The following is a 144179-nucleotide window of genomic DNA, read 5'->3' as shown; positions in this document are numbered from 1 at the left end:
TGTCATTCATAGTGTTGTATGTTGTGTACTAATGTCATTCATGCTGTTGCTGTATTGCTGACAAATATTGGCACAATTGATTTTAGGTTGCGTCATTTGCGTTAAAGCTTAATCACGCCAAATCACATCACATATGACCAGTATGTGATGTGAAGGTGTGTGACGGATGTCGGCATGTGCATCACGTGTAGGTACTCGTTATTTGTGCCGTCATTTGCGAGTAAAACTTCATCACGCCAATCCACATCACATAATAATAATAATAATAATATAAACGATACATATGACCAGTATGTGATGTGGACTTCGTTTCACGTTGTTTGCGTACAATGCTCGTCATTTGGCAGGAGAATAATGAAAAAAATGGACTGATGCTGGACTGAGACTGATGCAGAGAACATGAAGCAAAGAATGCTGCTGCCATTGCGTCATATGCGCCTCGTATAATTTATGTCAATCGTGTACAAATGATGTAAATTATACGAGTCTCTCTATCTCTCTCTCTATCTCTCTATCCCTCTCATCTCTCTATCTCTCCCCCTGGTAAGTATGTTGGTGAATGTAATGCACATTACAAGTGCTTTGGTTAAAGGTACTATAGATAAATGCACCATTTAAATTGTAAACTTTGAATTGAACTCATAGGCATCCGCTAGCAGCCACTGTGACACTGTAAGAGGCAGTTCAGTCACTGTAGACTGTATTACTCCTGGAAAATAAAATAAACATTAGTCATAACTGTGTGATTGCATTCTAAACATTACAGTCATAACTGATGTCATTCAAAATGTGTAAGCTCTAATTTAACAGCTACCAGGCATTGTGCCACTGCAGAGGTTCCCAAACCTTTTTGCTCAGGACCCAAACTAGTGAAGATAATAGATTTGCAAGCTCACAACGAGCATGTAAATCTATTTTCACAACCTCTTTTTTTTGTTTCTAATTTATTGCTTAGATTTGTTGTTTTCACGAAATAGCACATGTTCTATTTTGCTTGCTTCTTATATGTGCTTTTAATTCATTTTAATTTTACTATTTGACCCCAGGAAAAATAGTCACTAATGAATCTGGATCTGAAATTATCAATAAACAAGCAATGGCAAAAACACACTGGAATGTAAACATTTCAGTGTAACGATTTTCATAACGTTTTAGCTCGAGACCCAAAAGAGAAATGTGTTGTCTCCCTGGGACCTAGTGAGAATAGCAGATCTACAAGCTCGGCTTGTAGATCTGCTATTTTCATTACTCTTATTTTAATATTTTAAATTGAATTTCTTTGATTTTTGTTTTTAAATGTATCGGGTTCTTTTGAAACATAAGAACGTTTTACTACTCTAAATATTTTATTTTCATGTAAAACAAATGTAGGATACTAAAAGGAAAGAGGAATATTTACTGACTGATCTCAAAAACAAATGAAAACTGGCAGAAATAAAGACTTACTCCATAAAAACCTTAAGGAAAACTCCTCAGACAGAGACTAAGAACATATATTTTTATTTTATTTTTTCTATGTTCATCAAGTTCTCCAAGTGCTCAAAGTGAAAAGTGCAGCAACACACATTTAGGTCGTAGGACCATCGTCAGATGTAATCATTTGCAATTAAAGCTTCATCACGTCAGTCCACATCACATAATGACCGTAGTGTAGTGTAGTGTAGTATAGTATGTGATGTGGATTTCTGTGTTGTCATTTGTGGGTAAAGCTTCATTATTCATGCCGGTCAATAGGCGAGGCACTGACGATGGTCCTTTGACCCAAACGTTTGCTGCTGCACTTTTCACTTTTAGCACTTGGAGCTCTTTATGAGCATGAACAAATAAAACACTAATATATTTTTTTCAGTCTCTGTCTAAGGTGTTTTCCATAAGGTTTTTGTGGAGTGAGTCTTTTCCAACCGGTTTTTATTTTTTATAAAGAAGTTAACATGGCTACCCATTTATGGTCTGTAAATGATTACATTATTACAATTTTCAAAAATATAAAATTGGTTGGAGGAGTCAAGATTTTATTTCACACTTGTAAGTTTTGTGGACATTTTAGTTCTTTGATAACAAATATGATCTAAATGACGTTTACCCGATTAAAAGCATTATCAGGTTTTTATTAAAACAATGTCCACAGAGCTTTAAAAAAGTGTTAAATAAAATAAAGTTCCTCTAAAAATGTCAATCTTAATTGTGAAACTTAATTACATGTTGCTCATGTACTTAATCCATAGGGTTAGGTTTTCATCTGCCGTAGTTGTAGATCTTTAATTAAATGTTCATTTCTGCTGTATTTGTAGATCTTTGAAATGTGTAAATCAGTGGTTCTCAACCTTATTCTGGATCTGACCACTTAACATGGCAGCCGTGTTAAGTGGACAGATGGGTGGGCCTTTTCAGAGCATGCTTTAAAGACCAATCAATCCATTGGTACTAACTTAGTATAAATTATTTATTTAGTATAACTTTTTTATATTAAATCTTAATGTTTTTGCCAAATATTTAGGAGGAGAACCACTGGTTTAAATTTCAACTAAATGTAAGTTGTATGTTAAACAAATGATTCCCCTACTTTATGGAGTTCCGTTTCTTTTTTTAATTTACTTTATGAAATTAGTTTGAGCTTGTAGATCTTCACTCTTGTAGATTTTCATTATTTTCTATTTATGGAATTTCTTATTTAGCATTTTCTTAAATTACATTATTTTGAATGTTTTTCTTTATTTTGTGACATTGATCTTGTAGATCGGCTATTTTCACTTTTTATGTTTTTTGGACATCAACAATATTCCAATATGTCATATCTGCTCCATTCAGAACAAACCATGTCATTTTCAAATGTATTTAATACATTACAATGTTCAATGAACCGTAATCCACAGGCCAATCACCTGCTGGAAGCTTTGATACTTTACTCATGACCCCAAAAATGACCCCAAAAAATGTGTCCACGACCCATTATTGAGTCCCGACCCATAACTTGGGAAACAGTGGACAAGGGTCCATTTGGTTCCATGTGTTTCCTTAAATATATGAGGTTCCTTTGAAAAATAACGTTTTAAGTGCTCCAAGGGATCAAAGTGAAAAGTGCAGCAGCAAACATTTAGGTCATAGGACCATCGTCAGTGCTATATCATCAGATCTAATCATTTGCGGTTAAAGCTTCATTACGTCAGTCCACATCACATATGACCATAGTGTATGTCTGGTGTAGTGTAGTGTAGTGTAGTATGTGATGTGGATTTATGTCTCGTTCCATTTTGCGTAATTTGATTTGCGTCTCGTCTTATCATTTCACGTCACTTCAGTCATGTGCAGGTAAGTCTTCATCACGTCAGTCCACATCACATATGACCATAGGCCCTGTATGTGATGTGGATTTATGTGTTGTCATTTGCGGGTAAAGCTTCATTATTCACGGCGGTCAGTAGGCGAGGCACTGACGATGGTCCTTTGACCCAAAAGTTTGCTGCTGCACTTTTCACTTAGCTCTTGGAGCACTTTATGAGCATGAACAAATAAAATGCAAATATATTTTCTTAATCTCTGTCTAAGGAGTTTTCCTTAAAGTTTGTGTGGAGTGAAAACATGGCTACCTATTTATGGCCTGTTCATGAATTTTCCATGGCCAGTCATTTGGGATCAATGAAAGTAGGAAAAAAGGCTGTTATTCTAGTCCGGACTTGTCCTTTAACATGGCAGCCTTGTTAAGTGGATAAACTAAATTGGTAAATGGATGAACTGTGACGGGATAGATGAGGGAGGTCAGCAAGAGTTTTTCTTTGTGCAAATATTAATTTGAATATCTGTTAGTTTATTGTATCTTATCTGTATTTTGTTTTAGTTTTTCTCCTTTTTTATTGTAATGTTAATTATTGACATGTATTTTGGGTTATTGTTTTCTTGTTCTTCTTGGTCGTCATGACTTCATAGACTTGTCAAAAGTTACATAATAGCATTAGTCATTGATGGATAATATCATTGGAAATTATGTAATATTTGCACTAAAAATATTTCAGTTGTAATGTATGTTTTGTTTTAACTTCCATTTACTGTATTTTAATGTGATGTTTTTTTTTAATTGTATTTATTTGTTTGTTTATTGCTCCTTTTTTTTATAAAGGCGCTATATCACTAAACATTACCTTATCTGATCTCAATAGGCTCATTATCTGTAACTGTACAGCTGTGCTGCTTCAGGAATTCTGTGACCAACAGCGTAGCTCATCATTGTTGTAATGTGAAGAGACTCATCTTCAGACTCCACCTCATCCTGTAGCACTTAAATGCATTTTGAGCTTGTAGATCTGCTATTTTCAAATGGCCTAAGTTTAAATAGGGTTAATGTTTGTATGTTTTGTAGTAATAATCAGAATCTACAAAGTAACTAAAGGTTTCAAATAATTGTAGTGGAGTAAAAGTACAATATTTGCCTCTGAGGTGTGGTGGAGTATAAGTAAAAGTACTGAAAATTGGAAATACTCCAGTAAAGTAAAAAATACCTCAGATGCTGGGTTCATTTGTTTTAGTTTACTGAGACACTACACTGTCTCTGCATTCTATGTATGTGTTTACCTTGTTTATTGTGAGTCACTCTGGACAAAGAGTATAGATGAATATCTACATTGAAAATTGTGAAGTGACTTTACTGTTGAAATGTAAATGAGTGAATGTTACCATGTGATTTGTAAATAACAACATAAAAACAAAGGCTCTGGTGTGGTTCTCCTGGTTTACCGGGATGGGGTTCAAATCCCTGCAGTGCCCTACTCATAGTTTTGTATTTACCATTTTACATGGTCTGTTTTATTTATGTTCATAGTGTTGTATTACCCTTTATGGTGTTATGTTTTATTCTTTGTTCATTGTGTTGTATTTACCCTTACATGGTTTGTTTAATTCTTTGTTCATAGTGTTGTATTTCCCCTTATGTGGTTTATTTTATCTTTATGTTCATAATGTTGTATTTACCCTTACATGGTTTGTTTTATTCTTTACTAGAGTCTCGGGGGGGCTATGCCCCCAGAGACCCCAGCCGCTACGCGGGGCTTTGCGTTTGCTGGTGCCTACGTGTGTCTGTCTTTGTGTTTGTGTCGCTGTAGCACAGTGGGCATTAAGATGGGATGTATGCTCCTTAAGGGAGGTGGATCGTGGGATTCTGTTCTTTGCAAAGAGGCGTTGTGAATATTGGCTCATTGCAGACTCACCTTATTGCCACCTGATTGTGTGAGTGAGTGTTGTGTGTGTGTGTGTGTGTGTGTGTGTGTGTGTACGTAGGGCGGAATAGCTTGCGGGGTTGTGTGCTTTTTTGTTTGCTACTGGGCCTTGCATAGGAATGGATATTTTGAAAAGATGTGTTGTGATGACATGTGAAAAGGAAGTGCAATAATGTGAGATAAATGACATAGACGGAATTGCATGTGACGAAGTGAGGAGTTTATTTGCATGAAAGGGAATGAAGATTTTGTATTTGTAGAAAATGATGTAGGAGTGAGCAGGTGTTGCAGACAGTGGCAACGTGCTGAGGACGACAGCTTGTCATGGCTGGGCCTGCGTAATGGGAGAGAAGGAGAAGGCAGGAGTCAAGCACGCAGTCTGGCATGTCCATCAGGGAACAGGTGAAACGTAAGCTAGTGGTGTATTAGTGAAGTGGTGAGAAGCATTGTCTGCATCGGTGATGTAGGTGAATGAGATATGGCACAGGTGACAATGCAACAGATGTACCTAATTTGTGAAGGAGTACTTCCCCATGAAGGAATGTTGTGAGGGATGCAGTTTCCATCGATGGCATTCATGGCAGAGCCTGCAGAATGGGAGAAAGACAGAAGGCGGGAAGAAGGACATAATGTGGATGGCCAGCATAGAGTATGTAACAGTAAAGGTAGCGTCTTTTGTGTGAAGTGGTAGGCCTTGACAATTATGTAGTGCAAGCATAAATGACACATGGAAGAATGCAACAGATGTACCTCAATGGGGAAGAAGCAGATGTCCATGATGTAAGGAAGTTGGCACGTCATCAGGTTCCAGAGATTGGCAACGCAGGGCCTGCAGAATGGGAGTGAAAGAGCAGCCAGGAATCAACCACACAATGTGACATGTTGAAGAGGGATTATGTGAAAGGAAAGGCAGTGATATGTGTGTGAAGTGTTAATTCAATTCAATTCAATCTTTATTTCAGACCCAGGAGGATCCATATCACAAGAAAACAACACCACACAATAAAAACAGAAAATAAAATAAATAAAAATAATGCAAATAGCTCACATTGTTCAGTTTCTGACATACAGACATGTGCGCCAATGGTTCCACAGTCTAGAGGTGAACCTGACAGAGCTTCGTGTGGGGTCTGTTATGACAGCGATTATGTCATTTACTGACTCCGATGCTCTAGCCTGGTTCCAGACGAATCTGCCTTTGCAAAATTGCATGCACTTTAGCCCTCGGCAGATTAGGTCTGGCCCCCCTCCATAGAGAATTTATTTCTCTCCCGCAGAGGTTGTGCGGGACCAACCAGGGCCCAGTATTCAAATGTGGGCGGGCTTATCAACAAGGAAGCTCTGCTCTGATTGGTTCGTACAAGGAAGCACTGCTCTGATTGGTTTAAGTCTAACCAATAGAGTCCGTTTGGATCTTTTTGTAACCGCCCCTTGGAAAAAAATCTATCGTTGATAGGGACCAGACTAATATCCACGCAGTGTGTCGTGTGATATTGTCTGGCCACGCGAGGCTACCGATGCTCTACACATAAACCTATACATAAGGTTGCGTAGCACAGCAGCACAGGTGGGTACCCCAACACTAACAAACATCTGGCTTGCACTGGAGCTTCTTGGAGCTCTCAGCAGCAGCCTCATGCAGTCATTATAGGCCACTGTAAGGTGCCTGAAGCTGCCTTGCCTGAAGCGACTCCAAAGGTGGGCAGTATACAGTGGTGTACAGAAGGATCTAAACAGTGAGATCTTCACAGGTACTGAGCACATGCTAAATTTGCGGCACAGCATGTTTGCTTGGGCATACAGCTTACGCCGCTGCCTATAGATGTCTTTGTCATCTGTTAGGTCATTGGAGATAATATGTCCCAAATAAGTAATCTCACTGCACACACTAAGGGCAGTGCCAGCCAGGTAGAAGTCAGGAAAGGTAGATAGTCTGTCTTCCCTACTTCGGACAATCATGACCTTCTCTTTTTAGCGTTGTATTTTATATTAAAATCAAAGCCATACTGTGAGCATATCCTCAGTAGCTGTTGTAGCCCAGCACTATATGGACTAAAGATGACCAAATCATCTGCATACATCAGGTGATTAATTAACGAGTCACCAACTCTACACCCTGTCCCACGTGCATTTAACATCAATGATAAATCATTCATATAAACATTAAAAAGGAATGGAGAAATTATTCCTCCTTGACGGACACCATTGGTCACATGAAAAGGAGCAGATATTGACTTCCCCCATTTTACCCTCATTGTCTGGTGAGCATACCAGAACACCAAGATTCTGACTAGGAAACTAGGGACCCCTCTCTGTGTCAGTTTTAAGAATAACTTTTCATGATTAATGCGGTCGAAGGCCCTAGAGGCATCAATAAAAGAAACAAACATAGTAGAATTCTGCCTACTATATTTATCTAAAAGCTCTTTAAGTGCAAAAATACACAAATCAGTGCCGTGTTTTCGTTTGAATCCAAATTGGTTATCCGCTGACAGGATCAACCTCTCAAGTCTACTCAGTAGAATTGTCTCTAGCACTTTGGATAAAACGCTGGCCAATGCTATTGGCCTATAGTTATCAGAGCTGTTTAGTTTACCCACTTTGTCTTTAATGACCGGCACTAATACGACAGAGAGCATGGAAACAGGTAAAAACCCATGAACATGAAAAACCTGTAAAACACATAGCAACCAAAGGGCACAGTTTCTTACTGGCTAGTTTTAGATGTTCAGCTGTTATCTCATCCAGACCACAGGCCTTATTATCTCCTAGCTTCAAAACTGCTTCATGAATTTCGGCAGGAGTAACAATCACCTCATCATTAAAATCTACATTTTCCACTACAACAAGATTACTTTTTACACAGTTGAACAGCTCAGAATATTGTTTCTGCCATAGCTGTGAAATTTCATCAGAACCACTCACTCCATCTATATTTGATGGAAGAGATGTTTTACAATTTTTTATCATTTTAATTTCCTTCCAGAAATCATTCACATTATGCTTTTGTAGCTTCTTAGCCAGTGAATCTGACCTCATTTTGTTCTCATTTCTTTTAATAAACCTAAGGGCATATTTAAAATTAGCATTAGTGTCTTTTTTATGCTCAAACAGAGGGCCATGTCTGCTTTTGCCAGCCTCAGCCCATCTTTTAAAAGCCATTCTAGCCTCTGCATGAAGCTCTTGAATGTGAACATTCCACCCTGGCTTGGCATTACATGCTTTTGGCCTATGTTTGAGGAAAGGCCTGCTAGAAATACAGAGTGACTCCACAATAGACTCATACAGGGTAGATAACTCATTACAGTGTTGGACATTCCTGCAGTTCATGTCGCGACACAATAGAGCATCTTTTGGCACCTTAATATTACCTAGCAAGGCATCAGAACTTTTCACATATTTATCAAGATCTCTCTTGGTCAGTTTAGCCCAGTCAATTTTACCTGCACTTAAGCTGTTCTCCACAGGCAACAGCACCGGTAAATTGCCTGTATTTACCACCACACAAAATGGTATGTGGTCAGAGGTAGCCATATCATAGATAATCTCCATTTTATCAATACAGTCATGTGCATCTATTGTACAGAGACAATGATCAAGCCAGGAAGTAGTGTGCCAAGCCTCGCTAATATAATATAAGCAGCAGCACTATTAGTTATGTGGATTTATGAGAAAGGAATGTAACAATGCATGAACCTTGCCTCAAGGGGGACGAAGCAGTAGTCCAGGAAAGAAGCTGCAAGGCCGGCAGGTTGCGCAGGTTGTCATGAGAGGCTCTGCAGAATGGCTGAATGGCAGCGGTGACTTTGATGACAGCGTTATTGAAGACACGACTGTGTGTGCGAAAGAGCTTGGCCTCAGGGGTGTCGGCAAACCACAGATCATTGATGGGCTGTGGGGGCGTTGGGAAGGCTGGAAGGCGTACCTTGCCCTGTAAGCAGCAGAGACTGCTCGTCTCCTTTTTGAATTTATATGCGCCACATTTGACGCACTTGATGCTGATTGTGCCAATAGTGTCAGTTGTGCGTGTGAGTTCAGGGATTTGTAGGTTGCCATTGAGAATGTGCAAAGTCTTAGTTGCAGGTTTGAGATGAGGCCGGGGTTGTTGTCTTTGTGGCTGTTTGCGGGTCGTTGAGTTGGGTGCAATACGTTAGTCCGACAGACCGTTCCTCCGACAGCACAGGCCTCCGACGTTTACTATACTAACCCTATACCTAACCCGAACCCTAACCCTAACCGCACGCGGATGCCACGTAGTCGGAGAAATGGTCTGTCGGACTAACGTATACCCCCCGTTGAGTTGCGTGGTCGGTGTGGCCTTTGTTGGCTGTGTTGTGCTTCCATGTCAGTGGCCTGGGCCGGTGTCTGGCGTGTGTGTTCCTGGTGTGCAGCTGAGAAGGAAAGACAGTGGAGTTAGATTAATAAGTGGAATGTGAAATGAAGGCATGAAGGGGCCAGGTGTTGTATGGAGGAGAATGAGAGTGGTGTTTTTTTAGTGGTGAGGTTGTGAATTGGCATGTCACTGTAGTGGATGCATAGTGTTTGACGATGAATGTGAATGCATGCATAACTCACCAGTGGCCGCAGCTTGTCGCAATGATTGATTGATTGAATATTTTATTAGGCAAAAGAATGTAAAACAACACATTTACATTTAAAATACTTTGTCTAACAGGTCCGTTCATAAAAGTCCTTGCGGACTTGTTTCCAATGAGGGCCTTGGTATTCAATTCATAGGCATATATAGTGGCACCACAGTTCGAATATCATTACACAAAGAAATAAAAAAATAAAACAGCAAAAAAAAAGTATATATATACATATATATGTATATATATATATATAACACTATGTACAACCAAAGGAATAAAAAAAGGGGGGAAAGATATGTACAAGAACAGGGGGGGGGGGGTCGGCTGTCTAACGGGAAAATGGCTTTTGGCCTCCTGAAAGGTGATTTTTTAAGGCTCTTTTAAATGAGCCCAGCGAACTGCATTTTTTGAGGGATGGGGTTAGACCATTCCAAACCTGGGTGGCAGTGCTGTAGTAGGAGAATTTGCCCATGTTTGTTTTATGGGTGGGTGGTACCAAATTGTTGTTAGCGCTCCCTCTGGTATTGTGACTGTGGGTGTCACTAACCTTTTGGAGGTATTTACTCAGATATGCGGGAATAGGGGGCATATCGGGCAAATTTTCATTTACAATTTTGAAGGCCAGTCCCATTTTTAGTTGTTTAACCCTGTCTTCCACCCTGAGCCAGCCTAGGCTGGCAAAATGGGTGGGAGAAAGGTGGGTCATGGGCCCCAAACCGAGGAGTAGTCGAATCAGTTTGTTTTGGGAGGTTTGAAGCTTAGTCTTCAGTGACACTGAGGTGTTCGAGTACCAGGAGGTGCTAGCATAATCAAAATGTGGTTGAATCAGGGCCCCTGAGAGGGTCCTGAGGGCCTGAGGGTTGACAAAAGAGGAAACTCTGCCCATAAATTTGGTTCTCTGGTTTACTATTTTGACCACCTTTGACCCCATGCTTTCACCTGACAGGTATTTGTCGAGAATACAACCCAAATAGGTAATCTCTTCTTTGCTAGAGATAATTGTGTCATCGACTTTGACCTTGAAATCATTTACCTCCATCTGTCTGAGGGAATGTTTGGTCCCAAAGAGAATGGATTCAGTTTTCCCAAGGTGTAGTGACAGTTTGTTATCGGTAAGCCAAGTACGGATTTTTGAGAGTTCGGAGCAGAGCGCCTCCTCAACTTGCAACTTGTCCTCTCCTGAGATCAGGAGTGCCGAGTCATCAGCGAACAGGAACAATTTGCAGTTACAGGCAGCATTCATGTCGTTAATGTATAAAAGGAACAGTAACGGCCCTAGAATGCTGCCCTGAGGAACCCCACAGCTCACCGGGAGGGAAGAGGACATGGTTCCGTTGATGTCAACCACTTGTTCTCTTCCCTCCAGGTAGGATCTCATCCAGTTTAGTGATGTGCAGTCAAAACCAATCGCCCTCAGTTTATCAAGTAGAATTGAATGGTTTACAGTGTCGAACGCTTTTTGGAGGTCCAACATAACCATGCCGCAGTATTTGCCCGCGTCTACCTCACGTTTGATGTAGTCGGTCGATTGGAATTCAAACAACAGTTTATGCTCGCTGAGGTAGCTGTTGATTTGTTCTTGAATTAATCGCTCTACAACCTTTGAGATGGAACAAAGGATGGAAACAGGCCTATAGTTGCCAGGTTCTATTTTGCTTCCTTTTTTATGCAGGGGGATTACTCTTGCCAATTTGAAATCCTGTGGGACGTGACACTGGCTGATGGATAGGTTTGTGATTTGGGCTACTATGGGGGCAATAGCAGTAGCTGCATCTCTGAGGAATCTGGTGGGGATATTGTCTTGGCCGGTGGCCTTGTTCGGCTGGAGGGCTAAAAGTTTTTTCTGCACATCATCAGCATTTACTGGTTTGAATGAGAAGGAGTCTTTTTTAGCCCCTAGTTTGTCATAGTAAGCATGGATGTGGTCAGAGCCGTACAAACCTGAATGCTGAGGAAGTTTGCTTACCAACTGGGTTGCAATGGTGGTAAAAAAGCTGTTAAAACAGTTCGCTACCCCTTTCTTGTCGGTAATGAGCACGCCACTTGAAATAATGCAGATGTTTGTAGTTTTGGTTTGAATTTTGTTGTTGCAGCCCAATTTCTGTAGCGCTTCCCACAGCTTTTGTGGGTGGCTTTTGTTTGCCTCAATGCTTTCATTTAAGAAATTCTTTTTGGCAGTTTTGACCAATTTGTTTACTACATTTCGTTGATTTCTGCATCTTTCAAGTAGTTGCAAATTTTTGCATATCCTAAACTCAGAGTACAATTTGTTTCTGAGTTTGATGGCATTTAGGATGTCTCCCTTCATCCAGGGTTGTGTGCGGGCTCTGACTCTCACCACCTTCTTGGGCGCTAGGCTATCAATAACAGACACAAAAGCAGTTTTGAAACCAGTCCAGGACTCCTCAGCCGAGGAGCCACTGAGTACATCTGACCAATCCATTTTCTCAAGAGCTGTTGTGAGAGCTTCTGATGAGTAAGTTTTCATAGCCCTGCAGCCGACCGTGCTATGACAGTCAACTACAGATCTGTGAATCTTACGCGTGCAGAAAATGATGTTATGGTCGCTTAGACTGCACTCTATGACTCCACTTAAAGGAATCCTCGACTGGTCTGATGTCAAAATGAGGTCAATGATGGTCTGAGAGGAGGGGCCTACCCTTGTGATATTTTTTATCATTTGGGTGAGGCTATGCATGTCACAGAATTTTCTAAAAGATTTAAATATGGCGGCGTCTTTCCGAAGTACATCAGTGTTGTAATCGCCAATTAAAATCAATTCCGAATTTCCTATGATTGCCATGTGCTCCTCTATTAAATCATAAAAATCATTTTGATCTGGGGGCCTGTAGATTGTGCCAATTATCAGGGGTTTAGCGTGAGGATAGATGATTTCTATCCAGACCGATTCCGTGGAGTTGTTCTCCAATTTTGGGTACACATTGAAAATGATGTCAGATCTCACATAAATGCATACGCCCCCTCCACAAAGAGTTCTGTCTTTCCTAATGACATTGTAGCCTATTATCTCAATTTCAGAGTCATCTACTGAGTCATCCAGTTTTGTCTCTGAAAAAGAGAGAACCCCTACCTTGCCATTTCCAAACATGGATCTTAGTTCAGACATCTTTGAGGAGTTTTTGAGGCTATTCACATTTAGGTGAATGATGTGAGCGTCTACGTCTCTGTGCCTGGCTTTGCTGTTCCCGCCTGTGTGTCTTCTTTGCGAGGAGTCGAGCTGAGAAGTAAAGATAGTTGGATGTGAGGGGGAAAAAAAACACAGTACTGCTATATGCATGTGAGGTGTGGTCATGAACGGTAATGCTGTCTTTGGGATAGATGTGAGAAATAATGTGCAGTGTGTTTGGGAGGGATGGGAGAAATGATGTGCTGTGGTGTTGGTGGTATGTGCAGCTGGGCAGGCAAATGTAGATAGGGGTGTGGGTGGAGAGAGTAGTACATGCAGGCGTTGCATGTTGGTGTGTATGTAGTGTGGTGTGCTGTTTGTGGAGGGGGAAGCAGTGTATTAGTTATAGGGCATGTGTGAAATGACTCTGCCGTCATGTGGAATGTGAAGTGCATGGAAGTGCAGAGGAGGGGCAACTGAGGAGCAGAGATAAGGGCAAAGAGGGCTGTGTGTTGCAGACAGAACATGCACACACACACACACGCACACACGCAATGCACAGGGAGACACGGGGTGCTCCTTCCATTCCGACATCTCGCCACTCCGACTAGTGGCTTCTGCGTGCGGTTAGGGTTAGGGTTAGGGTTAGGGTTAGGTATAGGGTTCGTTAACGTCGGAAAGGCGACATGTCGGAAAGGCGACATGCACCCGGGAGACACATACCCAGACTGTGTGCATGTATGTGGTGTGTGAGTATAGGGTGTATGACAGTGTAGTGGAGAGAATGTGTGCAAGAGTGGAGAAGAGCATAAGTCATTACCTTGTTTGGGAGACAGCTGCAAGGAAGGTTGTGCTGTGGCTGCAGCCTGGCGCAAAAGTCTCAAGGAGCGTCTCGGTGTGTTGGGCTGCGGTTGGTGCTGCTGGCAGCTTGTGTTCTTTGCGAGGAGTTGAGCTGAGAAGTGAAGACAGTTGGCTATGAAGTAGTGTGAGGAGCAATTATGCAGTGTGGATGAGAGGTGCGTGAATTGGCAGTAAGGCAGTCTGTGTGATGTAAGTGATAGATATTGGGGGCTGGTGTAGTAGGTAGCTAGTGTTCAGTGTGAAGATGTACATAGGAATGTGGGGTGGAGACTGAAAGAATTGCACACACATGTATGTTGCGGTGTATATAGTGTGTGGTGCTGTTTGTGGAGGTGAAGCAATGTGAAGGTGAAAGGCAATGAGGGCAAAGAGTTTGGCGAGGGGTGTGATGTGAAGGCCAATGCAACAGCAGAGGACGTCCACCTGAGGACAACAGATGTGCGCAAGGACATCTGTGTCGTGCAGACAGTAGAGTGAAACACAGACACTCTGTGTGACAGAGAGACCCACACACACACACACACACACACACACACACACAGACACACTGACACACACACACACACACACACACACACACACAGACACACACAGACACACACACGCGCACACACAGACACACAGGCTGTAGTTGTGTGTGCATGGTGGTGATGTGAAAGAGTAGGTAGTACATGGATGACAGTGGACTGCATGAGTGGAAGTAATGAGAATTGCATTAGGCAGTACCTTGCTTGTGAGGCAGCTGCAAGGAAGGGCCTGCTGTGTGTGCAGCGTGCTCCGGTGTGTGGTGACTGTGTTGATGGTGTTGTTGTTCTGTGCCAGTGTGTGCTGAGGCGATTGGGTTGATGGTCTGCACCTAATAATGGAAGACAGTTGAGGTGGATATATTTGTTGCATTGGAAAGGCAAGTAAAGGCATCAATGAGCAATGTGTTTTTGACACGGTAGGTGTACTGTGGAAGAGAAGTAGGTGAGGGTGATGTGGTGAGGATGTGAAATAAAGATGTCCCTGAAGTGAAGAGAATGTGTTGGAGGGTCAATGTAATAGCATGAGTCATCACCTGTGGCATGGGGCTGGGTGAATGTGCGTGTCCGTGTGTCTGGCGGCTGTTGCTGGTCGTGCGGGTGTGTGTCCTTTGCGAGGAGTTGAGCTGGGAAGTGAAGATAGTTAGAGATGAGGTAGTGGAATGAGCAGTAATGGCATGTGGATGTGATTATTGCAAGGACGGCTGCGTGTTGCAGACGATAAAGGGCCACGCACATAGACAGACACACAGACTGGCAGTGTTCCTCTGTGTGCATGTTGGTGATGTGAGGGAAAAGGTTGTACATATGCTTTTGCGAAGAGAATGGCTGGAAGTTTGGGAATGCAGTAAAGTCTACCTTGGCTGTCAGGCAGCTGCAATGATGGGGTGTGAAGCTGGCGTTGTGGTGTGGCATCATGACCGGCATCTGAGAAGTGATGTGGCATACAGTATATGAGGTACACATTGGATGAAAAGGATTAAGTGCAGGTGGGAGACGTGGCATGCTTTGGGTGGACATAGAATGTGCGAGAAGGTGAGTGTAGTCATGATGGGAAAGTGTGCGCCAGTAATGAGCAGTAATGCGATATATGTGAATCAGTGAGACAAAAGAAGTGGTGGTGTGTTGTTGTGCTGGGCAGAGCATATGTTGGTGATGAGAGATTATAGGTGGGAAATAGTGTAGAGTGGAATGGAAGGGATGAGGACAACAGAAGTCATTACCTTGGCTGTCAGGCTGCTGCGGTGAAGGTGTGGGAGGTAGGGCTGGTGGAGTGATGTCGTGCTTGTCAGCTGAGAAGTGAGGTATGCATGTTAATAGGTGTTGAATAGGATTGACTGCATGTGTGGTGACACACACACACACACATATGTATGCATAGTGGCTGTGGCATGATGTGTAATGCTATGCGCAAGGGAAGAGCTAAGGACATGCAATGGAGGGGGGGTGCAATACGTTAGTCCGACAGCGCATTCCTCCGACAGCGCAGCGCTCCGACGTTTCCAATACTAACCCTGTACCAAACCCGAACCCTAACCCTAACCGCACGCGGATGCCACATAGTCGGAGAAAAGGGATGTCGGATTATCGTATGCCTCCCATGGAGGGGACTGCATAGTGAAAGAGACGTACAGAGAAGGTGGTGAAATGGAAGTACTGCATTACCTGATGTGTGTGGCAAGCGTGGCCGCTTGCGTCGTCTAGCCAATGCAGGCCTTTTCCTTTTCATGACTGCCAGACAATGTGACGGTCCCAAGCAGGAGTGGGGTGGTTGTTGCGACCGTAGGTCGCACTTACTACAGAAAGCTGCTCCAGGTGTCCGTCCGTCACTCCGTCACTCCGTCACACACGTCACACTTTTGCCCTGCTCATATCTCCGCACCCATTGCCCCGATCCATGCCACATTTTGCACACACACTCCTTACCTGCCAAACTACACCCTCCAAGGACCCCCGGAGCTCCAGGGACCCCCAGCTGCCTCGGGGACCCCCAAGTGTAAAAAATGAGCACATGTGTACAAATTACCAAATGACCACCCCAACGGGGCTGCTCACGGGGCATTCCCGGGGACCACCCACTCCTGGTGCTCCAGAACGGATGCAAAAGTGGTGGCGCCCCCAGTGGAGGACCCCCTGCCACTGCAGCTCACATAAAATGCCGTAACTCGGGGGCTTCGCTATGTTCTTTGCTACATGTCACTCACTGTCAAGCTGCCTCTTCAACAATAAACAACATCAAAATGAATACGCCTGTCTGCATTCTCATCAATCTCCCACTGTGCTCCCCACAACAAAATCTGTGCCAGTCGTATTTCTCAGCATTCACTCTGTTACCCATTTGCAACAGCTACACATTACACGTTTTCTGCCCACATAAACGCCACCATGTCACAGCTAACCCCACATTTACACCACCAAACAAAACTATCCATTGCCCACACAACTAGGAACCAATCGCCGTTACAGCCCTCTTCTGTATACATGTGACCTACGGTCGCTTATCTCCCGATTAGGGAGTCTTACTGGTAGGTAAACTGTGAAGTAGGGAACATTGTGAGGCAGTGTAAGTGTGGTGTGAGAAGCAGCAAAAGGCACAATAGGATTGACAACGTAAAAGAGGGCCGAAGAAAACAATGTCTTGAAAGTAATGGGTCCAAGACAACATAACAGGCAGTGAGGCAAAGAGTGAAGAGATGAATTAGAACATAGAGAGTGGGAAGAGAGGAATGGAACTGAGTGCTAGAGTGAAGGAAGAAGTTTCGGCGTGTGCTTAGAAACACACGTGCAGTAAGTGGGGCCACAGACAGCGTGTGAGGTGATGGGTGTGTATGGCGTTGTTGTGATTCAGTTAGATGGAGACATGGTGGCAGTTGTGGTGCGCAACGGCTCCTTAGTATAGTTTTGTGTGTGAAGAAGTTGTATTGAATGATGTACTGCCTTGGCATGAGATGACATTACATTGTTGGTATGTGAAGGCGTGATAGCATGTGAAACATTTGTAGTGGCAGTGTGTTAAAGAGCAGTGTGCTGAGGTGGTTTGTAAACATGTTATGGCATTAATGTTAGCAGTCATGAAATACAGGGGAAAAAAGCAGCATCCGTTTAGAAAACAATCATACATGTGCATAGAAAGAGTGTGAATTAGCATGGAGAAAATGCGAGGTTGTGAAAAGCATGGAGATAAGATGGGAAGATGAAAGAAAGAGGTGAAAACATGAGTGTTAAAAAGGCATTGCACATTACATTGTTGGTTTGTGAAGGCGTGATAGCATGGGAAACATTTGTAGTGGCGTTGTGTGAAAGTGGTGTGTGCTGAGGTGCTTTGTAAACATGTTATGCCATGAATGTGAAGAGGCATGAAATAGAGGCAAAAGAACGTGCATCCGTTGTAAAGACAATTCAGCGCGCACGCCGTGGCTACTGTGGTGGCGAGATGTGGTGTGTCGGTGTTGTGTTTACTCGACAACAGAGCAGAGTATAGCGTCAGTGGCGGGGCGGAAGTCACTCCTCAATTATATAAGTAGATATGTTTATCGTGCTGCGCTGTGAGCTTGTACATCTGCTATTTTTTTAACATTTTCGAAGGCCCGCTCTTGTCCCCAGACGCCTCTTTCGCCGTTTCCACGCTATGATCCCTGCCGAGACAAAGGGAAGATCTCCCACCACCCAGCTGGGTGGAGGGTTTTCTGCGAAAAAGTCCGGAATTCTGTGTGCGATCGCTGTGCTGATGTCCAGAAGTGCTTGCCTGTCATAACTCCTTAGACACCCGACGGTGTAGGAAAAAAAGAAAAGGCTTAAAAATACTAAAAAGGAAAAACGCTGCCACGCTGAGGAGTGTGTACGGAAGCAGCCTTCCCCCTCCATTGGCGCTCCCATATAATGATGTCACATGTGTACTTTTTATAGAATGTCATATCAGAAGACAGAGCCTCGCAGCGTAAAGAATAGTTATACCCTTCCAGTCAGAGCTCCTATGTCTTGAAGGACCCATGTCCGTCCCAATAGAGCGAGCTCTGAAAGCACAGAGATGACCGAAAGGAGCCTTGCCTAGGGAAGTGTGTTGTTAGGCTTATGTTCTGACATTAATCGAGTATTGATTCCAAGTCCTTGGAATCTATAAGCGAATAATAGTTGCCCCTTCCCTACCGGCGTCTATAAGGTATATGTTGCATTCTGACTTTGACTCTTGCCTTGAAGACTACTGTGTCCGCCGGGATATGACTGGAGATACTGGGAGACTCCTGTTACTGAAAAACACAAGTTGAAAATAACTTTATACTTAACTTTTTATTCTGGGTGGAAACATTCGTCAAAAATAGCAGATCTACAAGGCTATAAGCTTGTATATCTTCATTTGTTGTTTCTGGTTTATTATTGTTGTTGAAGTAATTGTAGTATTAGTCTGTAGTAAATTCTGAAAAACAGCCACAACAGAAACCTGTGATCTGTAGTACTTTGTAGTGACTTTTTTTGGTCCCTAACATTCATCGAGCTCTGGACTTAGTAAAAAAAAAAAATCACCATTGTGTCACTACCGAAACGAAAGTTTGTCACTACCGAAACGAAAGTTAAATCCGAAAAAATCACTAAGTGTGGAGGCCAAAATCGTCCCCCCAAAAACCTGTTAGGAGTACGTTTCAGGCAATTTAGAGTTGATTGGTAGCACTTTGTAGTGACTTTTTTTGGTCCCTATCATTCATCGAGCTCTGGACTTAGTAAATTTATTTTTTCACCATTGTGTCACTACCGAAACGAAAGTTTGTCACTACTGAAACGAAAGTTAAATCCGAAAAAATCACTAACGGTACGTTTTAACAGCGGGCAACTCTGGGCGACGTCGCCCAAAAATATAATGAAAGTCTATGAGAGCCGGCGATCGGGCGAAGTGGGCGGGGGGGCGATGAAAGATGGATTTTCTTTATCTTTTTGGGCGATATCGCCCGGCATCGCCCGGAGTTGCCCGCTGTTAAAACGCAGGGTAAGTGTGGAGGCCAAAATCGTCCCCCCAAAAACCTGTTAGGAGTACGTTTCAGGCAATCTAGAGTTGATTGGTAGTACTTTGTAGTGACTTTTTTTGCTCCCTAACATTCATCGAGCTCTGGACTTAGTACATTGTGTCACTACCGAAACGAAAGTTTGTCACTACCGAAACGAAAGTTAAATCCAAAAAAATCCAACCCGATCGCCAGAGGAAACATTCTCTTTGAACGTTTTTCAACGTTTCTCAAACTCCGTGCATAGACTACTGGAAAACCACAAATTCCGTGCATAGCCGCCTCGCATCTCCCCCATTGTGACTAAACCATTTCGGAGGCGCGCAGTCTCAAGGGAATTGTCGCCGTGTGAAGGACCACCGAGCGAGCTAAAGCGAGCGAGTTGCCGTCCTGAACATTGCGACATTCCCTTGAGCCTACTCAGCGCCGTTTGAGTTACGTACCGATAGGCACAGAATCGTAAATTTTGTTGTGGGGACTACTTCCGGGTTTTTCCGGGTTGCGACTGGTTACGCCCACCGTGGGACTCACCGTACATATGTACGGAATTTGGGGGTTTCTAGGCGACTATGCACGGAATGACATGCACTGGATCCGTGCAATGTATACTAATTCTCTGGCGATCAGGCTGAAAAAATCACTAAGTGTGGAGGCCAAAATCGTCCCCCCAAAAACCTGTTAGGAGTTGATTGGTAGTACTTTGTAGTGACTTTTTTTGGTCCCTAACTTTCATCGAGCTCTGGACTTAGTAATTTTTTTTTTCCACCATTGTGTCACTACCGAAACGAAAGAAAAAGGCTTATCTGTTGTTGATTTTGGGCTTACACTCAAGCACAGGGTTCTAGAAATGTGTTGAGGAATTACAGGGCAGGATCACAGACCCCCCCTCCCCCCCTTCCAGCTTTTATTTTACACTTTTTGAAATGTGTTTGAAACTTAGGAGGTATGTACTGTTTTCAGAGAGGAGAGTTTCAAAAGAGAAAGTTAAAACAGATGGAAAGCAGATGAACAAAATAAGAAGAAATTAGGAAACAAAACAGTTAACTGATAAATGCTCCAACAACTGAGTCTGGCAGGCAAATAGAATGTCAACCAGCTGACATTTTAAAACCAAGACAAGTCACTTGTGGCGTGCCGCAGGTTTTCACGGTGGATGTAGTGTTAAGATCCGATAAGATTCCAGTTATTTCTTGTCCAGCTCGCTGATCTTTTCACATTTCGATTCTCAACTCAGCAAGAGGTAGCCATTCTATCTGCATCTTGTTTGAATGACTGCTTTGTGCCAAAGAGGGAAACCATACCCAGGGGTCGGGCCTTTTCCTGCGCTGTAGTTCTTATTATGTATCTCGCCTCTATAATGCACCCCAGCTTGACTCTTTGAGACCACGCCCCTGCATAGAAACACGCCTGTCAATCACATTCCCTAGGAAATGCTTTTAAGTGGGTGACTATGGTGAGAGATAGTGTGATTGACAGCTCAGGCACAGGGCACAGGCTGTGAGGGACAACTATTGACAGAATCCTCTGCCAGTGTGTTGGTTTGCATCTCATAAAACAGGCATTTCATTCATATCTGACTTGTCTCCTTCGGTGTAATTGATTCTTCGATAAAGTTGTTATATTCGATAAAATGTCTGGTACAGTAATGCTTTGTTTTGTTTTATGAAGCCAAACTAATTGCACTAAAGCAAAATAAAGCAACTTGGAAACTTTGAAATGATGTTCACCACATCATTCCACAGTTAGGCTTTGTTCTATTTTAAGTCCTTTGATTTTCTGAGTTTCAGATGGTTAATTTACAGTGGCCTGGAAGTGTACACATTTCAAAAAGAACAAATGAGCAAATCATTTGCATCAAAAAACATGAAAAGGAATTTCAAAAAATGTAAACAAGGACAAATTCACCCTATAAGTGGTAAAAATGACAAGTCTGCTATGTTGTCCAAAAAGTTATGAGATGTAATCAAAAAAATGAAGAATTAACAACTAATACGATATTACAGAGAGTGGGCTCAACTAGGGAGATCTTGAAAGAACCGCTAAGAACCGAGTGAAATGGAGGACACTTAAGTCAAGTAAGTCAAGACTATATTATGTTGTAAAAGAAAGTATATGCTGTCATACTACGTTGGATGTTTCCATAGTGTAAAAGCAACACCACATGAAGCCACAACCTCCCCAGTTTGATTACAGAAAGAGAACATCAATTGCAGTCAAAATATCATCGCCGCCGCTAGCATCACTCAACGCCATTGTCGGGAGTTTACATCTTGAATTATTTAGCGGAGTGACGAATCTGCCGATCCACACAAACCATCTTTTGACCTCTCCCTTCAACCTCAAATATGCCCTTAAACATCTCATCAATGTGAAAGGCCTGGCTGCACAAGAGAAGGTGGAGATGCTTCACAAATCTGATGATTGGGGGTTTGAATCTTAAAGGTCCGGTGCAATGACATTTTCTGATATTTTTATACAACTATATTCTGACAAGGAGCACGTTTTTAAGATTGAGTAATTAAGATTGTTTTTTTTTAGGGACTTTTGATACACAAAAAAAAAACACAAAAATGAGTTTAATTTGTTTTGGTCATCTATTGTTAGGTATGCCCATATAATAACGTGCAGCTATGAGTATCACACAGGTGAACAAAATCAAGATAAATTCATACTCATAAAAGTGTATATCCCTCCTCAAACGTTCACTCACTCAATGACATATGTCAGTAACATGGTCAGTATCATGGTCAGTTAAAACTCAGTGTCAAAAGTAGCAGAAATAAGCGATCTACAAGACCCCAACATATCGTGTGTGACGTGTGTGTGTGTGTGTGTGTGTGTGTGTGTGTGTGTGTGTGTGTGTGTGTGTGTGTGTGTGTGTGTGTGTGTGTGTGTGTGAGTGTGTATCTTTAATTTACAGAGAGGAGGAAACCAGACAAACTGCTGTCCTGTGCATTTAGGGGAATAAAAAATACCATTACATCACCCTAATAATAATAATAATAATTTGACCTATTTGATCCTGTGGCGTAGACTCAGTTTCCAGCTTTACCCAGCTGATGGTTTACCACAGTTAGGGGTCCAATGCCTTGCTCATAGACACGATGACACACTCCGATGAACTCTCCAGGTGGATTCTCTCTCCATTCAGCTATGAAGCCTCTCACTGCACCTTCCATCACCATGTCCTGAGACACTTGTTCAGACCTACTGTCTGTTCTGTGTTCAGAATATTTTTTACATGCAATGATGGGGTCCTTTCCACATGCAGTAATGTTATGCTAGTAACACTAGGTTAGAAGGGAGTGCCGACACGACGCGTTGTGAGCTTTTAGATCTGCTATTTTCAAACATTTTAATACTTTAACTTTTGGTACTTTAAAGTTGATTGGTAGTGACTTTTTTTTTGGTCCCTAACATTCATCGAGCTCTGGACTTAGTAATTATTTTTCCGTTTCGGTAGTGACACAATGGTGTCACTACCGAAACGGAAAAAAAAATGTTCCCCCAAAAACCTGTTAGGAGTACGTTTCAGGCAATTTAAAGTTGATTGGTAGTGACTTTTTTTTTGGTCCCTAACATTCATCGAGCTCTGGACTTAGTCATTTTTTTTCCGTTTCGGTAGTGACACAATGGTGTCACTACCGAAACGGAAAAAAAATTGTTCCCCCAAAAACCTGTTAGGAGTACGTTTCAGGCAATTTAAAGTTGATTGGTAGTGACTTTTTTTTTGGTCCCTAACATTCATCGAGCTCTGGACTTAGTAATTTTTTTTCCGTTTCGGTAGTGACACAATGGTGTCACTACCGAAACGAAAAAAAAATTGTTCCCCCAAAAACCTGTTAGGAGTACGTTTCAGGCAATTTAAAGTTGATTGGTAGTGACTTTTTCTTTGGTCCCTAACATTCATCGAGCTCTGGACTTAGTCATTTTTTTTCCGTTTCGGTAGTGACACAATGGTGTCACTACCGAAACGGAAAAAAAATTGTTCCCCCAAAAACCTGTTAGGAGTACGTTTCAGGCAATTTAAAGTTGATTGGTAGTGACTTTTTTTTTGGTCCCTAACATTCATCGAGCTGTGGACTTAGTCATTTCTTTTCCGTTTCGGTAGTGACACCGGAAAAAAAATTGTTCCCCCAAAACCCTGTTAGGAGTACGTTTCAGGCAATTTAAAGTTGATTGGTAGTGACTTTTTTTTTGGTCCCTAACATTCATCGAGCTCTGGACTTAGTAATTTTTTTTCCGTTTCGGTAGTGACACAATGGTGTCACTACCGAAACGAAAAAAAAATTGTTCCCCCAAAAAACTGTTAGGAGTACGTTTCAGGCAATTTAAAGTTGATTGGTAGTGACTTTTTTTTTGGTCCCTAACATTCATCGAGCTCTGGACTTAGTAATTTTTTTCCCGTTTCGGTAGTGACACAATGGTGTCACTACCAAAACGGAAAAAAAATTGTTCCCCCAAAAACCTGTTAGGAGTACGTTTCAGGCAATTTAAAGTTGATTGGTAGTGCAGCTTTAAATTGCCTGAAACGTGCTCCTAACAGGTTTTTGGGGGAACAATTTTTTTTCTGTTTTCGTCACTCGTCACTTTTCGTCACTACCGAAACGGAAAAAAAAAATCACAAAAAAATCACTACCAATCAGCTTTAAATTGCCTGAAACGTGCTCCTAACAGGTTTTTGGGGGAACAATTTTTTTCTGTTTTCGTCACTCGTCACTTTTCGTCACTACCGAAACGGAAAAAAAAAATCACAAAAAAATCACTACCAATCAGCTTTAAATTGCCTGAAACGTGCTCCTAACAGGTTTTTGGGGGAACAATTTTTTTTCTGTTTTCGTCACTCGTCACTTTTCGTCACTACCGAAACGGAAAAAAAAATTCACAAAAAAATCACTACCAATCAGCTTTAAATTGCCTGAAACGTGCTCCTAACAGGTTTTTGGGGGAACAATTTTTTTTCTGTTTTCGTCACTCGTCACTTTTCGTCACTATCGAAACGGAAAAAAAAAATCACAAAAAAATCACTACCAATCAGCTTTAAATTGCCTGAAACGTGCTCCTAACAGGTTTTTGGGGGAACATTTTTTTTTCTGTTTTCGTCACTCGTCACTTTTCGTCACTACCGAAACGGAAAAAAAAAATCAAAAAAAAATCACTACCAATCAGCTTTAAATTGCCTGAAACGTGCTCCTAACAGGTTTTTGGGGGAACATTTTTTTTTCTGTTTTCGTCACTCGTCACTTTTCGTCACTATCGAAACGGGGAAAAAAAATCACAAAAAAATCACTACCAATCAGCTTTAAATTGCCTGAAACGTGCTCCTAACAGGTTTTTGGGGGAACATTTTTTTTTCTGTTTTCGTCACTCGTCACTTTTCGTCACTACCGAAACGGGAAAAAAAAATCACAAAAAAATCACTACCAATCAGCTTTAAATTGCCTGAAACGTGCTCCTAACAGGTTTTTGGGGGAACAATTTTTTTTCTGTTTTCGTCACTTGTCACTTTTCGTCACTACCGAAACGGAAAAAAAAATTCACAAAAAAATCACTACCAATCAGCTTAAAATTGCCTGAAACGTGCTCCTAACAGGTTTTTGGGGGAACAATGTTTTTTCTGTTTTCGTCACTCGTCACTTTTCGTCACTACCCAAACGGAAAAAAAAAATCACAAAAAAATCACTACCAATCAGCTTTAAATTGCCTGAAACGTGCTCCTAACAGGTTTTTGGGGGAACATTTTTTTTTCTGTTTTCGTCACTCGTCACTTTTCGTCACTACCGAAACGGAAAAAAAAATTCACAAAAAAATCACTACCAATCAGCTTTAAATTGCCTGAAACGTGCTCCTAACAGGTTTTTGGGGGAACATTTTTTTTTCTGTTTTCGTCACTCGTCACTTTTCGTCACTACCGAAACGGAAAAAAAAATTCACAAACATTCATCGAGCTCTGGACTTAGTAATTTTTTTTTCGTTTCGGTAGTGACACAATGGTGTCACTACCGAAACGAAAAAAAAATTGTTCCCCCAAAAACCTGTTAGGAGTACGTTTCAGGCAATTTAAAGTTGATTGGTAGTGACTTTTTTTTTGGTCCCTAACATTCATCGAGCTCTGGACTTAGTAATTTTTTTTCCGTTTCGGTAGTGACACAATGGTGTCACTACCGAAACGAAAAAAAAAATGTTCCCCCAAAAACCTGTTAGGAGTACATTTCAGGCAATTTAGAGTTGATTGGTAGTACTTTGTAGTGACACTTTTTTTGGTCCCTAACATTCATCGAGCTTTGGACTTAGTACATTTTCTTTTTTCACCATTGGGTCACTACCGAAACGAAAGTTAAATCCGAAAAAATCACTAAGTGTGGAGGCCAAAATCGTCCCCCCAAAAACCTGTTAGGAGTACGTTTCAGGCAATTTAGAGTTGATTGGTAGTACTTTGTAGTGACACTTTTTTTGGTCCCTAACATTCATCGAGCTCTGGACTTAGTACATTTTCTTTTTTCACCATTGGGTCACTACCGAAACGAAAGTTTGGCATAGCGAAACGAAAGTTAAATCCGAAAAAATCACTAAGTGTGGAGGCCAAAATCGTCCCCCCAAAAACCTGTTAGAGTACGTTTGAGATTATTCCAGAGTTTTTAAACGTAAGATTTAGGATTCAAAGCTCCCATAGAACATCTTCATTGTCCATCTAAATCCTGAAAAGGTGGGTTAAGTATTACATTCTCAGTTGCATCTTTCATGCCACCACGGCGTAAGAGAAAGCTCTTGGGTTTTAAACCCGAAGGGCTAGAGTTTGAAACTCCTGTAGCACTTTTTCACTGTCCATCTAAATTCTAAGAGGTGGTTAAAGTATTACGTTCTTCATTGGATTGTCCATACCTGTGTGGCTCAAGACATAAGCACAGGCTCTGAAAGCAGAAGGTTAGGGGTTCAAAGCTCCTGAAGAGCATTTTCACTGTCCATCTAAATTCTAAAAGGTGCCTTAAGTATTACGTTCTCATTTAGATTGTCTATACCTGTGTGGCTCAAGAGATAAGCATGAGTTTTGAAAGCAGAAGGTTTGGGGTTCAAAGCTCCTGAAGAACATTTTCACTGTCCATCTAAATTATAAAAGGTGGTTTAAGTATTACGTTCTCATTTAGATTGTCCATACCTGTGTGGCTCAAGACATAAGTACAGGGTCTGAAAGCAGAAGGTTTGGGGTTCAAAGCTCCTGAAGAACATTTTCACTGTCCATCTAAATTCTAAAAGGTGGTTTAAGTATTACGTTCTCAATTGGATTGTCCATACATGCGTGGATTAAGAGATAAGCACAGGGTCTGAAAGCAGAAAGTTTGGGGTTCAAAGCTCCTGAAGAACATTTTCTAAACATCATCTAAATTCTAAAAGGTGGGGTAAGTATGACGCTCCCAATTGTAATTTCCATGCCAGCGTGGCTTAAAAGATAAATACGTGGTTCACAAACTCAAGGTTGCAGGTTCAAATCTCACTCAAAACAACTCAAACAACTACTAAATAAAAACTGAAATAAAACTAAAATGAAACTGTGGTCAATACAAACTGGTGATGGAAAAAAACACTAAACAATAAAAAAAACACTAAGCAATACAAAAGTATACCTCAAACAAATTAATGTGAAATAAAAAGTCCATAAAACAAAACAAAAAAAACTTTGAATAATATGTACATTTCTTAAGCTCCTCCCCCTGGGGGTGGGCTCCCTCGATGCTCCTCCCTCTCCTACCGTATTCTTAAGCTCCTCCCCCTGGAGGTGGGCTCCCTCCATGCTCCTCCCTCTCCTACCGGAGCTAAAAGAGGGCGTGAGGAGGGAGGCGGGCTTCATCCATGCTTCTCGGCTTAAAAAGACCGAAAATTGAGATCTTCCCTGACCAAGATTCAAACCCACAACCATTCGCTTGTGAAGCCTATGCTTTTCTCTTGCACCACCGGGCCTTTCACAATAATCAGGATTTTCACGTTATATTTAAAGTTAAAGTGAGAGTTGACAGGTCAAAAGATGAAAATCCACAGCAAACACCTCTACCCCTGACAGAATGACTGAATCTACTAGATACACCCTCTGATGATCAGGGAAAGGGTTCATTATGACACAACTGAGATTTAGGTTTTTTAAAACCATCTGTTAGAAAACGTTTAGATTTACACCTTCATTGAAAGCAAACAGAGAGATGTTTTGTAATGTCATAAAAATTCATACCCTTTTTGTCATTTATAAATTCCTTAGTTTCAGATGATCAAAACTATAGCAGTTTTGGTGTTAAATCAAGTAGGCTACATTGTTCTCACTTTGGACTGGACATTAAAAAATATGTCTGTAAAGTGTTCAACTATAGTTCCTCAAACAGTGCTGTATTATGACCACAGATCCTCTTTGATTAGCTGAATTAAGTCTAAGAAAATACCACTTTGCACTCATGGCATGCAGCATATCAATCATAGGCTGAGCTCCATACTTCGTTTTGAGGTATTCTAGTGACTCAGGGATAACAAATTACGTAAATTGAATCCAACCACTTAAATGTAATATATTTATTGCAACAACCAACCAAGAGTGTTGCAAACCGCTGAGTTTGTAACAAAATGAGGAAACTCACACAAACAAAGGAGGTTTACATGATTTTATTAAAACTAACTTGACCCCATATGGGTAACCGGTGAGCCTCAGGGCTCAACACTAGTGTATTTTCTGTTTTGTGTTATTATGAGGAAAGCTTTGACTGAAAATAGCTTATCGACAAGCTCACAATGTGTCGCAGTGAGCTTGTCGCTTGGCTATTTTCTGCTAAAGCTATACCCACGGATACTGGGGTAGTTGCTTGACAGTGCTTAAAGGGCAAGACCACTTGGTAGACGTTTGGGTTGGTTTGGGTGTGGTTACCTTGCCATGATGCATCTCCAAAGGTGGGCAAGAAATCTAAAATAATTACTCCATTGATAATTAAAAATATGTTCCTCATTGAATTACATTGTATGCTGAAACAGCTCTCAAAGTCACTTTTAGCACAAATAAACGCAAATAAAGTTGATTCAGACAATCTAGAACATCACCAAATCCAGTACCATTTGTTTTTGAAATAAGGCTAACATCCTGTTGATTTTGCCATTTTTATTAAAAAGAAAACCCGGACTGGATCCGCGGATCTGGATCTTCAAATAGTAAAATCAGCAGGAAGTTGACATTTGTATTAAAAAAACAAACGGTACTGGGTTTGGTGATGTTCTATATTGACTGAATCAGCTTTGTTTGTGTTCGTTTATGTGCTAAAAGCGTGACTTTGAGAGCTGTTTTACCGTACAATGTCAATGAGGAGCATATTTTGAATGATCAATTTCTACTCAATGGAGCAATTATTTTAGATTTCTTGTTCACCTTTGGAGTTACATCATGTCAAGGTAACTACACAACCCAAACCTCTACCAAAGTGGTTTTGTCCTTCAACAACCAAAAATCCAAAAGGCTGGAATGCTCCCAGTGAGCTTCATGGTGAGAGAGAAGACAAGAGCAAAGTCCAGCCACCTATTTTATAGAGGACAATCCAGGTGGGCCAGATCTCCACTGATGACAGACTCCGCCCTCCAATCATTCTGAAACACATGGCACACTCCGCCCTCCAATCATTCTGAAACACATGGTTAGTAACCATGACAACCACACCAGTTACCCTGTCACAAGAATTAAATATAAAAATAGATAGCTGTGCTGTGAACAATTTAGGCTGACAAGAACAAAGTATTGTTTTAACGACAGGACTGTATGGCATTTTGTTTATACTAAAGTATTGTATGGCTTCATTTTTTATGACACAGTACGAGTTTAGTATGACTTTTCTCATATACTATTGTGTCAATGTAGGAACTGAATTAATAACAAGCTAAACTCCTTTTTGCATCCACTCCTCCAAGGAACAGGCCATATGATGTAGTTGGCAGGGCTTTATTGAAGAAAAGGTGACATTAAAAACAAACAATTAGACAAATAATCATACATTGATGATGATAATGATGTGCACATTAGCATTCACACTGATTTACATTTCAACCTTAAAGTCACATCAGACAATGAGCATGAAGCTGTCACTTTCACAAACTGTAATAAAAGTTATTCTTGCCTGGGCTTACCTCTGTGCTGGAGGCTGACGACAGGGGAACAGGTTCTCCTGAGAGCAAGAAGCTGCGATGGAGAGATGAGTGAATGACATGGTCCAAGGAGTCTCAGATTTACTGAAGCAGTTAAACCGTGCAGGGTACAGAGGTCTGACTGTTTTTTTACCACTATAGAACTGTTGTGTGTATTTGAGCATTGCCCTGCATGCTCTTCAGTGAAAGATTACAGCCAGCTACAAACATGAAAAAACACCAATAGTGTAGGTATATTTTGCTTGTTGTCTCCGCCAGAGGTGGAGAGTATGTTTTCGTCTCCGTCCTTCCGTGTGTGTGTCCGTCTCAGCCAAGCTAACATTGGTCAAGCTTCACGTGACACGTGACAATATGTTGTCACCAATGCTTTGATTGGCTAGCGAGACGCATGATGAAATAAAAACCTATAAATAGGTGTGTCACATCAAAAAATCATTTATATTTTTTGAAGTGAGCTTCCATCAGCCAAGCTAACATTGGTCAAGTGACACGTGACAATATGTAATATAAATAAGTAAGACAGGATTAATCAGGAACAGTACTGGCGGAGACCTGTGCTCTGAGGAGCACATTTTCTAGTTTTTATTTTCATTTGTAATAAAATGTCACTGACATCACAAGGTATTCTTCATTTTACGTATGGTCAGGTCCAGTATATTATTAATTCATGCAGTCACTGTATTCCAGTGGGGCAAGGCACTGGAATACAAAAACATAACCCTAACCCTCAACAGTGGGATAAAATCAATATTGTAACATCTTATGCAAATGAGCCATGTGGTCGAATGTAAACAAATCGCTAGTGCAGTCTGGATCTGTCATGAATGAACTTCAACCTGGTATTTACACTTTCTCCATTTTTGACCCGTTCATTCATCTACATAAATGTTCGGATTTCAAATATAAAGTTTTTGACCCGAGGGTCAAAACCTTTGGGTGGGAGTTGAAAGTGTGATTTCTGCTTGCTGAATAGCTGCTCTATCCATAGCTCAGTCGCGGGGGCGAGACGTGAATAGTCGTCACTCACTGACAGCCAATAGAATCGCATCAAGCTTTCCCAACACGAAGGCCCTGTAGTATCAATGTCCAGTCAACAGGAGGCAGCATATCGTGGTAGGGCCACTTTGAGACCAGCACACATCAAAACAGTATACTTGGCCTCCAGATGGTGGCAGCACCGCACTGTAATAACAGATCAATAATGCTTTGCTAATAAACCGTTACTATCAGCTCCTGCCCCGCGACGGCGAGACGTGAATAGTCGTCACTCACTGACAGCCAATAGAATCGCATCAAGCTTTCCCAACACGAAGGCCCTGTAGTATCAATGTCCAGTCAACAGGAGGCAGCATATCGTGGTAGGGCCACTTTGAGACCAGCACACATCAAAACAGTATACTTGGCCTCCAGATGGTGGCAGCACCGCACTGTAATAACAGATCAATAATGCTTTGCTAATAAACCGTTACTATCAGCTCCTGCCCCGCGACGGCGAGACGTGAATAGTCGTCACTCACTGACAGCCAATAGAATCGCATCAAGCTTTCCCAACACGAAGGCCCTGTAGTATCAATGTCCAGTCAACAGGAGGCAGCATATCGTGGTAGGGCCACTTTGAGACCAGCACACATCAAAACAGTATACTTGGCCTCCAGATGGTGGCAGCACCGCACTGTAATAACAGATCAATAATGCTTTGCTAATAAACCGTTACTATCAGCTCCTGCCCCGCGACGAGACGGCCGTGCCTGGCCGTGGTGGCGGCGGAAGGGGCATCCCTGTCGATCATGGGAGTGAATGCCAGCCAATGTGATTTCAGTATGCTTTAGCATGTCCATGGTATTGCAATATATAGTGATATAGTGATTCCAGAGATTTAAAATGTATGGGGGTCGTGGTCTAAAAATGGAATAGAGTGTGCACACTGATAATGCTGAAAAAAGCTCTGCTTTGTATCTATTGCGTTTGTTAACGGTTCGGCCTGTTCAGTCCGGACATATACCGTATATGTCCTTAAAAAGGTCTGAACAGGCCGAAACGCTGACAAACGCTTTTTTCAGCATTTCCAGTGTGCAGACTTTATTCCTTTTTTATAATACTTTTCTTTGTCTTGCACCTGAGCCATGGATGTGTGTGCTACCCTTTTCATCCGTGGTCAAATGCTTATCAAAGTAAGGGTCCTTGAAAGCAAAAAGGTTGAGAATCACTGAAACTATTTATTTTCCAAAAAACATGAACCAGATATGTTTTGCAGAGACTGCTAATACAACACAATACAAAAGATAATAAAAACGTAATAATTCTGGATATAATGAAATAACAATATATATATACACTATATACACATTATAGGTAAGACAGAGGTAAATGTTGTACAGGTAGAACTGCAGGTATGACAGAACTCTTAAGGCATGTATGATATTGTTTGCAGCCATGGGTTATGTGCAAGTAGCAGAAGTCATACATGTAAAAATGTGCTATAAGCAGACATCATTCACAGTATATAAAAATGTCCAAGAAGCAGAAGACATACATATAATATAAATGTCAATTTCACTTGTCTATGTACATTTTGCAAATAGTTGCTGAGATTTTTTTTACAGTTTAGTTCTTTCAGTCTTTGTCCATGATCAGGGCACTGAAAGCTGCTGGGAAAAATGAGAGGGGGGGCGGGGGGGGGGGGGGGGTGGTAGCATATCTCTCATTTCTTCCTCTCTGCTGTCCACCTATCCTTCTCCATGGCATAGAAGGAGGATTGTTGGAATTCCTTCCATGACATCTCCTTTGCCATGCCTTTGTCTTTGTACAATGAAAGTACTTTAGACGGACAGTAAATGTACTTCCCAGTCACTCCTGGAAACCCAGTGTGAATATGTGGACTGTTTGGGCCCTGCTTGAGCCCCTGGCGGCAGAAACGGCAAAGTCGTCCGCTAGGTTGAGTGTCTGGGAGTTTCCTCTTTCTCTGGGCTTTGGCCTCCACTCTCTGTTTTGTTGAGTCCAGTTCACGTTGAAAGAACTCAGTCTGTGCAAACTCCTCAAATGTCATTTTGGGATTTGTCAAACCCTCTGCAGAGTAAGCTTTGAACACCTTAGTGGAGCAGTAAAAATATCGCACTGGCAATTTTTGATAGAAGAAATGAATTGAGGATCCATCTCCTGCTGAGTACCGGGATTTAGGCTGCCCACAGGAGAGACATTTCCTTGTTTGTGTATCTGGTTGCTGCTGCAGCTGCTGCTGTTGCTGCTGCTGCACTATGTCCAGCACCATTTTCTGGATCTCTTCCTTTGTCACTGGCATTTGAGGTGCTCGTTGTGACACAGGTTCTGCTGGATTCACGATGGCTGGTGGAATTGCAACAACTGGGACATGGACAGTCTCACTCCCCTGAGTTAGACTGTACCAAAGGTTTTGTGTCTCCACAAGTTTTTCAGGACTGGTGTTCAGTGATGAGGAGGTGTTCATCAGTTTGGCCAGATGTTTTGAGTACTGTGTTATGTGATATTTGGTTGTGCTGTGTAGCAAACTATTTGGATCTGTGGCAGACTGAAGGACCATGGCAGCATAATCTTTATCTACCAGTTGCATTATGTCTTTTTTCCCATGGTACTTGACTAGTAGACTGTCAATAGCTGCTTTCATTGGTTGTGGCCAACGTTTGTAGTCCAAAACAAACAGTTTCCGACCTGTCTTGATGGGTCCAGTGCGGGCACTCCTTGGTGAGGACTGTACTGGCAGGGGTATGGAGCGCACTAGAACAAAGAAAACAGTTTCAATGATTTGGTACTATAGTATTGTACTAATATTTATTCAGTAAAACCATTAATGTATATATTCACATATTAATATGTAAAATATTTGTAATATTTAAGTGTCAACTCACTCTCAGCTGTAGGCTCCATGTGTATTTGGGACAACACCTCTTGCTTAGGCACTAAAAACAGCTCAGAAGATGCTGCCAGGCCAAAGGACATTGGTGACACAGTGGATGCGGCCAGGCCAGAGGATGCTGGGGACACAGTAGATGCTGCCAGGCCAGATGATGTTGGGGACACAGCAGATGCTGCCAGGACAAAGGACGTTGGTGACACAGTAGATGCTGCCAGGCCATAGGATGTTGGGGACACAGTGGATGCTGCCAGGCCAGATGATGTTGGTGACACAGTAGATGCTGCCAGGCCAGAGGATGGTGCTGCCAATGCCAGACCAGTTGTGGGTGGTGCTAGTTCAGGGGGCAGAGGAACAGAAGAATCACTTTCTTTTGCCTTGTGTTTGTCCCAGTCAAGTGGTACTGGGCGGCACTCTGGCTCTCTGTATTCCAGGCCAAACCTTTCACCTGTGTCCCTGTCAGAGAGGTGAATTGCAGGGTACTTCTCCTGGCCAGTCACTCTCTTTGAAGCAGAGTTCAGATCTATAAACAACGATGGATCAAACACACGTGGGAGGATCACACCTGGCTGCTTAAGATCCACAAGTCTTTGGTAGTTCCAACGTGCCACCCCTGTCATGCCCTGGGCCTGGAACAATTCACAGGAGGCATGAGTTCCAGTAATCCACTGAGCCTGGTGGAAGTGGAACCCCTCTTGCTGTGATGTCCCTCTGACTGGGATCCAGATGGGGACTTTTGCTCCTTCACCACGGACATGGTTCAGCTGCAGAGTTCCCCCATACCGGTACAGGATCCCCTCTGTGAGCTCAGGGTCACTGAGGCACCCACGGAGAATGTGCACCCTCTGGATACGCCACAACTTCAGCATAGATGGTTTGAACAAGGGCACATTGTTTGGGTCGGTCATCTGGTGAAAGTTTTTTAGTACACTCTCAACTCTTTGTACCAGTAATGCTGGGCATGGAATTCTGATCCGGCAGTGCTGTCGTACGTGTTGTTTTGTTGGATTATGAGGATGTATTGCACAGAATTTATAGGCATCCTTCAGCCTCTGCAGGTCTTCCTGATCCACTAAGGAAAAGGCAGTGGAGAGTAACTCACAGAAGGTGCTGAACAAAGGATGATGCTCAGATGTGCACTCCCGTGAGAAACGGCGCATGCAGTGGAACAGGTCCAACTTGACAACAATGTTGGAGTTGAAGTGTATCCGGGATGCACAGGTGTTCTCCATAGGCCCAGCGGTGGCGTTAGTGATGATGTAATCTGTTGTCTTCCAGGCATCCCAATTGAGGTGCTCATCAGGGAGAGTGTCAGGGATCTTAAATGGTGCACAGCAGTCCCTGGATGAAAAAAAGAGGCATATAAAAGGCTTTTCAAACGTCATTTTGAGAATCACACATCATAATTCTTTATCCCTTTGTACTTGCACATACAAGTACATTTGACTTACTAAGGTTGGTGTGTTGTAATAAGCATAAAAACAACATGTACAGTATTATCACACAAATATAAGGTGAAACCTTGTGTGATTTGGAGGGGTGGGGGTGATAGGCAATACAATAATAAAGAAAGAAAATATGACTATTCTCACCTGTCCACCCATTGGTAACTGGCCTTCTCCACCTCTGCATCACTGTACCTCTTAGCCAACCCGTCGTACATAGGCCGCAGCGACCTTTCTGTCTCAGCCTGCACCATCACCCAGGAGACAATCATCCAGTTCTCATTCATCACTGCATAGCTCGACATGGCACCAGATGACAGTGTAACCTTCCGTGCCACCTTCCTGGTGTGGTCAGACCGCCAGACCTAAGATAAGATAAGCCATTTGATATTCCCAGAGGGAAAATCAGATGTCATTGCAACAACAGCAGTAAGAAAGAACCAAATCAAGATTAAATCAATATACTGAGCTTTTGGGCCTAAATATCTGCACTCAATCTCTGAATTAGTTAACATGTTCAGTCTGTCAATAAATATAAATTTACGTTAATAAATATGCATGTATCATTATATCACCTGTGAATATACAGTATCATTATATCACCTGTGAATATACAGTATCATTATATCACCTGTGAATATACAGTATGAATAACTACATATACAGACCTGTCCGAAGGTGCCCTGAAGCATCTTGGTGATGGCCGGCTCTTGCCGTCGGTACTCGTCAATGAGGCAGTCGGTCACGTAGTGTCCAGAAACTGATGTTCCACACCAGGCCTTTATGTCATATTCTCCAAAAGGCTGGGGTGTGTCATCCTTCCTCACCATCCGTGTAATTGTCCTCTGTCCGTACATCCCAGCCTCAGCATCCCAGACATTTTGAATGTTGTGGAGATATGCCAAATGAGCTCGCTCATATTTGAGGTGCATCATTTCATTTAACTGGTTTGCCATATCTGTGGGTGACTTGCCAGTGCGCCTCAGCTCATCAATCACAGACTTGCAGAGGGCCTTCTTGTACGTAAGGACTGATGGCAAAATGTTTGTGAACCTCGTGGGTAGTTTCTCCAGCCATTTAGGTTTGTCAGCAAACCAGTGCTTCTTGCACACCTTGCATTGGAGGCGAGAGGAAAATATATAATACTGTCCACTGATGCCAACAACCACCCGAGGCCTACCCACACCAGACTGTGCTACATTAGGTTTTGGACAGCCATAAAGGCATGGCAGTACATAAGTGTTCCTCAGCCGGACCATTATCTCGTTCTCTGGTTTCCAAATGAAGAACGGATGCATTTGGTAGAAGTTTCGGGGTGGGAGTGTCGACACGGTGTCGAGGAGCTCTGGCTGAAAAGGGTGACGCCATAACGAAATGGCATGTCCTGCTTTACGGTTATGCTCAAAGTTAGGCCACAGCCCAAGAGATTTGAGCTCTTCTTTAATGAACCATTGCTGATGACTACTGCACTTCCAAGTGCTTTCACTGGTGTCACATGTGATGTGTGGAGGAACAGGGACCGATGGGCCAACTGAGGGAACAAGGATGAAAAGGACATTATTGAAATGTAATGATAATATGATCAAATTGTTTATTACAATATAATTATTACAATATAATTATGGAGGAAGCATTTGCAGCACAGTAACCTTTTAAAAGAAAACAGAGAAAAAATCTTACCACGTGGAGCCACTAGTGGATGTGGGACAGTGTGTGAAACAACAGGCCTATCTGACGCAGAGTGTCTATCTGAACTTGGTGTAGTTCCTGAAAAGAGGGATATGTTGTGTTAGTGTAGAATGAAGATAAAATGAACATGAAAATCACTTAAAATGAGCATGAAAATCACTTAAAATAATACATGCCTGCAGCAGAACCTGTCCTCTCCACTTGTGGGGGACCTGCTGGCATCAGACACATCAGCTCTGGCGGAATAGGCACAGGGGGCGTCTTCAAAGCAGGGACATCTGAGTCTACAAAAGTACATATTTATGCATAACAGATACCGCCACACCGCATAACACATATTTGGACAGATGAATAGAATCATAGCGTATTTACCATCTCTTGGCAACTTCTGCAGTTTACTTTCAGTACCAGCAGGTGGTCTGGACATCGTAGCAGATGGTACTATACAACAGACAAAATCGTGTCACTCATTGTAGGATTGGCAATATACAAATGGTTAGCTAAAGGCACACACCATCTTATTCCCATACAAAAAAAATAATGTTTGCATCTACTATATTGTTCGTGACATTACATGTATATTACATTATACTAATAACATCTTGTATATTCAATGTGGTGAAAAGACCAAATTCATTCATACACACCAGTACATTTTTAAATAGGTTGATACTCAATTGTCAAATGCATTACATAATAGTCTAAGCAGGGGAACCAAAATGGCACAAAAAATACTGTATGTTTTATACTTATAACTAGGCTAGATACAGAATAAAATGGGTACTCACCATCATCGTGGCTGGATCAATTCATGTTCCCTATCTCAGTTAGCAGAACTTTCGCATGCAAACAATGGTTAGTGGAACAAGTCCAGAACGTGGACAGGACAGCACACTGACATGCACAGAACACGGACATGGCCAGAACATGACCAGAACACAGAAAACACAACAGGCAAAAAAAAGGTTTTGTTCAGGTTATGAGATAAATTCATGGTGTCTCAATAACCTGTCACACAAATTGTATATTTCATTCAAAACAAACCCTTTTCTCTTGTAGCCTGTCCTGGTACAGAAACTGAGGAAGATGTTTCAACAGCTGGTAACACAAAAAGATTGAAATAGCAGACATACATTAATAGCAAACAGATTGAGCCATAATTGTCTCATCTTTAATGTCCAATCAGTGAAGAAAGCAACAAACACACACAAATGTGTACTTACAGCAATGCACCGCTAACTTAGAGGGGGACCCCATTATCACCATGAAGCTGTCCAAATCATCGTCTCCAAAGTCTGTGATGCCTGCAGACAGAAAATATGTAGAATGTAGTAAAAATGTAATTTCTACACAGTACATAGGTTGCTTTAAAATAACAGCATCTGTTAAAATGATTGAGCTGTAATGAAGATGAAATGTAATACATTTACAGACACATCTTACTAAAATACTACGGCTGGCATTAAAAAACAACCTTCCGTAGAAGTACTTGAGGCAGGCACAGACGCAGAGGAAACGGAGGCAGATTCCTTCTTCTTCATCAGGTATGTTTTCAGCTTGTCCGGCCATGTACCTTTGGACCACTTTTTCTGCAGTACGAAGGCTGCGTAGCCACCGGCCCTGTTGTCCCAAATCTCCCGGTAAGTTTTGTCCTTATGACGACCAAATCTAACCAGATCGTCGTCGTCTCCAGATGGCTTTTGTGACTTGTATCTGTCTCCAGATGGCTTTTGCGACTTGTATCTTATAAGAGACTGGATCTCATCAAAGCTGTGGGCATAGTTGATAAATGAATGTAAGCTGTCCTTGTTGTGTCCCTCTTTCTCAACGACTCCTGCAGCCTCCTCTGCTTGTAGTTTATTGGTAAGGAATATCATATATCCCACGTCGTTCTCTAGAAGCCACCGAAAGGACTTCCCTTGGTATTTGCCAAACTGCAGGACATATTCCCCAAACACCTCTTGTCTGTCTGAGGCATCCCCTCCTCTCTCTCGAACAACAGTTAAGGCGTTTCGTCTAACCAGGTCTTCTGGCAATGCTTCAGGCTTGTCAGGCTTGTCTGCACCAACGTTGTCCATAATAAGTGCTGCCTCATCTGAAGGCCCCTCAAGGAGATATCCACGTGGCCCCTTCCGGAAAGTAACATGTACTCTTCCAGGGAAATAGGACATTCTTCTGTGCATGTTTGCCTATCACAAATGAAGAAGAGAAAGTATTAGACTTATACATTATACATTTTTAGTTTTTGAAACAAGTTGATATTTTAATTATATTATAATTGTATTGTGTGTGAGAAGCCATGGCTCATGATTCATAGCTCTGTAAATGCTCAGAGCTATGAGAGATGGCTTGTGTCCCACAGTATAGTTTAGACTTTATTCACAACACAGCTTATATCATGGGCCTCAACAAATGGTAAACTTCACTGCTGCTGTATGTAGGGCTTTTTAGTTGATGATTAATTATCATATACAAATAATAAGGATTTATATGTAAACATACTACCAGGCAGATGTGGCAAATAACGTAAATATGCAAAGCATATAACTGAAATAAACCAAGAAACCCTGATTGACAATGACAGAACCAACAATCAAGTGTGATCTAAATCTAGAGTGATTTTGGCCAAACCTACAATGTTTCATTGTGTTTATTGTCACAGACACACAGGGCACTTAAAGCTTCCTCAACGGTATGGATAATAATAAGATATAGAAGATTTAAAAATGATAAAGCTAGAAGTAAAACAGTAGTAGTAGCAAAACATTATGATGATTGATTTGACTATATCTCACTATATCTCTCTCCATCACTGGGGGGAGACCACAGCAGATGTTTATCACATGTACAAGACAATGCAAGCATACCAGCAGCAGCAGGGAGCCTGACTATCAGTCTCACATTCTCAACATGAACTGTACAACCAACCAGAGTATGCTAGTTGAATGAGAGTGAGTGAATGGGGGAGGGGGAGAACTTAGCCTACAGAAATTCACTGGCCACAACAAGTACAGCTGTATACAGAACATAGAAATCAGTAGTCCAACAACACCTAAATTTACTAGTAAAAGCAATCGTATTTTCATGTAATAACTAATTTTATATAATGAGGGTGACGGATTAACATGCAACAACTATGTGCTTCAACAGCTTTGAATGTAATGATCATTTGTGTTTACACATCAATCAAAACACCACAATGACCAACCATTGTCCATCTGTCCGTCTTGTCCTCGCTGTTTTGGCTGATTTACTGCCTTTTTTAAAATTATTTTAATGTTGTTTTATACTTTTGCTTATCTTTTTTTGCTTTATTGTTAAATTAGTTGTAGGCTACTTTTTCTGTTATTGTATTCTTGCTCTGTGAAGTACTTTGAGCTGCATTTCATGTCATGAAAGGTGCTATACAAATATTATGTGTATTATTATTATCTGTGTTCAAATACCCAACGACAATGATTAACCATCTTATTTAAATGTAATTTACATTCACCAATATGGCACAAATGACTGCAAACAATCGGAGATTACATGGGTCGAGTGGGGCATTTTGCCATTTTATCCATACCCAAATAACAAGACAACATGCACAAGTATTCATCAGTCAACTTTTCATTCATCCAAAACAAGTGACTTACCTTTGTTGTGTGTAACGAACGAAATCAATTGCAGTAATAATCATGTATCGTCTTCTCTGTTCTTCTCTCACACTGACCGCCGACTGACCGTTCAGTCCGTGGGTAAACTTTGCGCACCCACTGAGGGGGCGGGGTTGATTGGGTGTGCGACTCTGAACAGCTGTAAGCCATGGTTCACATGACGCTCGTCTGTCACAAGCGTCATGGCGCTACTTGTTCCTGTTTTTTAAAATGTTTACATTTACAACCCGTACATCTACATAAACGTTCAAAATTCAAATATAAAGTGCTGACCCCATGGCCATGGATGTGACAAGTTAAAACGCCCTGGTCTAAGTAACCGTATCTTCCGTATTTTTCAATACAAAGCCTTTTAATCCAATTGGTGGCCATTTTTTCATATGCTTTCAACAATGCAACCCTATCGGTTGGGAGGTGTACTGCACTCTGATACATTATAACTCTATAAAAAAATGTCCGCCAATCAGATTAAAATGCTTTTTTATTGCACAATACAGAAGATACAGGTACTTAGACCCAGACGTTTTAACTTGTTACATTCATGGCCATGGGGCCAGCACTTTATATTTGAAATGTTAACGTTTATGTAGATGTACGGGTTGTAAATGTAGAAATCTAAAAAAAACCAGGAACAAGTAGCCATGACTGTCATGATATGACGGTCATGTTGGCTATACAGATGTATACAATCATTACAATGAAACGGAGCTAACAGGATAACAGTAACTAATTATATAGATGGCCCAAATAAAACGCAAAAACGGCATGCTGACTAAACAGACTATGTCACAGCCTATTTAGTAATGCACTGGTGCCCTTCCACCATGATAAAAAGAAAAAAAAACTCTCGCAGTATTTTCGGGGACGCGTCCATTTACAGTTCAGTCCGGTCTGGACCCCCCGCCTACTGTATCCGGTACGGCACATGCACAATACACAACGCTGTTTCCGTGTCCGCTCAAGACCGGATATGCAAACTGAAAAGCCAATTGGAACCCATTTAAAATGTACGTTCCGTGACCATTTTCTTAATCAAACATGGCCAACACAACATTCTGACTAAACGTACTATGTCATGCACGTGTTTAGTAGTGTACTTTTGCGTTCTATCGTTAAATACAAACATATTTGCCAGTCTTAACTCTATGGGTCCTGTCCGCACAAGAACTAAAAGCAAGATGGCTGCTCCTGCAAAACTGAGCTAGCCTGTGATTGGCTGGCAGAGTGAGGAACAGCGCCACAGACCTGCCATTGAGATAAAACGGTGGCCAAACACGGTATTGCATCCGTAGTGAGTTAAGACTACCATAGACTTTGCATTGGAAAAGTTAAGGGCGAGTTAAGCTTAACATTTCGCAGTGCTCGCGGAAGAGCTCTTGACTGCAGACCACAAGATCATGGGATCGAATCCCAGCACAGGAACCTTGGCATCTGAGCACTCTGGCTCCCACGGGTCTGTTACCTTTTTTCGCCTTTATCATAAAGGTTGCTGGACAATATATAGAGTATGAAATGCATAATTTATTAAATAATATAAAGGTAATATCAAATACATTGTAAAAAACGAGAGATATGACGCTTTATTAGCAAGACAGTCTTTTATTATATTATTCCTCATTTTGCTGGTTTCCCCTGAAACCCCTTTACTGTTACAGAGTAGAACTGCCTTAATCTCTGCTGATGATGTGGCCATAGCTGATTGGTTAGAGAGCCTGCCTGGCAAGCCATACATCCCAGGTCCGATTCCAGGCCTCAGCAATGTGTCAAAGTGTCCCTAAACAAGACACTTAACATAATAATTCACCCAAAAAATAATTATTTTCTATCAATTACACACTCCATGAAGCCTTGAATTCATGGAGATTTTTTTTGTTTTTGACACATTCCTGAGCAGACTCAGACACATTGGTTGGGATGCATGGCGTATATAGGCTCGCCTCGCATTGTAGATTAGTAGGCGATAATTCCAATATTCACAATACACTCCTCATGTTTAAGCCTAACTGAATTATATATTTATGGACTTGTATATAAATTGTATATATTTTTGGACGACTTGTGCATTTAATTTGTCGGCAATACTTTGCCACGTTTTCTCCCTGGATCCATTTATTGCAGCTGTGTTTCCTTTCTTGCATATTATACATTTTACTTCCTCGTATGATTCCGGGGAGACATCAAATTTCTCTTTTGGGTCTTGGGACTCAAGACCCAAAAGAGAAATTTGATGTCTCCCCGGGAGCCGGGACCCAAGCCTCAAGACTCTTGAGCTATACATTTTGTGAACCACTGCCATTAGAACAGTGGTTTTCAACCTTTTTCATGCCAAGGACCCCTAAATGTATATACATTTGGCCGCGGACCCCCATCTGAAAATGTTTTGTGCCAGGGACCCCCAGAAGCAAAGATTTGAGTTAAAAATGTTCGCTTTAAAATGCTTAAATATTTCAAAGATATGCACACATTTTCAATATTTTTCAAAAATAGCAGATCTACAAGCTCATAGCTTGTACTAGCTTGTAGTTTGCACTAGCTTGTAGTAGATCTGCTATTTTTGAATAGCCAAAGCTAAGTGGTTAAAAATGATTGTGACGCTATCAGTGGCGTACCCACCGTAGAGGCAGGAACTAAAATCTCGCCTCCCCTAGAAAATGAAGTAAAAGACTGACTGAAAAACAGGCAGTGAAAAAAATCCAAACAGAATAGTGGCCGTCGGACCATCATTCACGCGGGCAGGCAGCTAATCACCACCGTATCCATTCAGCAGAGCGACCCTCGCCTATATAGTGATGCAAATGTATGCCTTTGTCTTCATGGGGTACCAGGAGTGCCAGGGGTGGGGGTCTGGGCCATCACCTGTACTCACCTGGCATAAAAGGGGCTCTGAGAGCAGCTTGGGGGGGAATCTCGCCTGCCCTAAATGTAATTCCTGGGAACGCCACTGTTCCATGAGCTGCTGCAGTGCTGCTGTTCATAGGACGGAACAAACCAGGCTGTACGGACCAGACATTGTCAAACCTGGATTTGACGTAAATCCAGGCTTATTTAATTCTCCTTTCGTGTAATAGGCCCCAGGTGAAGAAAACACACCGACTGCGGCTTTAACCTTTGCATTATATGAACTATCCAAGACATTAAGATTTTATGGAAGATGCTTCTAAACATATTGCTAGTTTGACCACTTCAAATGCTCTAATCTTAAAATAATACGCAAAAATAGCCGATCTTGTAGATCGGCTATTTTCACTGTGCAACATGTTTTCATAGAAGACATGCTGGCTCCCATTGGAGTCCAAATGACTGAAATCAGTCTTGGCTAGGCCTGTCACAATCATGAGATAATCGCAATTATTTTTGCAAAATCGTAATTCTTTTCACACATTTTCAAATATTAAAAAATATGTCCCAATGTTCAATGCCAAACCCACAATTAAAGTCAACTTGGAGTGGTTGTCAACTTAAATTTGTAACAGCCCTACTCGTGGCGACTGAGAACCTTAATCCATGTGCATTACAGCAGCATGTTCGGGAGACATTGGGGTGATAAAAGATAAGACAAGCCTTTATACACTTTCTGAAGACATTGTATTACACACATTCACAATACCAATACAAATGTGTTACAGTTTTTTATTTGAAGTTTCAATTGTAATTAGTGGTCTGGATAGCGGATGATTTATAATAAACAAAATACCAAGGAAATGAAAATACAGCATACACATACATAAAAAGTAGAGACAAAATGTGAAGGGTAAAGGAAATCACATTACATAAATCATTTTGATTCAATGTAGCTAGCAAACTGGCGAGGCCAGTACCATCTGTGCATTCACATCATAGGTACCGACTGGCCAGACACACAGAGGACTGCAGCCGTTAGGAAGCAGCTCATTACAGTACAGCACTGCAGTCTTTCCACAGGTACTGGGTTATAAGATCTTAAGCCTAATTTTAAACTTCATCGCACGACGGTGTCGCTCACCGTAAATGACTGATTTTCAAGTGATAAACATGACGCACCGCCTATAAATTAGGCTTTACAATCAGGTGGCCGGTGTCTGACACCAGGTCATTGACCATTTAAAAGAAAATATGCCACAATTGTTTGATATTTTCATTGAATCAGAATCTAACTTTAATCAGCATGGCGACATGAATACAACCTTATCTGTAGTGCTTTCAGTGTGATATAGTGTGTCATGTTTAGTGCAAAAAGTGACATAGTCAAAGTGTGAGTAACCTTGAACCTGCTCAAGACGAGGCTTTCACAACGGCTGCCTGCAGCTGACATTGGCGACAGGGAAACTGATAAGCCACAGTGAGCCACTTCACACCTGTACGGTGGAAGATTTGAAAGGTCAGTTTGGTCCTCAGTGGTATGGAGCAGAGTTTCCTGAGCTCCCGAGATAATGGACATCGTTCCTACAGTAGCTGTGCTAGCCAACCTTCCCTGACTGATGAACCACTAAACGGGAATGGAGGCCAGTGACTCGCAGAGCCAAGAGACCAGACGCAACCTCAGGACAGAGGAGAAAGTAATGCGAGGGCCAGCAGCCTGCGTTCTATGGAGAAACAGAAAGGCCACAATGGAGCAAACTGAGATTAGATGGGTATGTTTCTCTGCCTTGGACCCTGAGAACTCAACAGTGTTCTTTGTTTGTTTGAATTTTTTTCACTGTGCATCCCTGACACAGACCCAACAGCCAAAAACTATTTGGTTGGTCTCCCACAGCACCAGAGGGAACAGAACAAAGACAACACCATGAGGGCTGTTTAACTCCCAAGAGATCATGTGATGGACTTTGACAGAGAGAGATATACTGAAACAGCTTAAAAGTAGAAAGCACATTTGTGAAATGAAGGCATCCCAACATGACATTCTACTAGAAAGGCACTGTAACCACCACAATCATTAAAATGCAGTGATAGTTGCAGCTGAGGTCCCGCAATAGTGCCAGTGCATCATTAAAAACAAAACTGTTTAGATGCATAGTGTATCACTGGATATGTAATTAAAATGTTGCATTACAATAAGCAATACGTAGGATCCCATTCATGCAGCTTTGTCCAGCTATGGTCCATCACCCCCAATTAACCAGTGTCCGCTTTCTTAAGGGAAACGGCTTGCTTCTTGTTATTTTTAAGCCATACAATTACATAGTACGTCATTTTGGCAGATGCTCTAACCTGGAGTGTCTTACAAATAAGTGCAATAGTAAAATAAGGTTAATTTCCAAGACCACCTTCATTACAAGCAACTAATATTAAGGAGTTCAAAGGTAAAAGCCTCAGCACTCTGACGCTAGATAATAACTAATAATTGATGGCATGTTCCCAAACAAGTATCATGTGAACCAACACCAAAGGTCACAGTAGTAAGATGGCCTGGTCTGGAACTTAAGACTATCACTGTAAACAATTACTTGACACATATTGGGAGCCACTGAATACTGCACAGCACATGTTTTTACCAACATGTGTCAATGTTTTATGAATACCCCTTTAAAACATGTTAATTAAACAAGCCTGGCTATAAGCTAATATGGACTCCAAGACACAGAAAATAACCTACAGAGGAACTCAAATAAAACAAAATAACTGAAAAGGTGAAAGCTGGTATTTCCCTTCACTCATTTCAGATTCCAGAGCAGAGCAAGCTAGCACGCAGCAGCACCTTAGCCCATGATGACAAACATCACAATGTAGCTACCAGCATTGTGATTAATAGCTATTCTACGTGGACACTTTATAGATTGCAGAATGGAAGTTATTTTTGCTCTGATGACTAAAAAGTCGCCTTCCATATTACCACAGGACATACACTGCCAGGCTCTGACATGTCACAGCTCCCTGCCTCCAAAGACACAGCCAGGATGAGAATGCATGTCAAATGCATAGGTACAGATTTACACACAAAAAAAAAGTTGATTATTACAGGCAACATATTGATGCGTTTTGTGCAGATTTGATTATTAAAATGTTGCTATATAAAAGCTTTATAGAGGCAGAGGAAAAGAAGCGCACACCTAACTGGTAGTTCGCTTTTCTTTCTCCTGGTATCAGCCAACCAGCTGTATCTGAGAAGCACAGTCTTTTTTTTTCTTCCAGAGAGGCAGACCCTCAGTGGGGAAAAGGGGCCGAGCACTGCTAGATGCTCTGACAACACTGCATCTTTGGTTTGTTCTCCGTGGGCTGCACCTGGATGTTTACCACATTGTTGCTAGGTGACATGTCATTGTCCCGTCTGTCGGACATTTGCTTCTGAGAGACGATGCGGTAAATCTCTGTGTGGAGAGAGGAGGGGAGAGAGAAGAAAATGCATTAATCTCACTCACACACACACACACACACACACACACACACACACACACACACACACACACACACACACACACACACACACACACACACACACACACACACACACACACACACACACACACACACCATAAATCTACCTTTCTTGAGGAGTGCTTTGTATTTGTCTAATAATGCCTCTCAGCCCAATAGGAAGCTTAACTCATTGACTGCCATTGACGAGTACACTCGTCAGTTAGCCCGAGGCTCACACTGCCATTGAGAGTATGACAAGTTGTGTGTTCAGTGGTCTTCCACTAGATGGCGCTGTTTGCTAACCTGGGAGTTACCATTTGACTCCCAGAGAAACAAAGCAGCAGCAAATCACGTGATCGCAAAAAAAAGACAGCCCGTTCACTTCCTTGTTATTCTATGTGGAAAATTGGCTTTTTCTCTGTTTCTGTTGCTTTTTGGCAAAAACAACCTAAACTCAAAACTGCGAACGGATGATGGCGGCGGCTTGCCCCCCCCCCCCCTTCTACAAGAGTCGACTCGAATACGTCTTTTAAAGCGATCGATCATACTGGAGATAAATATTCTATGGTTTTTCAAAGGTTAGTAAAACGCTCAAAATTGCTGGCAAGGGCAGCTATAGACAATGTTTTAACTCTGGCAGTTAAAGAGTTAAGTAATATTACCACTGCATAAAGGCTGATAGTGTTGCAGATTAAACATTCATAGCTCGATTACTCTCTGCTGTGCGGATACCAAAGGGGCCAAGTCTGCTCTGTAGCAGAGCCCAGCTGCAGATCTTTATTGTAGTCACGTCCTGGTAAAAGGAACTGTGAGGCTACAAAGCACAACCGAGGCCAGATCTTTGATTAGCCATTCCTGATGCATAACTGGCATTCAGCCAAGTCGGGCCTTCGATACAGACACTCCCTTCTGCATCTATGAGGATAGACGCTGCTGCTAGCGCATTGGCATGCAAATCTGATTTGACGTAGCATAAATCCTAAATGATAATGCAATTAGAGGTTTTAACAAAGTTTGAGTTCAGAGAGGTTAATCTAAGCCAACTAAATTTCTATGGAGAAATGTATCATCTAAATCAAACTAGCTCAGAGAGAAGAGGACATGAGGATGAGCGCTCACCAGTGAGAATGGTCTGGAAGGCTGTCTCCACATTAGTGGAATCCAACGCTGATGTCTCCAGAAATGACAGACCATTTTTCTCTGTGAGAGAACGAAACACAAAACATGAAAATATTCCCCTTGTATGTTAGGCCATAAACTGTCCCTGACATAAAGCCATAGTACAATCATGTCTTTTCAATTGCATAGCCAAGATTCTATCACCTCTTTAAACCCCTGATAGATTAAATGTCCCCTCCACAGTAGGAATGTACTTGCAGGAAAGTATGTCAAAAATATATAATAATACTGCATGTATATCGTATCTGTCGGGTGGAAACCTTATATGTCCAGAACTGTTATTTTTCAGGTTTTAAATTAGAAAATAACAGCTACTTTTTATGCTTTTGTGTGACGCTGTAGTATGATCAAGTAGGGCATTCATTTACGAAAAAACACAAAAAGTTAGAATATGGAGATGCTGTAAGAGGTTTCTGCCCGACAGCAACAATATATAGGACAGGACATCTATTCCCCAATGTCAGTGTGTATTTCATAGTCACCATTTCATAATCATTGTACTGTGACATTGCTTGGAACAGGCACATTTCAATAGCCAAACAAAAAGAAACACAATTGTCATACATTTAAAGCTGCATTGTGTTATATTTTTACGCCGTGGCTCTGCGGTAATCTCGCAAACCGCTGGACCGATCAGCACCAAATTATTGTGCTCACTGCCGATAGGCAGTACCTCCACCAATTTTATATTCAGTTATACTTTTTGTTATAATTAACTTTAACCCATTAAATCTGGGAACGCATCTGTCATTTTAGATTTCTTTGGCAATTCAAAAATAGCAGATATACAAGCTCATAGCACGACACCAATGCTGCGCTATGAGCTTGTAGATCTGCTATTTTTGAAAAATTGTGAAAATGTGTGCAAATCTTTGAATATTTTTTTTTAAAGGGAAAACGTTTGAGAACCACTGATATAGCAACATACGTTTTTTCAAAAAACGGTTAGGATTTAGAAGAAATTTGTATAATATATATATATATATTCAAAAATGTGCACAAACTTTACCGTTTTTTAAAAATAGCCGATCTAAAAGCTCAGGGTGCCGCGCTATGAGCTTGTATATCTGCTATTTTTTAAACCGTACCCAACGTTGGAGTCATGTCATAGCTATAGTATATCATAGACGACTGACGTCATACAGTATATGACTGACGTCACAAGTTGGCCACATGAAGTATAAGATCCACATGGGAAAACACACTGACTGGAGCCACACCGTTCCCATGTTGATTTTTGATAGTCACATGGGCTGAAAATAATGCTTTTTCAGTAAGATGCAATGCAAGGGTGCAGACTAGTCGACACGCCAACTCAGTACTCCTGGATCGCAGCCTTTAGAATGACCTCAAATCATGGCTCCATCTTAGCACTAACTGGTCATAGTTAGATCCCTACCCCAGATAGCTCACTCTGCATTGGATTCTTCTCTTAGAGTACTTGTCCTACAGTATATGTATTGCCCCCCAACTTTATAAATAAGGGTTTTTCTTTGTTTCATGGTTGTTTGTGCAGTTTGTTGCGTGTTGTTCCATGTCTCAAGGTGGACGACAATGGAAACAAGCTACAGTACGTCTTTTTTGTGTAAAATCCACTTGGCGTTCTACCCTAATTAATTATATTGTTGTGATTTAAAAAATAAAATCAAACTGCCAATAAAGTATTCTATCTATCTATCTCCCTACACTGACTCCTATCCAATGGGAGCCAGGGGGAATGTAAATGTATATAGATAATTTCAACCTGGTAATGAGCTTAATTATAACTTGGTAGGTGTAGAACTGCCTCACCTGCAAATGCCCGCGCCTCATCAGTGGGAACAGCCCTGAGATGTCGCAGGTCACTTTTATTGCCCACCAGCATGATGACAATGTTAGTGTCAGCATGGTCTCTCAGTTCCTTAAGCCAGCGCTCCACGTTTTCATATGTCAGGTGCTTGGCGATGTCGTACACAAGCAGCGCCCCCACCGCCCCACGGTAATATCTGAGGAGGCCAACAGCAATAAGGACAAAAACAAACCTTTTCCACAGAACAGCCTGTCCAAACATGTTTAAAATATACCAACCAAAAAAATAAATGCTTTGAAAGAAAGATATGCTTTGGACACTCAAATTATATTTTAGTGGGCATATGTACCAAGATATATTTGTGAAGTTGTTTATCCAGGATCTGAAATATATTTTCAAAAGCATTTTTGAAACATGTGTGCAACATATTTTTTCTGTATGGGTGTTTGAAGCCCACTTACGCAGAGGTGATGGCTCTGTAGCGTTCCTGTCCAGCGGTATCCCATATCTGAGCTTTCACAGTCTTGCCGTCAACCTGGATGCTGCGAGTGGCAAACTCCACTCCAATGGTACTCTTGCTCTCCAAGTTGAACTCATTACGGGTGAAGCGAGACAACAGGTTGCTCTTACCCACACCAGAGTCTCCTATCAGAACCACTGCAATTATAGTCAGAGGGTAAATGTCACATGATTACCTTAGACAGTGTTGTTTATAGGAAATAAATGGGTACTATGTATGGAACCTGTTCCAACCCAACTAATTGAAATAGGTGAGTTAACAATGCATCCCCAAAAATGTGAAATTCAATAGGTTTTAGAGGCCTATAGGGCATAGCAGTGGCGGCCATTTTGTGGTGCCACTGACTGATATAAAGCCCATTCACTTTTTTCCAAAGAGATTTCTGACAAATATTTATATAAATTATTTTAAGCCATCCAGGCTCCTGGTGAACCATGATGACCATAAAACATTTGATTCTGTGTCAAAAGATATTTGAAAACCGCAAGAAATTAATTATTATATAGTATAATATACATAATAGTATATAATATAATTAAATATTCAAATATGTTTTGACACAGAATCAAATGTTTTTTGGTCATGATTCACCAGGAGCCTGGATAGCTTGGTTCCAGGCTTAAAATAATTCATATAAATATTTTCTCTATGGGACAAATGAATGGTCTTTCTATCTGTGGAACCACAAAATGGCCACCACTGCTATGCCCTGTTAGCCATATTGCCAAGAAATTGGGCAGCTTCCTTACTTCCTTCACAGGTGATACTAATGAAGGCTCTGTTCCATTTAGTGTAGCAGAGTCTTTCCAATGAGTCAACACTATGGTACAGCACCCTGACTTTGTTTTACCTGAATGGAACAGAGAGTATGATTGGTAACACTTTTGAAGGAAGTAAGCAGCGATTATGCCTCTTCATCAATAGCATTTCTATCTATAAAACTGGATATTCTAGCTAGAAATTTTACTTCTTGATTGACTTTTACTGCCATACTCTCTCCAGATAGTTTGTCTAATAGACTAATATGCAGCCTAAGTAGGTAACTTCTTTGGCTTTAACTTTAAAGTCACCTACTACAATTCTGAACCCAAGAGACTCAAAGAATATCAACTGTTTTGCAAAGATGTAGAGACAACTTATTGTCTGACAACCAGATGCTGATTTTGAATATTTTAGTTCTGCTATGCCTAAAGTATTATAATTTTTTAACTCTCAATTTATAATGCTGCGTCCTCTTAAAGAAAAAAGGACCAAACAAACATTAAGAGCTCTTGATCCCTGTCCCAACTTGGAACTTCCAAGTAGCCATGTTATCTTTAGAATTAAAGTAGATTAAGGTGCAGAAATGCAGACACACAGATTCTTTGCAACTGGTGGTTGCTTACAAGCCTGAACTGTATGAGAATAGTATATTTCATTCAGGAAACATAGTACAGTATAGAAACCTGCCTACCAACTATGACATCATCGATGGAGATTCCAAGCTAATATAAAATAGCACGCTGAAATGGAAGCCACTGTTGCATTAATAAAATAAAATCTTGTTTGAAACGACCAAACCTGACCAATGACATCACCAGCACCAGGCAGGTTTCTTAACTGTTTACTCACACAGTACTCCCCTGCTTGACACAGAGCAAGTAGATAGAAATGGTACCACCTTATAGTGAGGACCAATTATTTGAAGACAGGTTGAAAATGGATGACGTGGTCTTTTAACCCAACAGTCGATTAATTCTTCGTCCTTCTCTCTTTACCACCATATTACCACCCCCACAACAGTGCATTATGTCAGTGGTTCTCAACCTCAGGGGGGTCCCCAGATGACAGTGAAGTGACAATTGAAGGACTTAAAGGACGACTTCACCGCTTTTCAACCTATCTTCATATAATTGGTCCTCACTAAAACTCATGATAAAATGGTACAATTTTGTTCTACTCGGTCTGTGTCTCAGAGGATGGCTGTGGACAGTTCAGAGTCCCGTCTACCAGTGACATCATCAATGGGGAATCCAAGCTAATAGAAAATGCAGGCTTTCTATTCCTGGAAAGTTGCAATGCAATAAAAGAAGCCATTGCTCTGGTGTTAATAAAAATCTAAATAAAAAATGTGAAATCTTGTTTGAAAAAAAAATCATGCCTAACGATGATGTCACTGGTACACGGGACTCTGAACTGTCCACAGCCCTCCTCTGAGACACAGAGTAGAAAAAAATGGTACCATTTTATCATGAGTATTAGTGAGGACCAATTATATGAAGATAGGTTGAAAAGCGGTGAAGTCGTCCTTTAAGAGCTTTTTAATACCCCCCAAAAAAAGACCATTAGCCTACTGCATCAAATGGAATCAACAAACTATACAATAAAAATTGGTGAAACATTGGCCAAATTGTCAAATATTGATATAAGAATGAGGCAAACATTGTGAAAAATGTTTTCACAATATGTATCTGTGGAGTCAAACGGAGTCAAACAAAATGTAATGCCTCAAATCCTACATTCCAAGTGCTTGTCAGGGTGGGGGTCTCCAGGTCAAATGCGATTATTTTGAGGGGTCCCCAGTTCAAATGTTATTTTGAGGGGTCCCCAGTTCAAATATGATTATTTAGCGGGGTCGCGGCCTAACAAAAGGTTGAGAACCACTGCTTCATGTCATGATTTCAGACCGGAAGTCTTACTCACTGTCTGATGGATAGTTTTATTATACCCGGTCTGTCAAGTGACACATGAAGCTAACAATGTCAATGATTGTATAATGTTAACCATTGTGTATATGGTGGAACATTTCTTTGTATTCTTCAAACACAATAATTTATACTAATTTAACGGCCAGTTAGTTAAAGCTAGGTTTAATGAAGCAACAAAGTACGTTAGTTAGCCTAACCTCGATCCCTTCAGTGGTCTTTTGACTAGCTTTGCGCAGCGTCTTTAGTGAGCCGGGTGTAACTAAGCCGGGCGGGGTTTCACAATCCTCCACAGCATGAAACAACATTCTACTCGTCTCCATTTAGAAAGGCATAAATCGAGCATCCCCAAAAAAATGCCAGGTTCATCATAGCCTATAGCTAACGCTAGCCACTTTGGTCGGACACACTATTGTTAGCGATTTTTGTCGTTGTCAGCTTGTAATAATCAGGGCAAAGTTACCTTTGAACAGGTAATCGTACTCGTCATCTCTAGTCCCCATCTTCTACGGTGTTTTTCGACTCTGTCCGTGTTGTTGTCGTGCTAAAAATGCTAAGCCGATAGGACCGTATCTCTTTCCCTGCTACTCCTCGGTCCAAACACCACTGAGAGAGGCTAGCCTAGCAAGCTAGCAGGCACACACCCAGCGATGCGATGGGCGGCCCGTTTGCAACGTTAGTGTCGTGTTACAGCTAATTTCGTGACCCGTCGGAATATGTGACCCCAGAGGTCACTGTTTTGCAATTTCAGCCAATTTCAAGGTTGAAGTTCAAGGTGTTTATTGTCACATGTACTACATACAATAAACCAGCTGCCAGCAGCAGTGTACACAAAGCGTCCTCAGCAGTGTGTATACGATACAAATAAGGGGAGTAACAAATGGGAACAGAGGACAACAATGATTTCAACCAATGCTTTACACCTGTAAAGACATGATATTGACATGACAATAAAGTTGATTCTTATTCTTAAAAATTGGTCGGAGTCGAACAACATATATGCACAAACCTGCTCTACTGTGTGTGTGTGTGTGTGTGTGTGTGTGTGGGGGGGGGGGGGGGGGGGGGGGGGGGGGGCAGACACAGACCCACAGACAAGATGGACAACTTTAACTTGAGAGAGAGAGATAGAGAGAGAGATTAGTCATGACATTGTACAACAGCAACCAGTTTTATACTGTTATGATTAGGCATGAAATTGCTCAACAGCAACCTCTACAGTCACAGTATTTGATAGGTTACCAATTTCCTTTCAACACTTAAATCCAATAAAACGTCAAGAAGGCAAACCCATTTGAAAATATATTTGGTTTGGCTCTTGGACTGTTATATTATTTGTCTGTTTGCTTTTAATATAGAGCTCCAATGTAAATAAAAACATTACAACTCACACATATATTATTGCTCTTGCTGACATCTACTCTTATTCTGCCTCGATGACGTCGAAGGTTCTATGGTGTAATGGTTAGCACTCTGGACTCTGAATCCAGCGATCCGAGTTCAAATCTCGGTAGGACCTGAATTTTCACGAGTGAAGTACAGTATATCAGTAAATTGCTTTCAATTAAGTATTAAATGGATGGATTGTGATGTGATTCTTCCAGTTGCTACCGTGCAACACCATGAGGGAACAGAATTGGAAAAGAGAGTAGCCCAAAAAAAGGACCATAGATCTACTGGCAGCTGGCTCTATAAGAGCTTTAATTTGTAATACCATGGCTATTTGGTTGGTTGGCAAGTAATCCCATCTGTAGGGTTTTTTTCTCCCGAGATCCAACACAACTGTGTTTTCAATATTAACCACACCAGGGCAGCAGAGAGACAGAAAAGAACTGATCTGTATTCTGTATTGGCATGTTTTGACCTATGGTTTTGATGACACAACTACTGCTGCGACACTTTCGTTCTGTATTTTGCTAAAAACGTTAAAGCTCTATTGAGTATTCACAATGATTTTTGTCCTATATCTTGAGTGCGTAAGTATGCGGTGGTAAAAAGAAATAATAATAGGCATAGGCCTAAAGGTCTACAAAAAAAAGTGGAATTGGAAGTGATGAAAAAAAGAATTACAAAAATTACACTACAAGCTGATAAATGGGTTCTCTCTCCTGATTGGATGAAATTGGTATCCTGACCTGAAAATATTACGGGGACACCCCCCCCCCCCCAACACTCTATAGCAGTGATTAAATGGGAATAAAGAGCAATTTAATATGTATATTAACAAACACTTTGTACCATGCAGGGATTGATTGATTTATTTGTTTGTTTGTTTGTTCATAGCCTATATGGTTGTCCTGCGTTAGAAAATAAAATAAATATATATATATATATATATATATATATATATATATTATATATATATATATATATATATATATATATATATATATATATATATATATATATATATATATATATATATATATATATATATATATGTGTGTGTGAGAGAGAGAGAGAAAATTAAATATGGTGGTAATTAATTAAAATATAAAGAAAAATATAATACAAACATTTTTTATTTTATTTTCAAATGTAAAAATAAATAAATACATACAACACAACTCGTATAGCCTATCACATAATTTAAGATGTTCAATTGTAATATTGGCTACTGTCAGACAGGGGTGGCACTGGCAGTGAGAATGTCCCCATGACGTGGGTGGGGGTTGTAAGCAGTCACGTGAACAGCGCAGGTCCCAGTGATAAAGCGCTTCTCGGGCCAAGTGTAGCTCTGTTATTCTGTTATTCTGATGCCTCTGATCGTCTCTTCTACTGAGATTCTCTTTTCTCCAAGCAGCATAAAAATAGAGAGAAAGCAAATACGAGGAGAATAACTTTTCTTTCCACCTGAAATCCTCCCGTTGTAGCCTATTTCTCTCCACAATTTCTACACATCATATCTGACAATTCGTCGTGAGCTCTGGGATGTGAGTAGCGAGCGACTTATTTGATTTAGAATACAAATTGAAATTAGATTTTTTTTTTTTTTTTTACAACATCACGTTATTGCTGGTCATTTTCTTGTCTTTTATATTTTAGGTTTGATTATGGTGTTTTCATCCGTCATTTCATGATCTGATATGCCTTTGTTGACCAACCAACCATTTTAATCATTATTTTCCTATGGTGGATAACAAAAGACAGATAATTGGTTAAATTACATAGTGTCATCCAGCTCTTGCTAGATGTGTTTTATATGGTAATTTAAAATGCTTCGTTGTAGCCTGTACACCATATAGTGCACGAACCACTATGTTTACAGTGATGATCATAATGTCTTCCTATGGAAGGTTATTTCTAGCATCCCCTTTAGATGCCCAAGAAGATGGCTTCTGTCAGATGTAAGCGTAGGCAGTGGGCACCGCAACGCGATATAATACTACGATGATGATGGATAATGTAACTGACTGATACAGGCCTATTATATAAGGGGCAAACTGAACAAATTTAAAATGTAAGAAAAACGGGCTTTGGCGCTACGTTATAAATGCAATTATATTTCTATATTCTCAGCGCTTGGTTGGATTATTGTGTCTATGTGATCGGTTTGTGGGGTGTAGGCTACCCCAGTGGTGGAAAGTAACTAAGTACATTTACTCAAGAACTGTACTTAGTAGGCCTACAATTTTGAGGAACTTAAACTTTACTGGAGTATTTCCAATGTTCTATAATTTTACTTCTACTCGATCCACTACATCTCAGCGGCAAATATTGTACTCTTTAAATACTATTATTATTATTACAAAACATGCATTAACCACTTCAGTTCAGCCCTATGCATATACTTGGGCTGTTTCATAGCCGATCTACAAGCTCACATTTGGAGCTTAGATCTGCTATTTTCAAAGCATTTTTACACAATTGGAAACGTGTGAAAGGGGACATAATCATTCTGCAAAAAAAAAAACTTTCAGACAGTACTTGAGTATATTTCAATGTGAATACTTTTGTACTTTTACTCAAGTACATTTTAAATACCGGACTTTTAGTTTTACTTATAACAGAGTATTTCTACATTGCAGTATTGATACTTTTAGTTAAGTAAAACATGTGAGTACTTTTCCACCACTGAGGCTACCCCATCAACTACAGAACGTAAGGAACACGTTTACATGGCTGAAATATGAGGGGCAGTGGTGGTGCCCACCATGGATAAGAGGGAACAGATGTCCAGTGAAATGTTAATTGGTGTTTAGTTGTCCATATATCTTCCCTCCTCTTCCCCATGCTGTTACCACACACAGCTCTCTGGTTGTATATTACCTGGGCACTGGCTGCTATAATAACCTCACTGTTTCAGCCTCTTAAAACTGTTGAAATTCTTAGGGTTGGGGTTAGTAAGGACCACCAGTGAACGATTTCTAAATGTTTTGTTTTCAATATTGTAAATGGTGGAGCTATGACAGGTGCTATTCAAATTAATTTGATTATTATTACTCTCCGCAGGAGAGTATTGTTTTCACTTTCTAAATATGACACACCGATTGGTCAAGCCTCACGTGACACGTGACAATACGGTGAAATACTGTATAAATACAAGGCGTCACTTTGACAGTGTCTTGCCACTGTCAAAGTGAGGTAAGACAGGAACCATCACGAAATGGCTGCATGGCTGATACATAATTGGCAGATAGGACAGATAGGACACTTATATAGACAGGAGGGATATGACACTTACACAGACGGATAGGACACTTACAGTACACAGACAGGACGGATAGGACACTTATACAGACAGGACGGATAGGACACTTATACAGACAGGACGGATAGGACACTTATACAGACAGGACGGATAGAACACTTACACAGACAGGACGGACAGGACACTTGCATAGACAGGACGGATAGGACACTTACATAGACAGGAGGGTCGACACTTACACAGACAGGACGGATAGGACACTTACAGTATACAGACGGGACGGAAAGGACACTTACAGTATACAGACAGGACGGATAGGACACTTATACAGACAGGAGGGATAGGACACTTACACAGACAGGAGGGATAGGACACTTACATAGACAGGACGGATAGGACACTTATACAGACAAGACGGATAGGACACTTATACAGACGGATAGGACACTTATACAGACAGGACGGATCGGACACTTATACAGACAGGATGGATAGGACAGTTAGAACATAAGAATTAGAACATTCCCAACATTCCCAACACAATCACGAAATGGTTGAGAAATGGCGGATACTGTAACAATTGGATAGGACACTTACACAGACAGGACGGATAGGACACTTACACACACGGATAGGACACTTACATAGACAGGACGGATAGGACACTTATACAGACAGGAGGGATAGGACACTTATACAGACAGGACGGATAGGACACTTATACAGATAGAACATTCCCAACATTCCCAACAGCGGAGAGTTGTGCTCCGAGGAGCACTTTTTCTAGTTATTATTGTTATCATCATTATTTATTATTATTATTATTTTAAAGTTCATTTTTCACTTGTCAGGGATGAAACAGCAATTTTATTACATGTACTACTGTATATTGCAGTCAGAGCAGAGCACATAACCACACAGACAGAAGTTACTATAATAATTATTAGCCTATATTAATGCTGAGCAAGGTTGTCACCAATTTAAAGATAAATGAGTGAAAGGTGTTGCATTATGTTCTGGTGTAATGCCATTGTTATTGGTGAGGATTACGGTAGCTATAATTGTAGGTTTCCGATTACCATTGAAGGGGTGAATGGAGGTGTTGGATGTCACTGTAGCTGGAATCAGAGGTTATGTCTATATTTAATCCTACATCTGATTAATTTTCCCTGTCACATCTGCCACCCCATTGGCTGCTGTATGAGTTCAGAAGCATTTATGTTTACGTTCAGGTGAAGGTGTGGGTATCGTTTTGATTAGCATAAGGGGTGTCACATTATTGGAAAGGTGTATTGTATCTACTGAAGGGAGTCATTTTAGACATGCTTTCCTTGATTATTTGGCTGCTGACCAAGGTGTTTTATAAACAAATGTTTATAACAGAAACATGCCTTTAGTATTTGTAGGTGTTGTCTAGACACATGAAAAACAAACAGGCATTCCAATAGATAACATATTATAGAGCTAACATTTTGCTTTTCTGTAGATTAAGTAGGCTACTACAAAACGAAATGACAGTATCCTACAAGGGCTACTTATATATTTGAATGTTATCAGCCACATCTGTAATGGTTTATACTAATTGTTATATCGCTATATCGTCTGGATTAGAGGTAACTTCTATTAACATCTTGAAAACAGGATAATAGGAGGAATGGTTATGGTCAGTAGACACAAACTTTCCCCAACCAGTTATGGGGGGTTTTAAGTTCAGTCTATATTTTTGAAGGCCTGTGTATATAGAATTGGGTTATGTTTTGAAAAGTAACTGACAGTGTCTTTAAACTGATGATGATAATAATAATAATCATGATCATAATTACAACCTTTTTGGTTTAATTTTCCTAGCGCCTACATAGGATTTAAGTGAAGTGTTGAAACATCTGACGTGTTGCAAATTGCAATACAGATTGTTCCGTCCCTCTCTGAAATGACGTGTGATGCTTGAGTAATTTCTACTGCGATCGAGTGCAGTTCAAACTAAGTGCTGTGTGATGTCCAACTCATCAATTACAGATGGTTGCATAATTCTCATCCCAGCATGACTATGTAAAATCAGCAGAGATCATCTTAGTGTTACCAGTTGCTCAATTAAGGGACACATTTCCTTCTCTGAGCAGTGCCTAGTTTTTTGGTCCATTTGCTCGACCACATGGGGGAATGCCATATGGAGCTATTAGCCGAGGCCACACCCCTAGGAGTGAGATACAGGCACCATGTCCTGTTCCTAGCAATGACACATTCAGTGGGGAGGAAGGGATAGCTTTATGCTATAACTCGCCATTGCTATCCCAGTGGTCATATAATAGCAAGCTGATTATCACTGCGCTGGTGACTGTGGTGAGTGTGGAGGAACTGCTGAAGGAGATAACGCAGGCCCTTTAACTGTGGCACAATAAGCTGGCCCTGTGATGAGAGGGGTCCCCACGTGCCATGCATTGTGATAAAGCTGTAACAAGCTGACTCGCTGCCAGTCCCTCTTGTCTCTGTGTTTCAGGACGTTAGAGTACAAAAAATATGCATGGTTTGACAATATTACCTCTCGGGAAGCTCTACGAATGTGTATTTCTACAACATGCTTCAGTCTGCTCATTTGTGGGTTCAATTGTTGTTCTAAATTCCTTCTGAATTTAGTTTCCTTCCTGTACAAAGGCATGTGTTTTATTTTACATAATACATTGTGGCATATAGCAAGGTCAAAGTCTAAAGCACTTCCATATTTCTTGCTGAAATATGGTGTTTTTTACTTACAGGAATGCATAGTAACTGCTTCCAGATGCTCTCATTTATATACTGCTCTTTATGTTTTTCTTGTGTAGGAGTGTATAATGTACTCTAGGTTATGTGTGTTTTATGAGCCGCATGTCATTTCTGGCGTCTTTACTCATGATTTAATGTTATCGCCAGGAAGTAAAAACAGAATATGTTGTCTGTCATTTGATATATCTTACAATTTGATGACATGGCATACCGTAACTGAGGAACATCCCCCCACTCTCTCCCTCCTCCACCCTTTGCCTCCTTCCAGCCCACATTTGTGGGAATGGAACATGATGGAGGACAAAGGGCCTCGTGTAGCCGACTACTTTGTGGTCGCTGGGCTGACGGACTCGTCCAAGCCCCTGGAGGATGTGCTGCACTTCGACGATGCTTGTCCCAGGTCCTCTAAACCTAAGGCCCCCATCACTGATGTGGCCGTGGTTATCCGCTCCCTGGGCGAGGAGGTCCCGCAGGGCTTCACCTGTGTGGATGCCACACCCACAGGCCTCTCCGCAGAGCTCAATGGAGCTAGCCTCAGAGGGCCACAGATCTTCCTGTGCTTTAAGCGAGGCAGAGATAAGCCTCCACTGACAGACCTCGGGTGAGTAGTAATCCCCCTCTCACTGACCCTTCACTTGCCCAGCCGTGGCAGTGATGCTAATCCCCCCTCTTTCTTAGGTTGCTATAATCTACTCTCATATGCACGCACTCGTTTGACCCCATCTCTGCAATGGATATATATTATTAATTTGTCCCGGAAACAATTATAATCACAGTGCTGTTGTTGTTATTTAGAATGATTTGATTCTGTTGACCTCAGGGAGTCATGGAAGTAAACATTGCGGCTAGTAAGTTTGTCTAATACCCAACAGCCACTTTGGCATGTAATTAGTGATTATATCTATAGTATAGGTCCTTTTCTATTTCATCAATTCAATTTATTTGCCTGAATCCTTGTATCACAGGGTCCTGTACGAGTGGAAGGAAAAACTGAAGCCAGGATGTCACATTGTCCAGACCACACCCTCAGGTCGGCCTGCCAACATCAGCAGCTCTTCGTCCCAGCGTATCTACATCACGTACCGGCGTGCCCCTCAGTGCCAGCCACACACTTCACTGGCTGTGACTGATGTCTGCATCATTATCCCCGGTAAAGGGGAGACACCCCCACACACCTTCTGCAAGGTGGACAAGAACCTTAACAGCAGCATGGTGAGACAGAGAGCTCAGACTGTCATAGTTTCTGCAGTGCATAATATAGCTGAATGTTTCCTTTGCAACTGTTTTGCTGATGGTCTACCTTTTCCTACATTCCAGTGGGGTTCCTCAATCTACTTATGTTACAAGAAGTCTCTGGCTAAAACAAACACAACTGCATACAAAGCAGGTAAAGTAATGTGTAGATAAAATTGGTATCCGTACCTGAAAATGCATTCTCTGTTTAATACAACTGCATACAAAGCAGGTAAAGTAATGTGTGGATCAAATTGGTACCCAGACCTGAAAATGCTTTCTCTGTTTACTAAAGAGCTGGAGAGACAGGGAGACACTGCTACTGAACAAACACTCTATAGCAATGAATACTATCAGAATATAAAACTATTTAACAATTATTTGAACGAAAAAATAAACAACTTTTCTTTTTTATTTACAAAAACATATCACTTACACCCCCTTTAAAACGTTACGTGGTCTGTGTTTCTGTCCAGGTCTGCTGTGCAGATATCCTGAAGAGGACTATGAATCCTTCCCCCTGCCTGAGTCTGTGCCTATGTTCTGCCTGCCCATGGGGGCGACCATTGAGTGCTGGCCAGCCCACACCAAACACTCCTTGCCAGTCTTCTCCACATTTGTATTGACAGGAGCCTCTGCAGAGAAGGTACAATGACCTACTTAACCACTTTAAGGTGCAAAGTTCAAGGTTCCTTCAACCTGTATTGAGCATTATAAGCAAAATATGAATATATATACAGTATATTAAAATAAATGTAAAATAGTGAAAATTGAAGACCTACCTAAGTTATTAGCTGTAGATCGGCAATTTTCGCTATTCATTGTACAATGACGTATATATATATGTCTGGAGTTCTAATGTATGCTTTGTTGACCATGTGTGGTGTGATGTACTGTATCGCTCAACAAAAATTCTGCATTTTCAATTGAGAGTCCCGCCGACACCTTTCAGCAGAAAATACATTATTTTTGTATGATGACTTTCGCTCCTGTTTTTTGTGTCAGATATGCAGTCACACAGGCACAGCTTCTTTCTTTCTACATCTGTCTCCTTTTCTCTCTCTCTCTCTCTCCCTTATGGATTTGCTTGCCAAATCTATATCCCCTGCTATTCCTAAGAAAATAATACTGTAGCTGCGCTAATGCTGACTTGATTAGCAAATTTTGCAGGTCTATGTATGGAATACTAAGTGGCTGTTAGCCTGGGAAAGCAATGCGATACAGAAGATATTTCTCTGCTGATCTTTCTAATAATGCATTGCTCATCCACCACTTACTCCGGCACACAGATGTTTAAATGTGGAACGCCTTGTAGCACTCTGTTTCCTCCCAGTGACCGCTGTTCTGCTTGTTATTCTCCTGGCACTGTCTTGCCTGCTGTATTTTGTTTATTTATTTGTGAGAATGGACTCAAAAGGGCTGAGGATATTTTCATTGCATCATCTTAGCTGCTATATTTTAATGAATATTCCCCTCTGTATTTGCCATCACACTATACTGTAGGAATAAAGTGCTTTGACCACAAAGTCATGTAATGCTAATAGGATTTCATAATGACTGCAGCAGAGAGCTTGTATAATTCCTCCATTTGTGGGTATGCAATGTGAAGTGTAAGTATGACTTTCATTTGCGTTTATAGTTACAGTATGCTTATAATCAGACTCTGTTCTTGCGCAGGTGTACGGGGCAGCCATCCAGTTTTATGAGCCCCACCCAGAGGAGAGCCTGACTGATCGACAGCGAGCCCAGCTGGGTCTGCAAAGCTCAGATTTCCAGCCGGATGGAAGCAGAAGCATCCACAGCAACAAGAGCATCTGCCTGCTGTCCCACTGGCCATTCTTCCAGTCCTTCAGGAGTTTCCTCACGTTCCTCTACAGATACTCCATCTCCGGGCCGCACACACTGCCTATTGAAAAGTGAGCACATTTTATGGATTTCATTTTGTGCTCTCTTAATGGAAGTCTGCAGGCCATGCAGGCAGTCAGAGCAAGTTTCCTCTTAATCTTGTTGACAGCTTCCAATCTTCACAGTTGTTGTTTAGTTTTTCTTTTTTTTCCTTTTTTTGTATTTTTGCCAGAGCCTGAGGCCGACAATAACCTACTGTAGAATGGTCATTGTCATCAGTGACTGACTCCCCATTGTTGAAACACACATGCACGACAATCACTGCATACATTGTGCCTGAAATGTGCAGGTATCCCATTTCCTCGTTCCGCTTTCCTGACAAACTCAACATGGAAAAATATACATGTAGGCATTTCATATTTTACTGGGAACGAGTTCTTGAATTCAAATCAAGTAATGGCCCATCTAGTAACTGGACAGAAAGTTGCCAACATTTTATAACAGACTAAACAGAGACAGGGCTCTGGAATGCTTTAATTTGGTTGTTACTTACTTACTTCATTTGGTCTGAGGTTGCGATTTGTTTTATAAATGTGTTGTAAATTAGTCCTGCACTATTACCTCCATAAATGTATATATAGCTAATGTTAGAGCTTCAATCACGCTCTGTCTTGTTCTGGGTTTTAGAACAAGCATAAATCCAGCTGTTTAGGTATTGCACCGATGGAAAGTCAAGTTGAGCAGGAAAGTCCTCTGTTCGATCATAGTTGGTAAAATAAACACATTCTCATCAAAACATAATATTTGATTCATAATTATTTTTTTTGCCAGTAATGGCAACAAAGATTAGATTACAAATTAGATGGAAGTCATAGGTTCAGTTTCTGATAGACATTGCTCCCGGTAAGCTGTATCCAGAGTCCGGCTGAACTGGGCTTGCCTAGATTCCTTTATAATAAATCTTTTATCTTTTTATCCACAGGCATATCTCTCACTTCATGCAGACTGTCCCATTTCCCTCTTCTCAGAGACCACGCATCCTAGTGCAGGTGAGCGATCACTGCACATTTGAAGTGAAAGAGCCAGGCCTGCAATGCATCTCTGTTTGAGTTGACAGTTGTCTTTGCATACCGTACACTGCAGTCTCAGAGATGAGTCTCCCCCCTACTGATGCTGTGTTTGATCAGGATGGCATTCACACTATTCTCCTATGTCTTTCACAGCTGTCTCCACATGACAGTCTATTGCTGAGCCAGCCTGTGTCATCTCCACTGCCTCTAAGGTACAGCTATAACCCAGTTAGCTCTATTTTCTGCTGTTTCACATTTGAACCTATTGTGTGTGTGTGTGTGTGTGTGTGTGTGTGTGTGTGTGTGTGCGTGTGCGTGTGCGTGTGCGTGTGCGTGTGCGTGTGCGTGTGCACTGTGCTGTCTACATTATTGCTACCTACCGTATACCCGTAGAGTACTGAGTGACATGCTTATTGTATCACGAAGACATATGCCATGGTTTTGTGAATGTAACCTTAACTGTACCTTTAATTGTGTACTTGAATGCTCTCCTTTATGTGGACATGAATAAATTGTTAAAATGTGTGTGTGTGTGTGTGTGTGTGTGTGTGTGTGTGTGTGTGTGTGTGTGTGTGTGTGTGTGTGTGTGTGTGTGTGTGTGTGTGTGCGTGCGCGTGTGCGTGTGTTAGTGGTGGAAGTCTTTCTACCCTGCTGCTGAACCTGGGTCCTAAGAATGCAGCCACCCTGTTGGTGCTGGCTGTCACCGAGCACAAGATCCTGGTCCACTCGCTCCGTCCAGCAGTACTGACCAGTGTCACAGAGGCCCTAGTGTCTGTACGTGTCTGTCCTCTTTACAGAAATAACAGTGTCCTTTAAGCTATCACGCAGTGCTTAACTGGCACAATATGTCCTGTGAAAAGGTTTTCATCAGTGTACAACAACAGAAGAAGAAGGGGGAATGTAGAAACAGAAAAGCTCAATGTTAGACAAATGTCTAACTAGCGCCATGGTTACCATGAGAACAGGTCCCTTTTTTTGCAAAGCACTGGTACTCACCATGGCTGTATTAGATGAGTTTACTGTCTGGGAAGCAGTTTATTGTTTCTTATGTAGTCCTGATGTTCTTCTATACACCATTGAAGGGCCTCTATCCATCTCTTACAGATGATTTTTCCCTTTCACTGGCCATGCCCATACATCCCCTTGTGCCCGCTGGCCCTGGCTGATGTGCTCAGTGCACCGTGCCCGTTCATTGTTGGCGTTGATTCGCGCTACTTCGACCTGTACGTGCCCCCGGCGGATATCAGCTGTGTGGATCTGGACACCAACACCATCTCCCAGTGAGTAACCCCTGACCTCTTCTGCTTCATGAAAAATGGCCACCTTTCAGCACACTCGGTTGAACATTATCTTCCCATACATTACAGTAGGTTTTCTCAGGACTGGAACCGCCATTGCTCTTTGCAAGGTTATCGTGATCTTCTATCAACACAAGCTTTGTAACTAGAGGGGGAGTGGAATGTGGAATGTGAAATATTCTTTATTGCATAGGAAGGAACATTGGGGTTCAACTGGTCTCCCACATAAACGCACTAGATTTGTTTTGCGGAGAGATTAAATTGTCAGTTCTGGTGTCAGTGAGTCTGTCTCCCTCCCCACAACTCTTCCTCGTGTTGCACGGCGTGTCCTCCCCCGTAATGAAAACCATATGGTGCGTTTTTCAGCAAAGATGACAAGAGGGCCCTAACATGGAAGATCTTGCCGAGGAGAGCCTGCAAGCATCTGCTCAATACCCTGGGCAAGCTGTACCAGCAGCTCATTGATGGTGAGTCCAAACTAATTCCAAACTAAGTCGTTCTGTATCCATCTGGGCCTTTTAGGCCATCTGGGCCTTTTATCTATGCATTTTAGGGGAAATACTGCATGTGAGTTATTCAAATGTTTGTTAGCCTGCAATGTTTCTTCAACCAGGCACTTTTTTCTAATGGCACTTAAGTCCATGATGTGCACAATTTATTCAGTTAACTAATGTATTATTGCTGAGTATCTTGGCAAATAAAAATGGTGGACTATAATATAATATGACAGTGTGTATCTTTAAGATTTCCCCAGCCTTTTCTAGTGCATCCCACTGACAACATTGCAATTGCGAGATGTTAATGTGCGGCTACATGTCAATGGGGTTCTCTCTGCAGCCCACACATTTAATGCATGGTGCTTAATTATGCTGTGTGCACCCACACACACACACACAGGTGGTCTGCTGAGTCGTGAGGATGAGCACGTGGAGCAGAGGGTGACTGACAGTGAGCTCCATGGTGGAAAAAGCCTCCACACTCTGGAGATGGAGATCCAGGAGGCGTTCCTGCGCTTCATGGCGGCCATCCTGCGAGGCTACCGCTCCTATCTGTTGCCCATCACTCAGGCCCCCTCAGAGAAGACCACTGACGCAAGCTCCCTCTTTGACCTCCAAGGTACAGTGCAATTTTAGATACATTTTATCCCTGAGAGTTAACACTCAGGATTTTGCAGTGTAGGTCCTGTCATCGCAAATTAAATATATAACACATATTACATTATCAAGTAGCCTAATCCAATATAATTGTTGATTATAATTAATATAATTGGGAAAATAAAGGAAAATAAGTCGCCAGAAATCTTCTCCTCTCCGTGTCCCCATTTCTTCCTCTTCAACCTGTGTTAATCAGATGTGTATTTCCTGCAAAGATATGCAAGCCAGGGAGATACAGTACACTGTTAAATTGCACAATTATGGAGATAAAGTGAAAATGTGACAACATCGAGACAGCAAATATCGACATTTGGTCCATAAATATTGTTATATCACTGTTACGTGATTTCACCCAACAATAGTTGCATGCAATTACCTCACAGGGTTTTGTTACTCTGACTTCTTGTGATGTTAATGGCTGGAGCCCAGGCATTGAAGTTTGGCCTAAAACACCCCTGTAAGTAATGACTAGGCTGATTTATCTTAAGCCTCGGTGGAAATTAGGGATGGCTGATATGTCAGAGAAATTACCGTGATTAATAGCACAATCACTTTGCACATCTGTGTGCTCTTATGTAAGCAGTGAACCGGAGAACTCCTTTCTTACTGCTGTATTAATATCCTTCAACTCAACGGTTGTTTATATGCCTTGACCCTTTCTCCAGCCTTCTGTACCAGCTCAACAAAGTAAATGACAAATTGTGTTCAGATATTATTGTGGTTGCTATTTCTGTCATAGGATTCTTAAAGAGCAGAGACCGCTCCCATCAGAAGTTCTACTCGCTCATGATGAAGACTCAGATGTTCATTCGCTTCATAGAGGAGTGCTCCTTTGTTAGTGACAAGGATGCTAGCCTGGCTTTCTTTGATGAGTGCGTTGACAAGGTGAGATTTGCAACTCATTCGTACCAGTAATGTATCTTTTGTGTCTGCAGGGAAGTCACATGGTTCCGCTAGCTGTCTCTGAGTTATTAGGAGGACCCATTTCCTCTGAAATAAGCTTGAGTCATTTAGTGGAAGGAGTTATCTCAACTTGTCCTCTTATCCCTTCAACACTATTGGCTGAACTAACATGTGAATGTTTGTAATTATTTGGATGTTTAAGATACAAGAAGGTTTTATTTGTCACCCACTCATACGGGTACAAGCAGCGAAATGTTGGTGTGGCATGTTACGCAAGACTGCTATGACAACAACCAACAAGATGATAATGATAAAACAACATCAATAAAAATGCAAGTGCCACTCTATACTAGCCTGGTAAACCCCTCCCTCCGGATATTTCATTTCCATTTAAATGAGATTTCCGTAAGGGGGATGGTTTACCAGGCTAACTCTATACTACTAAGCAACAATTTGCTTTAATAAGTATCTCTCTCTCCTTTCCTTCTCTTCTCTTTGTCTTTCCTCTGTTATCCTTTTGCCTTCTTCTTTGGCTTTTTATTCTATATACTCTCTCTCTGCTGATCTTTACGTCAACTTGGTCCGTGACTGGCAGCTATTTACCACTGGCAACAAGGTAAGAACCCAGAGCAGTAGAGCTGGCCTTTTAAGTATGTTGTACGTCTTTGAGAGAACAAGTGTAGGCCTATTCATTGTATTCTCTAATAGTATGCTGTATGTTTGAGAAGTATTAACTGTTCTATGTCATGTTAGATCAGTTGTGCCTGTACATGATCATCTATTATCTACTGCCCCAACTTAAAAGCTCTTATCTTATCTGACTCAGCTGTACTGGGGTGTGTGTGTGTGTGTGTATGTGTGTGTGTGTGTGTGTGGGTGTGTGTGTGTGTGTGTGTGTGTGTGTGTGTGTGTGTGTGTGTGTGTGTGTGTGTGTGTGTGTGTGTGTGTGTGTGTGTGTGTGCGCGTGTGCGCTATGAATAAATCATGGACAGACTCGACAGAGACAGTGAAGTTGAGAGGGCCTGAGAGGTCTTTTAGGCTAGGCTGAGCATTAGCTGTCCCTGTGTGTTAGCGATCTCGGTGTGCGTTATTGAATCAAGGGCCATTAGAGTCAACTGCTGAGACGCTATGCAGTCCTCTTGTAGACGCTGAGGTGGCTCAAAGTCTGTGAAATGAATTATTTGTGCTTGCCATTACATATTTCCCCTGTGTATTTGTCTCCTTGTCTGCCTCTCCAACAACCTTTATTTAATCTGTAGAGGAGTCGATGAGAAAGACAAAGATGAGGGCAACAATCCAAGTTAACTACACATTCACTGTTACAACTGTTGGCATGTTGTGACTGTTTCCATCAATATCCTATGCATTCTGTCTCGTTCACTGCTGTGTAATGCATTTGGAAAAACAAAAGTTATCACAGCTTACACAACTAATGTTTCTGTGTCCGTCGACAGAAACAACAACACAATCCTTCCTTGAGCCTTTGCTAGCAAACTTGTGCAATCAGGAAGTCACACTGATGCGTATCCGATGACCCATCAGAGATCCTGTATGAATGGTTATTGCGCGGAAGCATTGATTCATTGACTTGAAGATAGTAACAGGGTGATTGAGAAATAATTAGGTCTTTCAAAGAGGAAGGAAGAACAACGTAAAAGCAGAATAGAATCGGGGACAGGGAGGTCAGTGAGAACTATAGTCAAGTGAATCATCCACTTGACTGAGTGGAACGCATCCTGTATCATGCTAACACGCACGCAATCTTGTGAGCATTTTTGTAGAGCTCATGTTTGAGTTGGAATGGCTTAAAAGGAGCTATGTTCCCTTGCATCCACATAAAAGACATTTGTGACTTGCATCAGTCTTTACAATTGCAGATTGCAGAAGAGGAATTTCCTCACTATAGTGAGAGATCTGATTTGTTGCTGTTTCTCCTGTGTAGAATGTGGGTACTGTACAGCAGGCGTCCCTCCACACAAGGCTGATGATAATGACCTGCTCTCAATGATGTTGTTAGTTGAAGAAAGTGTGATGGTTCAGTGCAAAGGCAGAGTCACAGACAGAGCTGTACATTGTAATGGTGTCGTGTTCCCAAAGCAACATGACTTTATGCAATTACATCCAGGTCAGTGGAGTCTGGATTAATTTAGCCCCTAGAAAGGGAGGAGAGTGGATCAGACCTCCGCCTTCACACTGACCTTTAGATAAGTGGAAGTGGGGCACAGGGCCATAATCCTGATATTGATCTAGCCATTGCTGACATCTGTTTGTCTGCACTCAGATGACTCTCATATCTGATCTGATGTGCAGGGCTCAGATCTGTACAGTATGCTGTGCTGTCAGTGGGCTCCATATGCACATCCATCGTTTCCAGACAGCTTTAGCGGCTCTACAAGGTCACTGGGTTGTTTGTATTTGAGAGCAGAGCCCAGATCAATGAGTGTGTGTTGTCTCTTCCCCAGATGGACAGCGAGAGGCCAGAGGACACCAGACTGATTGAGCTGGATGCTGAGTCCCATCGCAGCGAGCACACAGTCTACATCAATCCCCCAGAGCTACCACCTTTGCCTCAGGGAGAGGAGCACCCACTGTGTTACAGGTACAATACAGCACCCGTAGCTCACATTGCAAAATCCTGAGAGTCAATTTCACCCTGAGAGTGAAATTCAGGGTGAAATTGACACTCCGGATTTTACAGTGGACACACTCTCTTGCTTTCATTTCTCTGTCTGGCTCACATACACATACAGCGCAGACACACACATGCACGCACAGACGCATGCACACACACACGCGGACACACACACACACACACACACACACACACACACACACACACACACACACACACACACGCACACACACACGCACACACGCACACACACACACACACACACACACACACACACACATTCCCAGAGTACATCACAGTGCCTGCATAGTGCACACAATGCCTCTCCTGAGAGAGAGACTAAGCTTAAATTGCCTCTATTGTTAGAGAATTTGTCACCACGGTACGGCTTTGTGACTATTTTGAAAGGAAACACATCAGCTCTCAGAGTTTTCATGTCTGTGCTCCATCTTCCTTCGTGTCTTTGGCTTCACCTACTGTATAGTGTCGGTGTGGGATAAAGTGCGTTTGATGTCTATTTCGGTACTCTTGTCAGAGTATCTGAGAGTCTTTGTGTCTTTTTGCAGCTATTCTGGTTTCCCTGTGCTGAATGCTAATCTTCTGGAGCCTCTGGAGGGACCGAACCCCTCGACAGCCAGCATGGCCTCACGACACAGCAGCCCCGCCAGTCCCACAGCTATCTTCAGGCGCTCCAAACAGGTCAGCCATGCAATCCCTTATAGAGCAGAAAATTATGCATATTTCACATGCATATGCTTTATTAATTGCAGTGGATATTCAACAATCTGATCCTCTCTGCGATCTACACAATTTGTTTGGTTAAGGCAATCACATAGTTATAGCTTGTATCTGTTTCAGGTTAGGCACTGTTGGTATGCTATGCTTAAGTTTAGGCATGGGGTTGATGAGGTTAAAGTTATGGTGAAGAATCTGGGGAGGGATTTCAGAGCGCCCGACAGCTTAAAAGCGTTCGACGCTTAAATGCTGTTTGACGGCTAAATATACACTGCCTTTACTAAAATATACTATTTGGCATCTTTTTGAACATTGCAAATAAATCTTCACATTGACACTTATAAGTGTCCCACATTTTATACTGTAAGATTTCCTAGGGGGTGAGCTGTCTAGAAGTGAGTCTGTCGGTTTGAAACCGTTGTACTGATGATCAGTGCCAAATTACGCTGCCAGTATGCCAATGATGTAAATCCCTGAATATGTTTTCACATATTGTGAATATCTTTTGTGTGTGAACATCATAGATCCACAGGGAAGCCACACTGTTATTAGACCTCCTTCTGGGATCAAAGAACATTCTGGATAAAACTGCTTTGGCCTCAGTGGTTCTTTGATCGTTGAAGGAAAAGAACACGTTGCTCATTTTTTTTTCTCTTCATGCCTGTCAGGAGATCAGATCAGCTCAGCGGATGGCTAAAACATACTCCTCCATGCCTCAGATGTGGTCCAAGTGTCTACTGCGTCACTGTTTTGGGCTGTGGTTCATCTGCCTGCCAACTTACGTCAGCACCTGTCACTCTAAGGAGCGGGCTTTGCGAATGGCCTATGACGTGCTGAGGAAGATGCAGGAGAAAAGGCTTCAGGCTCCCGATGAGGTAGGAAGCCACTCACACATTAACTTCACCGTAGAGCAGTGATTCTCAACCACTCTTTTTATTTCAAGGACCGCCAGTTTGATATGCAATAGGGCGGCCATGGACCCCCATGCCATACAATTCTTATCTCTGGGTTCCCCAGTCTACACTGTAACATCCTCAGTGTTAATTTAACTCTGAGTGTATGAGTTACAGACCCGTTAGGGTCCATTTGGTTCTTAACTAAAAATCATTTAGCTCAGGACCCCTGGAACCCCCTCAAAACCCATTGAGAACGAATGTTGTAGAATATGGACTTAACTGTGTATTTTGTATTGATGAGCAGGGTATTTGATTGGATTAAATTAAATTGAAAATGAAATGCATTTTCCCAAGTTGGTATTATACAGTGTTCTCAGCGACCTGGAAGTCTGGGATTTATGTTAATTGTGTTCATAATTGTGTGGCATGTAATCCCATGTGGGATGGGGCTACCGTATTACACAACAGTCAATTACCTTTCATTAACTCACTATAATAGAATACATTCCGATGGATATAGTATGTGTGCATTCTGTGTAAATCATTCTGGCATTTCCCCTGGTTCAAGGTGTGCTATCGTGTGCTGATGCAGTTGTGTGGCCAGTATGGCCAGCCTGTCCTGGCAGTCAGGGTGCTGTTTGAGATGAAGAAGGCTGGAGTCCACCCCAACGCCATCACTTATGGCTACTACAACAGGGTGAGTGCCACCGGCACCTATATGATGACAAGAAATATCATATCGTTGATGTCCGGGCGGAAACCTCCTATTCTAACTAATAATCCAGGGGAAAAAATGTCAAAATGCCACATAAATAAAATAAAGTCAACAATAAAAATTAAAATATTTGAATCCTGAAAAGTAACAGTTTTGAACATATGAGGTTTCCACTATTCCACCCGACAGAGACGATAATGAACTAATCAGGCTATTAGTTTTGCACTTAGCACACTAGCGGTTGTGTTTGTAGTTATGACCTGATTCTCCCGCTCCAGGCAGTGTTGGAGAGCACCTGGCCCTCCAGCACCAGAGGAGGCTACTTTCTGTGGGGAAAGCTGAGAAATGTGGTCTTAGGCGTGGTCCAGTTCAAACAAGTGGGCAGGAAACAGCAGCCGCCACTCAGAGATCCTCAACTCTCAGGTGAGGACCGCCATGACAGCGTCACCGTTGAGAATGACTCACAGCCACTGACGCACAAAGCATTAGAATAGGACAAAATAATTGAATGTAATAATTCCAAGTACGCTGGAAGCCATTTAAACTTTTTTTGTCAACACAGCTGAATAATACCTCGAAAATGAATAAGCCCCTGAGTTGTTTGAGGTTGCATGAAGTTCAACCTTTTGCTGAGTAACAGCTTTGCTTCTTTCCTTACCTGATGAATGAATAATACATTCATATTAGAATAATTAATTTTTATGTCAAATGAGCGGCAATTAGAATCCGAGTTGATTTCATGCTGCGTTCACACTGGCAGCTACAAAGATGCAGGCTACCATTCTTTTTCAAGGTAAGCCACCGACATGAAGATACAAAGATACATCCAACGTTTGTAGCTGCTACAACAGCTACAGCAGCTACAAAGCTACAAAGAAGTTGAGCTGGTTTCAACTTCAGCTACTGTACAAAGATACAAAGCTACACATATGCTGTGTAGCTTTGTATCTTTGTATCTTGTATCTGCCAGTGTGAACGCATAGGGACGCATCTCTACTACCAACCTCCCTCCCTTGTCTCAGGTGCCCTTGTCTCTTGAATTAACATAGCCTTTTTTCTTGGTAAACCTCCCTCAGATGGCAGTGATCTTGACACGGTCAGCCACGGCAGTCTGGACAGCACTAATGACTCTGCCGAGCACGCCTGCATCGACACTGACTTCACCAAAATTGACTCTAGTGATGACAGATCAAGCACAGGTAGAAAGCTACATCCTACACACTGTTTTCCCCTACTCATGTCACTTCATATTTCCATCCATTTCCCCTCACGTCACTCTGTTATTTTCACCTGCCACTCACCGTGTTTAGAGTGGTTTATGGTGGCGGTTTGAGGATTTGTTTCAGAGGCTGATTGAAAAGGAGAAAAAGTATTAGAAAATGCACCACATGTATACTGTATACCTATATAAATCAAGAACAATGAGACAACAGCTGTCCATTTCAGCATCAGGTCGCTGGTCGCATAGCGTTAAACCAGAAAGAAGGAATGCACACACGATCCCAACCCATAAACAAACATCACCACTTGAATTTAAATTCTTAATGAGGAGAGTCAGGAGACTGTAGAAGAAGATAACCACAAAAGCTTATTCAGCCTTCCCAAAGTTGCATCTAACAGATGCATGGACACACTCCCGACATATCATTATGTCACCATACAACCATATATGGTGAGTATCCTATATTTTGATTAATTGCTGACCAGATGAATCAGACCCGACTTTTAGACTATTGCTCATTATTCTGAAGAACATGTTTTACCATGAAACTAATGATGCAACACCTTGTTGAGAAATCATTACTCACGCAGCCACGGACACAACCTGCACGATTGTAGCCTAGATAATTAATTACCTTATGCAAGATGAAGCTGTAATAATTTCTTTATCCTACTCTTATTTTACATTCAAATCGTTTTCAGTCCCAATTATAATGCTTTAACTGCTATTATTGGCTATGTTTATGCACCTGCATGTCATTCATGCATTAAAAATGATGTCCGTTATTTTTATCAGATATCCGATAACACACACATGTCACACACACAGTTTATATACCGTGGGCCATATTTTCGCCGGTGCCCCTTACCCATTATCTCTAAACTTCTTTGCCATTTTTTACTATTTTTAAAAACATTTTCAAATAGTTCAACTAGCCGATCTACATCGACACATTGTGAGCTTGTAAATTGGCTATTTGAATGTTTTTAAAAATAGCAAAAAATGGCAAAGAAGTTTAGGGATAATAGGTAAGGCACCGGCGAAAATAGGGCCCTGTATGTATATGTGTATATACACTATATCATTTAATTTAAACTTATATTCAATTTATTCAATGATTGTGCCAATTTAAAAACTATAGCAGATCTACAAGCTCATAACCCGTCACAGTATGAAGCATTGTGAGACTGTAGAACTGCTATTCATGGTATTTTAGTTGACTATTTGTGGGTCCATGGCATGGAAAAGTTTGGGAATCCTTGCCACAAGGGATCCCAAGAGAATGAAGGATGATTTCTTAGGTTTGCTTTGATCTTTCAGAGAGGAGGGATGCGTGACGGTACTGTATATTCAGATGTCAAGTTTTCTGTTTTCTGTTTTATTTTGTTGGTTTTGTTAGGTGGCCAGTCTGACCAAGGCTACGACTCGCTGTCCAAAGAGGAGGAGAGGGTGGGAAGCAGAGAGGGTGACAGCATGCCATCGGGGGAGGACAAGGGACCAAGGGATTCCAGTAAGTTTAGTTGTGCTTGTAATCCTTACCCGCTTAATGCCGCCCCCTCCTTGGGTGGAGACGTGCAGTCGTGCAGTTCAGTGCATCAACTGGCAGAATTAATGTTCTCCCTTTAAGTGCACCCAACATCATCTCCCTAAGTAGATGTAATGTATTCCCTAACATATCCATTTGCTGTTATATTTAGATGTTTTCGAGATAGGATTTCAGTTTCATGGATCAGACCTGTTATGTAATCAGGTGATTTCACTCCTGACTGCAAGGCTGATTTAAAATGCGATTCTGTCAGTTCCTTTTAAGGATGACGCCTGACCCAGTATTAGCTTTCATGGTCGTTCACCCCCCCTACCCCCCACCTTATGTCTTATGACATGCCTCGATAGAATTTGAATGCTCAAAACTTAAGGTTTCTGTGAGTAGAAATGGGTACCCCTTATTCTATAGAGAACCTTGCAACAGACAGTTTTGGCACTTCGCCCTACCTCTGCCAGATTGCAGAGGTCTGGCAGGGGGGCTGCGCCTGAGGAGGGGGGGGGGGGGGGGCTGTTGGCATAAACAGAAGTGTTGGTTGTTCCCACACCAATGGCATGTGACTGTTTAGAAAGTATAGAATTTCGTCCAAGGAACCACTTGAAAGAGGCCTCAAGCTGTGATTTTCTATAATGAGTGGATAAATATTTATATGCAAGGCACAGTCAGATGAGGATAAAGTGGATAAACACAGAGATACTCATTTCACAAACAAGTTGAATGTAAAACTAGCATAGTGTGTTATATCCCCTTTAACAACTTTAAAGGGGCTACACCATGAATGTAAAAAAAAATATTATATATAAATATTGCCCCCTAATACGTATTAAACAGGTTGTAAGCCTAAAAAAACATCCAGATATTTTTTCTCACAATCTGACTGTCTGTCATTCCAAGCTTTTTCAGCTGCAATACCAAAACGTCCTTTTGGGCAGAGGGGTGCTACTGAGCAATTCTGTCTGTCAATCATCGAGAAGACTCGTTACACACTGCCTCTAGAAATGATTAAAAACCCTGTATCAACATCAGAAACCCTGCATGAACAGCCACCTTTGGTTACGAATGCCATGCCATGCCACATTTACATTTATGCTTTCTCCTCCCAGGCGAAGGCAGCGGGCTCCATTCCGTCCCTTCATCAAATGATGCAAACCTTCCATGTGGAGGTCTGCCAAAGAATGAGCGGCCAAAGTCTCTGGACCTGTCAGGCGGACTGGGGCCACTGAGTTTCAACTCTGCTAAGCAACACTACCTAGCTGCCAATAGACTGCTAGATGGGGTGGAGGAGGAAGGGAAGACAGGGGCTGATGACAGCAGACAGAAACCCCTGGTGGAAAGAAGCGTGAGCTGTGCTGTCGCATCAGAGTGCATTGCTAGCTGTTTATCAGTGGAGAGGAGCGTCAGCTGTGACGGAGCGGCTGTGAGGCGGACGGACATCGAGGTGGGCTTCGACCCCCTCTCGCTAATGGCAGCTGAGACGGAGCAGACGTGTGGACCAGACTGCGGTGGGCTGGACGGCGACGGGGCGCCCGCGGCCCGCCGCGATCTGGCTGAGGAGATCGAGATGTACATGAACAACGTGGGTAGCCCCCTGAGGAGCCACGCCCCCAGCATTGGCTTGCAACAGAACCCCTCCAGCCCACCGCTGGGCTCTGCCCCCTCTCTCCACACTTCCCCTCGTCCCCCCGCGGTGCTGCAGCGCGCCAACACGCAGCTCTCCCTTCCCACCAAAGGCAAGGAGCGCCTCAAGCCCTCGCCATCTCTCAATCTGGGTGTCAAAGACAGGGAGAGGCCCTGCTCCCTCGTGTCCCCTGCCTCGCCTACCCCCTCCACCGCGTCCTCCTTCTCCATGGACTCACTCTTCACTCCAACCCTGGACATCTTCAAGAGCAGTGTCATATCAGCAGGAAAAGGCGTGGCAGAGAAGGCCAGCCGCTTCTATTCTCGTCTGTCCTCGCAGACTTCACTGACACAGGTATGTACAGTACATTACACATACTGTATACACACACACACGCGCATGCGTGTGTATACTGTGTGTGTGTGTGTATATATATATATATATATATATATATATATATATATATATATATATATATATATATATATATATATATATAGATTCCCTGGTTTCTATGGCGCTTCCAATATGGCGCTTCCCTGTCATCTATGGCGCTTCCCTGTCATCTGACTTGTTTTTGCACAAAATGCCACAAATCATGAACGCAGCTTCCGATTGCTGTGAAACTTTGCACGTACACTCACAGTAGGCCAAGGAAGAACCTCCACCCCAAATTCTTCATATGGCATTCTTCACATGGCACAACAGCCCACAATAATTCTTGAACCGTGGCTTGTACAATACAAATATTTTTTTCCATGGATTCCTTGGATTCTCACTCTCCATAAAGGCCCCGGCCGCTTGTACCAGATTACATTTTCCACCATTTTGCATTTTCTTCAAAACACACATTTTGCTACTACTCCTACTGATTTTGTCCAAAACTCACACAAACCGGTACACATTCTCTCTGGGGTCATGTGATCAAGATGTATAAGTTTGATCTCCGGCCTGGCGGAGACCACTACCTCTGACTACATCTATCATACTTTGTGCTGATGTTTGGTCATTTTTTTGCCATTACCCTATTCCGAGTCCATTCTTGCTCTAGTTTATGTGGTGATGGGTGTGCTTCTTCCTCTCTGCCCCACCGCCCATCCTCCCCCATAGGATACCAACTGTGACCAGATCAGTGTGTCATCCCTCGCGTCAGCAGAGCCAGACTGCACTTCCCTGCTGGATGCTGACTCCTGTCTTGATCCAGACGGCTTCACGTCCCCGCAGCACAGCGGAGTATCTCGCCTCAGGAGAAGTCCTGCTGGGGGTCGTGCCAACCTTGGTAGCCCCACCACCCCCAACACAGTGTTCAGACGAAACTCTTCCGGAGGTACTGTATTGATCAATAGTCATGGTTGCACTGTGTGGTTGATAGATACACAGACAGACAGACAGACAGACAGACAGACAGACAGACAGACAGACAGACAGACAGACAGACAGACAGACAGACAGACAGACAGACAGACAGACAGACAGCTAGATAGATAGATAGATAGATAGATAGATAGATAGATAGATAGATAGATGGACTAAATCTGTTCACCCTATTCCACAGTTAAGCCAAACAATGACCCACAAAAACACGTACACACATGCCAGGCGTCTACTGCACAGCAAACTTCCCACTCTTTTCAGGCTGATAATGTCTTCTATGTTCTGTTCACATGACCAGAACATAGAGTTAAGCTGCCAAACTTGGTTCCAGTTGTGTCTCTGTAATGTCTGGTCTTCCATTGAGTCGAATGAGTGTTTGTGGCAGCCTTGTCTAATCTCATCCTCTCACATTGCCCCCAGGTGGTCTAGCACCTGCTTCCAGAACTCCTCACACTCCAGATTCCTCACCCGACACCATTCGCCTCCATCTGACTCACAATTACTCCATAGAGGTGAGTATACTACAGACAACCCTAATAAAAAATAACTGTCTCTTCTCCCCACACAGCTTTTTTTTCAACTTTTCTAGTGTAATAATAATAATAATAGCTCAGATTTATATAGCACTCTTCTAATTACCAAAAGTCGTGTTACATAAAGAAAAGGAAGGAACCAACTTTATTAAAAAAAAGAAAAGAAAAAAAGACTGTCTGTCTCCTCTAGAGTATATCATCTCCACTTTCCCTTTCCTACTGGCTATATTGTCTCCCCTCTCACTTTCCTACTGTAAGTCTTCCCTATAACATCTCCCATCTCAGCTTTCCTACTGTTTGTTTCTCCTACACTGTTTTTCCTCTGTCTATTTCAGTAAAGTTGGACTTCCCAGTCCCTTAATAGTATCTGTATCACTATCAAACATTCAAATTCAGACTGATCCAGTTTGTTGTTTATGTAATTAGGGTGCAAATCCAGATATAATCACTTGTGGGGGAATTCACGGTCAAACAGTAATTGGAAATAAACGGGGTCAGAGGCACTACTTAGAAGGGTTTTCAACTGATTATGAACCAGGGACCACCACCCTGACTAAGAATCAACCTGGGGAGGATATGGGCTGAGTTTTTGGTAACACTTGCTATGCATCCCATGTCTATGAAATGCATTATAACACGATTATAGTTATACAAACTCTAATACTCATAACCCTTTATAACGCTGTTTCTCAACCAATGGGCCATGGACACCTGTTCTTAAATAATGTCTGTTAAGGGCTTAATATAATTTGTTGCAGATACTAACACATTTTACCAAGCCCTTAATTAACAGTAATTGTTTAACTGAAATATTAGGATAGTGGTCCAGAGCTCAAAAAAGGTTGAGAACCACATTCCTCTGGTACGGTTACTCTTATTCTGTTCTGTTACTTTATCTAGCCTTATATTAAACTCATGTTAACTGATATACTGATTTGTAACTTATGTGTGAGCGAGCAGACACACAATTATATGGGCACATTTCCTAATAATGATGACTCAACCATGACAATTGGTACACTTTCCCTGCTTGAGATTCTCCCTTTTCTGTGGAAGTTCTTGACCTCCTACTTCCCAGTAACTGACAACATTGACTCGTTGTCACTAGGTCACTGGGTCATTTAGTGCACTGTTTCTCAACTAGTGGTCCATGGACCACTATTGGTCCATGGCAGGATTATGGGTGGTCCATGTCTGTCTGTTCTTGGCTATAGTGGTGGACAGGGACAGAGTCTCATGTCATTTTCTTGCTTGAACCTTGCCCTGTACATATTCTTCAGGTATGCCTGTAGGAAAATGCTACTGCCACAGAGATACGTAGTTACAAAAGGTAAAATACATTTAGCTTTTAGTAGTTATGCAGTTATGTAGTAGTTATGCTTGAAGTACTTTTGGAATTAAAGCATAAGCCTCCTCAAATGACCACTGATAATGATGATAAATGTATTTAATTCCTCTGTCCTCAAATACCAAGTTACTAAGTTTCTCCAAGATATAAAAAATATGAGTACACACAGGCCTGTGGTACAGTCGTTCTGCCACGAGCACAAGGAATCAGACCATAGTTATACTGTTATGTTACAAGGACAAGCTGTACCATAAACAATAGCTATCAGGTCAAAGAGAGTCATCTTGGCTCTAACATAAGATAACACAACATGAACATAATGTACTGGAATAAAGGTTACATATAAACAACCATAATAGCATAATATCATTTCTTCCTCACACTACAGAGTCGCTGCTCCGTGTCTCATTGTGTTTCCTCTGTGTTTGGCACATGCAGGTGCTGATGTCCAGCTGCTCGCTCTGTAAGACATGCGACTGTCTGGTGTATGATGAGGAGATAATGGCAGGCTGGACAGCCAATGACTCCAACCTCAATAGCACCTGTCCCTTCTGTGGCACACCATTTGTCCCCTTCCTCAACGTGGAAATCAAAGACCTGAGATCAGTCAGCAGGTCAGTGCCGAGACACAAATCAGCCAGAAGACACGCAAGCACACACACGCACACACACAAAGCTAGCTAATGCATTCGCACACATACTGTATTATTATTATTACTATTATTACTATTATTATTATTATTATTATGCACAAGAGCATGCCACATTCACGCATGAACACATGAACCTACAATAGTTACATTCATCTATATTTCAAACCGTATTAAATATTCATATGAGGTTTAATGGCATCCATGTCAATAATGGGCAGAACACCCATGCAGGTTAACAGCCGGTTAGCTGGGATTAGTATTTATTTGCCAACTACCTGGCATGCTTTTCCAGCACGTGCAGACACACACAAACACAGACAGACATGCAACATATTGAATCCCTTTAATCATATAGACTCTGTGTCTGCCCTCAGGACTGGCAAGGACAGTAATCCAGTGGAGGGCACGCCCGTGTCGCACAATCCCCAGGCTAAACCATCTGCAGTGTTCTCTGCAACCCACCCGTGCACGCCTCCCTCGCCAACTGATGTGCAGAGCTATGGGAGTGCCGGCTTGGCTCCAGCCTCTACTTCCGCGTCGGCCTCAAGCCCGGTGACAGTACCCTACCTGAGCCCAGTGGTACTGTGGAAGGAGCTGGAGAGTCTACTGGTGAACGAGGGAGACCAGGCCCTTTCGTCCCCCAGCATCGTGGACCAGCACCCTATCGTCTTCTGGAACCTGGTGTGGTACTTCAGAAGGCTAGAGCTGCCCAGCAACCTGCCAGCCCTCATCCTTGCCTCACAGCACTGCAGCCACGGAGGCCAGGTACAGTAACCACACACCACACTGTTCAATTTGTAAACTGACAAACATCATGACTCATACTGGTATTGCAGGTCAATGTAGAACATACTGTACACTCAGACAGCAGACAAATACCCAGTATTAGTAGTACCCAATTAAAACCTCGGCTTATCCAGCCTTGATTTAAATTAGAGAGCATTTAATTGAAGTATCTATTAGGACATGCCATTTTTTTCCTAAAACTTCCTAAAACATATGAAGCTGACTGACCACTTTATGTCACTATGGCGTATAGCGCACAATGCCTGGCCATTTGTCTTCTCAAACTTCTTAATATGAAGCTGACTGACCACTTTCTGTCACTACGGTGTATAGCGCACACTGCTTGGCCGGGCCCCTGGTATTGCTGCTTGTATCTATATTTTTCATTTTTATTGACATGTAGTTCTTTATCTATCACCCTTTTCTATTTTGTGAAGAACTTTCTAATGGTGTGTTTAAGTTTTACTTGCTTACTTACTAAGATATATATTAATACATACATTTTATATCCTTTTTCAAGAGCGTAACTTCAGAAGACAGCAAGCATGTGTTGGTGAGGATAATGTGGGACAACCTGATGTTGCACCAAGACCAATATCAACCCTGCTACGTTCTGTGGAACACTCACTGTGAGTCACTGATGTATTCACTGTGATGCAAAGCTTTGATCTTTCAAAAAAGCGCAATGAAATCACGATCAGGAATCCTCTCCATAATTTTGTTATGCATGTTGCATCAGGCCTGCACTGTTAGATAACAAGCTGAATATATACAGTATATATAAAAAAAAGTGAACTGCATATCATGCATTATTCAACACTGGACTGCTAGCAGCAACACCTCCCTACCTCCCTCCTCTGACATAGATGCATAGTTAGTGATGGAGAAAGATCCTTTGATCCGACTGACTTATATTCTAACCATCTCTCTCTCTCTGTCTCTTTCTGTGTCTCTCTCCCTGTAGGTGCTAACTCCCTGGTACGCTCAGGGCTTTGTGAGGAGGGGCAGCTTTTCACCGTGGAACTCCTGCAGGGCATTGTGAGGAGCATTCAGAAGAGTGACATCTACCAGCCCATGAGCCAAATCATCCAGACCCTGGGACCTGAGCTTGGCTTTAGGAGACAGCGGTAACAAGATTGAGATTTCAATTAAGCTTGACAAAAATGATATGAAATAAAAATATGTCCTTGTGTCAAAAGATTGTGCAATATAAATGAGCCTTTATGAATACCATGTGGGTAAACTCTACTTTCTTCTCTCTCCTTCTTGCCTTTAGGAGCTTGTACAGAGATTTACTTTTCCTTGCACTGATGGCTTTGGGGAGGAGCAACATTAATATTGGTGAGTTGAAAAGCAAGAAGTCTGTCTTTTTTTCCCTCCCAGATTAGAAACCAGGGCTTGGATGTGCTTTCATTTTTATCATCACGGCTACACCACTGCAGGCTAGCAGATTAAAGTATTTTTCATATGTTGCAAGTCCCCTGATTATGCTGTGTGTAGTGTAAGAACCATTAACAATACAGTACATTGAAAGTCCTTTATAGCAACATCTAACCGCTGGCACACTCTCATATCCTTACAGATGCGTTTGACCGTGAGTACAAGACAGCTTATGACCGCCTCACCCCTAACCAGGTCAAGCTGACACACAACTGTGACCGCCCCCCTGGAGCGGGGGTCATGGAGTGCAGACGGACATTTGGGGAGCTCAGTCTGTGAATGAATCCTTATCCTGTCTCTACTCCACCTAAGCCTCATCACATCCCACCCTCAACAACCACCTTAACCGCTGCTGCTAACACTTAAAGTTTGTGTTTTGTTACATTTCGGACTGCTTTATAGACTCACGACCAGCCTACCTAAACTGACCCGGGGTCCACTAGATGGAGCCCATTCTAAAGCACAATGAGGGAAAGCGGCGCACACACATTGCTTTTACACCGTTAGGACTCAGAGGTTTGGTTGGACAGGCCTTGTGTTTGTATCTAGAGAACAATCCTCTGTATTTTCTGTATGATAGGACTAGTAAATGTACAGTTGTTACACAATCTATTTTATGATTCAGTTAAAGCTGTGAGTGAGTAAAACACAGTTATCACACGATGATGTCGTCTGAATACAGCAGTGGTCCAGGTGACCATGTTAGTAGTGTAGTTGATTGTGTACAGAATTTACTTGCTTTAAAATATGTCCATGTTTTAAACAGCACTTTGACAAGGTGACCTCTAGGCAGAGCTTGTCACTTATTATTACGTCGAGGTGTACTGGGGTTCAATCAAGCACAGAATTTTGTCAGCAGCTGCAGACAGTGTAATACGTGCAGTCGACACTGGCTACTCTTTAGACAAAGAAAAATCAATGTACAAAGAAACGGACAAAAATGTATTCTGGACACTCCTGTAAAGGTCAGATTCAAACCTGTACCAGCGGTGGAAAGGACTATAGCCTTATTTATGTGGTACACGCTTATCACCTGATTAACAACCGGGCCGGGGCACCCCTTCAGATATGTTTTTGGTCATTTCTTTGCATTGTGGGATATCACTTGTACATGCAGTAAATAATGACAAAGTGATTTGTCCTCACCAGTGCCCTGTAAAGCTGGCACACATGCCAGAATGAACAAAAAAAGGGTAAAACTATGAAAGCGGTCTAACCGTGTGATTCTCCTCGATTTAAAAAGAGAATATTCAGTTAAACAATGTGCACAACTTAGTTTGTTTTTGTCTAGTTTTTTTTGTACAAACCATGAAATGATGAACCAAAATAACTTCCTCAAAAGGAAGTTACTAGGTATTAATGTTATTGCTATGATTTGCTGGCTCTTTTTTTCTAAGCTATATCTTTTATAGAAATGATGGATGTTGTAGCAGATGTGTTGTAAGGGACCACTGTGAATAGATCTCCTCGTAAACAGTACAATCATACCAATGGCAGATACGTCGGAACAAAGTGAAGATTAATGTTTTCTATAGGTTTGATCAATACAGTATTTTCATAAAGAAATTCATTTATTGACAGGTTGGGACGAGAAAAGATGTACTGTTGGCCTACAGGGTATTTGATACTTTCTTTAATATCTTTGTTGTACAGTGTAAATTTCCATTGAACCCACAAACCCAGTTCACCAACAGTTTACCACAGAATATTACATATTACAAATGTCACATTATAAAACTCAGTACTCAAAATGGTTAAAGGTTATAGCTTATCACAAGCAATTATTCACTTTAAATTGATACGTGTTAAGACACAGATGTTTTTCTGCACTAAGGACGTGAAGTAATTATTAAGTTGTTTTTATCAAGGGTGCTAAATTGAACAGCTTTGACCTGCCCAGGGGTTGGCATTATGGTAATGCTAACCAGTGACAAGTAGAACTGAGTTTAATGTTTCAGAAGTTTGCCCTCTACTGCTAACTGATCCTGCCTGTATACAAATGTTCATTATGTTATGCAGTTCACACATTATTCATGAACAACATGATAGGTATTACATACTGTAGGCTGTGTGCTTCAAAATATTTCTTGTCAAAATGTCAGTGGTGGAAGAAATACTCTTACAGGTAAAATTCTTGCATTGAGTAAATTGCAAAAATAATGGCATCAAAAATATACTCAAAAGTACTAAAAGTAAAAGTAGTCATTATGAATGTCTCATTTCAAAATTCATCAAAGATGTGTTAAAATTTGTCAACCGTAACTGTCAAACTTATTTGAAAATAGCCGAACAACAAGCTAGTAGATCAGCTATTTTTGACTGGAGGAAGTATGAAATAGGGCTTAATTGGTTACTGTTTTGTAATAATAATCTAAATCTACAAAGTAACTTGTGACTAAAGTTTTCAAATTATTGCAGTGGAGTAAAAAGTACTATATTTTACTCTTAGATGTAGTGGAATAGAAGTATACAGTATTGGAAAATTGACATACTGTAACTCAAGTAAAAGTACCTCAACATTTTACTTAAGTACAGTACTTGAGTAAAATGCATGTACTTAGTTACCTTCCACCACTGCAAATTGCATTTTGTGATGTGACCACGGACTTGTAACAGCTACGACACACTGACCAAAACATTATTTGATGTTTATATGTTGTTTACACCCTTAGTCAATTTCCACAATGTTCTGGAGTATTATTTATGCTTTGTAACATGGATACTAATTTGTATGATTTTTACAAAAAATAAATTAGTTTTCTGCCTGACTTGATCTATAGATTGTTCATGAATAAACACACTTATTCTATGGAAGTTCATTGTGACAGAAAATCTTTTTGTTTTCTATGTGTAGGCTACGTCTAACCTTTTTCATTCACCTAATACTGTAAGCCTTTTTGGTTTGCTAGGCTGAACATAAAAAGAAAAAAAATCAGTAGGAGAATGGAAGTATTTATATATATACAGAATTCACAATCATTAGAATTGATCAAATCAATAGAAATATGCACATAACCTGCAAATCCATAAGATAACCCTCATTTTATAAACCAATGAAGGAATGCTGTGCACTACTTAATCCCCCTACCAAATACAACTGCCATAATTGGATTACAGTACATTCACCTCTTTAAAAAAAACCAAAAAAAAAACAGTTGTTCTTAAATGGTGGTGTGGTGGACATGTTCATTTAAAGCTGCCATTTTGACTAACAGTGTGCGTTGATGAGCAGCAACATAACAAGTTACCGTGTGTGTGTGTGTGTGTGTGTGTGTGTGTGTGTGTGTATTACTGCTGGCATACTGCTGCAATGGGCACCAGTGCAGTGCGACTACAGCAAGGATTCTGTCTGGGTCTCTACAGACATCAAGACCCTGACTTGAAACATCCATGTATTCGCTGGTGCACAGTGCCGTTGCTGTTCAACTGTGGAGAGAACAGCCAGTCAAAGAGAAAGCTCATCTCATTCCCACGACGTTACTTCAGATAGACACAGGGCAGATGATGATCCGGTCCTCCAGCATCACACTGAGCACCAGGAAGACAAGGTAGAGCAGGAACATGACGCCGCCCAGCGCCTTGTTCATCTTCCACTTACAGCAGGCGATGGAGATGATGACGAAGAGGAGCATGAGGAAGAGTAGGACGATGGCGCAGAAGAGCCCGTTGCTGCTGACCGGCACCGGAGCCATACCGTTTATACATGAGTACATGAGCCATGGAAACGGCAGGCTATTGTTAAGAACGAGAACAACAGAGGCACAGAGTGAGTGATTTGAATCTATGTACTAAACAATTCTACTGGATACTTATTTTTCTCTTTTCTGTTACAGTTGTTGCACCATGTAAAGCCTATTGAACTCCATGTTCTGGATGAAACGTGCTCTATGAGTAACATTTATTTTGGTAGGGTTTTTAGATTGTTGGTTGTGTATTTTTTGTGTTTCTTTTTTCAATATACAAACTGAACTCACCCTACAGTAATGTCAAATATGTTGCTGCCCACAGAGCTGGACACAGCCATGTCCCCCAGACCTTTACGCGCTACAATCACACTGGTGATGAGGTCAGGGATAGAGGTTCCTGCAGCCAGGATGGTCAGGCCCATAATCTCCTCAGAGATACCAATGGTCTCACCCACCTGGAAACATATGAAATTGTCTTCATATTGAGAATACTAGCAGCACAAACGGTTGAAAATGACCAAATACAGTATGAGGCTTTGATTTCAGTATGCACTCACTCAATCAGTCAAGTAGGCAACTTTGTTGTTGCTTTGACACAAACATGTCCGTATCAATCTTTTTGGAAGCAATTTTATGCATGCACAAAGCACTTTGAAGCCATATAAAAAACTAAACACAGCCTACTTTGCCAGCATGTACAATGAATAGAAAGCAAGTACGTGAAATGCATTCCATGGATACATTTATAAGCATTGCGCATTTGTAACAGAAGAGTCGAGCCGTAATTTTCACTAATAAACACTGCAAGACCCTCCTTAACAAACCTGATGGGCCCACCACACCATGAGGTAGGAGAAGACAGCAATCCACGCAATGGAGCCCAGGAAGGTCATCGCAAAGAACTTTTTGGATGCCTGTAGGACGAAGAATATGAATGCGTCAACATGCAAAGAGAGAGACATAGAGACGCCACTTCTCACATGGTTTATTATTCTGAATCTAGTGTCTGTGACTTACAGGGTTGCGGACATCAGGGACCGTGAGCCACAGAGGGAACACTATAGGTAGCAGGAAGAGATAGATGGCTTGTTTGCGTCGTGTGTCTGGCCACTCCAAGGACAGCGGCTCCTCGCTCTCATCGCTCTCTTCTTCTTCTACCTCATCCTCCTTAGCCTTGTCATCACCCTTGTCATCCTTCTTCTTCTCCACCTCCTCCTCCTCCTCCTCTTCCTCCTCCTCCTCCTCCTCCTCCTCCTCCTCTTCCTCCTCATCATCATCGTTGTCCTCGTCACTGCCATCCTCTTCACCGTCTTTTAATTTCCCCGACCCGGCCTCCCCTGCAGCCTCATCTTCCTATGAGACAGGTGTTTAGAGTAATGGGTACAGAGAGAGCATGGTGGATGATAGATGAAAAACGAAGTGGCGATTAATTGCACAATACACAAATTAAAGTGTTGCCTAAAGCTGAAAAAAGGCACGTTAACCCTTAAATAAAGAGGTATCAATGATTCACTTCTCTGCTTGTTGTGAACCTGCAGGACATTGATAGCGAGTACCTTCTTGTCTTCTTCTTCTACCTTTTCTTCTCCTTCTACTTTTTCTTCTCCTTCTTCTACTTTTTCTTCTCCTTCTTCTTCGTCTTTTTCTTCTCCTTCTTCGTCTTCTTCTTCTTCTTCTTCTTCTTCCTCTTCCTTCTTCTCTGATTCTGTTGCTGAGGCAGCCTCTGGGTCTTTGGTCTGTTCAGTTTTATCTGTGCAAAAAAAATTAAAAAATAAAGATAAATATATATATATGTATCATGTGTGCTGCCTGATACTGTGTTGTACCTAGTCAGCAAGCATTTCCATAAAAATAAGCCCTGGCTTATAATATTGTTTCCTAGCCTGACAGTTGTGTCCTCATGAGATCAGGGGGTCATGGGCTAAGAACAACTTACACTATTTAGATAAGGGATCCCTGGGTTATCGTGACTTCACGGAAAAGTCAAAAGTGGGTCTTGAGCAAAACCAGCAGAGCTCCACAGGCTTATAAGACCAATGTAACATGTGTGTCCAAGAGATTGGTCAAACATTTCTGCAACCACGATTCCAATTAACATCCAGGTCTCATTTACAGATCACATGATGGAGTATAATTGTTGTATATTTCTATATTTAGAGGTGAAATCACTGCTCTGCCATGTACGAAATCTGGGACAATGTATTGTGAAAAGCGCTATTCAGAGGACAATAGCCCAGACTGGCAACAGGGCCTTACTACACAGTAAAATCCTCAGCAGTAATCTAACTCTGAGAGTGTATTTATACAGTCAGTGTTAAATTAACACTGAGGATTTTATTGTGTACTATTACATCTAGTAGTGGTCCAGCCGCTGGTTCAATAATGACATTTTGGAGTCAATCAGGTCCAGAGAGAAAGCTCACAAGAGCTATTGTAAAACAAACACAGTAGAAGATTTGGCCCTTTTTAGAGAGCTGAGGAATAAAACTCAGAGGCTCATTATTAGCACAAAACAGACTCACTATAAAGAACAAATAATAGAAAATAAAAGCAACACTCAAAAACTCTGGAAAACCCTAAAAGAACTAGGTGCAGGAGATAAAATCAAAAGCAATAAATGCAGTAATATAGGTCTTAAAATTAATGAAGAGATGGAATTCGATAAAAAATTGGTTGCAAATAAATTCAATGATTATTTCACAAATGTTGCAGCAGACCTGGTCTCCAAATTGCCATTGGCACCTGGGATTTATGACATAGACAGGGTCAGGGAGTTTTATGGGAAACAAGGAGTGTGTTCCAACTCATTCTCCCTGCAGAAGGTAGAGGTGGAGGTGGTCTATGAGATGCTGTCCAAGATCAATTGCGCTAAGGCCACAGGCCTGGATGGAATAGCTCCTCTCTTTTTAAGGGATGCTGCATTGCAGATAGCGCCCAGTATCACGCACATCTTCAACCTATCAATTGAACAGGGTGTCTTCCCCCATGACCTAAAAAAGGCCAAAATACTCCCCCTGTACAAAAAAGGAGCCAAAAATTACCCCGGTAACTATAGACTGGTGTCAGTTTTGGGTTCAGTGTCAAAAATATTTGAGAGGGTAATCAATGACCAACTAAACGAGTACTTAAATAGGAACAATCTAATGTACAAACTGCAATCAGGCTTTAGAAAGTCATACTCAACTGACACATGCTTACTATTCTTAACGGAACAAATTAGGAAAGAGGTTGATAGTGGGAAGCTGTGTGGAATGGTACTACTGGACTTACGGAGAGCATTCGACACGGTGAACCACAGTAGACTTCTCAACAAGCTTGAGGCCCTGGGGGCAGACAGGGCAGCATGCAAATGGTTTCAAACCTACCTAACGGACCGCGAACAGAGGGTAGAGGTAAATGGTATTTTGTCAGATTCAAGCTTCATGAAATGTGGTGTTCCACAGGGAAGCATTCTAGGCCCAGCACTGTTTTTGGTATACGTGAATGATATGACAGACGCCTGTAACTGTGATTTGTTCTTGTATGCTGATGATTCTGCTCTGCTGATGTCCCATAAGGAACAATCCACACTGGAGAGTTCCCTGAGTGAGGAATTGACAAAGGTTAATTCCTGGCTTATAGATAATAAGTTATCTTTACACACAGGGAAGTCGGAATCTATTCTATTTGGTTCTAAAATCAAATTAGGAAAGAGCCCTGATTTCAAGGTCAAATTAAATTCTGACTTCATTGAAGCTAAATCATCGGTGAAATACCTGGGTTGTATCTTGGAGGGTAACCTAGATGGCCGAAATATGGCCAGCAAGGTACTGAGCAAAGTCTCCGGACTGACTAAATTTCTGGCAAGAACAGCAAGGTACTTGGATAGGGAGACAAAACAGGTGGTAGCCAATTCTCTTATTATGTGCCATTTTGATTTCGCTTGTACTTCTTGGGGGGGCTTATTGAAATCCCTCAAATCAAAGCTACAGTCAGCTCAGAATAGACTGATCAGGGTCATTCTAGGGTTAGGACCCAGATCCCAAATAGGTAGGAACCAGTTTAGAGAACTCAACTGGCTCCCAGTAGAATCCAGGGTAATCATGGCCAGATTGACCATGGTTCATAAGATAATATATGGAGAGGTCCCCATATTTTTAAAGACATGTTTTACTCAGAGAAGTGAAGTACACCATTTTTTCACCAGAGCCAGTGTAGCAGACGTGAGCCTTCCGGCTTTTAAAAGTAAAGTAGGCAGGGAATCATTTACTTACATATGAGCCACACAGTGGAATGACCTCGAAAACAGTGTCAAACTGACAACAAATCTGAGGACTTTTAAATACAAAACTAAATCATGTCTATTAGAAAAGGTTCCCCTATAGAGGGTCATTAGACTAGGAAAGATAAGGTAGCACTTGTTTGTGTACTGTGTATGTTACTTGTGTTCCTGTATTGTTTGTATGTAAGTACAGTGAATGTTACTTGTGTTTTGTATTGTTGTGTAATGTGTACTGTGTATGTCACTTGTGTCTATGTAGCGTTACGTTAGTTACATGTGTTGTATTGTAACGTATTTTTAACGTATTGATTGTTAATTGTAAGAGGACCTCAACGGAAATAAGTCTCAGGACTTTCTTGTGTTATCCTCGAACTGCGGTGACCATGTGGTGATGGCTTTTCAAATAAATCAAATCAAATCAAAAAAATAGTAGTGTCCAGTGTAATCATTTTCAATACTTTTCAATAAAAATAATATCAATACTCTATATCAATATACTACATAAAATGTTCTCTTCAGACTGAAGAAGCCTGTTTGTTTGTTTGTTTTTTCTTACTGTGCAAACATACTTACGTTGACAAAAAATACCCCAACAACACAGCAGCCACTGAGTTCATACACATTAGACAGTAACCATCACATGCATCGATTTTACCTGCAGATTTGGATTCAGTCTTGTTCCCTGGATTCCCACTGGCCACATTGTTTGTTTCTGACTGTTCCTTAGGTTTACCTACAGTATAAACAAAACAAACGGAATCCAACACGTCAAACCTCATCTCTACCGTGTCTCTATCTTATCTAGGCTACCTCTCTACCTTATCTTTCTAAGTCACCCTTTTCCTGAGACATAATGACTGATTATTTACATTTGACCTTGACCTTCATTGTGACCAAAATGACCCAACACAATGTACGCAATAACTAACAAAAAGAAAGGAAAAGAAAGAGCAACAGACAAAATCCCACACAAAAACCCATCCCACTTAAGTGATTTAGAATGTAGAGTGTAATGGGAAAATGAGGCACTGTAATCTCAAACATCTCAGAGAGGTTAGAAGCAACCATATCCCAGAATCTGGCCACTGGAAGCATTCCCAGAACATTAAGTAACGAGGTAACACAGGGTGCAAATAGGGCCATCAATCATTTCCATTTAGCATAGTTTTCTGGATGTGTGTGTACAATGATAATGAATTTTCTGGTGATCAGGAAAGGATTTCTGGAGGCCAGCAATATGCTGGACCCAGACCTGTGGAAAGAGAGAGATATGACACTCACTGCGATGTGATCACGTGGTTCAAGTATCATCGGTGCTTCATCAACACCCATGATGAGGATTCAATGTTTGGACTGATACAGTAGTGTCTGGAATTATTGGTCGCCCGATGGCAAGCGTTACTTCTGCATACTTCATGTTCTTGTTGTTTACAACAAGAACATAACTCTCTCTCTCTCAATCCAGGTCCAGAATATCGTCCCTCCATTAAGCATCTAATGCCAGGGGTCTATATGCATGCTTTGAGATATAAATCAGTAAGGTCTGTAGACAAGGCAATTTGTGCCTCTAGTAGTGTGCAGACATTTATGAAGTGGGTGTATTGTGAGATAATTTTGCCATGGAACACCACTATCGTTTGGAGCCGATCTTAACTGTAAATAAAAGTTCAATCACATCAATCAATCACATTCTGTACATACAGTAGATCCTGGAACGCAAGTACTCGTCTCCATTTATATCCCTCAAATATGTAAATACTTTACTCTTTCCAATGAGAGAACTGAATAGCATGGCCACAACTGTTATGCATTGTTAAATATTCAGAAGCATAGTTTCCATGCAAAGGGGCAGCCACACAGATCTTTTTCCCCTCCTCAAGGCAGGCTTATCCCCTACGTATATTACTGTTTGTCCTTTGTCTTGAACCATTGTCACAAACCATCTGTCAATCACCTGCGCTATCCCAAATTTCTATGGATGGAACACATAATCATATTTCACAGACAAAATGTTAATATAGATAGTACAGTATGTTGACAATGCCATGCAATGTATCCCACAAATATTATGTATTTTCAATGACTATAGTAAACTATCTGGGTTTAAAATAAACTGTCAGAAAAAAAACTTGTTACCACTGAACCAGGTGATTATTAATGCACCCATCCCTTATTTTATTCCAGTCGTTAAAAATGTTACATATAGAGCACCGAAGTCTGACGTCACTGCCGCTAGAGGGCGCTGTTCCGCTGGTTCGCTGGTAATATGCCCATTACTCACTGTCATTGTAAGTCTGGTCACATTGTTTTGCAAATTCACAAGAATTTGGCTGCTGGCTGGCCCTTTGCATGCTCCCGCCCAGGACAGGCTTCAGACGCGTCTGCTCAGGAGACTTGGCTCAGATCTGAATTCATTTGATCTGGCGTTATAGGAACCTATTGGGACCACATGCCCTTGCTGACATCAACCCCAGGCAGGGTTCAGACCGACACCATCCACATGAAAGGCATGTGCTCTAACCACTGCACTAGGGCTCCACAGCCCACAATAATCATTAATGAAAGACTGTTGATTGGTGGCCGTCCTATTCAGTTCTCTCATCTCTCATATATCGGGGGTATTTATGGAGACGAGAGGTTGTGTTCCCTCCAGAATCTATGTATGGAATTTGATTTACCACGTTCCTCCTTTTTATTTGATTTACAGTTAAAGGTAGGGTAAGTGATTTGCTTTGGTTAAAATAAGTGTTAAATAGCTCTATATTCTGATAGTACTCATTGCTATAGAGTGTTTGTTCAGTAACAGGAGTCATTTTCGTTTCAGTTTCATTTCCAATTTTATGCAACCAGGACATCGAACTCAATCAGGATACAGATTAAACAAGTGAAATTGGAAGTGATGACACTAAGAAATGAGCAGGCAAAATTGGAACTGGAACACTATACAAATGAAGCTTAAAAAATGGGTACTTTCTCCTGATTGGCTGAGATTTTGACACCTACCGGAAAATGCATTTTCTGTTTATTAAAGAGCTGGAGAGACAGGGAGACATCTGTTACTGAAAAAAACACTATAGCAATGATTACCATCAGAATATAGTGTTTCAACCTTTTAACAAAATACTTTTTGTTTTAACCAAAAAATATCACTTACCCTACCTTTAATATCAGCTCTAAAGGTGCAAAATTCTCACGCACCACACCCACTTCATACAATTCTGCACACTACTAGAGACATATGTGTCTTGGTTTCCAGACTCTACTGGTTTATCTCAAAGCACGTTATACATAGACCAATGGTTCAAGAGAAAGTGCAAACGGTAATGGACTTAGGGAACAACCTTGCATTGAACCTTTCGAAAAGACAAAAGGAAGGAGGAGGAAAGGAAATGTAACATCTCTCAAGAATGAACCCTCCTTAATTGCAAAACTGTATCGTATCTACAAGCACAGACCGAACAAGGGCCGAAAGGCAAGGTAAAGCTCAGGTGGAATTCCGTCTAGGACTGGATTTTCCTCGCTGCTTTCAACATTTCGAGTAGAGTAATAGGTCCATGTTTACCAATTCACTATCAGAAAGATGCTCCATATATATATTATCCAAATAACTTTTATAAGCTGACTCATCAAAGCCACACTTCGAGCTGTACGGTTACGTATAAAAAGCGGCAAAGGTTGAGTTCACACTCTTGGATCGGTTATCACAGTACCATCTTTAGATATGACACAAAAAAACGGAAAAAGGTTCATTGGTCCGAAGCCTCATAGCCAGCAAATGATTAGGTCTAGCGGAGTGGAAGTCTAAAATTCTTAACACTGCCTGTTAAAACTCGAACCATGTCGTAAAATAGCGCAGAGAGCAGCATACTTCTGCTTCTAGTTTGCCTGCACGTTCCTTATCGCGTACAGTGTGGTGTTGCTTCTAACACTGCCTCCCACAGAATCCTTTCAGAAAATGAACCCCTATAGAACTCCAGAAATTCACTGAATTTAATTTATGCTTAATCACAAAGCAGCGAGGAGTTAAAATGCCATCTAGGAGCTCTAGCAGCTGCAGCCATCAAAGTTACATACAGTCAATGGGTTTGGGATCAAACCATGTAACTGGTAATGTGTTCTGAACATTTTGAAATAGATCTTTAGACGCAAAGAGAAAATCTATAACTGAAAAGTTCTATGTGTCACAGAGAAAAAATAAGATTCTTTTTACGGAAGGGTTCATTGAGTGCGAGATGCCAATCATACCTGTGTCGGCTGCCGAAGCAGGGCGTTGGTCACTACTACTAACTCCCAGAACCAGACGAAGGCCTGTGAGATCCAAAAGAGTTTCGGTTATTAGGTCATAGAAACCAGCATCAAACTACCGTGAATCATGCCATTGGCTCTTATAGGAGCAGACAAAAATAAAATAGGGTGATTAAACGTATTTACTAAGTGACCGGCATCTTTCGGGAGTATATGTGATTACTGGACCATGGCAAAATCAACCTTCTTCTCATGAACAAATGCTATAACATTTTAGAAAATGTATGCAGGATATTAAGACCCCTGGCATTGACAGAAATGCAGTTGAGATCAGTCACGTGTAGGATATGGCAAGGAGGATATGGTAGCCTGGATCCCTAAAATAGCACTCCCCAAAACAAAAACACGTAAACCATGAAGAAATCATAGACTGTAGACAACTAGAACAAATGACATAAGTAATATCATGGTGACTGAGATATCAAACTCATTGTGGGACTGCCAATAACAAACTATTCATTTTAACCAATAAATAGATCACGTAGTTGTTCAACATTGATTCATTGATGTTTCACGTCTCCCGGCGGTTCTGTCCTCTAGCAGTAGCCAGGCAGAGCCCGGCGGAGCGGACACACACACACACACACACACACACACACACACACACACACACACACACACACACACACACACACACACACACACACACACACACACACACACACACACACACACACACACACACACACACACACACACACACACACACACACACACACACACACACACACACACACACACACGTATATTGCATATACAGCCTCTTTGTTTTCGCTGTGTCCACTCTGCCGGGTCTCCCGGACACATAAATACTGAACAACTAGGTGATCTATTGATTGGCTAAAATGAATAGTTTGTTTAGAAACAAGCTGTGGCAGTCCTGTCTGTCTGTCCTGTCTGTTGTTAGCCCTGTTCCCAGCACCGGCCAGCGAAAGCCGCATGTGTCCGCTCTGAGGAGCGCTGTGGCCGGCTGAACTTCAACCATTCGAACCAATCATCAAAAAGTCACCAAAACGGTCTCGCCAAAACGCCCATATTTCCAGAACAGTCTTGAGAAACGGCCACATTCCGACATGTAGATATAGGACTTGGGATGGTAGCCAAGTCAAAAATATGGACATAGTCATCCGTGACGTCACCCATTGGTTTGTGGAGTCCCATTTTGAAGCCTTGAGTAAAGCTAATTTGCCAGATCACTGTGGTAGTCTATGGCAGCAACTTGTCAATCACAATACAGCCACGGCCTAAAGCATACCCGGCTATATTGTCCATTTTACTCTAAGTTGGGCTGTTTTACAAAATGAACACTTGAAACTAGCGAATTAAAACATAAACTCACAAGGAAAATGTTTACTGAGGTAATAAATCATAAGTTGGGTCATTTCCCCAATGACTTTTAAGCAATCAAACTTATTTTTGCAACGAGCAGACTTGCCCCCTGCTGGCCATTACATGATGTTTAAGTTAATGGAGCATTGGCAAAATTTGTCAGGCTGAAGCTTCCAGGTTTAATTTACTAAATAAATCGAAGAAAGGTGCGGAGAAACAGTAGTCCTCCTCAACATGTGCACAACTGCTCAACCAACTCAAAAGTGATATCAATACCATCATCCATTCTATAAAGGTGAGCCGTACAGTAGCCTATATAGCAAATACAGACAGGTGGATCTGTATCTACACACATAAATGTATGCATTGATCACACATGGTAAATGAATGAAGCAATACAAGCAAGACTAAATTATCCATAATATACGAGCAGAAAACGTTATCAGTTATTTCGCTGCAGTGTCTCGAGACAGATTGTTGGCTCACACAATTTACAAATGCTTCCGCCCTATATAATCTGAGCAACAGAAAAACCTACCTGCACCCCAATCCTGTTTCGTTTTTTCAGTCGTGTAAATTTGTCCTACTGTAAAACAAATTAGTTGAAGTATATCTAGCTTGCTGCTTAGCAGAGATGTTTTTAAGGTATCTTAAATATATTTTTGTGAACGGAAATGACAAACGATGACAGCTTCCTGTGCGCTGTTTTCACAGGGCATTGACTCAATGTAGCATTTGAAGATTGTAGAATAGTTGTCTGGCTTCGCATCAAGGAGCAACTCGCTGATCAGCATGGTCAGGTTTCAGTACCCAGCAGCATTAGCCGCGTTAATGTGTGGGTAGTTTCGCGTAGCCACTATTCCACAATCTACTAATGATATATTGATTCTGGAACTACACATCCCGAAAGCCGAGAACGGAAGCTGTCATCTGTTTGTCATTTTCGTTCATGAAAATATATTTTCAAAGATCTTATTTTTGGACGACCACGGCCCAAGGAACCATCACGCCAGAAGGAAATGTTTGGATCGAGGCGGTGCACCAGATCTGGCGCAGCGCTCAGGTCCTGGACCTGGTGAGACGAAGGAGGAGCCCAGCCAGGAGACAACCCACAGAGCCTAGTCCCTCCACATGCCAGAGCCTCCCCGAGTCCTAGCAGAGTCCGGAGAAGCGGACTGAGTGGCCCTGTCTTTCCCTATAGGACTGACCGTGGGTAGCTACTGGGACGTAAGTCGGGGCTTGATCAACCCTGGCTGGGTCACCTGGGCGAGGGTGTTTGTTGTATGTTGCGAGACCCGAAACACCCGATGACCCCAGGCTACAACACTGATGATACGTCCCAGTTGCATCCATGTGATGTTTTTCTTTATTGAATTTCCATTTCTGCTAAGCAGCAAGCTATATAGGCTTATATCCTACTACTATATCCTACCACCAATGTACGTCCGGGGTTGTTCAGCACACGATCACTCCATTTGCCTCCGAACTTGCCACAGACTATTGATCAGTGCTCTGGCTAATACCTAGGCTTCTTTCCCCATCTTCAATGTACTTACATATTGTACAGTTAATATAAAACTACATTGCATATTTTAGCCACAGCACCCCTCCCTACTGCGTATCTCCATATACAGTATCAGTTGGATCACTGGTGCAACGTAGCTGTAATCGGGCCTAGATGTGAGGGCCTCGAAGCGGCCCAAACCTCTAGTTAATTTACACGACGGTAAAGTGGGGAGCAGGCGTCACATCCATTTTATCCCCGGATCATTTTCAGAGCTTCCGTGCTCCCGACTGTATGACGGAAGCATTCGAAAACTGTGGGAGGCAACAGTATGGCTCGCAAGACTAATGTGTGGGTGAAGTAGGCTCTGTCTCCATCTTCCTTCCATGCTCTCTCCTTCTCTGTCTTCCAAGGATCAAGCTCTCCTTCTCTCCTTATCTCCTTCTCTCCTCCCTCCCTCCCCCCTCTCTACCTTTCTTTCTAGCTGATTGAGCTCTAGTCTGATGACAAACATGTCAGAAAATGTTAGACGTGCACGCAGACACACAGAGATTATATTCATTTGTAGTAGGATAGTACATGCAGAAGTCAAGAAAATAGTACTATAAAAAACAAAACCAGGCAGCATATCTGGATAATGGATTATAGGGTACCTAAATGATCTTGGGTAGCCTTTGAGAAATCCTGTAGAAGCTTACTTAATGTCCCTTCCAGTGCACATCTCTGATTTCCAACCTGTGTGTGCACTCTAAATCCAGGCTACCAGCTAAGGCAGTAAAGATATGGCGTCTTCGGACTGCTCTAGTGGAAAACCATAAATCAGTAGATGCACCCATCTATCCCTGTCCTCATATTCAACTAGCTTGGCAGTCAGCTTCTTAATCTCTGCCAAAGGGCACCGTTTCTCTGTGTCTTCTAGCATGTCGCCTCCGCACTGGAAACCTGTAGGCACATCGACTTATTTCTCCTCAACAGCAGAAGCAGCTCTATATGTTTCCTAAAGTTAATTATCTGTTAATTCCTTCTGAATATCTGTAAAATGTGTTGTTTGATCCAAGATAGCTTTGAAGATGTTCAAGAATAACAGCTTTAGATATCAGTTCAGCTACAGAGTTATTAGAATAATCAAGGCTTTTGCGTGGCCTACGCATTAGCCTTGAAGCCCTGTTGTTGAGTTGTGTAAGATAATTATCTCCTTGGGGCAGCCAACTGATTTCCACCAAAGTTGATGAAAGTCCGCCATCCATTCTTTAGTTAATTTATCCACAGACACACTTACACAGACAGGAGCCATTATAATGCCCTGCTGCACATAGTACATTTTAAAAGTTGTCTCTCTGAATTGAAGCCATGATGTCACTGTGATTGATTTACAATAAAGTCAGTATTTATCACATAAAAAACTAGACAGGCACACAGTGGAATCAAGTCTCAAATATTACGGTTAGCAAGCAAACAGCAATTAAATTGTGACAGGCATACAATATAACAATATCATGACAGCCAATGCAGCTGCTGGCCTCAGCAATGATGAGCTCATCATCACAACACAATAAGCAGAAATATGACCAAGACCTTCAGACTAGAGTTGCCAGACTTTCGATTATATTCACGTCAAGTCAAGTGTATTTATATAGCACATTTCATACGACAAGCGTGACTCAATGTGCTTCAATATGCTAGTCTCCATTTAAAAACAGTTTCTAATAGGCAGATCAGATGGAATAATAAGCATATGCAAAGGTACTACTTATTTATATTATATACATCCTTATCTGTGTTTCTTTTAATGTGAAGAAAAAAAAGGTAAGTCATACACATTTGTCATATTGTGGCTTTACTGTGTCCCCATATGACCTGTGGTCTCCATGGGCTTGCATGAATGATAGCTGTGTTGAGATAGGGAGATTTGATTGGTACAGTAGGTACTAGGGGATGCTGGCTGTGCTCCAGGTTTATAAGCGCAATCAAAATCTGATTACTGAACGAGAGTAGAGCATTGTCTTGCTGCTTGCTGGCCTGAGAGCCAAATAAACAAGGAGCTGGGGCCAGAGAAATATGCTGGGGTAGCAAGGTTACCATATCATAGTAAAATGAATAGTAAAGCTCACCCATCATGAACTCCCTCTATTGGGAGGTAACTAATAAATAAATACATTATAAAAGCAATTCAATTGAGTTTGTCCAGTATTGCATCATTATAAATATTGTCGCTGTTGGGCGGAAACCTTGTATCTCCAAAACCGTTACTTTTCAGGAAATGGAAAGAATAACCTGTGTTCCAATTGATCCAATGTAGTTATTATTTAGTCTCAAGCTCTTGTTGATACTTTCAGGGCTACTCAACTTAAGATGGCTCAGGGGCCACTCAGCAAAATATCAAAAGTCCAAGGGCTGCAAGCTAAAAATGTCGGTCCTATTTTGGATTTTTCGATTTTGTAACACACTACACATTGTTATTGTTATAAGAAAATGTAATTTTTTACATCATATTCCTTTCACTGTACCTGTTTATTTTGTGTGTATGTGAGTATGTCTGTTTGTTTTTGAAAAACATGTTTTTTCGGTTTGACCATGACGGGTCGCAGAGACACTGCGTTGGGGCCGCATGCGGCCCGCGGGTTGAGTAGCACTGGGTTACATATTTATAAAACTCACAGACAGACATACAAAATTAAAAGTAGTAAAAATTGCCAAACTACAAGCTCACAACGCATCACAATGCAACGCGTTGTGAGCTTGTAGATTGGCTATTTTTTATACTTTTGTGTGACACTGTAGTATACAGTAACGAAGTAGGGTATTCATTTACCAAGGGACAAAAAACATGAACATTTTAAATATGGAGATATTAGGTTTCTGTCCGACAGCGATGATATATAAGATGCATTTGCTGTCTAACACAACATTTCAAACTCTTCTTTTGGCATTTTTGATGTATTGAAATTGAAGCTTTGTAGCCACTGTGACTACAGCCACAGTTCATTCTGTCTAACAATCCTTTCCATATTCCCACTGTACAAATGAATCACTCCATAGACTGAGGTAGGTATTTATCTACTTAGTATCAATCTGGATTTAGTGCTACACATGGAGCATCTTGCTAATCCATGTTACTGAGAGAAGGAAGGACAGAGGCACTCAGTTTAACAACACTTCTAACGGCATGCAAAGCATCATTTTTGGCCAGAGAATGTATCATCCATGTCACCTGTCAAGCCCTTTTAAGAAATATAATGTACAAACTCATATGTTGGCTAGAAAAGTCTGACAATCATGTTATTACGATTTGAATTAACCCTGTGAAGAGTTCTAATCGGTACCCTTCCATGATTTGGAGACATTGGCACAATTAACAGCCTCTACAGACTGTGAGCACATGTGTGGCTAGCTGTATTTGGACTGATTTTATGTGTTTCATTTGTTTTTGTTTGTTTTGCTTATTCATCGTTGTGTATTTTGTCATTCTGTATGTGATATGGACCTTGAGTCTGAAATAAAGATTGAATTTAATTATTCACCTCCTCCAATAGGTTCCAGTGTGTGGGTCACGAGTTGGAAAAGGGAGCTTCTCAACGTGCTGTTGTGTAAGGAGGCTGTACTCTTCCCTCGCTGAAGGGCTGGTTTCTGGGAGAAAAAGATGGGTTCACAACAGACCGTGATATATACACCATCCTCCAACAGGCGGGTGGTCAAACTGGAAATGAGATGTGCTGTTTTGTTTGAGTGATGTTGCAGTACAGTATATGTCAGAAATGTAATATACAGTATCATGACATGAGAATAACTAGTGAATACATTTAGGTGTTTTTATAATCATTTCTCAATTGGTTGCTATTTGTTATTTACCTTTAAATGATTGTTGTCCTCTGTAGCAGCATTGTCTTCACCTCCCCCAGTCACCTGTGTACAATGATAACCATTCAGAAGGAAGGAAGGTTATTACTGTACTGTACTGTCATTTCAGTTAATTTGATACATTAATACATTCATTTCAGTTAAGTTTATACATGAATCTCCAAATACCATGGTGCATTGTGTTACTCGAAAAAATACATTTCACCCACTTCTTTACACCTGTGACGTGATAATAAAGGTGATTCTGATTCTGGGGTTTACATCTTCTAATGGCTTTTTATCTGTTTTACACAACAGTCAAAAATGCACTGATATTTATTGGGTTAAAATATACTTTGGTACGAACTGACCCTACACTCATTATACCTAAACAGTATCATATAATATCATTGTGTGATCCATGACAGTGTTTACACCAGATAATAAAACCCAGCTCCAACAGAGCTAAAAGAAGAAGAAAACCACAGAGCAAGCATGAATAGAATGACTTTACCATCACAATTACTGCAGTATATGTTGATACTACAGTTTGTGCAGTGCTGTAATGTCTCAAAGGATTAGGGGTTTGTTGTGGGTGATCGGCTTTGATCCCCCAAGGCCTACACTTACAGAGTGTATCAACCAACCATGTGCATGTTTTTACATAAAAAACATAGGTGGGAGAAGAGATATCAGGGAGGATTGGGGCTAAGACAACCCATTCCAGTGATATATATGTGGCACAAAATCTTTCATCTTTTTATGTAACTCTTATCTAGTGCTGTAACACACATGTACAGAATTGATGCATTTGGGCAACTTCAGTCTGGAACAAAAACTAATCTGACAAAGGTTTGCTTCCAACTTGGTCAATCATAATAAAGCAATATAAACAGCTAAATAGTAAATAAGATCAGATTGTCTTTAGGGATAAGAATGCTTTGAATGGGTAACCGGAATGCTCGCCCCAAAACACGCTCTCCCCCATTTGTTTCCCGGGCCGCTCGCCCCCAGCGGTACTTGTATTTGTTTTACTGAGGATAAGGTTAGAAATAAGTTTAGGGTTAGGCATAGTTTCACTGAGGTTAAGTTTACGAATAAGGTTAGGTTTTGGCACCGTTTTACTGAGGTTACGTTTAGGAATAACGTAATAGTTTACTATTTGCCCCGGGGCGAGCGTTCTTGTATACTTTGAATGCCTCAGAGTTTTGACAACTACTAGATAAAGCTCAGACATACCTGTTTTGGGCATTACCCAGGGCCCTTACCAGAAATTTAGGGCTCTACGAAAAGGTATCATACCAGGCCCTTTAAGACATGTACTAATGACAATTGATACTGTGGCCCCCATGTAGACTTGAGCCCCATGAATCATTATTATTTTTCACTATACATACCGGTTCATCCTCCTCCAAAGCAATGACTTTCACAATGCTCTTGTGTTTGTAGAGCTGGGTTTTGACGGCCCGCTCTATCTGCACATTGAATTTCATGCAGATCACATAGAGGGTGTAACCCCCCAATAGCATCACGCTCTCCCACCACATGATGACATTGTCCAGGAAGAAAACGATAAGCATGATGAGGTCCAAGATGTAGAAGGACACGTCTCTGAAGAGTGGCCACCAAGTCAAATGGAGCATCTCCCGGGAAAACAAAGCACACATTCCAATCACAAACAGAATGTTGAACACTGCAGAGCCCACAATGGTGCCAATTCCTACGTTGCTGTGGGCGATGAAGGTGCCTATGAGGGAAGTGAATAGTTCTGGGGCCGAACCTCCAGCAGCCATGAAAGTGGCCCCTGCAACGTCATCGGAGATGGCCAGCTTCTCCGTGATTACTCCCAGAGCAGGAACAAAGTACTCATCGCACACAAGTGCCAGGGAAACAAACATGTAGATCATCCCAAAAATGTGGAGGACCACCCAGCCGTTTCTGCGGTCTTCCACAGAGAAGAGGTCCTGAGGGTATTCGCCCTTCATGTGTGGATCTTGTTCAGGTGAGGCAGGCATGGTTGTGGTGGGCTCAGGAGGCATTGGTGGTGGTGGTGTGGGTGTCTCGTTTGGAGGTTCAGGAGCCACGTAGATACAGTGGACAATAGTCTGATTTGTTGTTAATGACAAAGGCTCATTTGTGGTGGGGGGTGTTGTCAAATCCAAAGTTTCAGTTGTGTGATGGACAACACCCATTTCTGGTGTGGTTTGGTCTGTTGGCTCCCACTCCTGAGTCGCAGTGATGGGTTCCTCAAGTGCCAGAGTCTCCACAGTAACCTCCTCCAACCCTTCTGTTGAACCCTCTCCAGAGTCCTCTCCAATCTGAGGCATCAGCCAGGGCTCTGACATCCTGGCAGTGATGCTCAGCTGGTAGAGGGTACAAAGGAAAACCCCAGAGAGAAGGAACACAACCCGGCTCAGCTGTAGTCGCTTTCTCCGTGTACAATGCATTTTCCCCCAAAGCAACAGTGGTATTGGCTATGGGGAATTACACTGCATAAAATGAGCAGTGCAGTGCAATGGGTAGATCCAGCTTTCTCCCCAGAACACCATGGGGTGATAGATTTTAGGTTTGCAGACGTATGACTCATGTCATCTTTTAACTTCTACAGAGAGCCCAACCTGGGGGAAACATGAAAGGACACATTGAAAGTTAAATGACTAACCAACAGATGGTACACATTTGTTTTAATTATATTTAGGCAATTGCATTTGAGATACTAACAAGGAGTGTAGGCAAACTCCACACCAACTTAAGTAGACTAAGTTTTCTTTAGACTAATGATAACTTACTGTACACCTGAAATCATTATTATTATTAAATAAACAAATGAAATTAACTAAGATTTTAGCTAAAGGTTTTGCTCATTATTACGTCAAAGAAAACAAATAAATAGGCCTATATTTAAAAAAAAGAAATGTAAAACTAGAAGTACTTACGGACGCAGGCTTAGTTTTGACAGGACGATTTCTGAAATCAGGGACCCAGAATCTCCAAGAAAAGATTAAATCCACAGCTGGGTTCACTGGCACAAACTGTGGAGAGTCCAGATTGTGGGCAATGACCAGAGGGTCAAGCAGGACGCACCGCAGGACAAGAGTCTTCACAATGGATCAGCATAAAACCTAATACCTGTGAAGTCTTAAGAGGATTATGTGTGCATTGTCTCACTCTCACTTTATTATCATAAGCTCATAGGCCATTCATTTAAATGTTCGATGGAATCAAATATTTGGTTATATCTTGTCAGTCTCTGTTTAAAGTGTTATGAAGCCAACTAGTGTTAAAATAATTTAACCACTTAAACCCCAGCATATTGTGGAGAAAGATCACTGAAAATAGCAGATCTACAAGCTCACAATGCAACGCAAGGCGTTGCATTGTGAGCTTGCAGTGGTCAACAGCTTTCCCCACCCACAATAACAGAAAAGACACTGCATAAGCCCTGAGGGACTCCGGTTACCCATATGGGGTTTGAGTGGTTAAAGGAAATATAACAACATGATAATAACTAATTGGTTTATGATACATACACATCGCTATATTGACATGAAACTTTCTCGTTTAAAAACTATAGTAAAATATATTTAAATCTTGTGCATATGGCATCTATATAGTGAAACTGTGGCTTCATTATATTTGCATCGACAACGCACTTTTATTTTTTTCACGTCCGTAAATGCCTAGGTAGGAACTATTAATGCATTGGTCGCAGGCTCGCAGCTTCAGCACGGACAGAATTGGTCGTCGTACACAACACAAACCTGTTAATGGGACCCCCTCTTTCTTTGGTGTTTCGCCCAGGTGGGCGTCGTTATATGCCTAAATCTAACCCTAACCTCACAGAAAATATGTCTTAATCCAGTGGTTGCTGCTATTTTCACTACTTCTAAAGTTTTTTTAATGCCTTTTTTATTTAGATTTTTTTAATTAATAATTGTGAAAAAAATCAATAATAATGTAAATCTTCAAAACCACGCCCACCTGGTCAAAACACCTGGGAAAGAGAGAGTCTGACTTGTTCATGGCGATTGAAACGTTGACAGCAGCAGGCATGTATGATTTGTTGCTTACTTTGTTTACATTATAGTTTGCATTCCATGTACATGTTTGTGCCTTTTTACTCTTGCATCCAATTTAACGAATCAACACCGGTTTCAGTGTTGGGATATTTGTTTCTTTGATACAAGCTAAGGTTACATAATGCTAAATGAAGTAGTGGCTTTGCTATGTTGCAACGTTAGCTGGCAAACAAAAGCTCAAAGCTGTCTTATATATCATTCAATATATGAAAATACAACAGTGAAATTACACTGAGGAATGTAGAGTTTTTTATTACTCCAAATAAACAAACATTAACGTTCAGTTATGTTTAACAACGTTAAGCCCCTTTGTAGTGGTGGAAAAAGTACTCACACAAGTAAAAGTATCAATTCTATACTAAAAAAAAGTCCGGAATTTAGAATTTACTTGAGTAAAAGTGAAAAGTATTGGTATCAAAATGTATTTAAAGTACCAAAAGTAGAAAGTACTCATTATGCAGAATGTCCTATTTCACAAGTTTTCAAATGTATACAATGTTTTAAAATATTTTAAAGATCTACTTGTAGATCTGCTATTTTCAAATGGCCGAAATATATATAGGGCTGAAGTGGTTCATTTATATTTTGTAATAATAATCAAAATGAGTAACTAGTAACTAAAGTTTTAAAATATTTGTATAGGAGTAAAAGTACAGTATTTGCCTCTGAGATGTAGTGAGTAGAAGTACTCACTACGTCTTTACTGGAGTAAATACTCCAGTAAAGTAAATATTCCTCAAATTTGTACTAGAGTACAGTACTTGAGTACATGTACTTAGTTACTTTACACCTCTGCCCCCTTGTCACTTCTGAGCAGCTATAGCTAACTTGTCTGTGACTCCCATCCGACGCATGTAAGACTCAGGTTCCTTGTACTGGTGTTTATTCACTTCAAAACAACGTAGAACTGACAATACATACAGAAAGACAAAAAACAAAACACCAACTTGGGCATTCTGACATTCACAATAATGTACATGACTTTCACAGACTCACAACAATTACCGACCACTTTGCCTGCTTGCACACGAATGGGGGTGGGGTCGACTTGGATACCTCAGTCTTTCTGCAAAACCTTTGCTTTTCTCTTCTTTACATTCTTTTATTTCACTTTCTTCTATTTTACTTTAATTTCTTTCTTTCTGTTAAACTCTCCTTCTCTCCTCCTGCTCTCTCATAGTGGAATGAGTGCTGCTGCCCTCTTCTCCAGCATAACAGGTGTCACCAACATACTTGATTACCAAAAACACAGCTGTAACAAGTGACACCTAATTGGAAAACTTGAAAAACACATAGAACACACATAGAGCGCCCCCAAGAGACATGCCACTAGAAGGACAAATACACAAAAATAAACAATGACCTGATGCCAGCAGTAACAATGTTAACTGAACAACTGAGACAGTCAAAGTAATAATCTACCTGTGTTTTCCATACAGCTGGAATACGTTACACGTTGCCATAACAACTCCAGTCTGCTTTAAGAAGTCATTGTAGAAAGGAGCCATGCCGACTGTGGTGCTGATGGACGTGTCTTTGTCCATGACACGGCCAGTGTCATTGGAAGTCAACGAAGAGTTTCAGAGGAAGAACTTGGCTGTTCATGGACTCACCATGTTGTTTGAACACATGGCTGTAAATTACCGTTTGGAGTTCACATCACTGGTGGCCTTCTCTTCCCTCTACGAGCTTTTGGTGCCTTTCACCAGAGATTACAACACATTACAGGTAAAGCCACATTTGTTCTGCAGCGTTAGTGCTCGACCAAAATAACATATTTTCATTGGTCATCACTTTGTTGTGACACGCTATGTGTCGAGCATCACATTGCATGTCACTTTATTGCCTGTGTGTGTGTGTGTGTGTGTGTGTGTGTGTGTGTGTGTGTGTAATGATTATATTCCTGTTGACACTGGAACTAATATTCTGGGAATATTTCTGGGACTAGTCCGTTATCTGTCAATTATCAATCCTTTACAGGAGGCTCTGAGCAATCTGGAAGACTATGACAAAACTTGTCTTGAATCAGCTCTCAACGGAGTCAGCAACATAGTGCAGCAGGAGTGGGGCAGTTCCTGTCCCTGTCAGGTATTCTTCAGTCTCTCCACCTTGATCACTGGTTCATTTGTAATAGAATGAGGTAAAGCAACCACGATGTAGATAGTCTTCTCATCCACATTAGCCTTTGTTTTTCCTGTAGCTGGTGCTGGTGACAGATGGGTCTCTTGGTATTGGAAAAGGCTCCTTGCGTCATTCCCTGCAGACATTGAAGCACCGTGCAGAAGACAAGAAGTTCCCACTCCCCTTCCCTTTTCCTGCCAAGCTGTTCATCATGTGTGTCGCCAATGCAGAGGAGGTATTGAGTCTTTATTTTTTATTGTGTTTTTTAATCACATTAATTCTGAATTGCAATTGTAACGAGCCACTCTGCTACACTAGCACTGAATTCTGCGAGCTGGGGTAGGATTGCATTTTGTGCTTCTTTATAGACAGGACAGTGAAGTGACACTGTGTTATCCTTTTAGCCTAAATGTCTCACTGTACTCTGCGCTGTTTACATTTCTGACTAATCAAGTATTCAATCAAGGTGGGGAGAAGGAATGATGATTGAAATTCTTTATTAGGAATAACCCCTTGAGATGTAGCATCTCGTTTTCGAGGGGGTCCTATAATGAATGAGATGCAGCACACATCATATGATTGACACACTTAACTGGCCACCCCATCAAGGCAATATTTAAGGGCATCAATCTAAATGGCCTTACGTGACGACACGTTGGCAAGCACTATAGAGCAATTTCATTTGAATAGATTTAATGGATTTTGCAACGTTCTACTACATTTCTGTAGTAGTCTTGGTCAAAACATTCAGGTCTTTAATGTAATGTTAGAACTGCTAAAGGTAGCTGCATTCTCCACTAGAACAGTTCGGTTTGGGAGGGTTCCCCGAACCGAAAAACGGTTGACAGGCAAATAGCAATTCATACCGCCAGTCTGCCACAGAACACATTTGGAAGTCAGACCCCGCCCACCACAGCTCATGCTATTGGTCATTGGTCAGTGTAGACTACAGCCAGCATAATACCTGGATATCGCAACATGCTTTGGGGAATTTATGGAGGTTTTGCCCTTTCTAGCGCTAGGTTGTGTTTATGAATGGTCACTAGAGAGAGATTGCAGAAGTGTTTGTACCTCCTGGAAGTTGGCTAGTGTCTCTTCCAAACTATCACTGTTTTTCACTCTTCACTGTTGATAGTATTAAGCTGGGCTGAATGCAGAAACAAAACTCAATATATCACGCCCATCTTGAACGTCTGACCAAGTTCTGACCAATCACAGTAGCCGAACTAGTTCGGCTAATAACAACATCTCTACTCCACTGAACAACAAAATCTGCTCTGAGACTGCCCACCCTATAGTTTTGGGCCAACCGAACAAACTTGGACTGTTCTAGTGTAGTATGCAATGGGCTTAAGTGTAAGACATGTTTTTCCGTCCTTGCAATATTTGTTGTTCACATAAGAATATATACTGATAGAACATTTATTCCTTGGCGAGTATGTACTGTATATGGGTTTGCATTTCACTTATATTGGCCTCCTAGGCGTAGGGTGATGCTGCCACCTAGAGGAGTTTGTGAAAACTTAAGAATTCACCAGTGAGTTGGTGTGGTTTGGTTTGGTTTAGTCTAGTTACCTAAAACAAAGAGCTATTGTTTGTGTCCTTGACTGATTTAATAGGATATGTCCAAAAGTTGCACACAAACCTTTGTGGGAAAGGTTGGTCAAGGGCCTTTGGAAGAACTGATTTTTTACCATTGATTGTAAAAAAAACAAAGAAAAAAAAAATTGAAATAACTTAGGCTTATTCATTATTAACCCACAATATATACTCTCTTTATACGTGCATACAAATATTTTGTATATAGTTGTCTCTTCTCTTGTGCTTGTATGGAAAATAAGGTCTCTTGTTGGTTTTTCATTTACAAAGCTTGCACTTTGTGGGTCTTTGGTGGGTTGGAAGTAACACTCGAACTCCACTGACTGTAAACATATGTGATCATGCACCAGCTGGGAGAAGGAAGGTCTCAGTCAGTCTCCCCAAATCCCTGCTAATGTTTGGAACATGTCAAAATATGCTGCTGTTCATTCGCCATCCCCACAGTTCCAGTTTGACTTTGAATGCGGCCACTAGGCGCCAACTCAAATTCAGTTTCCATTCTCCCCCTATCACAAAGCTTTGAGTGGAGGACATGTGCTTTGATGTGGTTGATCTTTTTTCACGTTCATGTTTGCCTGATTCTGGTTTTATACATCCTGGTTGTGCCTTGGTTGTTATAAAGTGAACCACTCTCTGTTTTGTAACTCTAGCTGCAGATGACTGACACTATGGACAACTTGGAGGAACTACTTAATCTCAGTGGAGGAGAGGGACAGATCTTCACCATGGAGGGACCGCTGTGCTTGAAGAGTGTACAGGCCATGTTTGGGTATGTCTGTGTTTACAATTAATGCCTGTGGCTTCTCATAGGAGCTGTGTCCAGCAAGGCATTTTTCTTCCTGAGCTATACTATGTTTTCAATGGGAGCGCCGTGTATTTAAGCTATGCTGGTAATGTCAGGGCGTGATGTGGCACTGAGTGTATTCTGCGCTGCTCATGGTGGAAGGAATAGGTTATCACATGAACAAAACAGTTTGAGGACGACTGTTTTGTAAGATATTGATTAAGAAATGTAGTAGTTATTACACGAAAGACTACATAAAACAGTTCTGACTCATATGATGTATGATTTATGCCAATTTCTGGGGTGAAAAGCTGGTTCCAGGCCCTTAATGCAACTAAAAATGGCAAAGTATTGTCATGGACACACCACACTGTTTGGGTTTAATTTGTGACATTACTGGACATCTTGTCCAGTAAGTTCCAGAGCGGCCAGTAAAGAACATGCAATAATGTCAATAAGAAAGCTCAGTGTAGGTTTGGGAAAGCACACCTCTACGACCCCTACGACACAACAAACACGTCTTCCAGCCATGAAATCATAGCACATGGTGGGTATTATTATAAAACGTATTTTTGTGACACACCTCTTATCCACCTTATCTGCTCCATTTCCTCCAGGAGACTGATTGACCATGCATACTCCCCCTTACATGCTGTGCTCCACTGTGGCAACCTGTCCTCAGATGTACAGGTCTTCCCTCGACCAGAGCCTGTAGTGGTGGATGAGGAGGTGGACCCCATTCCCAGAACTGTCAATACAAGTAACCCATCTTGCTTGCCCATTGCAGTTCCTACAATAGAGGCTTCTATCACAAGTGTTTATTATATCATTTGATATATTTGTTGCAGATTTGGAGATTGTGGGCTTCATTGAGATCGGCGACATCTCCAGTCCCCCCGTCATATCCAGACATCTAGTGCTACCCATTGCTGTAAATAAAGGTTTGTGGTACAACATTTTCGAAGGCATGTTACCGTTATTAGAAATGGGCTCTCAATGCTCACAATGTGCCGTGACACATTGTGAGCTTGTAGATCTGCTATTTTAGCTTAATGCTCGTAGACGCTTTGTCTATTTTTGCTAAATGTTCATCTAATATACCGAATCTTCGCCTATTGTGACATGCCCAGAATAGAGCTGCTAGGATTTATGTGGTTAATGGGCGTTGTTATTACAGAGGTGGATGAAGTTGGCACAGGAGCCACAGACGAGCAGCCCGAGGAGGAGGCCTCGGCCAGTCAGATGGCAGGGAAGAGCCCTAATTTCTGTGTCCTTCTACATGGCAGTCTGAAGGTGGAGGGCATGGTGGCGCTGGTCCAAGTGGCGTGAGTAAAAACGATGCTTCATATGATCTACTAAACTTGAACACATTTCATCGCTTTCGGGCAGAAACCTTGTATGTCCTAAAACATTACTTTTCAGGAAATTGAAAAAAGAACCTTTTTTTCCAATGGATCCAATGTAGTTATTATTTAGTCACATGGTCTTGATAATACTTTTTATTGGTTATTTATAACCCACAAACAGACTTACCCACTTTCGACTTGGTGTCCCATACCATTTTCGATTTTTCCAATATATATATATATTTTCAATACTTTTTCATGACACTGTCATACGATGAAGGATAGACTATAAAATAGGGCATTCATTTATGAAAAAAACATACAAAGAGTTACAAGGTCTCTTCCCAACAGCAACAATTTGACATATTCATGTAGATCATGTGAAATGTCTAAATGTTATTAGGGTACTAATAATCTGTCTGCAGGCCAGACTGGTACGGTATGCTGTACTCCCAGGCAGACAGCAAGAAGAAGTCTAACCTGATGATGTCTCTGTTTGAGCCTGGTCCAGAGCCTTTACCCTGGCTAGGGAAAGTCTGCCAGCTGGGACCAATATCAGGTAACCTCCTGTTCCCACTATGCTGGCACACAAGGTTAATAGAAGTCAAGGTTCTCTTCAGCACACACATTTCGAGAAAGCGGCTAGTAACCTATCTGCATACTTTTAGCGAGCCCTTTGTGGGCAGACCAGTAAATGGCACCTGCCATTGGTGGATTTGACTGACAGGTGAAGCTTGGCTACACCAGTATTTTATGCCCCACTGTTTAAAAGAACACTTTGCCAAAAGTGTTTTAACTGCTGGCGTTGTCATTATTACACCAAATAAACATATTATTGTTAGACTCCCCAAGTTTTATTTGACTGATGACACACTAGTCCGTAGTCCAGTATAGTCCAGTTGAGAGTTCAAAGGCTTTTGTGTACATTATCAGTTATCATTATCAATGAGTTAAATATTTACATCTGTTTCCTGTGTGCCTGTGATAGTCTGGCTTGATTCCCATTTTACATGAGAGGATTCTTGTTTCAGAGGCTGCTGAAAATCCCTATGGAGAAGATGATAGTAAAAGTCCATTCCCCGTACAGCCGTCGATTAAACGCAGCTACGCCCAGAATGTCACTGTTTGGATTAAAGCCAGTGGGCTTCAGGTATGTTACCTGCAGTTGCTTGTGGTCTTCAACGTTTTTTTTTTTTTTTTCCAATTGCCGGATGATTTAATTGTGCCTTTTCTGTTTGTTCGTTTTTTCTTTCATTGGTAAAATATTTCAGTAATGCAAAATATTTTTGTTGTTGTTAAAATAAGTGTCACTCTATATTAATATACTACTCACTGTTATAGAGTGTTTGTTCAGTAACAGGCTCCCCAGGCGGGCTCACTAACCACTCAGCTATGCCCGCCCCAAATATAACGGTAATTGGGTACTCTCTCCTGATTGGGTGATATTGGCAACCCTCATTGTACACAAGACCCCTGTTACTGAACACACACTCCAATAGCAATGATTACTATATGAATATACTATAGAGGTTAAATCTTTTCAGAAAAAACGTTTTGTTTTGACCATAACACCACTTAACCTACCTTTTAACCCTGAAAGCAATTTAATGTAGCTGCCACAACCCTCGTTAAAGGGGTACCACAATGTACGTACATCAGCATGTTCTCGCTAACCATGCCAGAGTGAAACCCAGTGATTTGGAGGAAGTTAAATTAATATTTGCAAAATGTGGAGTATAACAAGACAAGATTCTGAAATCCCGTTTGCAGCCCCTAGACACCATGCTGCCACCCTGTTGGGGGTGTACTATAGATGTTGAAGCTACTGCAGCCAAAGTCTTTTGCCCATAATTCCACCACACCAACTTGCGCTTTTGTTCATCCATTTTGACAGCCTCAACCTCCCAGATATCAAGACAGTATAACATTGTCGAAATGACACACTCGAATGGTGGCACTTGGCCATGGGGTAACCAAAATCAGTAGGGTTCATCCTCTGGTGTTAATAGCCGTACAGAAATTGTCATATCAATCACTTGTTGTTGATATGTTGTTTGAGACCAATGTGTTAGAAGGACCGACTCACCCACCCATACTTAGAACCCTGCATAAATATAGATGCATATCGCTCCACAGACTGACGTGCAGAAGATCCTGAGGAATGCCAGGAAACTGCCAGAGAAGACTCAAACATTCTATAAGGTAAAACCCATGCTGGGGGAAAAAAAAACTATTTTCTATAACACAATGTTATTATTATTATAGATTGCTGGTCTAATTTCTCTCAAATATATTTTCAGCCATTTTTGTATATTTTAAAGGTATACCATATATTTCTGTTATTTATGGGAATAACTACCAAAGCAGATCAGCTTTTAAGCTCGTTATTAACTGGTTGTTGTGTTTCTGTGAACGCACCAGGAGCTGAACCGTCTGCGGAAGGCTGCCTTGGCCTTTGGTTTCTGGGAGCTGTTGAAGGGAGTGGGTGAGCTGCTGGAGCGGGAGTGCACACTGCTGCCAGACTCGGCACACCCAGATGCAGCTTTCCAGCTGTCCCATGCCGCCCAGCAGCTCAAACTGGCCAGCACTGGCGACTCCCAGTATGCCGCTTTTGACCACAACATCGCTCCCATGCATACAGACTTTTCAAGCTGAGTCTGGAACAATGGACTGCATTAGCACACTTTCATATTTTTATTGTAATATTTTTATTGAGCTTTTTTCTTTTTTTTGACAGTCAGACTGTTTATGTCAATGGTGCGGACTGTGGATACACGATTAGGAGAAAGCAGGTTTTTGCAAGTGGTCAGCAGAACAAAGAACAATTGTTTCAAATGCCGTATACACTGGTCATTTAGTCCCATGTCACCCACGATAGCAAAACCTGCTCAATAACACAAGGTCCATGTTGTAATTGTTGGTGTACTGTGTGTATATAGATTTTGTAACACTGTTCCAAATATAGTCTTTTTCATGAGCTTGACGGTTTTATTTGAGAACCTTTATTCCGTATCAAACTGCCACATTTCAGAAATACAGGGGATTTCACGACATTCAGAATACGGTTAACTGTCAAATTCCACATAAATGAGGAATAGAAATGTTAAGTTTGTAGCATAAATTATTATACTTGCCATAGCTTAGCTCTGTTAAATGCAGATGAATATAAATCAATTTTGAAGTGAAGCAATTTTATGCTGCTCGAATGCCCATGCGTCTAACCACAGGGCATACTGAAGCTGTTCTGGCAGCATTTTGAATATTTTTAAGACACTTTCTTTGGTGTTGCCTTTATTTCCACAATTACCTGTGCATAGTTTTACCCTGAGATTTGTGTGGCATTTCACAAAGCAGGAGCAATATAATAAATGTCAGACTATAGTCATTGCTTACTTCATGAAGCTTTGTGAAATGACCCAACATTATTTATTCCTGGTGCCTGGGATAATCCATTCAGAATTTAGTAAAACACTTTTAACACAAAGTAAACGCAGTTAAATACTCTACCATCAAAGCAACAAAAAACGTATTTGACAAATGAACAAATTCTACAACTTAAAAGTAGTTCACAGTATATTCTATCAATTACACACCTCATGAAGCCTTGAATTCATGGTTTTGTCACATTCCTAAGCCAATTTGATGACCAGCGGCGTCTATCCGGACTCAAAGGGTATCCTACTGAACAGCCACAAAAATATCCATGAATGCAAGGATGTCATGTTGTGTGATGTGCATGATGTGTGTAATTGATAGAAAATTAGTCATTTGGGCATGTTCACACTGACTTTAAAAAAATAGGCAGCACTTCTTCATAAAAGGCGTACAGTGTGAACACACCATAATAACTCAGTTTTCTGATCTACAGCATATCGAAGTATAAAGATAGCAATTCTACTTGAAAAACAAACACCTGTGATGGAAACGGCTTCTTCCTAATCATTGTAATAAGTGTAATGTTTTGCACTTGTGGAATGCTGACAGTGGTCCGATAATAATTAAGTAATTTAGGATAGACAGGCTGAGGAAAGAAAATAACTTGAGATGAACAGAGGATAATTTAACCACCGTCCCAGCAGTAAGCAGGCAGCAAAAGGTATTGGAGGTGTTCCGTCAGTGTTGAATGTCAGTTTGCTTTCCTCTTCTTGGTTCGGTACCGCCTCTTCCTCTGCTTGTAGAGATGCCGGAAGTTGATAAACAGTCCTGTGCATAAGATTAGCATTACAACACAACATTTACCATCTGAACAATTTGACCAGAGAGTGTTTATATGCAAAGACTCACCCAGAAACATAAGAATGAGATAGACATGCAGGACATAGGAGAAGCCAATGGACTTGCCAATGGCATTTGGCAGAACAATGCTGAAGAGTTTTGTCTCATCAAAGATGGGAATGGACTGGATCACAGCGACAGCTGGTGGGATAAGGATACATTTTAGATTATTTTATTAACACTGAAATGCAGTTGATTGTCTTCTATTGAAAGAAGTGAGAGCAACCTAACCTTCAGCTAAAACACCCAGTGGGTATAGTGGTATCCAGATGGTGTACCTCAGCCAAGTGAGGGTTTTCCACTCGGTGTCAAAACAGGCCAGCATGTAAAATGGATACCTGGAAATTGATAGTAGTCCAAGTACAAAGGCAATAAAGCATTTAAGGACAAGATATGTGGTAAAATGGCCATGCAGTTCAGCGGTAGAAAGACTTTACACAGACTTATCATAATCATAATTATTAGAAAATCCTACCTCCATGCAGGAAACTATTCACAAAAACATTGTTAAAATCCAGCGTGCGTGAAATTCACTATGAGCATCAGCATGTAGAAGTCCACTCACCGAAAAATCTCGATGGCACTCCAAAGATAGAAAACGAAAAATACAACTGGCTTGTTATGCATTTCCTCCAAGCTGCCAAAAATTATGAAGAGGATAAAGTTTCTCCCAACCACCTGGAGATAACAGTAGAACACACACCATAATAACACCCACACAGAAATAGGCATTGGAAGGACATTGCCAAGTCTAGAAAGTGGGCAATACTGGTTTGACATTAAAAGTGTGGAAAATGAAAATACAGTACCTGTATAAAAACTGGTACAACTCCAGTCCTCACTACACCGAAAGCAGCGTTGAGTACCTCAACTGATGCCAGTATCTGGCAGAAGAACATGACGTCCGATATGGTGTGAAATGTGTCATAGAGAGAATCTAAAAAAGAAAGCATTATGTGTTAGGTAGAGAATCTCAAAGGTTTTGCTTGACTCACAGTGAGACCATTGTAAGAACAAAATAATGAATCCTCACCTTGACCAAAAATAAAAAGCCGTACAGTCATGTTCACAAAGATCCAGGAGAAGCCCAGGAACTGCACAAGGTTATAGATGAACAAAAACCCAGTTTTCACACTGCTAAATGCTGAAAGGAGATGGATTAAATGAATGGACATGTTGAAACAGCAGATGTAGTATGGTGTAAACAACAAAAAAGATCTACATGTTAGATCGGCTAATAACCCCAGGGGGACCCCAGTCAACGAAGTATCAATTTGGGAACCCATCGCCAAATGAAAAGGAAAAACAGCGCCCTCTGCTGTTTTTTACTATCTCACTTGGCTCTGGGAGGAAGTCGATGTAGCACACATACGCAAGGAAACCGGGGTTTTGGTCTGCCTTCAGCCTTTCACTTCCGGTGGTGCGACTATGTTTTCATTCCCACTGACAATATTTCTACACGGAACACTAACACCACTTCTCCCAGAGAACATGGATCGTTTTGGTTATAAGCCCACTTGTTTCTATGATGAAAGAGCAAGTTAAAATGTAAATATCTTTCCGTGGTTTTGTCTGCTCCGAGGACGCTATTGTTAAATGAGTTTCGGTTTGTTTCTAGTGGGGAAGGATCGGCAGACACGTAAATCCCGCTCACTACATTTGATTGGGTAAAATGCGGCCTGCTTCCTGATCTGAAGGCACGCCCACTTGTACGCCAGTGCGTACGCGATATGACGAACCCCCCCGACAGATTCAAACGCAGAGCAGAATCTGTTCTTGAGAGATTAACAAAGTATATATAGGGTTTTAAGTGGTTAATATTTAAAACAATGTTTGCACCAGTATATGATTGGTCAAATTAACATTTGTGACGACAATGTGTTGAGTATGATAATAGTTCTGGGTGCTGTATGATACAGCTTTGTATGTTGACTTTGATATAGTGCATGTCTAACATAGCTGATATCTCTCATAAAATCAGCTCACTGTTGGTTTCATCTATTTATGCTTTAAATCATCGTTTTGTTGGCAGTATGAGCTACGTTATCAGCATCATGAAAAGCGCTGTATTCTGAAACTCATCTCATCACACAATAGGATAATAAAAATAAGAAATAGTGAAAATTATGTCAGTGAAGTTATCTTACTGCACCGGAAAATTACACTAGTATGTATAAATGTGATTCCACATCTTACAAGATCTTTAATCGATCTGATTCAGCTGTTGTTCTTCATGAAATTCCAAAGTCACTTTTTTTTAATTAAGTGGGTAAAGTTTCTAATGTACTACAATTAATACATTGGGATTGCTATTTGATAGTTTCAATTGAAATAGAAGCCTTTAATGTTAATACTGATCAAAACACTTGTACGTACATTCCTTTGGGGCTTTGGAGGCCTTCAGTCTGTTTTTCCTCTCCTCCTGTCAGAAGAAAAACAAAACAATGTTTTATTCAGGTTTTGAAAAAGTCTGGTACCTCTTGTGTTTGACTTTTTTAAAACCCAACATAAATGTCACCGTGGTCAAACACTTCTATATTAACACGCATCATGTGAACAGTCAGCTTCCTACAGTAACATCACCATTGATATTAAGTCTTTTTTTTTAGAAGCGTAGTTGTTTCAAACATCGAAAACATCGGAAATGACATACAAAAACACAGAGCATGAAATATATAACGTGTTTAAAATGTATTACTTCAATTTAGGCTGTCCATGTAGAGGGGAGGATGCATGGTAAACAGTGAGCATACTGAAGTGAAATCTCTCTCACCTTCTCACGTATTTCCATCTCAGCGTCTGACTCGTCCAACCAGCGGTCAAAGTCTGGTGCCAGAAAGATTGGTTTACGCTCCTGCATGGTCAGCCTGTCCCACCACCCGCTCTGCTCCTTCTTCACTGTAATATTCACCTGACGCTCAGTTGATTTATGCATCACCTGAACATATATACAAATTAATTCATGAGCCACTAACTATCAATACAAAAATAACACTGGACAAATCAATTGAGCTGTGTCCAACATAATTGCATGAGTCAGGAATAGTGGACTGCAAAATCTATAAACCTGGTGCAAAGCAGGCACACACCTCTGGTTTCACTGGCATTAAAAATGTTAGGCTGAACTCGTACTCATTGTCTCCTTTAGCACCATGTCCTTGGGCTGAAAACAAAAATGAAATTTAAATGTTAATTCATTTACCATTATTTCTAAAAATGTAACATGTAACAGTACAGTTGAGGAAATAACTCACCTCTGAATTTAAGCACATTTTCATGTACTTGGACGTCAATATTCTACAAGAGATTACAGATAAACTGTTGGTTAATCTTACTTCAGCAAAATTAGTCTAGAGACTATAGGCACACTTTCTGACCATACTTTGCAACCAGAATGCAATAAATCACTTAAGCATAGTTCAAATAAACAATCAAATAATGATATATCTTCCAAACAACATTAGTTAATGACTACTTATTACTTGTTTTTACTACTGTACCACACATTACAACCTCCACACACTTTAGGGGTGACAACAGCCCCCTGGCACCTGCGTGATATCATATCACACTATTTTAATAACAAGGACAGACTGTCGTTATTATTAAAATAACAACGATAAAGAGACCTAGGTCCCTTTGTTGACTATAGACAAACATTTGCATGAAATGCAGATACCCAACGGCATGCAGCTGTAGATGTGAAATTGTATTCAAAGTAACTTCCAAATAAGATGGTACAGTGGTCCTAGGGCAGCTGTCTCAACAAGCCATATTCGTTAGACATGATTGATTCGTACACAAATGACCAGTGTTGTAAAGTAACTAAGGACATTTATTTACATTCACACAATACAATGCGATTTTCATACATTTGAAAAGTTGTGAAATGGGACATTCTGCATAAATGAGTACTTTCTTCTACTTTTGGTACTTTAAGTACATTTTGACACCAATACTATTGTAGCCTACTTTAAGTAAGTACATTTTGAATTTCAGAATTTTACTTGTTACAGAGTATTTCTACATTGCAGCATTGATACTTTTACGGAAGTTACGGAAGGCAAATTGTGCGCATGTTGAGCAGCAAAGCAACAGCCTAAAGTCTCATTTATACTTCAGTTGCATGCTGGTGTTCCATGCAGTAAATAGCAGATATACAAGCTCAGGGTGAGTTTGTAGATTTACTATTTGCTGAGCACGACACCCGGGGCCAGTTGCACGCCACCTCACACTAAGTTCAAAATTTGCCTAGTTACAGCTTAAATGGCTTTTAAAAAAGCCATTATACCCATTTAGCCGGGAAAGTATCTGTGTCATTTTTAGATTTATTTGGCTATTCAAAAATAGCAGATATACAAGCTCATAGCGCGGCACTATGAGCTTGTAGATCTGCTATTTTTTTTTTAAATGTGAAAATTTGTGCAAATCCTTAAATATATATATATATTTTTTAAATATATATATTTAAAGATTTTCACACATTTTCACGATTAAGCTATAACTAGGCTAAATTTGAATTTAGTGTGAGGTGAGGTGGTAAACTGGCTCCCGGTGTTTCCAAGCACGCAACTGAGTGAGTATAACTGAGTCTATACCTCCAGCTCACCTGTGCGTCTATGAGCTCCACACGCAGGAACACTTCTTCATGACGTTGGGCCCAATAGACGTGAGGCGTGAGGAGGGCCATTATGATGGTTATTTAAGTGTAAATGAGGCTTAATGGCAAATTCAAGCACACACTGTAAATGACAGGGGCGCCATTGTATGCTAACGACACGGTGGCTAGAGCGGATTAATCAGAATACAATGTTGCCAGATGTTGTGAGAGAAACAAGCAACCCTGGTCTATGAAAACAAGCCCAAAGGATTTGCCCTTTAAACGTAATGCATCGGCTATTAAAAGATGAAAATCTTGAAGAAAATGTGAGAACATTGGAGTTTTTTTTTTAAACATTTTAACAGCACAAATCTTGAATGGGGGGCTGGCGTAAAATATGTTCAGATGAGGGTCTGCGCACACTAGTTTAAACAACATAAGGAAACAGGCCCAGATAAGCAACTACACTTCAGAAACAACCCAAAAAAAACGCAACCCCGGGCAGTAACAACTACCAATATTTACAAGCAATTTACCAGGGAAAAAAAACAAAGTCGCTTATAATAAGCGGACATGGCAACATTGCCAGAATATTCTGCAAACGTGTGCGTGCTCGTCCTCGACGTCCGTCGACATAGCAGCGTGCTCGTTCACGCCACGGTCAGACGGACATTGTTTACGGAAGGCGCGTTGCTTAACGGGATGCGCTGAATTTACGCACACACCCGGCGTCTTCTTTTTATATTAGTATTAGTATTGATGGCCTGCTAATATGCAGACCGACTGTAATGTTACTCAAGCCAACTTTGACTTGTTGAATTCCTGTGGTAAAGTCCGAGTCCTGGTTGGTGTGACGGGTAGTGTCGCAGCGCTGAAGCTGCCTCTGTTGGTCTCCCAGCTTCTGGAAGTACCTGGGGTGAGCTGAGCTGCTTCATTAGCTGGACTGGCTCCAATCGGAACCTCTCCCTCCGCCGTATAGCTCCGAGACGAGGTCCCGCTGCGTAGGCTGCCGGCAGAGTGCGACACCGGGGAACGGTGGCCAATATTGTTGATTCTTACCTTTTTCGCACATCGTATCCAAAAAGTAAAGATATTCTCCCCTGCTATCAGATGTTTTACATTTTAGCGGTCATTAAAATCTAAACTACGGGTTGAAACGAGCGTTTAAATCGCTTATTTAGTCAGCATGTGGCCAGTCAACCCGTCCGCATGCGCAGTACTGCTCCCGTAAGGTTGCATTGGGAAAACATGGCACAGGCTGATTAAAAAGCGATGTAAACGCTTGTTTTAACCCCTCGGTTAAAATTTCTTGACCGCTAAAATGTAAAACATTTGCGAGTAGGGGGGGTGACCTTTTACTTTTTGGATACGATGTGCGGAAAAGGGTAAGAAAGCTACAATATTGGTGCACTTTGCTGGCACCCTACACAGTGGAACCTCATCTCGGAGGCAGGGAAAGGTTCCAAACGGGGCTATTATCTGTACATGTTTATTTGGTCCGACCTGTGCCTGTGTCGCTGTGTGTATCCACGTCTGTATCCTCTATAGAACTCATGCACGAAGAGCTTTAACGTGTCCCATTATCTCCCTAATAAACAGACATACTCTAACCACTAGATGACGATGTTGACTTTTTGCACTACTTTAGAGTCCATGCTTTCTTATTATGCCACCTTGGTTTACACGCACATACAGTACATACTGCTGAGGAAGATAAAGATCAAGACAATTAAGAGAGCACTGCCTTTGGGGCAAATGTCTTCCACATTCTCCAAGTTAATTACTGGTCATGACTCATACCACTAGCAGAATGAGAACAACAACAGCATATTCACCAGCACCTGCTAAGAAATAACGTTAGCTCTGGCACCTACCAGCTACCAACCTTAATTTTCATGTACAAATGTGTCTCTTTGTTTTGCCTACTATGCCCTAGGTGGATGTGCGAGTGGTCACCACAGAGCATGCCAGGCACTTCTATGACCCTGCTGAGGTTACTGTGAAAGTCTACAGTGACAAGGATGAGTGGGAGGTAGCCTAATGACACATTTCTCAAATGCCTTTATTGCTCACCTACGTTCCTAGCTGCACTGATACATAATGTTTCATAATTCACATGCCTGATGACACTGCACTGTTCTAGCTGTGGACACAGCGCACTGATCCGGTCCTGCACATCGAGCTGAGGCGCTGGGCAGATCTATTTGTCATCGCCCCACTAGACGCCAACACCCTGGGCAAGATCGCCAGTGGCATCTGCGACAATCTATTGGTGAGAGCAGGCTGGACAAAGCTTGATGGCCCGCCGCCCAAATGATTATTACTACACACAGTACACACATGGGATATTTCTCAAATGAATAGCCGAAACGATACTTGGGGGCTGATCATTGTTTTGTTATTGACAGACATGTGTGGTAAGAGCCTGGGACACCAGGCGACCTCTGCTGTTCTGCCCTGCTATGAACACTGCCATGTGGCAGCACCCCATAACGGCACGACAGGTTGCCAGCCTCAAAGAATTTGGATATGTCGAGATCCCCTGCATTGCCAAGAAACTAGTGTGTGGCGATGAAGGTATGTTGTTAATTCAAGAACAGGTAGTAGTGTATCACAGTTTTCAACTGTCACCTATCAAATCAACTGAATCCTCATGACCTCATGTTGGTGTAACTCTGACTCTGAGCGTGTAATAAAGTAGTAGTTTCTGTGTGCGTAATCAACAGCAATGACACAGCTCATGAGTCATTATCCAGTGTTTCAGGCATTCTAACAATGCCAGTAAGCAACAATAGAGCATTTTTTCTGCCGATTTTGGTGATAAGATCATCAGTCTTGGCATCTTATTTTTGACAGAGCAGGCAATAAGATAATCAGTTTCAATGACACAATTCTGAAGCCAAGTGATGACTGAGCCAATTACCTGCTGACATAATTACATTTTTCCATGACATACAATCCTGATGGAGGGGAAAGGAACTGGTTGGACTAATGTGTTCCAAAAAAAATGATCGCCCATTTTTGAAATTGCAGTGATCACATCACTTCAAAGCAGGACTACTCAGCAATGAGTGTGCAAGACCACATGGGCAATACTAGAGGGCAAGTAAAGCCCAGTCCAGACCAATGCAACGACTTGCAACTTATAACCACTTAGTTGCAACAGAACGAATAAGAATCAGAACTGGTAACCCGTACAGTGGTATATTGGGTTACCGGTTACAAGATAATTCTTGTAACCGGTAACCCAATATATCTGTTACAGTCAGTATAATCATTGCACTTATTGTATGTGTTTCAACTCTCTTAAAAGTTTTGTCCTTGCATAAGAGAGAAGAGTACACATATTGTCAAACTGGTTATTGATAATGATTATCATATTACATATGATATGATGACATCATCATGACATGGTTTAGATGGTCCTCCTTCCCACACCCACCCCACCCTTTCTCCCCTCCACACCTCCACCCCTCCTACCCCACAGTTTTTGTATAGCCAAAAACAGTGGCTATTTGAATTTTAAAAGAATTGCCTTTCAATTTCGTTTTACTTAGCCGGTCTACCACCACAATATTGAATAAAGTATGTTTCCCACATACTGTTTCCCAACTCTGTCACAGTGACTGAGTGCGAAGCATGAACTCACCCACCGTGACAGAATGAGCTGGGAAACATGAATTCAGTCAGCTGTCGTGTCGTGCGAGGTGAATGGTCTGTGTGTGAGAATTGTGTGTGTGTGTGTGTGTGTGAGTAGGAGGTGTTTTAGGTAGAGGGGGGGCCGTGTCAAGTCCTGGTCCAGCCTATTGTCTCGGGTCCTTCTGTGACAGGTTTGTAGTATAGATTTGCGTAGGCAAATACCTGTCCTGTAGGGTTTCAAGTTAAAAGGAGGAAGGCCTCATTTGACCCTTCGGGCGTTTAGGTCCTTCCTACGTCAAAGCCTCCGTACCCCGGCACTGCGTCCTCCAGTCCCAAGTGTGTCCATCACCTTTGAGTGTAATCTATATTGATCATAGTATGTTGTACAGCCTACATGTAGGCAGCAATGTAGCGTTGTTTCTGAAAAGCGGAAGTTCTTAGATAATGTTTTATGATTGTAGAATGTTATCATTCTGTATTGCTTTGGATGAATGTCTGCTAACAACTACGATATATTATGTCAATTAGTGCTTTTATTTAGTTTGCCTAATTCTGTAGTCTGTAGTACTCTTCATACAGACACTGTGTGTGTGTGTGTGTGTGTGTGTGTGTGTGTGTGTGTGTGTGTGTGTGTGTGTGTGTGTGTGTGTGTGTGTGTGTGTGTGTGTGTGTGTGTGTGTGTGTGTGTGTGTGTGTGTGTGTGTGTGTGTGTCCGGAGGAAATAAATCTTGCGGTTTCATAGCGGCCAGCTGGACAAACTGCAGCATTGGGGGAGCGGGGGGCTCCGGGAGAGCGAGGTAGAGAGAAAGGCCATCTACAGGGCAAACTGTGGGGGAAAATGGCAAACATTTAGTGATTATTAGAAGTGGAGACACATGTAAAGGTGGGAAAGTAAGCTGTTCAAATGTCAGAGCCATGAGCGATTTTTGTGTGAAGTTTGAAGGCAATTGGATCTCAACGTTGATAAAGTTATTCACTTTTTATTCACTTTTCTCCATCTACAAATGAAACATACTCTGACCAGGTCCATCATTAGATATAATTTAAAAATGTAGTGCAAAAATAAAAAATAATGCAAAAATATTTGAAATACTGATGACAGTATTTGATCCAGTTTCATGTATGGTGAAACTGGATCCAGATCAAGAATAGTATTGTATACATTTTGAGATTTCAGTTCCTTCTTTTCTTTTTTTCAGTTCACTCAGTCAGTTGAAAAAGTCTGAAAAGATGATTTGTGGTTGGTCAGAAAGTGTCTTTACAAGTTTCCTTTTTTCACCATCACTGCACAGTTGTTGATGCAATCTGGGAAGTGGGAACCCATTAGGTAAAAGAAGAAGAAAAAAAAGTCTTTGTTTTAGCATCGGGGGCACCACCTTCTTTTTTGTGAAAAACAGGAACTCGTTTTGGACGGGAAAAACAATTCTCTTCCCAATCTGCATGAAAATTGTACATTTTTTGGCTCATAGTATCTCTTCCTGAACTCGAATACTTTTATCCTTTCTCGTCTCGTTAGCTGTAGTTGAAAAGTAGTAGTAGCCTATTACTAAACAGGTAACATATCTGGACCACAAATGAACACAGGAGTGGTGCTCGCCACTCCTGTAAATGTTTTGCTCCGCCGCTCCCCTGATAATGATGTGGTTCACATTCCAACCAGCACATCCCCTCAGGATCAATCTTTGAAAGGTCAGGCTTGCCCACCCCTGCTTTAGATACATTCTTAACCCATTAAGCCATGAGGCCGATTCTACAAAATCCTTCTAAATCAGTAGTTCTCAAACCTTTTCGTGCCAAGGACCCCCAAAAGTTATATGTATTTGGCCGCGGACCCCCATCTGAAAATGTTTTGTGCCAGGGACCCCCAGAAGAGAAGATTGTGTTAAGAAATTCAATATTGTTTAAAATGTTTCAAACACTTTCAAGATTTTTCAAAAATTGCAGTGCGAAGTGATGAGCTGTGAGCTTGTATATCTGCTATTTTTGAGAACCACTGTTCTAAACCAATGTTCTAAAGAAGAGTTTTATGAAAAACTTATGTTGCTATACAGTATATAGCTAAAATCTAAAATGACACAGATGATTTTCCGGTGTTAATGGGTTAAGAACAAAGGCTGGCGGTCTTTGATGGTCTTTGATGAGGAGTGTGAAAAGGATCCCTGTGGATAGAGAAATGTAAATTGGCAGACAGACAGCAAGGAGTCACAAGGGTGATGATTCAAGATTCAAGAGATTTGATCTGTCACAAAGCTCATAGTGTACTTTACAAGTATGTGCAATGAAATGTTGTGTGGCAGGCTCCACACCCTGAAGAAGGCAGCATCGCTGTCCGAAACCTTGGTGTACACTTTTTTTTTTTTTTGGGTTCTCCTAGGAAACATGGCATCAGTAGCTACGAGTGTGCTGCGACTCTTATGTTTTTAGTGTCTTTACTGTTGGCCGGCATCTCAATAGGACTGGTGTGTGTTGCACTTATGTGAACTGTGGCAGGCCGTGAAAACAATGTCTACTGTCTAAAAACGAGGTTTAATACAAGTAAGATAAATAATACACAATAAAAGTTATAGTGTAGAAATGTTTAAACTGATAGGTGTGGATAAGAAATGAGTGTGTGTGTGTCAGTGGTGTAAAGTTAATTTTACAATACTAGTCCATACCCGGTCGACACATCCGAGGGGGGATGTGCTCACATGATCTGGCAACCCGGGAGGCAGTTCGTCCCATAGCTGGGCAGTGACAACCCAGAGATGTGTGTGGGGAGGACTTAATTGGCATTACTACTAAATTGGGGAGAAAAAAGGACGGTAAAAAAATAATTGTTGAGGAGTATAAATATCTTGGCACCACCATCGACCACAAGCTCGCTTTTAAGACCAACGCAGAGAATATTTACTCTAAGTGGCAACAACGACGCTTCAGGTCCGACCATCAATCCTGCAGGCTTTCTACAAGTCCTTTGTGGAATCCATCATGACCTTCAACATCACATCATGGTTTGGTGTGATGCGTGTCATCAACCGGAAACCTCTCGACAGGGTTGTTAAGATCAGTGGCAAGATCATTGGGAAGGACCAGGAGCCACTCAGCAGCATCCACAAGAAACGGACAGTAAAGAAGGCCTCTCAAATAGTTGAGGACAATACACATACACTTCACACACACTACAAACTGATGCCCTCAGGCCGTCGTTACAAAGCCTCGAAACTCACAAAAAGGGGCTCAGATAGCTTTGTACCTACCTCCATCAGACTGCTGAACATCTAGGTCTGGTGGAGCAGAAAGGAAAATAAAGTTGTTTGAATGGAATTGAATTGATGACTGATGCAAGGTACTGGACAGCAGGTACAGCGGAATACAGAGGACACAAAGACGATATTTACATTTCTACCTGAGGAAAGAAAGAGACTCAATACAGCTTCTTCTGAGATTTAAACTGTAAGATAATGTTCTGTAATCTTGTGTGATGTTACTTAGAAGCTACAACGTATCAAAGGGTGCACTTACAAATCTCCTCTGGGTTTATATCTGTCATATCCATAATTATCAGTTGCATTGTTAGCTCAGTATTGCAAGTGTGCCTTGACCAAATGTTAGCTATCTACATAGTGGTCTGTTTAATATAACTCACTATGCTGGGACAGATGTGCTGAGATATTACTATATAAGGCCATATGAATGGATGCTTTGGACACGCTCCGTTAGTAGTGTGTGTGTGTGTGTGTGTGTGTGTGTGTGGCAGAACTTGTATTTCTAAAACATTTGAGTACACTTGTAAGCGGTCACAGTCTTGCTAACGTATTGAGCATATGCCAAGTTTGAGTTGTGGACAGGCCAAGTTTAAGTAGTGAACAGGCCTATATTCAGATGTTAAGTCCTTGACTGACCGTCAGACATATACTGTATATATGCTGCCAGAAATAGACAGAAAGGCCTTATTGTCCATAAGTGATAACTCATAAGTTCCTGAGCGGGTCGATGCAGGGACATGGGTAACCAGAAGGTACAGTATAAACTTGCTTGTCAGCTTAACCGAACAAGGGGTCTACAGAAAATCACGATAGGGGTGAATCTAAGGTGGGACTTCTATTCGGTGTGTGTGTGTGTGTGTGTGTGTGTGTGTGTGTGTGTGTGTGTGTGCGCGCGCGTGTGGAGAGTGTGTGTGTGTGTGTGTGTACTTGGAGAGTGTGTATGTGCAACCTGTTGCATGAAAAGTGTCTTAACTCATTCACTGCCAGACTTATTGCTGGCCGCGTTTGCCCACTGCCAGAGATTTTTCATTGAAAAAAAAAAAGTACTCAGGAGCTGAGATACAGAATTTTTAAGCTTTAAGTTAACAAGGAAGTGGATGGGAGTCTTTTCCTTCGAAAAATCATATCTACTTGGTCTTTGGGTCAAAAAAAATAAAAATTTGAAAAATTAATAATTACGTTTTTTACGTCAGTGGCAGGTTTGGTAAACGGGAATAATTACGTTTATTACGTCAGTGGCAGTGTATGAGTTAATTAACATCTTGTTTTGTGATCGGTTCTAGTGAGGGGTGTTGCAGCGCATAGTTGCTGGGCTGACATTGGACTGTGAGAATCAAGGAGTAGGTTTTTTTAGCGCATCGTTGCTTTAAACCTGAGTGATCACAGAATGATATAAATTATATAAGTGATAAATGTTATATTCCTAATATTGAAGATACGGTTTATAATCTTACTACAAAGACTTCACATCTTGAAATGTACAAACGTTTTAGCATCAAAATATACTTAGAGTACCAAAGTAAAAGTACTAAAATCTTCAGAAAATAGAAGATCTACAAACTCATAACGCGTCACATTGTAGATTGGCTGTATGTGGTTACTGTAGGTGTATTAATAATTAAATCTGCAAAGTAACAAGTAACTAAAGCTGTCATATGCTGTAATTGTAGTGGAGTAGAAGTACAAAAAAAGGAAAGGAAAGTAAAAGTACCTCAAGAGTGTACTGATTGTAAGCATTGTATAGTACTTGAGTAAATGTATGTAGTTACTTTGCAGCACCACTGAGCAGCCAATGACTGATAGGCTAGGTATCACCAGGTGCACTGATTGCTAGAGTGCAGAGGGACATGGGTTGATATTAATGCTCTTAACTCAAAATATATATCACACAGCTTAGATCTTTGGATTAAATCGGAGAGTAGTAAGCAGATGTAAAAAAAAAAAAAAGAATCTGTAGTGTCAAAATTGCACGTTGATGGAATATCAATGTATATTATTACTTACATCATGGGATCAAATCCTGGCAGTAGCAACACAACATATGAGCAATCCTGCTCCCAGGGGTATAGAGCATTTAACAGGTTATACAGGTTGTAACTTATGTGTTCTTTAACGTTGCTACGCTTTAAAGAAAAAGCATAGGTGGCCACAGTAAGTTTGAATGAGTTTCTAAGTGAAAGTACAGTATGTAGGAGGAGTAGGGGCCAAAGTTTTGAGGAGAATATAGTCTATAACTAGAACATATTGTTCCTGAAGAAACAATGTGGGCTCGCTTTAAGACTAAAAATAGTAGTATAAACAGTACAAATTCGGTCAAGGTCCCACGCAGTGCTCTCTTTCTGACTGTGTCGAATGTGAGTGTGTAGACTTGGCTACGGTTGATCAGCTGTTTCCATTCTCCATTCTTCTCATTGTCATCAGTTACGCCCCTGCTTGGTGCTAGGTGTATGGGGTGGGCGTGTGTGTGTGGGGGGTGGGAATGTACAGAAGTTTTGGCATCAAAATATACTTTAAGTACCAAAGTAAAAGTACTCACATTTTCCAAAGATTGTCAAGCTTTTTCCAAAATAGCAGATCTGCAAGCTCACAACGCATCACATTGTAGATCGGCTTTTTTTGAATAGTCAAAGTATGACAGAGGGGGGTATGTCATGTGTTATGGGGTGTGTGTGGGGGTGGGAATTTTGGAGCTTGAAATGGACAAATGTTTTAGCATCAAAATATACTTCACAACGTTCAGCACGGCGACTCGCTCGGCGGTGCCTCTCGTTGCTCAAGTCCACTAGGGATGGTGCGCCTCCAACGTTGAAACAGTTTTTTGCCAAACTACTTCCTAACTTAATAGGGCTGTAGTCTGTTCTCACCAAGTGGGCCGAGTGGTCCGCCTCGCTGGGTGGCGACAAAAACTATGCCTAAACCTAACCTTAATCCTAATAAAATAATTTGTGACGCATTTTAGATAATATAAATAAGCAACGGCGGGAGTAGGATTCATTCCCGTGGCGTTGATATAGGGAGTCTAATGCTTAATGGTGCACTCCACAGACACGTCTGGTGCTACAGGGGTTTGGGAGTTATTTAACGCGGTTCACTCATGTGAGAGGCAGTTCCGCGTGCGTCACAGAAGGGGGCGTTGCCAAGTTGTTGACAAGGAAACGAGCTCTGGCCAATCAGAGGCAGGCGGGGGCGGGTCTTTGCATAACCGGTTTGCAAAATGGATGTACGCTCCCTGGATAACTCTTATATTCTGAGATGGGGGGGGCAAAACGATACATATTATGTCCATTATGGTAACTTATTAGGGCCTGCTTTATACTGCATTCATGTATTTTGATTTTTGAAAGGATCATTTCTGTGCCAGTCCTTGAGCCTTTATAGTGCAGGCATTGATTTCGATAATAGGAAAATAAGAAGTAGATATGTCAGTGTGTTCTGTGCATGCACAGCTAGGTCACTTAGTCCCTGACATGGAAGCGTCTTTGTGAGCAGGCTGGCAAAGTGAAGGTTTTAAATTATCTATTCAGTTCAGAGTAAGACCATCATTCAGCCCAGGACGCTATTGAGGATGAATAAATCATACTGTATAAAACTAGATAATGGATGCAGAAGAAGAATTCTTTCTTTGGCGTAATCAACACTCTTTTGTCATGCTACATGGTGGAAGAAAGGCCCTGCAAGTCGCTCCGTTTTTTAGAATGCGCTGGCTGCAAAAAACAGTCGGCCGCGCACAGCCTGAGTTTATCAGCCGGCAGCCATAGTTTGGTGTGAAGTAGTTTTTCTTTGGCTGTTTTGTTTCTTTGTACTATGAAAAGATTTTTTCTTAAGTACATATGATGTGAGCTGCTTTAACACTTTGATCCAAGTGATTTTCTTATGTGTGACTTTTTAGTTTTACTGGAGTAAAAATATCTTTCAAGTTATATGTATACCATTACTCAAGTATGGTTTTCAAGTACCTTATACACCACTGTTTATTTCTCCATGTTTAACGTGTAAGGCAGAATTGGACAGAAATCATGAAGCAGTTGCTGCTATTTGTAACATGACTGCTTGACAGCTACCCTCTCACCAAAAAGCAAATAAAATGATAACATAATAAATGAATTCCTTAACCAACCAACCATATGGGAACCCATACCAGGTGGCCCCATGTGGCCCCGCCAGGGGCCCCTGGGTGCCACAGGCACACCGTTGCTCCAATCCGCAGCAAACTTGGCACAAACACTGTTCAGGGGCCTGCCATCAGAATAGTCACACCAGGGGCCACATGTGGCTCCCAGGGGCCATGTAAGGGGCCCCCGGTGGCCACAGGTGCACCGTTGCTCCGATCTGCACCAAACCTATCACAAACACTGTTCAGGGGTCTGCCATCACAAAAGCCACACAAGGGGCCCGTGGGTGCCACAGGTGCACCGTTGCTCTTATCCGCACCAAACTCGGCACAAACACCGTTCAGGGGTTTGCTATCAGAATAGTCATGGTCATTTTAATAACATTTTTGTCCCACAATTTTGTAACCAATTTTTCACCCAGTGCCAATGCCTAAGCTTGTAATCCTGGGCGCTACTCTCCCTCTGCCAGCCTGGGGAGAGCCCCGCACTGAGCTCATGCTTCCTTTAATGCATGAGGAGTGAGCAGGCCGCTTCTTATCACCTGACAGGGGGGAGTTTCTCTGGTAGGTCGTAGCACGTGGAAGGAACACATTATTCCAACCAGTTCCATTCCCCTCCATCATGCGCCCCGGCTGACCAGGGGGAGGCAGTATAGAGCATGTTTTATTGTGAGGGTACCTACCCTAGGGGACACGAGGAGAACATGCAAACTCCACACAGAAAGGCCCTTTCACCAACCCCATCTAGATGGGCACTGAGGACACTAGAACACTGAGGGTTCTATTGTCCAGCCTGATGGTGTCTGTTGAAAATCATAAACTCTTGACTTCTGTCATGAACCAAGCCCCTGTTTCACTAACACTAAGATCAGTGGTTCACAAACCATTTACCAATAGAGAAATTTGATGTCTCCTCCGAACCAAAACTAGTGCAAGTACAGTGATGGGTCATATATGGACAACCAAGAACAAATCTGCATAAACGGTTGTATGTTGCGTTAAGAGGAAGAAGGTTTGTTTTGGGGGCAGTCTGATAGACTACATCAGCATAATGAAGAATTGGTAGTAGGAGTTGTTGAACGAGTTTCTTTCTGACTGTAAATGTAAAGCAGTTTCTGTTAGGGTATAGGACACCAGTACAGAAGTTGATTTCCTGACGCTCCTGATGTTATCTACTGTATACATTTGAATGATAGACCTGAATCAAGCCAGAGACCAAGATTTTTGATATGATCAACTCTATGATCAACAAGCCTTGCAGTGTAAATGCTGTATTGATGTCATCATTATTGTAATAAAATGATACATCTGCTATTGTTGTAAAGGTGATGTCGAATACAATTAGGTGTTGGTCTAGAAATAACAAAAGGAGGCACAATGTAGAGGAATACATCCATCTAATTAATGATCATAGCCACCCATTCATCTTCTGCTGTTATCAGGAGCTGGGTCACAGAGGTAACAGAATCCCAGACTTCCCTTTTCCTGGCCACAGGTGGCCAGAGGTGTTCCAAGGCCAGTGTGTTGATATAATTCCCCCCATCTGGTCCCTGTGGCCTCTTTCCAGCTGGACGTGCGCCGAAAGACATCCTTAGGGAGGAGCCCAGGAGGCATCAATATTAGATCCCCGATTATATCTACTTTTTCCATTTGATTTTTTGAAAGGGGTTCCTAGTATCTGTAGGAAAGTTCACTAAAGCCCTTAGTTGTAGGGAAGATCTTGTGTTTTTATGGTGTATCTCTGTCTCTAGCCATTGCAAGGTTATATTATGTGAATTCATGCATAGATTAATATGCCAATGATTAACCCAATAAAACCGGGAAAGCATCATGTGTCATTTTAGATTTTTGCGTTGGCTATTCAAAAACAGCCGAAATACAAGCTCAGAGTGCCACTTTGTGCCGTGCTGCGAGCTTGTACATCTGCTATTTGTTTTTTTTTTAATCTTCAAAGTGTTTGGAAAATCATTTCAAACACGTCTTAATGGGTTAATAATTCTCTTCCAGAAGCAGGTATCGGTCAGTAACAGTTTGTTGTTTTGCAGGTAAAGGGGCCATGGCAGAGGTGTCAACCATCATTAATGCAGTCAAACAACATCTTAAGAAACCTGAGGAGAACATGTGAGCATCTCGTCAGAGGAAGACCTCCGGGTGGGCCAGATGTTCCTTCCTAGGTCCTCTCCAACACTATTTCTTTAACACCGATATTACTATTTAAAAACTTAAAATGAAATAAAAACATGAACAAGTCCAATGGTTTATTGCCGATTAGACAATACAAGTTAGTCCAAGCTGGTCGATAAAAGCAACTGAACCTGAGCACCTCAAAACCGTAAATGTTATACCTTCTGATGACTCCTCCTCCTTGCCTCCTCAATAGTACACTTACTGTATCCCAATCATCAGGTCAATAACATAATGATATCTCTATGTATTCGATTTTGTGTGAATCATGCACTCGTCAATATAAATGTAAAAACATAGCTACTGTGTATACTGTAAACATGGCTATAAACCTCACAAAAATATATTTATAATGATGCTATGGTTGAACATACGGTATGTTAATGTTAATTAACAAGTCATTAGAGAAGCTGTCCTTGTGTCTAAGGGGTTAATTATGAAGCGGAAAGTCTTCTCCCTGTCCCAAAGGGACTTTGACAGATTGGTTCCACTGCAGCCACACATCATTCTAATAAAGCTGTCAACCAAAGCACCTCTATGTCAACTAAGGCATGGAATATTTTGACTGTTAAATATGTGTGTGTGTGTGTGTGTGTGTGTGTGTGTGTGTGTGTGTGTGTGTGTGTGTGTGTGTGTGTGTGTGTGTGTGTGTGCGTGCGTGCGTGCGTGCGTGCGTGCGTGCGTGCGTGCGTGCGTGCGTGCGTGCGTGTGTGTCCGTGTCCGTGCGCACGCATGTGTGTGTATATATACAGTATACACACACATATTCTATATTCATTGTCATATAATATTAAATATTTAAATTAGTAGAATAAATATATGTTCATTCTTTATGTAGGCCTAGTGTTTATAAGGAGCAAAAGGTATTTGTGCAAAGAATTTCAGATGATTTCTACCACGCCGTTAACAGATGGTGGCTTCAGCTTTTTTTCCCATGACTCTTAAGTGTCTAGGGTCAAACATGATGAAACCCACGTTTCCAGTGTCAGGGATGTTTATCTCTGTGAAACTAGAGCAACCACCATTTAATGAAGACAACTAACCAGCCTGGAATGTGTCTTTTAGCGGAAGAAATGTTAACAGGAACCATGGCATGATCTGTTTCATGTGGTGACCAGAAGCACACTGTGTAACAATTGCGATTCAAGAACAGAACATCTCTTTTGGTAATCTAAGACGTGTACTTCCTTTAATAGAGGATTATTTTGTAGACATGACACCTGGCAAACACAAGCACATTGTCTTCTGCCTGAGAAGAAACATACTCTGCGTAACAAACAATAGACATCATTATGATTGCAGAACAGCTAAATTAGTACATAACATTGCAATTGCAAAATGTTAGAGGTCACCTTAACATTAACGTTTGTCTGAACATTGGATTGAAACACTTTGCCAACATGTGACTTGTGGACAGTGGTGGACAGTAACTAAGTGCATTTACTTGGAACTCACAGCGTGTCGTGGTGCAATGTGACCGTGTAGATCATTATTGACATTTTTTTTAACTTTCTGGAAAGTCTTTCAATTTTGAGGGTAAATGTCTAAATTTCAATACAGCAATGCATCGATATTAAAGAACTTTGTGCTGTGTTTACATTACAAAACAATATATACATTTCCATCTATACCAGTATTCATCAGCCACTGGAGTAGTGTGGTGGTGTTTACCTGCAAAAATAAATTTCCTTCTCGCTGTATTTTGTTGTTTTCACTGTTTGTTTTGGTCCAAAAACATCCCTGTCTACCAAAACAACACAGTGAAAACACTTGTAGTTGAGTAATATTTGCCCAGGAGTATCTAAACTTCGACTCAAGTACTGGGGTTGAGTACTTTGTCCACCACTGCGTGTGAAGTCTGTTACTTCTAATGAAGTATTTTTTTATCTTCTGTGGTTTATCTTCTTTTCTCCCTGCATGGTAATGGCTTATTGACATGCAAATAGCAAGGAGCACTAGGTTACTAGGTTCAATGCATATGTGCTGCGTTGTGTTTGGCTCTGCAAAAGCATCCTGCCCTCTCTGAGCTGTAACTTGTCCTGCTGCCATTGGTTGAATTTACTCGAAGGATGGTGTAAACATTACATCAGGCATCAGGCAGCCACGGGGAGTGAGTGACATCACGGCCTTGAGAGGACTGTGTAGGAGTGTGCAGTCTGTGCCAGGGATAAGTGCAGTGTCTTCACAACTTTGATCAGGTGTCCAGGTTCACAGGCAATGTGAAATTACCCAAAGTTCAGCAGCCAAAACAGAAATATATCTCTGTGGTGCTTGTTATCTCCTTGCTGTTCACTATAGTCTCGCAAATACATTTTGCTACACTGTGTTAAAGCACTGTGTTACTAAAGTGTCATTGTTGTGCGGTGTGCAGTATCAGATAACATTATAGTCGTGATCGTAAATCTTCACTGTTATAAGTGGTGGTGACAAGTCAGTTGAATTACTCATCTGCAAGCATGCGTGTAAAAAAGAGAACAGAGTGACATCCAGTCTGTGTCTTAAATCGTTTTAAAGTTTATTGCACACACCCAGAGAATATAAACATTTGCACAATCATAACTGATACAGAAATAGGCTAGATAGGATAGTAAAAGAGAAGATTATGTCAAATGCGTATACAAACTGGTTAGCATATACATTATACTAACATGATTACACCTGAACTATGAAGGAAAGGTCAGAAAATTCCAAAATTTTGAAAAGGGACACTTTATTGGGTCTTAAAACATTTTTGATTTTTTTTTTTTTTTTTTTACAGTCCTTTGTATGATTTATTTGTTGTATCATATTTGATACAAGGGGTATTACTGCCTTGGGGTATTACTGGTTTTACTGCCTCCCCCTGTCCAGCCGAGGCGCCTGATGGAGTGGAAAGGAACTGTAATAACGTGTTCCTTCCACGCACTACGTCCAACCAGGGAAACTCTCCCCTGTCAGGTGACAAGAAGGTCAGCTCTCATGCATTGAAGGAGGCATGAGCTCGGCCCTGGCCTCCCTAGGTTGGTAGAGGGAGTGTAGTGCCCAGGATTACATAGAGATTGGCACTGGGTGTAAAAAATAGGGTTACAAAATCATGGGATATAAAAAAAAATGAAAAATAAAAAAATCACGTCGGTTTTCACATTACGAAAAAAAATATTTTAGACCTGTAGTATCAAATATGATACAAATCGTAAAGGACTATAGACCTGTAGTATCAAATATGATACAAACACTTTTGACATCATAAAAAAACAAACTCCAATGCTAAATTTTGAGAGCTCATAAGTGCATTCAAGTTATCCAACACTTATTTCAAAATATTAGTAAAGATATACTAGGAAAACTTGCCCGAACTGCTTTAAAAAAAAAAGTTTGTTAGTAGTGCATCAACCTCTCCTGTTTAGTTGATGGCAGCCATTTTGGGTCAGACCACCTGAGGCTCTGTAACTACCTGCAATGCAAATGGTATGGTCCAGGGGGAAGTGGGGATGTGTCAGATATGATACAACAGGTTCTTGGTCCAAGTATTGATTACACTGATTTATTAAAAAATCAGTGTAATGTGTGTATCATATATGATACGTTTGGTGATATAGGGTTAAGAGTGATTAACTATAGAACTTACTGGAACAGTAGGTACAAAATAATAGTGTGTGCATCAAGCTTCAGAGTTCTGATATAAAGATAACTGATGGCGTAATGTAACACAAAAGAGAACAAGTGTCCACTGTGAAATATAAGGTTCACTCAATGACTAAATCAAATGTTCAGGTTAGGAAACTTGCGTCACTAATTCATTTTCTCACAGAATTAAATGGGCACATTGTTCTTTAAAATTAGCATTGAAGTCATATCTTATTTTTTTTATCACGATCAGACAGATGCTCAGTCATTTAAGGTCATATTTGTTCCACGTCAATTTGTTTTTGAGCCGATATGTTTCAACAGAAAATTTGGACAAGCTGTCATTGATTTATGGCCAAATTTGCGCACGGCCCATGTGTGTTTGAAATCCCCCTATTAGGCAATTTCAAAATAATTTTACACACATGGTTCAACAGTGCTATGAAAATTATCCTGTGAGTTTTGTAATGATTGAACAATTTCTTTATTTCATTATGCCACGCCCACCCCGTAAAAATTGAGAACAGGAAGCTGTCATCTGCTTTTCAAACCAAAAGGCTAGGCTATTTGACCAATCATGGCACAGTGTTCAAATTAATGTATTTTAAATATCTTTAACATTTCTATTTGTGCTAAGCAGCAACTAGCAAGGCTTTGACTAATTTGGTTTCCAGAAGAAGTTAGTTATGCGACTGCACAGGCAAAAGAGAAGTGGGGGAGGTGGTACATGTGCTTTATTTTCTACTCATTTTCAGAGCTTCCATACTCAAGCGTCAATTCCATAGTTAGATGGAAGCATTGTGGGAGCCAACACATCTGTCTTGAGAGACTAGGCCAATTGGGGTCATTTGTTGTTCAAGTAATGCCCACAACTTCCAATCATTGGTGAAAATGTCATGTCTATACCAATTTAATTTGCAAAACCACGACAGAAGGAGAAACAGAAAACCCAGTGTAGTATATTTCTGACAAGCATTTGCATGCAGAGAGGAATGTACAAGCCAGTTTCTTCTTTTGTCAAATTTCTTTTTATCTAACATCCAAATTGCTTTCACATCATTACTCGCTAGGAAGCTTATTCTCCTTAAATGGGTACATCCCTCCCCTCCCACACATAATAGAAGGATTCACGAAATTCTATATTGTATCAAAATTGAAAAAGATCAGGTTCTCTCTTAACGGCTCCTTGAAAATGTTTCACAAAACCTGGCAGCCCATTCTGGACCACATTGTGACACCCTTACTATAGAGGAAGAACTCACTAATTAGTCTTAAGCAGAGAAACCCCCTATCTCTCTCTTTCCTGTTCCTCGGTATGAATGTGAGTGTCTTTGGTTACTGTTTGTCTTTGTCTATTAAATTAGTTTAGTTTTGATACACCTTGCATTTGAACATGCATGTGTGCTGTGTTATCTGTTTACTGCTGTTGTTTGTTGTTCTGTTATGCTGTGTTTTGTTGTTTTTGATTGTTGTAGTTGTTTTATTGACAGAAAATGACAGACCTCCTTGTATTTATTATTTATTACATGATTTCTTGTTTTTTGTTGTCTTTGCAAAAAAGTAATAAAGAGATTTGTACATCCATAAGGACGGAAGTCCATTGTGGCCGAAACACACAAGAGAGTAGAATGGAACGGAACTGAATTGCTCAAAGAGTCTACAGTAGCTCTATATGTATTTTTTTTACATGCATGCCGCAGATGTGTTTGGTGTTCTCAATCACATGTACTCACAAATCCATTAGTTGTGTGCTGTGTCTCCATACATGAATTACTCACAAAGCCATTGGTTCCTGCAGCTGTGTCCAAAAACCTAATTTCAACAATGGTCTGAAGAGGTCAAAAGAGGCCCCCTCCAGCACTTGCATCGGGCCTGCTCTAGTATAAATCAGCCCCACACATCTGTGTCCCATACTCTATTAACACTAATACATATACATAATATTACATAATATTATATAAATACATTACACAAAATACACCACAAAAACATTGACTCTAAAGAGGTCAATTGATTCTAAAGACCATTATTACTGAACGCGACTGTGACTAATACAAGAAATACACAAATACACTCAAATACTAACACTAATACATATAAATACACAAATACACCACATATACTATAAATACACAAATACACATCAACAGCTTTGGCAGGGGGATTCCACCTAACAGTAACAGATAAGATCTAGTATGGCCCCCTCCCTGTCTTTGGTGTGTGCGTGCGCGTGTGCGTGCGCTTGTGCTTGTGCTTGTGCTTGTGCTTGTGCTTGTGCTTGTGCTTGCTTCTGGCCCCTGGGACTGTTTTGTCTATGTTTCATCAGAAACTGCATCCTAAGAGATCACCTTCTTTGTTCCCTGTTCAACAGATTACCTGTCACTCCTTTAAAAGTGGTAAACAGTCCACAGATTCCCACAAGAGTAGGTTGAAAATGTATTTTATGGAAACATTCTCTCAGTATCAGTCAGATGCTAATAGCTATCAAACTCTTTTCACAGCATGTGTGTCCATTGTCCTCATGCTATTAAGGCACCCAAGAACGAAAAACAATATCAGAAACAAGGTAATTGGTCACAGATGGCACAAGCCTAAGGCTTGCAAAAGGGCGTCCCTCTCACCCAAAAGAAACACAGTCAACACAAAAATTCACACTTCACTTAGCCATTTCCTCTGTGGTTTGTGATGTCCTTGCAATATGCATCACTTTAAATGCTATACTTTTAATGATACACCATTATACTGTGTAGATAACCCAATCAATTATCTTCTGTGAAGCCCTGGTTTAAATTCCCATGCAGTTTACTTTATGAGATTTTACAAATGTATGTGTAGCCCATGGGTGAATGAATACTCACTTTGTTTGCATGTGTGCCTACAACTACATGTCCAAAGGAAATACATATGGGTGTAGCTACATGTTTGTTTGTGTATCTCCGAAAGCTGACACAGCATATGAGTTCAAGTGAAAAAGTGAAGTGCATTTCTTTTAGATGAACATACAGAAACATACAGTATATTAGATCATTGATGGGAAGGACTAGAGACTGATCCTGGGAGCCAAGTAGCTTATGGGTAATGTGAGCTGATCACATTCCCAGAGCTAATCAAGTTCTGAGTTCTGGGGAAGGAGCAACATACACTTCCATGCACTGTCATATACACATACTGTACATGCAATGTCATGAGCAGCCTACACAATAACAAGTTAATCTGTTTGTGTATGACATTAACTGTCAAGAAGTGTCTATGTGGTATATATACATCAAGACCCGAGAAAGCATTATAAATATTGGGGGCTTGGCACCCCGCTGCAATTCCGTTCTGTTCTGTGTTCTGTTTCGGTCATGTTTGGAGCTCCGTCCATAAGGATGCTCAATAAAAGACGAAGAAGAACCTGGCTTGGATATTCTCTCTCTCCTTGCAATGCTCTGCAAATTATAAGCATTAGAGCTGCACCACTACAAAGAAAAGCGGTACCTCTATCTGAAGATAGGATCATTTCAGCCAATTTAGAAAAATTTGTCTGTATGAACAGCAAAGGCTAGTTGCAGTGACAGTGTGTCAGTGGCACAATGCTGGCCCCCTTGATGCTGCTTGTTGGTTAGCCTTGAGCTGTGATGCCATGGTAACTGGAAGTGGAAGAGGCACTGCAGGCACAAGGGGTAATCTGTGGGGAAATGCCCTCCTTTGATATCCCTTAGCAGGGAAACCTTTTGAGGCCAAGAGCTTGATGGAAGCCAAAAACTAGTCTAGACTAAACTGTTGCAGTCCCACTGGATAGACTTCAACAGCAGAAGAAAGATGAGCATGATGCAAGTGTACCAAGATTTTAACTCATTCAGTGTAAATTCAGCAGATATAACCTGCAGCATCTTAGGATGACCATCTCAGTATGTCTTACTGGCATGGTCTACAAACTAAACACATTGCAAAGCAACGATTGTTTAAAGCCTAGCACTGTATCAAGGCAATAACGTTTAGCCAAACAATCATAAAACAGAACGCCAGGATATGTCTAACAAAGAAAACATACAGTATAGCTAATTGGGCTGATGATGACAATCCCTTTTTTCCACTTATCTCATCAATCATTAACTGCATTAGTAAGAGGCCAGTGGCTTCACAAAGGGCTACAGGCGAACACTGAGAATCTGTATAGGCTGATGCCTATACAGATTCTCTCTATCTGTATAGGCTGATTCCTATACAGATTCTCTCTATCTGTATAGGCTGATGCCTATACAGATTCTCTCTATCTGTATAGGCTGATGCCTATACAGATTCTCAGTGTTCGCCTGTAGCCCTTTGTGAAGCCAGGGCCAGGGAAGTCAGGGCTACAGGCTGACATGTGTGCTCTGTTTTGATTGATTGAATACTTTATTAGACAGAAGTGTAAACAGCACGAGGTACAGTCAAACATTTGGGCTAAAAGGATAACACAAAAAAGTCCTATTAATCAACATAGCATAAAAATAACACCAAAATACAATATCATCAACAAATATAAAACACTATATGTACAAAGTAGTAAATGGGGGGAAAAGACAAATAATGTCGGCAGTGAATGCCATCACCTTTCTATGGGAAAGGTGAGTTTACCTCCCCTTTTGGTCTCCTGATAGATGGATTGTCAGGCCTGTCAAATATAATATGGATAGTTAAACACCAATCTACTATTAGTCATCATGCTTACTGTGCTTTCTCTTTTAATTGCCTTTCTCTAGTAGCCTACTATGCAAGCACTGCCGAGGGTGTAGTGTTGTATATTTCATTGGTTTCACTGGTGGTGTTGCTTTGACTGACTGTCTTTCCATTATGCTGCCTGATCTACTGTAGAGGTTACCCTTTTCTTGCCCTGTCCTATAATGTATTTGACCTGCTAGGCTACTATCTGTCTTTGGTGACTGCCACTGACTGGATTTCCCTCGCGGGATCAATTATAAAGGTCTTATCTTATCTGAATACACCATACCTGCCACCATTCCTCCTTGACGACTCTTTGAGGTAATTTCTCCCTTTTATCTCCTGTTGTCTGTCTCTGTTGTCTCTCTCTCTCTCTCTCTCTCTCTCTCTCTCTCTCTCTCTCTCTCTCTCTCTCTCTCTCTCTCTCTCTCTCTCTCTCTCTCTCTCTCTCTCTCTCTCTCTCTCTCTCTCTCTCCCTACTTTTAGCTTTTTAATGGATCCTATAGTAAAGCCTGATACAAGTTTAAGATTTCTTTTTTTTAAGTTTTGGACCCCCAGATGCGTGGACGCCCCCACCTCCCCATCCGGCAAAACATCTCCTTGAATCTGAGGATGGCAGGTAGGTACCCTATCAGTATCGGCAGACTATTGTAAGTGAGTCCTATATATCTCCTATTGGCCCGTCTTCAGTTCATCATGGATGTATTTTCCCCTTCACGTCACGAGGTGAACGTTGCTGCTGATACACAATAACAACTTCTCAATCCTTTCTTAAATCTACTCCTTGGAACTTTTATTGCTTTATGGCACAGCAAATCAAAAGCTCACACGCGAGCATTCCAGAGATCTTGCATACCAGTGAATGGTTAAGTGTGTCAACGTGTACTCTGATCAATGTACAAACCCGTGACAACTTCCACACCCCGTTGATGTGCTTCATGACAGAAACCCGGTGTTTTGTTTTGCTTGATTGATGCCATGAGCATCTCAGAGACGATTGATCACATGGGGCATGGATGAAAGCCAGTGGTGTAAAGTAAATAAGTACATTTACTCAAGTACTGTACTTAAATACAATTTTTAGGTGCTATAGGATATTTTACAACAGTGCATGTTATGAGAAAGGCACTTGGAAGAAAGCCAATTGTGTGGAAATAAGGATATATAGAATATAATGTATGTCTCCCACTTTCAACATGTGACCTAAACATGTGCAAGGCAGTAGCCATGAGATCATCCCTTGTATAACATACATACAATTGCATTATGCAGGTTATTAGATTAGATCTAAACAGTATATAAGCAGACTACGAGCTGTCTTCGAGAGACAGACACACCCTGAAGATCTTCCAAGTTTTGACCACGGACTGTCTCCTTCTTGAATGTAACAATGATGGAAGCTAAATTAAACTAAGCAACTACTCATCAACTTTAATCCTCTGATTCCGAGTTCATCTTTTTCTACAAGCTGTTGAAAATAACCAATAGTGCTTTTACTTAACATGAGTATTTCCAATTCTCAATACTTTTTCTCAATAGTTTTAGGAAAATATAATACTTTTACTCCACTACACAATTATATGAAAACTTTAGTTACTAGTTACTTTGTAGATTTTGATTATTATTACAAAACACACTAACCACTTATATTTCAGTCAGAAAATAGCAGATGTACAAGCTCACAGTGCCTCTTGATACCATTTTGTAGATTTTGTAGATCTGCTATTTTCAAAAGATTTGTAGTATTTCTGCATTGCAGTATTGATACTTTTACTTAAGTAAAGAAATGTGAGTACTTTTTCCACCACTGATGAAAGCATTGAGGCGGCAGGAAAACATGTTATGTATTATAATGATCTACTTACTTAATTTGAGCGTTGACTCCGCCTGTTGGTAACCAGAAGCCTCGCCCCAAAACAC

The 144179-nt window shown here is 41.3% G+C and overlaps 8 protein-coding genes across 11 annotated transcripts; 3 read left to right on the top strand and 5 right to left on the bottom strand.

Moving 5' to 3' along the window:
- Window positions 1-32164: 32164 nt before the first annotated feature.
- On the bottom strand, window positions 32165-36913 carry LOC311047004 (uncharacterized protein; the record flags this gene model as incomplete). The annotated part of the gene is made up of 7 exons (XM_084059588.1): window positions 32165-33216; window positions 33348-34693; window positions 34945-35162; window positions 35466-36328; window positions 36478-36564; window positions 36675-36770; window positions 36859-36913. 7 exons carry the CDS (start codon window positions 36911-36913, stop codon window positions 32168-32170), a joined length of 3714 nt encoding a protein of 1237 aa, XP_083915714.1. The 3' UTR covers window positions 32165-32167.
- Window positions 36859-40203, bottom strand: LOC311047394 (uncharacterized protein). Of its 2 annotated transcripts, XR_014600976.1 has the most exons (5): window positions 40125-40203; window positions 37961-38675; window positions 37710-37790; window positions 37275-37584; window positions 36859-36927 (listed from the first exon to the last, which is right to left on the bottom strand). XR_014600976.1 is itself a non-coding variant. In XM_084060092.1 (4 exons), exons 2-4 carry the CDS (start codon window positions 38667-38669, stop codon window positions 37520-37522), a joined length of 855 nt encoding a protein of 284 aa, XP_083916218.1. In that variant the 5' UTR covers window positions 38670-38675; window positions 40125-40203; the 3' UTR covers window positions 37201-37519. The 2 variants fall into 2 exon arrangements, 1 of the variants encoding a protein (XP_083916218.1); XM_084060092.1 differs by lacking the exon at window positions 36859-36927 and having other exon boundaries at window positions 37201-37584.
- Window positions 40204-43759: 3556 nt separating this feature from the next.
- On the bottom strand, window positions 43760-53271 carry rab11a (RAB11a, member RAS oncogene family). Its single transcript, XM_084059001.1, has 5 exons — window positions 53114-53271; window positions 49908-50103; window positions 49449-49642; window positions 47598-47678; window positions 43760-46429 (listed from the first exon to the last, which is right to left on the bottom strand). Exons 1-5 carry the CDS (start codon window positions 53151-53153, stop codon window positions 46293-46295), a joined length of 648 nt encoding a protein of 215 aa, XP_083915127.1. The 5' UTR covers window positions 53154-53271; the 3' UTR covers window positions 43760-46292.
- Window positions 53272-55403: 2132 nt separating this feature from the next.
- dennd4a (DENN/MADD domain containing 4A) lies at window positions 55404-85860 on the top strand. Of its 2 annotated transcripts, XM_084060361.1 has the most exons (30): window positions 55404-55583; window positions 60330-60662; window positions 61027-61273; window positions 61379-61448; window positions 61771-61940; window positions 62972-63210; window positions 64122-64188; window positions 64363-64421; window positions 64839-64983; window positions 65314-65489; window positions 65874-65974; window positions 66405-66623; window positions 67401-67546; window positions 68160-68180; window positions 70027-70163; window positions 70763-70895; window positions 71600-71806; window positions 72396-72524; window positions 72821-72965; window positions 73619-73741; window positions 75164-75274; window positions 76411-77279; window positions 78036-78252; window positions 78720-78811; window positions 80619-80794; window positions 81208-81598; window positions 82140-82248; window positions 82584-82746; window positions 82896-82960; window positions 83202-85860. In XM_084060361.1, exons 2-30 carry the CDS (start codon window positions 60352-60354, stop codon window positions 83336-83338), a joined length of 5175 nt encoding a protein of 1724 aa, XP_083916487.1. In that variant the 5' UTR covers window positions 55404-55583; window positions 60330-60351; the 3' UTR covers window positions 83339-85860. The 2 variants fall into 2 exon arrangements, with proteins under 2 accessions (XP_083916487.1, XP_083916488.1); XM_084060362.1 differs by lacking the exon at window positions 68160-68180.
- Window positions 85861-86541: 681 nt separating this feature from the next.
- Window positions 86542-104428, bottom strand: slc24a1 (solute carrier family 24 member 1; the record flags this gene model as incomplete). The annotated part of the gene is made up of 6 exons (XM_084059587.1): window positions 86542-86791; window positions 87034-87200; window positions 87570-87659; window positions 87763-88098; window positions 95252-95314; window positions 103379-104428. The coding sequence occupies 6 exons, from the start codon at window positions 104426-104428 to the stop codon at window positions 86542-86544; spliced, it is 1956 nt and encodes a 651-aa protein (XP_083915713.1).
- A 1559-nt stretch (window positions 104429-105987) lies between these two features.
- ints14 (integrator complex subunit 14) lies at window positions 105988-114887 on the top strand. Of its 2 annotated transcripts, none has more exons than XM_084059321.1 (12): window positions 105988-106030; window positions 107500-107788; window positions 108041-108148; window positions 108261-108416; window positions 110431-110549; window positions 111182-111324; window positions 111413-111505; window positions 111742-111889; window positions 112336-112469; window positions 112942-113060; window positions 114047-114112; window positions 114332-114887. In XM_084059321.1, exons 2-12 carry the CDS (start codon window positions 107567-107569, stop codon window positions 114563-114565), a joined length of 1542 nt encoding a protein of 513 aa, XP_083915447.1. In that variant the 5' UTR covers window positions 105988-106030; window positions 107500-107566; the 3' UTR covers window positions 114566-114887. The 2 variants fall into 2 exon arrangements, with proteins under 2 accessions (XP_083915447.1, XP_083915446.1); XM_084059320.1 differs by having other exon boundaries at window positions 105990-106034.
- Window positions 114888-115018: 131 nt separating this feature from the next.
- On the bottom strand, window positions 115019-120965 carry hacd3 (3-hydroxyacyl-CoA dehydratase 3). Its single transcript, XM_084059322.1, has 11 exons — window positions 120795-120965; window positions 119440-119482; window positions 119275-119348; window positions 118959-119123; window positions 118562-118607; window positions 117219-117329; window positions 116995-117122; window positions 116751-116863; window positions 116417-116523; window positions 116195-116326; window positions 115019-116113 (listed from the first exon to the last, which is right to left on the bottom strand). Exons 1-11 carry the CDS (start codon window positions 120873-120875, stop codon window positions 116037-116039), a joined length of 1077 nt encoding a protein of 358 aa, XP_083915448.1. The 5' UTR covers window positions 120876-120965; the 3' UTR covers window positions 115019-116036.
- Window positions 120966-121457: 492 nt separating this feature from the next.
- ppcdc (phosphopantothenoylcysteine decarboxylase) lies at window positions 121458-134577 on the top strand. Its single transcript, XM_084059691.1, has 5 exons — window positions 121458-121701; window positions 122722-122817; window positions 122929-123057; window positions 123194-123362; window positions 133829-134577. The coding sequence occupies exons 1-5, from the start codon at window positions 121558-121560 to the stop codon at window positions 133906-133908; spliced, it is 618 nt and encodes a 205-aa protein (XP_083915817.1). The 5' UTR covers window positions 121458-121557; the 3' UTR covers window positions 133909-134577.
- The last annotated feature ends 9602 nt before the right edge of the window (window positions 134578-144179 follow it).

This window comes from Gymnoscopelus microlampas, assembly GCF_963454915.1.
Source record: "Gymnoscopelus microlampas genome assembly, chromosome: 6".
Classification (NCBI taxonomy): domain Eukaryota; kingdom Metazoa; phylum Chordata; class Actinopteri; order Myctophiformes; family Myctophidae; genus Gymnoscopelus; species Gymnoscopelus microlampas.
The sequence above is the reverse complement of the archived record's forward strand: the minus strand, read 5'-3'. Positions and strand labels throughout refer to the sequence as shown.

Excerpts from the sequence above, each read along its gene's own strand:
- ints14 (XM_084059321.1), top strand. The coding sequence starts at position 107,567 with ATGCCGACTGTGGTGCTGATGGACGTGTCTTTGTCCATGACACGGCCA. Across the intron at positions 110,550-111,181 it reads AGTGTACAGGCCATGTTTGG|GAGACTGATTGACCATGCAT; the intron begins GTATGTCTGTGT and ends CATTTCCTCCAG. Across the intron at positions 111,325-111,412 it reads TCCCAGAACTGTCAATACAA|ATTTGGAGATTGTGGGCTTC; the intron begins GTAACCCATCTT and ends TATTTGTTGCAG.
- hacd3 (XM_084059322.1), bottom strand. The coding sequence starts at position 120,875 with ATGGCCCTCCTCACGCCTCACGTCTATTGGGCCCAACGTCATGAAGAA. Across the intron at positions 119,483-120,794 it reads TGGAGCTCATAGACGCACAG|AATATTGACGTCCAAGTACA; the intron begins GTGAGCTGGAGG and ends AATCTCTTGTAG. Across the intron at positions 116,114-116,194 it reads TCTCATTCTTATGTTTCTGG|GACTGTTTATCAACTTCCGG; the intron begins GTGAGTCTTTGC and ends TCTTATGCACAG.
- dennd4a (XM_084060361.1), top strand. The coding sequence starts at position 60,352 with ATGATGGAGGACAAAGGGCCTCGTGTAGCCGACTACTTTGTGGTCGCT. Across the intron at positions 77,280-78,035 it reads CGCAGACTTCACTGACACAG|GATACCAACTGTGACCAGAT; the intron begins GTATGTACAGTA and ends CCTCCCCCATAG. Across the intron at positions 80,795-81,207 it reads GACCTGAGATCAGTCAGCAG|GACTGGCAAGGACAGTAATC; the intron begins GTCAGTGCCGAG and ends GTCTGCCCTCAG.
- ppcdc (XM_084059691.1), top strand. The coding sequence starts at position 121,558 with ATGCAGACCGACTGTAATGTTACTCAAGCCAACTTTGACTTGTTGAAT. Across the intron at positions 121,702-122,721 it reads AGCTTCTGGAAGTACCTGGG|GTGGATGTGCGAGTGGTCAC; the intron begins GTGAGCTGAGCT and ends ACTATGCCCTAG. Across the intron at positions 123,363-133,828 it reads ACTAGTGTGTGGCGATGAAG|GTAAAGGGGCCATGGCAGAG; the intron begins GTATGTTGTTAA and ends GTTGTTTTGCAG.
- rab11a (XM_084059001.1), bottom strand. The coding sequence starts at position 53,153 with ATGGGGACTAGAGATGACGAGTACGATTACCTGTTCAAAG. Across the intron at positions 47,679-49,448 it reads TGAGGCGCGGGCATTTGCAG|AGAAAAATGGTCTGTCATTT; the intron begins GTGAGGCAGTTC and ends GTTCTCTCACAG. Across the intron at positions 46,430-47,597 it reads CTTCCAGACCATTCTCACTG|AGATTTACCGCATCGTCTCT; the intron begins GTGAGCGCTCAT and ends CTCTCCACACAG.
- LOC311047394 (XM_084060092.1), bottom strand. The coding sequence starts at position 38,669 with ATGCACAGAAGAATGTCCTATTTCCCTGGAAGAGTACATGTTACTTTC. Across the intron at positions 37,791-37,960 it reads CTCAAGTACTTCTACGGAAG|GCATCACAGACTTTGGAGAC; the intron begins GTTGTTTTTTAA and ends TTCTGTCTGCAG. Across the intron at positions 37,585-37,709 it reads TAAGTTAGCGGTGCATTGCT|CTGTTGAAACATCTTCCTCA; the intron begins GTAAGTACACAT and ends TTGTGTTACCAG.